The 144,179-nt window shown below is 39.9% G+C and overlaps 2 protein-coding genes across 3 annotated transcripts; both read right to left on the reverse strand.

Moving 5' to 3' along the window:
* Nucleotides 1-3,323: 3,323 nt before the first annotated feature.
* On the reverse strand, nucleotides 3,324-83,141 carry LOC134577057 (phospholipase A2 inhibitor and Ly6/PLAUR domain-containing protein-like). Of its 2 annotated transcripts, none has more exons than XM_063435698.1 (5): nucleotides 83,052-83,141; nucleotides 80,862-80,978; nucleotides 72,670-72,816; nucleotides 68,705-68,845; nucleotides 3,324-3,502 (listed from the first exon to the last, which is right to left on the reverse strand). In XM_063435698.1, exons 1-5 carry the CDS (start codon nucleotides 83,101-83,103, stop codon nucleotides 3,333-3,335), a joined length of 627 nt encoding a protein of 208 aa, XP_063291768.1. In that variant the 5' UTR covers nucleotides 83,104-83,141; the 3' UTR covers nucleotides 3,324-3,332. The 2 variants fall into 2 exon arrangements, with proteins under 2 accessions (XP_063291768.1, XP_063291767.1); XM_063435697.1 differs by lacking the exon at nucleotides 3,324-3,502 and adding an exon at nucleotides 65,383-65,850.
* Nucleotides 83,142-101,905: 18,764 nt separating this feature from the next.
* On the reverse strand, nucleotides 101,906-111,361 carry LOC134576735 (phospholipase A2 inhibitor NAI-like). The gene is made up of 5 exons (XM_063435450.1): nucleotides 111,290-111,361; nucleotides 105,720-105,839; nucleotides 103,884-104,030; nucleotides 102,270-102,407; nucleotides 101,906-102,099 (listed from the first exon to the last, which is right to left on the reverse strand). The coding sequence occupies exons 1-5, from the start codon at nucleotides 111,342-111,344 to the stop codon at nucleotides 101,906-101,908; spliced, it is 654 nt and encodes a 217-aa protein (XP_063291520.1). The 5' UTR covers nucleotides 111,345-111,361.
* Between the last annotated feature and the right edge of the window lie 32,818 nt (nucleotides 111,362-144,179).

Raw genomic sequence — 144,179 nt, forward strand, 5'->3', positions numbered from 1 at the left:
GTGTATCATGGTCTCTGAGGACAGGTGTCAATCCATGTCTGCCAAGTGACCCTATGTAGGGGGAACAGTCTCTGTTCTGCTCTGTGTCAGTGTGTATCATGGTCTCTGAGGACAGGTGTCAATCCATATCTGCCAAGTGACCCTATGTGGGGGGAACAGTCTCTATTCTGCTCTGTGTCAGTGTGTATCATGGTCTCTGAGGACAGGTGTCAATCCATATCTGCCAAGTGACCCTATTTAGGGGGAACAGTCTCTATTCTGCTCTGTGTCAGTGTGCATCATGGTCTCTGAGGACAGGTGTCAATCCATATCTGCCAAGTGACCCTATGTAGGGGGAACAGTCTCTATTCTGCTCTATGTCAGTGTGTATCAGGGATCCTTAGGATAGGTGTCAATCCATATCTGCCAAGTGACCCTATGTAGGAGGAACAGTCCCTATTCTGCTCTGTGTACAAAACAAACAAGGTATAGGCGCTCGCTATAGTAGTACGAGTGATGTAAAGTGGGCAGCAGTGACCAGCACAAGGATTCCCCACCTTATGATAAAATAATGGTGAACAGAGAGAGAAAGGAAACCGCGCCCTTATTTTGATACGAACATACGTACTCAAATCCTTATGGTCGTATAATGGTAGACCTCAAAAAAAGAGAAATAAACAAAACAATAGTGTAACCCTGTAAATATTCTGGAAACAATAAAAAGCATGTAAGGTAGTACACTCACATTTAGCAGAGCTAAATACAGAGCTCTGCTGTTTTAGCGCGTAGACGAAATGATCCCCGTCCTAGGATAAATATGAGGTAGTCCACGTCTTGATGGTCTCAAACAGAGAAAACAGACAGGAAAATCCACATAGTGTAGTATATACTGGTATAAATATAAATGGTAAGTGAATAGAAAATATCGTACTCACATTTACTAGAGCGTGCCTCGCTCTAGTTAATAGCGCATAGGTGGTATAATCCCCACCAAGGAATAAAGATGTAAACCAGGAGCAAAATATAATGGAAATCTCAGAGTAGTAAAAAAGTTAAGATTATAACTATTTATTATACATATAAATCAGTAAAAAACAATATATATAGAATACTTAATGAGAAAGTCCATAAAAAATCCACTTTACGCGTTTCACCTATAGAGGCTTCTTCAGAAGTGTGGATGAAGTCCTGGTAATGTCCAAATATATATGCAAGACAATAAGAGTAATTAGCTTCATGTGGTAGATAATTAGTTTACTTACTGTATCCTGGTTTTGCGCGCGCTGTCAAACCGGAAGTGACGCGGCGCCATATTAACCAATCATAGGCTTAAGGAAGTGAGTTGTTCTAACCACCGGTGGAACGCACGCGCCATACTGGAAGTGACGCGGCGTATCCGGACGGTGGTAATCTATGCGTTTCAGCGTGGAACGCATGTCCTGAACGGACCAATCATGGGGCCATAATAACCTTCCATGCATCAAGGGGAAATACTGTCCGCATGTCTGCATTAGCAGATTCAATACAGATGTCCATGGAAACACTGTTTGTGTGTATACCTCAGCAGATTCAACACAGAAGTCCATATTCAAAAGAACAATTGGCATATCGATACAATGGCTCAGCATATGGTATTCTTAAAGCAAAAGCATCATTCAAAACAGAATATGAGCCAAAATAGTGCGATCTGGTGTCAATCCATATGTCAAGGTGTCAATATGTCATATGTCAGGTGTCAATCCATATCCATTGTGATTTAGGAATGTTAGGTGATTTATGCCCTTTATGGATTAAAACCAGAGTCTGCATCAACTGTGTAATTTTCCATGGCAGTTTTGCCATGGATCCCCCTCCGGCATGCCACACTCCAGGTGTTAGTCCCCTTGAAACAACTTTTCCATCACTTTTGTGGCCAGAAAGAGTCCCTGTGGGTTTTAAAATTTGCCTGCCCATTGAAGTCAATGGCGGTTCGCCCGGTTTTGTGTTCGCGACATCACTAATTGTATGTCTTGTGTGGATTTTTTGAGGGATCCCAGTAACAGGTCTTCAGATCTGTTGTCTGGCTGCGCAATTCCTCCAGCCCATGAGAAGTCAAAAATAGAACTTGGCCTGATGGCCACAATTGCCTGTGTAAAGGCAGGAACTATCACAGTTCAGGTTGAGGTATACACCTGCCGGGAAAAAGGGCTGCAGAGGAATAGCTAGAGGGGATGATAACTACCTGGAAGGAGAGAGCTGCAGCCTGGTAGGGTGGAAGAGTTTCAAAGAGACCTAGGTCAAGCTTAGTCGATTGGGTTTGAAGTGTTCCAGAGTCCCCTGTGGCAGTGAGAAAGTGGACTTGGAGGAGGTACTCAATCAAAGTACTGAAGCTCAGTCACATATATAATTATATAGACCCAGAATATTTTTTTTACTGGCATTGCCGCGCATGCACATTAGGTCCCCTCGGCCGGTGGGCGAGATCAGTCTCGCCCACCGGCCGACGCAATGGATAGGAGGAGCGTTGCGGAGGCGGAGACAGTGACGAGGGACATCGCCGCTGCCTCAGGTAAGTCACTGAAGGGGTTTTTACCCCTTCAGTAACCGGGGATTGGGGGGTGGGAGGGAGAGGGACCCTCCAGTGCCAGGAAAACGGATTGTTTTCCTGGCACTGGAGATTCCCTTTAACTTCACTGAACTAACCAAACCAGAAAGTAATATAATCAGTTGTATGACTGAAAGCCGGGGGGTATGAGAAGGTTAATTTTTAAAAGAGGCAATTTCTTTTGAGATCTGCACATTTTCCAAAATGAGAAAAATATGACACCACTTACATGTACGGCATTTTAGCAAGTTAATGTGCTTTAGGGGTCTGGAGTGTCCCTTTAAGAATAAGGAACCTACCAAACCGCAACCTTCCTGACCTTTTGCTCATGTTGCAAAGTTCGAATTTGAGACAATGAACTTTAAATTAACCGTGTCTTGCGACTAGGAGTAATAAACAATCCTCTATTACTATTGCTAAAATATTAACCAGGGGAAAGAAACGTAGCCTTAACAACTAAAACAAAAATGGCATAATTAAGCAAATAACTACCCTAAATGTACAAAGTGGAACAGTTTTGCCTATACTTTCATTTAACTACTACAAATAAAAAAGAAAAAAAAGATTGTTAAAATAAACATTTCAGCTTTGAAACTCTATGATAATTGCTTTTATTCTTTATTTTAGAAGAGAAATTAATGCAAACATTCTTGGGGTGATCATCAAATTACAAACATAAACCTGCAACCATCACCAACTATTATCATCAGTACAGAAGTTTTCATTTTTACAAGCATTTCTGCTATAGATAACTTCCTATACATGATTCCTAAAAGTAGAATTTGAACAGCACAAAAGAAATGATAACAGAAAGGAACATGTTGGAGTGCAGCCCAATACTTCCACTTGTGCAGGTAATCTTGACAGCATCGGTCCCAGTCTGGCTCCCAAGATCACATATACTTTTTGTGGCACAACCACGAATTGCAGTTTTGATTCCTGTAGAGAAAAACATTCTGTGGGTTAGGAACCATTTTGTATAGTAGGGACAAATTTAAATTATTGCACAATACAATGTCCAATCTAAATAGAATATAAATACCAAATGTCTAGTGTGATACTATTTTAGTATAATATATTAGATTGATTTTACAATCAACTTACCATATAAGTGACCGTGTTGTTATAGGTACATTTTAAGCACATCTGTAATAATGTGTACCTAGGTGATCTCTCTTGTTATAAAATTAATAATGATTAATGACATAATAAATTTGTACATTCCAAATGTCTAGCCATTTCTATGAAAATTCCCACAATATTTTTAAGTTCCTCATATACCAAAGCCAAATGCGGTCAGGATTCGGTCAGACTGATTCTATATCATTCATTCAGAAGAGTTTGTAAAATCAATAATATTCTCATATAAATTAAAATAAAACAAAGGAATTTGTTATTTATCAACAACCATATGGCGACCAAATATATATTAAACATTTGCCAACATGTGCATTCGCAAAATATCATTCACATAATTCACTTTTTGATAGTGAATGATAATTTAACCCCTTAAGGACACATGGCATGTGTGACATGTCATGATTCCCTTTTATTCCAGACGTTTGGTCCTTAAGGGGTTAAAGTACTATTTGCCTGTTCACAGTACTAGCAGCAGTCAATAGATTTAACATGTAAGTAAGTATACCCCATCTGTCGAATACTATAATCCCTTATAGTAATATGGGGGTCTTATTTGTAGGATAGGCTTCTTATTCATTTATCTTTTTACTTTTTTATTGTGGCGGATGGCTAGACAGTGCTGTTCAGCCACAATATAATTGACTCTTGCACTGCAAAGTGGGCAAATTGTTTGGATTTGAAGCCTTCAAGCACAGATTTGCAGCATTTTACACTGATTTCAGACATCCGGCAGCATTCAGTCTGGCTTAGAGGCCTGAATTGCAAGATCCAGACAATGATACATTGCATTATATGAATAATTAGTGCAATTAGTGAATTCTTGGGGTTTTCATGTCATTTTCAAGTGCTTTGTCCTGCTGAATGGTGGTCCTATTAGAGTGCAGATAACTCTTTTGAAGGAATGTGATTGCCAAAACTGGAGTGCTTAAAGGACCACCATGATCACACAGAGCACCTTATATAAATGAAGTGATCTGGGTGCCATGGCCCTGCCAGAAAGTGTGTTAGAAGGTGTTAATTGCACCTCTAGTGGCTGTCTTACTTACCACGTCCAGGGTACTTCCAGAGGCGCAACTGAGTCAGATTCTTTGACATTTGACATATTTGTGCATTGCTGAGAACATTGAACATCTTCTAATGCTTCTATTAAATGCATTATATTCAATGCTTCTCTATGAGAATCATTTGATTGGAGGGATGTGGAATACACTTCCTATCCACAATGCTTCTCCATGAGAAGCATTGGATTGGACAAGAAGATGGAGAGGAGAGAACATGATATGGGAGGCAGAATAAAGAGCTGTGAGGACTGAGACTCAGTTCTGGAAACAAGTTAAGTAAAACTAATTTATTTTATTCAATCAAGGGGAGCCAGATAACTAAATAGGTAGTAGAACAGTATAACATAAGGAATACATGTAACACTATAGTGTTCACCGATCTGATAACAGTAAAAGAGGATTGTGAAGGTTTGGTTAATTGTAGGATTGTGTTTGTTTATATACATTGCTACAGTTGCAAATGCTAATTTGTTAATAAGTTCTGAGTTGCAAGTTACTTATGTATTTTACCCGTGGGTGAGGTAATGGCTGAATGTTGTATAGGTATCAATGTATACAAAGTAAATAAGTAACAACAATTCCCATTGTTTTTGTTTTACCTGCAATCGTTGAAGCTTGCAGAAGACACATATTCTCATTGCCAGTACATTGAATGGTATCCGAAGTATAACACCAGTCAGAGCTTGTAGAAAGACACGATCGACATGTTAGTCCATTTTGCTGAGTACTGGCTCCTGGTACTTTATAAGAAGAAGATAAAACAATATAGAATATAGAGTTATGGCCGGTGAATTATCAATAGTATAAAGATAAATCTGTTTTACATTTTTTTCTAGAGACACTCTGCTACCCCCAAATAAAAATAAAATTAAAAAAAATGACTGTATAGTGGAGTAGAAGTATAGTATAGTTACCCCCAATGAAAAGATGCATGCATTTAATTATGCATTTTTCATTGAGATATTTCTATAAAAGCAGCTTGCAAAAGCTTCAGATCTCTTGTTGATAACTATTGCTAGCCCTCCTCTTATAACCCTGCCCGCACTTTCTGTGGCTGTCCAATCCCAGACTTACCAAAGAAGCCTAATGAGAAATCTTTGCAAGGCAGGTGCTCTGGTCAATTGCTGTCTCCCGATTTTAGATCCACTGAGCTAACCAAACCAGGAAGTAACAGGACCGGTTGTCTGATTGACAGCCAGAGGGGTTCACTTTATTTGCGACAGTCTTGTCAAAAATATAACATACATGACAGGTGATGCGGAAACACAATAAAGCATACAGTAACGTGTGTACATACAGTTTACGGTTGCCAAGAATGGAAATACCTGGATACTGTGATTATCAAGACTCATCACATTTTACAACATATAGTTTTATACATAACCCATGCACCAGCTGATCTTATGGTGTGATGCCGCTTACATAGTTGTATGTTGCCGTCTGTTTCCCTGGAGGGGAGTTAGACTTATTTTCCATTTTCCATGGACCCCTTTCTTTTCTTTAGATCCTGTCGTATGCGATTTTAAGGGTCTGTTCCCACTGTCCAGTCCAGGGAGTAGCGAGAAGAAAGTCAGAGAGAGCAGAAAAGAAAGTAAAGTAAAGTAAAGGAGAAAAATAGAGTCCAGGTTGGCAGGGTTAGGTTGAGCCACTGTGTGTACTTAGGCTTTTGGGGTTACCTTGTTGGTTGTGACCCTGGTGAGAGGAGGGGGGAAGACCCCAGGGCAGTCTGTCGAATCTCTTTTGGGCACCAATGTAAACTCTATTGACTTATCCGGCCTCCTTAGCCTACCAGGTCACTGCTGCTCCATGGTTCCCACAGTTTTTAAAAAAATTTCATCGACCCCCGGTCCCTAGCCATCAGGTTGTCCATGAGATAGGCATCTTTCACGTTATTGAGTACGGACTGTATCGGGGGTATGTCTGGCTTGAGCCATAACTGAGCTAATGTTCTCCTAGCCGCTAATGTGACCTTGTGGATCAATTCCTGATCCCATTTTGTCCAGTCCTCTATAGGCCTGTTCAGCAGGTATGTCCACGGGCTCATTACTGGTGCTCTGTGGAAGACTCAAGACAGTATCCGCCCCCAGAACATCTGCATCTCCACATGTGGAGATACATGCCTCTGAGGCCGCATACCCTCCAGCATACATCTGTTGGCGTCCTTTTCATCTGATGCAGCTTTAAGGGAATAGTATACCACCAAAACAATGTTTTGAAGGATTGTTCCAGGAAAGATACACAAATGGATACAGAGCTGATTGTCTCCCATATTTCATGCCACTCCACACCCTCCAACACCTCCTCCAGATCTTTTTCCCACATATTTTTTTAGGTTAGGATTCATTTGTTTCAGAGCATATGTGAGCGTATAGTTCAGTGATAGTTCAGGACATAGTCTTAAATTAGAGGGACAAAATAATTGAGGTTTAAAAATAATATCAGGAAGTATTACTTTACTGAGAGGGTAGTGGATGCATGGAATAGCCTTCCAGCTGAAGTGGTAGAGGTTAACACAGTAAAGGAGTTTAAGCATGCGTGGGATAGGCATAAGGCTATCCTAACTATAAGATAAGGCCAGGGACTAATACAAGTATTTAGAAAACTGGGCAGACTAGATGGGCCGAATGGTTCTTATCTGCCGTCACATTCTATGTTTCTATGTTTCTATGTTTCTATGATAATGCCTGGCTGCATGGTTTCGTTTAGACACACCTTCTCCAAGAAAGACAATGATGCCGATTTTTTGTACATGTGGGTGTTTCACGTAATCTTTGAGTTGTAGATACCTAAAGAAATCTGAAGGTGTGAGGTGGGCTCTTTGTCTCAAATTGTCAAAAGGTACTACCGATCCATTCTCAAACATATGCAGAATCTCTGCAGTCCTACTCGTTCTAAGTTTTTAAAAACCTAGCCATTAGTCCTGGGGGGGAATGCTCTGTTTTTCAACAGTGGTGTTAGTGATGAGAGGGCTTACGTTAACTTGTATTTTTGTGCGAAAGCATACTCGCAGGGAATTTAGAATTGCCGGACAGTTTTTTTGTAGAATAGTCCTATCCTCCCTGGGTACCCACATGTGGTATTGGGGTAGATCTGCTCCTGTCATTAAGGATTCTAGGTCCACCTATCTCCTCTCCTCTAAGGGCGTGTTCCACATCGCTACCTGGGAAAGTTGTGTCGCTAGATAATAGAAGTAGAGGTGTGGCAGACCCAAGCCCATCCTCTGTTTTTGTCTATGGAAAAAGTTTCTAGATATCCTGTGTCATCTGTTTTGCCATATGAAATCCCCTTTAGCTTTTTGCAAGGGTGCTAAGTCTGATTTGGGGATTTGTATGGGCAGGGCTTGGAATAGAAACAGAATACGGGGTAGTATATTCATTTTTACTGAGTGGACACACCCTTTCCAAGAAATCTGCTTGTCCATCCAGTTTTCTATGTCTCTTATGAGGGTCTTTATCAGTGGGGTATAATTTAGTTGGTATAACTTGGAAGGGTTGTCTGGTAAATATATGCCCAGGTATTTAATATGTCCCTTTGTTATAGGGATGTTATGTGTAATATGTATTGCCGCCGTGTCCGCCGCAGACAGGCCTATCGGAAGGGCGCTTGATTCCTCTAGGTTAGCTCGATACCCCGAGAATCATCCAAACTGCGTAAGGACCTCTTTTAGGGCTATCATCAATTCCCCTTGAGTCAGCATTACCTTATCTGCATAAGAAGAAACAAGGAATTCATGCTCCCCAACTGCTTGCGCAGTGCCTGGAGGAGAGGTTCGAGTGACAGTATAAACAACAGGGGGGAGAGCGGACATCCCTGCCGCGTCCCGTTGCCCAGTCAGAAGGGTTGAGGCCAGGCGCCGGTTAATTTTACTTGTGCTGTGACATGGCTGTACATCGCTTTTATTGAAGTCACGCAGCTCTCAGGAAAACCTAAGAAAGTCAGTAGATTAAAGAGATAGGGCCAGCTTTTTCCATGTCGATAGAGACCACTAAGGTAGGTAATCCGGTGGCAGCCTGTTGCCAGATTAGATTGATATTTCTACGAGTATTCTCGAATAGTTGTCGTCCAGGGATGAAGCCCACTTGGTCTGGGTTGATCACCATCGTCAGCAAGAATTTTTGCCATGATCTTGATGTCATGGTTGATGAGAGAGATAGGTCTGCAGTTTTCTGGGTACAAGGGGTCCTTGCCCGGTTTTGGGAGTAGAACAAGGCAAAGGAAAGGATTTTTTTTTTTTTACTGTAAGAACAATAAGGATGTGGAATTCTCTGCCTGAAGAAGTGGTTTTATCAGAGTCCATACAGATGTTCAAACAGCTACTAGATGCATACTTGCAAAAAACAGAATATTCAAGGATAGAATCTTTAAATGTTAGGTAATAACTGTTTGATCCAAGGAGAAATCTGACTGTCATTCTGGGGTCAAGAAGGAATTTTTTTCCTTGCTTGTTGCAAAATTGGAAGTGCTTCAAACTGTTTTTCTTTTGCCTTCTTTTGGATCAACAGCAAAAAACAAATGTGAGGAAGGTTGAACTTGATGGACGCAAGTCTCTTTTCAGTTATGTAACTATGTAACAATATTTGCTAAGGAAATCTCTCTATCCGGCAGTCCTCTTTCCATGAAGTAGTTGAAGAGGAGCTCTAATCTGGGTGTTAGTTCCTCTCCGAATACCTTATAGTACCCCCCATTGAAGCCGTCCGGGCCTGGGGCTTTGTTTCCCTTTAGGCCAGATAGATAGCCTTATCTATCTCTTTGCTAGATATTTTAGTACTCAGCTGATTTGCATCTTCTGAACTTAGTTTCGGTTGGTCCACCTCTTTCAAGAAGGAGTGCGTACGTGTGACTGCGTCTTCTTGTATGTGCCAATCCCTAGGGGTGTGGTTGTATAGTGTTTTGTAAAAGTCTGTAAAGACTTTTGCCATGTCTTGAGGGGTAATTTTAAGGGTGTCATACCTGTGTCCAATTGATGTAATGGGAGGTATCTTTGTTTAGGTCGTAACGCCCTAGCCAGAAGGGTGTCCATTTTGTTGGCTTTTTCGTAATATGTCCTCTGGTGAACACGTGGTGGCGGCCATCTTGGAATACAAACAGAGACAGCGGTGTTTGGTCATCGAGTGTATGGAACTAAAATCGGCTACCCTTGATGGCGCGAACACCGCTTAGACTTCCACCTTCTGTTACATTCATGGAGATTCAGGCGAACAGAGTGGTGTTCGGGGGGAGCAAACTCCCGAACCAGATATGTATTACGAACATACACACGAACAGTTTTGTATTAGTTTTCATGTATTTTATACTCCCGCCAGACCGACCGCACAGCCTAATTTTTTGGAACCTTTTTGGGCAGGAGCCTCAGGTGCGGTCGATCTGAACTATACACCGGTGGCGTTTTGGCTGCGTTCGTGGAATCTGAGCGCTTTTCAGCTTTATTGGGTACTCAGACCCAGGCTATCCAGGGGTTTAGGTACCTTGTGGAGAAATTTATGTTTTGGGGTGATAAAGATTTTACATGTCCTGGACCTGAGAGTTAATATAATTATACTGTATACTTTGCCTCAGTCTACTCTCAGGTCCAGTGGGGAATGCCCCTGGAATGTGTATTTGGAAACCCCTTGCATGGGGATTCTCAAAAAAAGGCTGTGTGTTGCTCCATTATAGTCAGTTATACCCCCAGACCTGAGTGTCGTTCAGTTGCTGGGGAGGTGGTGGGAGATTCTTGGATTACTTTGCTGTATTTGGTTGTTCCCTTGGAGTATTCTATGGGGCACGTGTGCAGAAATTGCCCCCATAACCGAGACCGGGCTTCATGGATCCACCCAGGACCACCACCACCCACCAGAGCAGCAGCACACTAATACCAGGCAGAATCTCCAGCCTAGTATGCTGCTCCTACCCCAGTTCTAGAGCACTGGGAAGTACTGCATGAAGCAGACCCACTACAGGTGGACACCGATAATCGCCACCATCACTGGCAGACAGTTATCTTGGCAGGAAAGCCACTTGGTACCCAGCACTGCAAAGACCCAGAACACAGTGGCCGTAAGGGTAGCTGGGATAAAAGTGTACCGACTACCTACTGCCTGAGTACACCTGACTTGGGGAGCGGGGTCTGGAATGGTGGAAGTGAGGTTGATGCTGGAGCTACCAACAGAAGTGTTGTTGAGGAATGACCTGGGGAGGCTCACGTCTGCTTTTGAGCCCCTGGCCACACCAGAGGAATTTTACCTGGTTGTCACCAGGCAACAAGCCCACACCAGAGACCACAGCTCACACCCGGATGCTCAGCTAAGATGTTGTTCCCCATCCCTAGATTGTGTACCCTGGGCTGCGCCCACAGAGGTTGAGAAAGAGGTGACCACACGTTGCAGGTATACAGGGACAGAGTCACCTCTGGCCAGGCAGGGTTAGAGGGGGAAATATGTGTGGAATAAGAAGCTGTTGTACAGGGAGTCTGAGAAGATAGTGGCAGGGTCCGAACTGATCCCCACTAGACAGTTAGTGGTACCCCAGAGGTACCAACAGGAGCTGCTGCCTGGGATATCCCAAGATATTTGGAAGTATTGCCAAACTTGCGATACGTGCCAGAGAGTAGGTAAGAGGGGTGACTGCCGCAAGGCTAAACTTCACCCTCTCCCCATAATTGAGGAACCGCTTAGCTGGATAGCAGTAGACCTGATGGGACCCTTAGCCAAGCCTAGCCCCTCCGGCAAGAAATATATGTTGACCGTAGTGGACTTTGCTACCAGGTACCCGGAGGCGGTGGTGCTGACCAACATCAATGTCGAAACAGTAGCGGATGCCCTGATGCGAATCTTCTCCCACATGGGATTTCCCTGGGAGATAGTCACGGATCGGGGTATTCCGTTCACAGCAGAGATCACCCAGCACCTCTGGAGGCTCTGTGGCATTAAGTCCATTGTAAGCTCTCCATATCACCCTCAAACCAACAGTCTCTGTGAATGGTTCAACGGAACATTAAAACAAATGCTCTGGGAGTTTGCAGAGACTCATCGAGATTGTGAGAGATTCATGCCGCACCTCCTGTTTGCTTACAGTGAGGTGCCGCAGGAATCCACAGGGTTATCCCCATTCAAGTTACTCTTTGGACGGTGGGTGAGGGGGCAGGCTATCCAGGGATATAGGACTCGAGGGGGTACCTTGTGGGGAAATGTATGTTTTGGGGTGTTGAATATTGTACATGTCCTGGACCTCTTGCATGGGGATTCTCATAAAAGGCTGTGTGAGGCTCCATTAAAATTAGTTATACCCCCAGAGCTGAGTGTTGTCCAGTTGCTGGGGAGGTGGTAATAGATTCTTGGATTACTTTGCTGTATTTGGCTGTTCCCTTGGAGTATTCTACTTGTTCCTGAGCACACCTTGGAGTAACCAATGGAGGAGAGTCCCTGCTAGGACTAGCCCTCCACTACAGCGTGGACTGACCACGTAATGAAGTGATGGACCACGTAATGAAGTGATGGACTGCCATACATACATTGTTAACTAAAAATAAGTCGATCCTGAAGTATGTCCCATGGGGGGTGGAATAAAAGGAGTAGTCGATAGTACTCGGGACTGGACTGGATGAACCTGTGGAGTAGTTTATCCCGTCTCCGTATGCCATGGGATCGCAGTTGTCCCATTCTTTTAATGTCCCTGAACATTAATCGCCTTTTCTTGGATGTGTTTAGGCCTTTCACATTAATAGATGTTAATTTTAGAGTCATGATCTTGTTACATAAGCATACCGAGTCATATCCTTATGTTGCTTCCCTAGTTGTCTCGGGTCCCTATCTATGCTGTCAAACCCTGAGTCACACGTCATAATCACCAGTGTGATTTAGGCACAGAGTGGGTTTATGCAGGTAAGTGTGATAAATCGTAGATACAGTGGTGTGCATTTCAGGTATCGGTTTCCTTCACTGCCTTGCCTCTAGGTTTGCCCAGAATTTGTCAAAGATTAGGTCCAGCCGGGCCAGAGAAGCTGCAATGTTGGCCACAGCTGTGATACTGCCTGCACTCGCCACTTTTTAAAATCTATGTGGTGCCTCTGAGTATCAGTAGATGCTGGGTGTAGCGGTGGGTAACCTCCTGGGACCGTGATAACTCCCACCGTCCAAAGGGGGAGCGTAGATGTCTGCTGTAGTTATCAGGAGTCAGCGCCTGATGGGCTGGTAGGTCGCAAAACTTAGAAGGCTGGCAACCTGGACCAGAAAGGTTTCCATAGTGGTGTCTATTGGTACACCAAGGTCCGCTCTATGTTGCCTGTGGTATTCTGCAGTTTAATCTGCAGCCTGACTGGAAATAATTGTGTATTTGTTTTGTGGAGCCCAGGAGCTCAGACCGCATGCGACTTCACAGCTAGCCAGTCAGGCCTATGTTCTCGTATGATTTTTTTTTAATTTTCACTACTCTACTGAAAATTTGCCAAAAGCATGTTTTAACAAATGTGTCTGCATTGCTTTTCCAAGGTACTCTGCCCATTTGAAAATACTCTAGCAGTGCCATGCACATTGGCAGCCCTAACTGATGTTTTGCTGGAATGTCTTGTTCTGACATTGCATGTCCCCATGTTTATTCTTGTTCCCACCTTTCAACCTAGCATACATTTTTTAAATGCTGTCCCTCTTATTTCCAAAAAAAAGGTTGTTTGCACTTAGGCTTAGGAAATATAATAAGCTATAGTAAGCTACAATGTATCAACTGAGAACAGAGCTCAGAGCACGGGGATTCTCAAACACTGATTCAGTGACAAATAAGTAGTAGACTTGGGCACTTCAGAAATTTTCGTTTCGTACGAATGCATTTGTACGAAAAAAAATTGTTTTGTCAGAATATAAATTAGTCAATTCTTTCATTTGTTTTCGTGAAAAATGAGTTCGTTTTTTTTGTTTTGGATAAACCCATTCATTCATTCGGCGATATTTAATTGAACCAAAGGAATTTAAAATAAAAAATCAGTTCCCTAAATACCGTACAGCCTGAAGTGAACAAAGTAAAACCATTTGTTTAAAATTTCATACATTGATTACAACATGGCATTGAACAATTTTCAAATACCTGATTTTACACAGAAAACTCCAGAATAAAAACTCCCGAACTGCCATATGCCCAAATGCGATAAGTTGCATGAAAATGTATTATTACACTCCTGAACACTCACTATAGGCATTCGTACGTAGAATTGCATTGGAAATGCTTAGTCTCTTAGACTCATGAATCATCATGCTACACTGCCGGGTGGGAACTGGCAACACAATATCATTTTAGAAGGGAGTGGGACTGGAAAAAAAGTATTATTAAATAGGCCTATACATACTGCCAGACCAAACTGTAAAAAAAGAAAAAAAAGTATCAACTCAAGGCAGAGCCAGCAATCCTTCAGTGAAAAATATATACAAACATTCTATAGGCCAGCCATTCCGCCATTTTAGAGGTCAGCCATCTTAGAAGGCACTGATACTGTCACTTTCAGCCTGACCAGTAAGAGAGTGGCCATATCTTCCACCAGCTCCTCAACTGAACAGGCTATGGATATGGTGGAGGGGAGCACTACCCACTCTGGCTAGGAGTATACAGAATCAAGTGGGAGAAGCAAGGGGAAAGCAGAGGCAGCCCAGGATCTTAAAGGCTGCAGATCCTGGGAGGAAAATAAAAATATGCAGACATTTTTGGTGCAGAGGAGAATGCAACACTGGTCACCAAGTTGTGCCAGTAATACCAATGCATTTTTGGTGGAGCAGCCAAACAAACTTTGCGTTCTGTGGAGGAAGATTGTGGATGAGGTAAACGCTGTTGGTGGGAACAACCGCACTGAGGACGTGGTGAACTCACGCCGTCCATTGACATTCATTGAAACTCCACTCAAGCCACCTCAAATTTGAAGTGCAATATCTAAACTGCGACTGTGTCTTCATTGTTAATATTTCAGAGACATACTATGCATCAATGTAGGTCTGAGTCTTGTGATTCTCACAATATAAAGCTCTTCGCTGTAGGATTTATAGTTTTGAAAATACAACCATTTGAAGATGGCAACCACCAGTGAAGTGATCAATTTGGAGCAGTTTGTTTTTAACCGCTCTTCTCTGCCCTATTTGAAATCTATTAGTTCCTGTTGGCTGTTGGTGGAATGTTCGAGGGATTTGAAAGATTTGAAAGTTCTTCTCTGCCCTTGCTGTAGAGTGAGTGAACCACACTCCAACCTTTCCACAGTTACTCCAGCCACTCCAACCACACAACAGTTACTCAAGCCACTCCACCCAGTTACTCCGCCCACTCCAGTGTGTGTGTGTGTGTTTGTAGACTACTGGTGGAGGCAAGAAAACTTCACACAATTTCCCCAGAAATGGTAGCTTTTCTAGTTACAATTAGAATTACAAATATTTATATAGAGCAAACATATTGTGCAGAACTGTTGAATAGGAAACCAGAACACATTTAATTCTGCACCATATGCATTGTCTTACCCCATAGCCATTTGGTGCTTGATGTGGAAATCTGTGGGGAAACAGGTCTGGTTCCTTTTCTGTGTAGATGTGCTCATTGTTGCTCTTCTCAGCTTAATAATTATTTAACTAAGTCATTTATATTATGTTATATGTTATATTTGCTTATCATAGAACCATTACACATATATGTGTGTACACAAACAAGTAGGTAAAGAAAATGAAAATACTAGACATGCGCATAGAAAAATAAACTTTTTTTTTTTTTAATAGATTTGTCCCAAGCTTCTTTTTTTTTTCAGACAAACCCAATTTCATCCATAAATAGTTTGGTTAAAATACATTTCATTCATGCGATTGTTTCAGGATAAACATTTCAGATAAAGTAAAATGGCGATAAAATGAAGCTATGTGTGGTTACAGTGTCACTATAATAAAATAAAGAGACTGGGCAGCTACTGCTGCTGCCTAATTGCTAGCAAAAATACCAGGGAGCAGCTTTCACTGGTCCCCTCTTTTCCCCCAACAGGCATACAGTTGGGGTTGAGGTTTTATTGAAAAAATTGAAGGGGCTTGCTAAAATTCCCTCAAACCCCACATGGGTTTTTTGCAATACCTTTTGTCTTTTGTCCTTAATTTCCAGCTATTTATGCCTCCTGCCCAAGATGGAATCAAAAACCTTTATTTCCCCGAATGAATGAGGACTGCATTTAGAAGACAAAGTCACGTGCTCTGAGCCAATGAGGGAAAGGATGGAGTGTGAGGTGGAGAAGGAGAATGTAGATTATTTAAAAATAATAATAATAATAATAATAATAATTAAAATATTTCTGAATATAGGATGGCAGGGAGGTGCTGAGAGAGGGGACATACAAACCTGCACCTGGGGCACAGGGACACTCAGAGTGTTGCATGGAAGGATAGAAGATGATTATGTATGTTGCCAGCATGCACTGTACGCTGACATAATTGGTACCTGACATAATTTGTGAACAGAATTAATATTAGGCAGCTCAGAACAGAGTTCATGCATGCAAGTGGAAATCCCTCCCAGTACAAACTTGCAATCATCTCTATATTTGTAGCAAGCGTTTCAAGCAGACATATTGCACATACAAATTGCTTACTCCATGAACACTTCTAAAAGCAGAGTGGTTATGGAGGCTGGAGTAACCATTTAATAATAATTCCTAATATTTTTTTAATTTTGCAAGACGTAGTTGAGTACCTTCAGCACTTGAGTTTAGGTGCATGTGGATTTATACATTGTTCTTGACACATTTTAAATGGCTTGTTTTACTTACATGAGGGGACAGGCGGAGTACAATTGTCACTATTACAACAAGAGGTCCCAATCTTTGTACTTCCTTCATTAAAGGTAATGCTTCCATTCAAAGTACATTGGTTTTGAAGAATACATGTTTTGACAAATACAGTTGAACTTGCTGTACCTGTTCAGTGCATTAGAAGAAATAAAACCTATTCAGTTCTCAAAAAACACAATGAAATATCCTTTGTTTAATAGAGAGTCAACCATTATTTTTATTTATGAAGTCAGAATCTTTTACATACCTATAAAATGACACATGAACCTATTATCAATTTAAGAACCTCAATAATTAGGAACCTATATTTTAACGTCTACGATCACATTGTGCCCAATGCAGGGCACAGCAGATCTATAAACCCAAAGGTGATGTGATCTTCACACCCTTACTATTGAAGCATTAAAAACACACAGAGGTCATGTTTTTTAGCAGAGCATGACAAGAGTTCATTACATGGGGTTAAGTAGGCAAGTTCCCAATTAACAGAACTTTGTTCATTTTGTTTATGTTAATCCTAGCTTTTTATTAAATTTTTATATTTTGTGCTGCTTTAAAATAAGTAAAGGAATTATTGTTTTCCAGGCAATATTTTTGTTTTAAACTTAAGATTTATTTACTTATATATGTTTTTTTTAAATCACATGCTTGCTTTAAGCCATCAGAACATACCTACTTTACCCACTGTGTACTGAGACCCACAGACACTTCCAGTGCTGCAGGTTATGGTGGTTCCTGAGCATGTTGTACCGGAGGTACTCGCACATTCCACACAGGAGAGAGAATGACCTGGAAAGTTAAATAAATAGAAGTTTGGTAAATAACAAAACTCGCACAGCAGCTACTGACGTTGTGTTAAGCAAGTGAAGTTCCACATTCTTTAAAGAAGGTTGCAAACGGTTCCCTTATTTAAGCATAGAACTTACATACAGATACTTACCATACAGATAGCCATAATTTTATATAGTTAGTAAGAGATCCTCTATTTAACATATTCAAATATTTGAGAATTTCCTGGCTAATCATGGCAGCATTTAACATATGGGTTTAGCTCCTCCCTCTAACCCTCAGGACAGGAAACACAATCAATCAAACAATTAAGCCTACCTTCCCCTACTATATTAGGTACCCCAGTATCCTCCACACCTCAGTCTTTTCCTGTCCTCCTAGCCCTAGGACAGTTTATATATATATTTTTTTTTTTCTTTTTCTCTCAGTTTATCTGAAATATTTTTTTTTTTTTGCTCACCTGACCATGTTTGATATGGTCTTGTCCCTGTGGAGGTCAGCCTCCCTCCTCAGGAAGCCCAGGCACATGTAGCCCAATCTCCATGGAGTTGGGAACCCCTGGGAGCCTGGGTGGTTAGTTCCACAGGCTGTGGGAATCCTCTGGGGTCCTGTGTGTGCTTCAGACCTCGATCAGACGATCAGCATAACGGTAAGACGCTCGCGCATGCGCAATGCGTCCGACCAGACTCAGAGAAAAATTTGCCCATGTCCAAAATGGCGGTTTCGCGATCTCGCGACCAAGTGCGCATGTGCGATCCTTTAAAGGTGCAGAGCGGGAAATTTGAAATGGCGGTTTTCAGACTTAAAAACGCTCGTTTTCAGTTCCCTTTACAGATACAGTGCTCTAGTAGACTGTTCTCAAATCTCTGCAGGTAAGTGAATTACTTTTCTTTTAAAATCTTCATAATATTGGGCTGGGAATACATTACCTTTTTTTTTAATGTTCTTAGCCCTACAGTCAGTATGGATCCATCATCCCCTTCTGCAAAATCAACGAGATCTGCTATAGGTCATAGGTGAGCAATGTTTTTTATGTTTTCTTCACGTTACAAAAAGAGTGCATAGAGGGTACAGTCTTATGACTTCTGTTTCTTACAGCCCTCGTGACCGGTCCTGTCCCAGATCCCCATCGAGGAGAAGGGAAAAACCGGCAGCCTGCCCGGGATGTGGAGCAAGGCCTATGGATAACTGCAGGCTCTGCAGAAGATGCTTAGCCATGGTCGCAGGTGAATCTGATCGCCAGAAGTCACCGCAAGCCTCTACCTCCTCAGCAAAGGATATTGCGTATTGGATTAAGCAAGCAGTGGTAGAGGGAATTGCTGAATCTCACAAGAATAAGAGATCAAGAGGTGAGACCTTCGGCATGGATTCAGATCAGTCTGAAGACGAATACAGACAACCTTCAGCGTACCAGGATTTAGAGCCAATCTCTTCCAGCGAAGAGGAATATATGGAACAACCTTGCTCCTTGGACTCCAAAGCTATGGAGCATTTGATTATGACTGTTAGACGTACATTAGATTTGCCGGAAGAGGCCAAAGAATGTTCGGCTTCTGACAGACATTTTGGAGATTTGCATAAGAAAAGACCTTCCTTCCCAGTTCACAGCTCGATTAAAGACCTGATGAGGAACGAGTGGCAAATTCCTAGTAAAAGGATTACTAGTCAGGGAAGGCTTTCAAAGTTATACCCGATCAAAGAGGAGGATTCCAGATTGTGGACTACGGTCCCTAAAGTGGATGCTCCTATCATTAAGGTTGCTAAAAGATCTACGCTTCCGATTGATAGCAATGCTTCCCTTAAGGAGCCCATGGATAAAAGGATAGATGCTGATTTATCTAAAGCCTTCATGACAGCGGGTTTAGGTTGCCACCCGGCCGTATCCATCTCTGCTTTGTCTAGAGCCATGCGTTCCTGGTTGCTTGACTTGGAGGATGACATCGATAAAGGTGTTAGTAGACGTCAGATGGCAGAATCCTTAAGGGATATCAAACTCGCCAGTGACTGGCTTTTGGAATCCTCCACTGACCTTATTAGAATTCTTTCGAAGGTTATGGCCCATTCAGTCACCGCTAGACGGGCGCTTTGGCTAAGGTCCTGGGGGGCAGACCTTTCCTCTAAGAATAATTTATGCTCACTTCCCTTTATGGGAGAAGTGCTTTTTGGGAAACCGCTGGATGAAGCTATTAAGAAAGCAGCGGAGGTTAAACAGGTCATGCTGCCTCAAGATAGACGTCCTAAGAGACCTCATTTGGACCGCAGACCTTTTAGGGATCAAGGCTACTTTAGAGAAAGTAAGACCTACAGACCAGGCAGAGAATTCTCTAGGCATTCCAATTGGAAGAGCGGCCAGAATGTAAAATCCTCTAGGGGCAAGACGCAGACTTCTTCCTTTCGCCCCAACAAGCAGTTATGAAGGTGGCTTACTCCAGGTTCCTCGAGTGGGAGCACGTCTTTCATTCTTTCAGAGGGCCTGGGAAATCATTCCAGATGCTTGGGTCAGATCCATTATCAGCGGAGGTTATCATCTGGAATTCGAAGAATATCCGCCTCCACCAAGGTTTGTTCGCACAAGGCTTCCTGCCAACATCCAAAAGAGAGAGATTCTGAGTCTCTATGTCTACAATCTTCTTATGGAAAAGGCCATCGTACCTGTACCCATAAGAGAAAGATTCCAGGGTTATTATTCTCCCCTGTTTTTGGTCAAGAAACCGGAAGGAAAATGGAGACCTATTCTAGACCTCCACCAGCTCAACCTTTACCTCAGAGTCAGAAGATTTCGCATGGAATCCATTCGCTCCATCATCCCTGTTGTTCATCACCAAGATTGGATGATATCAGTAGATCTCAGGGATGCCTATTTTCATGTCCCTATCACGATCGCCCATCAAAAGTTTCTCAGGTTTTGTGTCCGGAAAGAACACTTTCAATTTCAGGCCCTTCCTTTTGGTATAAGCACGGCCCCAAGGACCTTCTCGAAGGTTCTGGTCACCATCATTGCCTTGCTCAGAAAAGAAGGTGTAGCGGTGTTTCACTACCTGGACGACATCCTGGTAGTGGCCCCGGACCTAGGAATAATATTTCAACACAGACAACTAGTCCTCGACACTCTATCTCATTTCGGTTGGCTCATCAACTACGAGAAGAGTCACTTGCATCCTTCAAGAGAACTGATATTCCTGGGAGCGAATTTCAATACAGACACGGCGATTGTATCTCTCGCACACGACAGAAAGATCGTACTTCAAGATCGGATAAGAGACTTCAGACTGAAGACTTCGGCCTCGGCAAGAGAGTTTATGAGGCTCCTGGGGACTCTCTCCTCCACGATAGAGCTTGTCAGGTGGGCGCAGTGGAACCTTCGCCCTCTTCAACAATTTTTTCTGAAAAATTTCAGGACCAGCTCGAGGGATTGGGAGTCACTGATTCACATTCCTTCGGCTCTGAAACAGAAGCTCCTTTGGTGGATGTCGTGGGAACATATCTCCCGAGGATTCCCCTTACGAGAAATAGACTGGGTGGTCATTATGACGGATGCCAGTCTGACAGGTTGGGGGGCACATTTAGGCAATCGATTTTTTCAAGAAAAATGGCCACCGAAAACTCAATGCTTGCCTTCCAACATCAGAGAACTAAGAGCTACTTTCCTGGCTCTTCTTCATTTTCAACAGGTCATCAGGCATTGCTGGGTCAAGTTGAGAGTGGACAACAAAGCAGCTGCTGCCTACATAAACCATCAAGGCGGAACAAGGAGTGTAGCCCTGATGAGAGAGATCGTTCCCATTATGACCTGGGCTCAGAATCATGTGGAAGGCCTGTGTGCCACCTATCTTCCAGGGAAGGAGAATGTATTAGCGGATTTCCTCAGCAGACACCTGATAGAAGCTTCAGAATGGCAACTTTCCAAGAGGATCTTCGCCCAGTTGGTCCAGAAGTGGGGTCTTCCCCAAGTAGACCTCATGGCAACCTATCGGAATGCGCAGGTTCCATGCTTTGTGTCAAGGAGATACCATCCAATGGCAGTTGCTCAGGATGCTCTATCCATCAGTTGGGTGTTCAATCTGGCTTATGTCTTCCCTCCGATTCCGCTCATACACGCTGTTCTGAGAAAGATCTCCAAAGAACATTGCAAGGTGATGGCTGTTCTTCCCTTCTGGCCTCGTCGTCCTTGGTTTCCCCTGTTGCAGAGACTATCGATGGACCTGCCTTGGGAACTTCCAATATCAGAAGACCTGCTGATTCAGGGTCCAGTGTTTCATCCGGAGCCTCACAAATTCAGGCTCCATGCATGGCTATTGAGAGGAAGTCTCTAGTTGAACATGGCCTTTCGGACCAGGTTATCTCAACCCTGTTACGTTCCAGGAATCCTTCTACTTCTTCTACTTACCATAAGGTATGGGAGGCCTTTGCACGATGGTGTAATTCCACGGTTCAAGATTTAAGTTCCCCTTCCGTGTCTCAGGTTCTGGGTTTCCTTCAAGCAGGCCTGGAGAGAGGCCTTCAACTTAACACGCTTAAAGTGCACTGCTCGGCTCTTTCAGCTCTTTCTGGTGTTCGTTGGGCATTAAATCCTATTGTGATTCGTTTCTTCAAAGCTGTCATTAGGATTAGACCTCCTATCAAGGGATTCTCGGCTCCTTGGAATCTGCCTCTGGTTCTGCAGGCCTTGACGGAACATCCCTTCGAACCTATCGATGAGGTCCCTATGCAGGTTCTTTCTCTAAAGACCCTGTTGTTACTGGCCTTGGTATCTTCTAGGAGAATGTCAGATATCAGAGCACTGTCTTCTGAGCAACCGTTCACTACCTTCTTCGATGATAGAGTTGTGTTACGCCCTAGACCTGAGTTCCTTCCTAAGGTTGTTACTTCCTTCCACCTGAATCAAGAGATTGTCCTGCCGGGGTATTTTCAGGATCCATCATCTCCTGAAGAAGTAAGATGCCATACACTAGACCTGAGGAGGTGTCTTTCCACATATATTGGACGTTCAGCTAATTGGAGAAAGTCTCCCCAATTGTTTGTGATTCCTTGGGGTTCTCGTAAAGGTGAAGCAGCCTCTGTCGCTACCCTTCGTTCCTGGACCGTTCAGGCTATTTCTAGAGCTTACAGGTCAAAACAGGTTCCGGTTCCCAAGGACATCAAAGCTCATTCCACAAGGTCCATTGCTACTTCATGGGCTGCAGAGTCAGGGGTTTCTGCAGAGAGCATTTGTAAAGCTGCCAATTGGTCGTCTTTGAGGACCTTTGTACGTCACTACAGAGTGGATGTCTCTTCTCATTCTGATTCAGAGTTTGGCCTTTCGGTCTTGAACTCTTATAAGCCTTAAGTGGATATTAAACAATTTTTGTAGCATGACTTACCCTCCCTGAGTGGTTATTGCTTTGGGAATCCCATATGTTAAATGCTGCCATGATTAGCCAGGAATAGAGAAAATTTATTTATACTTACCGTAATTTTCTTTTCCTGGCTATTATTCATGGCAGCATTTAGTCTCCCGCCCTCTCTTGGTTTATTTGTCTTGTTACTGGACTGAGGTGTGGAGGATACTGGGGTACCTAATATAGTAGGGGAAGGTAGGCTTAATTGTTTGATTGATTGTGTTTCCTGTCCTGAGGGTTAGAGGGAGGAGCTAAACCCATATGTTAAATGCTGCCATGAATAATAGCCAGGAAAAGAAAATTACGGTAAGTATAAATAAATTTTCTCTAATAATTAAAATAGGGATTGTCGAGGAAGTGTTGTCTTTTAAAATATTGTATTAAGTAAAAAAATAAAAAATACACATATAACAACTTCAATAAACCATTACAACAATTTATATCAGAGTTTCTAAGATTAAAGTATATGCTTGCAATGTCAGTAAAATAGAATAACATACCCTCCTAAATATGTCAACCTCTCAGTCGTGATAAAATAGAGCAGCATCTCTGCATCCCAAATTCTCTCCTATGCGTTTCTAATATTAAGTACACATATTTATACTTTAGATTTTTAAATAGGTCATGTTAGGACCTACCTTTACTTGGCAAAGATACAATGCCATGACTTGGAAATTTCACATGGGAACTTCTTAATCAATCTATTGTGGTAACCTAGACATCTTATCTATGTTTAGACTAAATCTTAATGAAACACATGACATGGGAAATTCCCCTACTTGTTGTTACATTAACCGAGAACAAAATGGCACCCTAAAGTCTCAACACCATATTCACTGAATATAGGTAAGAGGTCATTTATAAAAGAAACATTGCATGAAAAACAATATGTTCCATTTCAAACAACGTGTCAGTTTGTAAAATATCTTAAAGACAAAGTACACAGTTTAAGAAATACTTTTCATTTTAAAAACATGTAATATTTGCATATGCCCATGACGTCATTGATTGCATTGGCAACCTACATCCATTTGCTCATTATTTATTACAAATAGAATACTTTAAAACAAAATTCAGAGAAGGTAAATCTATTTCCTTACCTTTATTACCCTTTGTGACTATGGCATCAAAAATAATTATGAATAAAAATGCTAAGAAATAGAGATAGATAATTAATTTCTTGAACTGTTATATTATATATGACTATTTCTCTAATATGTTTTTCATGCAATGTTGGACTTAATATGAACATTGATTTTCAAATTTACAAATTATATATTTTAAGCAATTTAACTTAACACCTACACTTTTTACCTGTCAGACCCTCACACGGCCTGACACTTACCTCCACCACTTTTTGCTGCCAAATGCTCGACCATGATGCACCAAAGAAAGCAATAGTGCATCTAGTCATTCAGGCCCAATCGTACAATCCTGCATAATCATCAGACTAGATGCACAGGATTTGTAAAAGGGAAGTGCCCAGGAAGCAGATGGGACCAAAGTAGGTGAATCCATTTTTCTCATATTTATACCTGCTCATGCCTGATACCTGTGCTCAGTATTTTGTGCTCCCTGCTATGCTCAATCACAGCATTGTACCTGTCCTTATGATCAAGTATCTGACCATTGGCTTGTCTCCCATTTATGAACCTGTGCTGCTTGTCCTACCCATTGCCTGCCTGACTTCGCAAGACTACACCCTTATCTGTACCTTGCTTTGGACACTCTCAGTCAAACGCTGAGTTTGGGACTTTATCTACTAAACTGTGACAGCAAACCTGTGCTGTGTGAGCTTACCTATTGCCTGCCTGACTACACTTCTGCTGTACCCTTTGCTGTACCTCTCTGTGGACACTCTTAGCCAATTAATGCATTTGGGGCTCTATCTTCTAAACTATGACACCATCCTTATCTTGAAAATGGAGAAAAAAAATAATATCCTATAGAGCTCGAATTATCTTTCACTCTCTTACAGCACTGATTTGTTTGTTTTTTGTTCAAGAAGAGAAACAAATGTATCCCCACTTTTGTCAATTTGTACCCCTGGAGAGACACTGCAAATTGACAACACTTCCTGCTCATGAAGTAGGTCAAATTTTATAGCTAACAATGTATACTAAAGAAAGCTTATATGGTTATATGAATATGTTTACCCTTGTATGACTCTTAATACTTGTCACGTACTAACCCAACATGCAGAATATAATACCACGAGAATAGAAACAGAGAAAGCAACTATACTGCACTCCCTGTATATTTAACCCTGTAACTTTCCATGACACCCTAAAACCTTGGAGGGTACTGTTTTACTTGGTAGACTTCACTGAACACAAATATTAGTGTTTCAAAACAGTAAAATAAATTTTAGCAAGATATTGTCAGTGAAAGTGAAGTTTTTTGCATTTTCCACACACAAACGGCACTTTTATTGAGGATATAATTGTTGTAATACGTTTTACTAATATATGTATTCAGAGAAGTGTCCCGAGTATAACAGTACCCCCCCCCCCCCCCCATGTACAGGTTTTATAGTGTTTTTGCAAATTACAGGGTCAAATTTAAGGCCATTTTTTCACATTTAAATTTGCCAGATTGGTTATTTTTATATATATATATATATATATATATATATATATATATATATATATATATATATATATATATATATATAAATCTTTATTTTTCAATTTAAAAATTTTCATTCATATACAGCTTTTCAAAGATATGTTTAGAACACAGTGCCATAAGTTGCGTTACAATAAAATGTTATGCATAATTAACAATAAAGCCATGTTCATATGTTCATATGTTCATATGCTCAACTTCTGCTGTATCTACAGTCATACAATCATACAGTAAGGGAAAAAAAAAACGATACAGTTCTTATCCGTACTCTCACCTATCACTGCAGCTTAGGGGTGGCTATCTATAGGGGGGAGGGAGGGTTTGAGTTTTATGGTTAAGATATCTAACCCAAGGGGCCCAGACTTCATTGTATTTCTCTCTAGAAATCTTATTTAGAGCTATCCCAGCTTCAATACTACATTGAAATTCTATCTGTGTACATATGTCGTGCCAATTTAATGCGCCCATATTTCTCCAGTAGTGATGTACCGAACTGTCCGCCGGCGAACAGTTCCCGGCGAACTTAGCGTGTTCGCGTCCGCCGCGGCGGGCGGACACATGCGCAGTTCGATCCGCCCCCTATTCGTCATCATTGGGCAAACTTTGACCCTGTGCCTCTCGGTCAGCAGACACATTCCAGCCAATCAGCAGCACTCCCTCCCTTCCACACCCTCCAACCTCCCTCCCAGCATCCATTTTCGATTCATTCTGAAGCTGCATGCTTAGTGAGAGGAGGGAAAGTTTAGCTGCTGCTGATTAGATAGGGAAATTGATAGCTAGGCTAGGGTATTCAGTGTCCACTACAATCCTGTAGGACTCATCTGATCTCTGCTGTAAGGACAGCACCCCAAAAAGCCCTTTTTAGGGCTATAACATCAGGCTGCTTTTTTTTTTTCCTGTGTAATGTAATTGCAGGTGCCTGCCTGCCAGCTTCTGTGTGAGGTTCACATTGGATACTGTGCCTACTTGCCCAGTGCCACCACTCATATCTGTTTTTACAATAGGTTAAGCTTTACATTTAAAAGAAATACATTTTTTTCACTGTAATAGAAGAGCAGTTGCCTGCCTCCCAGCTTCTGTGTCAGGTTGGATGCCTTGCCCATTTGCACAGTCAGTGCCACCACTCATATCTGTTTTAACAATAGGTTAAGCTTTACATTTAAAATAAATATTTTTTTTTCACTGTAATAGAAGAGCAGTTGTCTGCCTGCCAGCTTCTGTGTCAGGCTGGATGCCTTGCCCATTTGCACAGTCAGTGCCACCACTCATATCTGTTTTAACAATAGGTTAAGCTTTACATTTAAAAGAAATATTTTTTTTCACTGTAATAGAAGAGCAGTTGCCTGCCTGCCAGCTTCTGTGTCAGGTTGGATGCCTTGCCCATTTGCACAGTCAGTGCCACCACTCATATCTGTTTTAACAATAGGTTAAGCTTTACATTTAAAATAAATAAAAAAAATTTCACTGTAATAGAAGAGCAGTTGCCTGCCTGCCAGCTTCTGTGTCAGGTTGGATGCCTTGCCCATTTGCACAGTCAGTGCCACCACTCATATCTGTTTTAACAATAGGTTAAGCTTTACATTTAAAAGAAATATTTTTTTTTCACTGTAATAGAAGAGCAGTTGCCTGCCTGCCAGCTTCTGTGTCAGTTGGATGCCTTGCCCATTTGCACAGTCAGTGCCACCACTCATATCTGTTTTTACAATAGGTTAAGCTTTACATTTAAAAGAAATAATTTTTTTTCACTGTAATAGAAGAGCAGTTAGTTGTCTGCAAGCGTCTGGGTGTCAGGCCTACTTCAGCGTGTGCTCTGCAGACCTGTGCCAGCGTGCTTTGACAGTTGCCAATCATATCTGGTGTCTCTTTAGCGTGCTTTTACAAAGAAAAAAGGTTTCCAGTGTAAGCTAATAGCAGCCAGTCAGTGTCCTTCAAGCGGCTCTGTCAGGCCTTCCTTCAGCGTGTGCCCTGCACAACCCTGCTAACGTACTTTGACAGTTGCCACTCATACCTGGTGTCTCTACAGCGTGCTTTTACAAAGAAAAAAAGTTTCCAGTGTTAGCTAATAGCAGCCAGTCAGTGTCCTTCAAGCGGCTCTGTCAGGCCTTCCTTCAGCGTGTGCTCTGCAGACCTGTGCCAGCGTGCTTTGACAGTTGCCAATCATATCTGGTGTCTCTATAGCGTGCTTTTACAAAGAAAAAAGGTTTCTAGTGTAAGCTAATAGCAGCCAGTCAGTGTCCTTCAAGCGGCTCTGTCAGTCCTTCCTTCAGCGTGTGCTCTGCAGACCTGTGCCAGCGTGCTTTGACAGTTGCCAATCATATCTGGTGTCTCTATAGCGTGCTTTTACAAAGAAAAAAGGTTTCTAGTGTAAGCTAATAGCAGCCAGTCAGTGTCCTTCAAGCGGCTCTGTCAGTCCTTCCTTCAGCGTGTGCTCTCCAGAACTATTCCAGTGCACATTGCCAATCATACCTGGTGTCTCTATAGCGTGCTTTTAAAACCAAATTTTTTTTTTCACTGTTATAGATTGAATAGCAGTTACTTGTCTTCAAGCGGGTGTGTCAGGCCTACAGTGTGTGCTCTGCAGAACTGTTCAAGTGCACATTGCCAATCATATCTGGTGTCTCTATAGCGTGCTTTTACAAAGAAAAAAGATTTCTAGTGTAAGCTAATAGCAGCCAGTCAGTGTCCTTCAAGCGGCTCTGTCAGTCCTTCCTTCAGCGTGTGCTCTGCAGACCTGTGCCAGCGTGCTTTGACAGTTGCCAATCATATCTGGTGTCTCTATAGCGTGCTTTTACAAAGAAAAAAGGTTTCTAGTGTAAGCTAATAGCAGCCAGTCAGTGTCCTTCAAGCGGCTCTGTCAGTCCTTCCTTCAGCGTGTGCTCTCCAGAACTGTTCCAGTGCACATTGCCAATCATATCTGGTGTCTCTATAGCGTGCTTTTAAAACCAACATTTTTTTTTTCACTGTTATAGATTGAATAGCAGTTACTTGTCTTCAAGCGGGTGTGTCAGGCCTACAGTGTGTGCTCTGCAGAACTGTTCAAGTGCACATTGCCAATCATATCTGGTGTCTCTATAGCGTGCTTTTACAAAGAAAACAGATTTCTAGTGTAAGCTAATAGCAGCCAGTCAGTGTCCTTCAAGCGGCTCTGTCAGTCCTTCCTTCAGCGTGTGCTCTGCAGACCTGTGCCAGCGTGCTTTGACAGTTGCCAATCATATCTGGTGTCTCTATAGCGTGCTTTTACAAAGAAAAAAGGTTTCTAGTGTAAGCTAATAGCAGCCAGTCAGTGTCCTTCAAGCGGCTCTGTCAGTCCTTCCTTCAGCGTGTGCTCTCCAGAACTGTTCCAGTGCACATTGCCAATCATATCTGGTGTCTCTATAGCGTGCTTTTAAAACCAACATTTTTTTTTCACTGTTATAGATTGAATAGCAGTTACTTGTCTTCAAGCGGGTGTGTCAGGCCTACAGTGTGTGCTCTGCAGAACTGTTCAAGTGCACATTGCCAATCATATCTGGTGTCTCTATAGCGTGCTTTTACAAAGAAAAAAGGTTTCTAGTGTAAGCTAATAGCAGCCAGTCAGTGTCCTTCAAGCGGCTCTGTCAGTCCTTCCTTCAGTGTGTGCTCTGCAGACCTGTGCCAGCGTGCTTTGACAGTTGCCAATAATATCTGGTGTCTCTATAGCGTTCTTTTACAAAGAAAAAAGGTTTCTAGTGTAAGCTAATAGCAGCCAGTCAGTGTCCTTCAAGCGGCTCTGTCAGTCCTTCCTTCAGCGTGTGCTCTCCAGAACTGTTCCAGTGCACATTGCCATTCATATCTGGTGTCTCTATAGCGTGCTTTTAAAACCAAAATTTTTTTTTCACTGTTATAGATTGAATAGCAGTTACTTGTCTTCAAGCGGGTGTGTCAGGCCTACAGTGTGTGCTCTGCAGAACTGTTCAAGTGCACATTGCCAATCATATCTGGTGTCTCTATAGCGTGCTTTTACAAGAATTTTTTTTTTCACTGTTATAGATTGAATAGCAGTTACTTGTCTTCAAGCGGGTGTGTCAGGCCTACAGTGTGTGCTCTGCAGAACTGTTCAAGTGCACATTGCCAATCATATCTGGTGTCTCTATAGCGTGCTTTTACAAAGAAAATTTGTTTTTCACTGTTATAGATTGAATAGCAGTTACTTGTCTTCAAGCGGGTGTGTCAGGCCTACAGTGTGTGCTCTGCAGAACTGTTACAGTTCACATTGCCAATCATATCTGGTGTCTCTATAGCGTGCTTTTACAAAGAAAATTTGTTTTTCACTGTTATAGATTGAATAGCAGTTACTTGTCTTCAAGCGGGTGTGTCAGGCCTACAGTGTGTGCTCTGCAGAACTGTTACAGTTCACATTGCCAATCATATCTGGTCTCACAGTAGCTTGCACGCATAGTACCACTAATCCCCAAAAAAATGACAGGCAGAGGCAGGCCACCCCGCAGGGGCCGTCGTGGTGGTGGTGCTGTGATTCCCTTTTGCCCTAGAATAATGCCCAGTTTTCAGAAGCCACGTACCCTGAACTTGAAAAGTTCTGAGGACATAGTTGACTGGCTAACACAGGACACCCAATCTTGTACAGCCTCCGCTCGGAACCTTGACACACCATCCTCCTCCATTGCAGAGGAGTTGGTGACACCGCCACGAATTGCAGGCAGTCCTGCTGCCACCTCCTCTACTCCTCCTACTCCATCCTCTTCCATAACCTCCTCGGCTGAGTCCTCTTGTGCTGCTGCGTCTTGCTCCACATCAACGGCACCCCCCCAGCTCCCCAGGTACTATTCCACATCCCGGATACGGCAGTGTCACGCCGTCTTGGGTTTGACTTGCTTGAAAGCAGAGAGTAACACCGGACAAGCACTCCTGTCCGCCCTGAACGCACAGGTGGAAAAGTGGCTGACTCCGCAGCAACTGGATATCGGCAAAGTGGTGTGTGACAACGGAAAAAATTTGATAGCGGCATTGAAGTTGGGCAAATTGACACATGTGCCGTGCATGGCACATGTGTGTAATCTGATTGTACAACGCTTTGTGCATAAGTACACAGGCTTACAGGACATCCTGAAGCAGGCCACCGCACCACCGCATCTCCAACAATCTGGTGGGAGTGTGGGTTGAAACCTATGGAGGCGAGTAGGCACCAGGTACCAACGGTATATAATTTTAAAGTACACTGTATATTCACCCCATGTATATATCTTTTAACAGCTTTTAAGCTCGAAATCCAGTCCTCAGCCGAGGATGAGAAATGGAGTTCTTGTTCCCATTTATTCATTGCGGACGCTTTATCTATTTGCCTTTGTCTTCTTATAAATTGATTAAATCTAGATGCGATTTTTTTTTTAACCCCTTAACGACGAGTGACGGACGAGGTCCGTCACTCCGGGGATTGCCTTAACGACGAGTGACGGACCTCGTCCGTCACCCGTTAAAATTAACCCCAGATCGCGGCAATCGCGGCGATCGTGGGGTTAATGGTGCTCCGGTCTGCCTCTGCATTAGAGGCAGACAGGGAGCACCGGATCGGGCTGTCAGAGTACATGTGCCCGCTCTGACAGCATGCCAGAGCGGGCACATGTGCTCTCTATACTCACCTCCACCTCCCTGCACTTCCTGGTTCTGTGTGAAGTGCAGGGAGCAGGATCTTCAGTGATCCTGCCCCCTGGTGACAAAACAATAAAGTTAAATTAAAATCCCACCCCCCTTTACCCATTTTAATATAAAATTAACCCCTTCCCTGCCAATTGATCACTGACTACAGTGATCAATTGGCAGGGATTACCTTTTACTATGATCTGATTTTTTTTTTTAACCCCTGAGGGTTAATTATTATTTTTTTTAACCCTCAGGGGTTAAATTTATTTTATTAATTAATTTAAATATTTTAAAGTTATAAATTTAGCTAGCTGGGGAGGGTGGAAGTTAGTGGGGAATTGGGGGATTTAGAATTAGGCTAACTAGGGGTTAACGTAAAAAAAGTTTAAAAATAAGCTTTAAAAAGTTAAAAAATTAAGTTAAAAAAAAAGTTTTAATAACGTTTAAGTAAAAAATTTAAAAAAATAAACCCTTTACCCAGTCCAAATAAAAATGAACCCCTTCCCTGCCAGTCGATCACTGCCTACAGTGATCAAAATACAGATCACAGTATTATACTGTGATCTAATTTTTTTTTAAACCCTGACGATTAACTTTTATTTATTTTTTAACCCTCAGGGGTTAAATTTATTTAATTAACTAATTTAAATATTGTATAATTAAATATTTTGCTAGCTGGGGTGGGTGGGAGTTATGGGAAAATGGGGAATTTACTGTTAGTGCTGCTTACTGCTAGTTAGGGGTTAACGTAAAAAAAAAGCTTAGAAAAATGTTAAATCTGTAAAAAAAAGTTTTACGAAAGTTTAGGAAACTTTAACAAAATTAATAAGCAAAACAAAAGTTTAAAAAATAGTTTTAAAAAGTAAAAAAAGTTTTAAAAAGTAAAAAAATACATTTAATAACGCTCATTACCACTACACCTGGTACAAGCTAGCGGAAAAATTATCCCACGCTGAGGTTCAAAATATACCTTTTAAAATACCCTGGGATGTCTTCTTTAAGAAATGGTATGGCTTTATGGGGTATTTGGTTTATATAGCCTGGTAAAATACTCTAAAATGGGACATGGGCACAGCGTAAAAATGTAAAGTTTGAAAAAAAAATGGAATGGCTGTGTCCCAAATGTGCCCCTCCGATGTCCACATATACCTGGCAAAGGTACATACGGGGGTATTTTTGTACTCAGCAGACTTAGCTGAGCAACATATGAAGTATTATACAGTGGTAGTACACATAAGGTTTGCAAAATATACTGTGCAAACTCACTTTGTGTGTCAAAAAGGCAGAAAAAACGCTTTTTTTTTACCACTACACCTGGTACAAGCTAGCGGAAAAATGATCCCACGCTAAGGTTCAAAATATGCCTTTTGAAATACCCTGGGATGTCTTCTTTAAGAAATGGTATTGCTTTATGGGGTATTTGGATTATATAGCCTGGTAAAATACTCTAAAATGGGACATGGGCACAGCGTAAAAATTGAAAGTTGGAAAAAAAAAATGGAATGGCTGTGTCCCAAATGTGCCCCTCCGATGTCCACATATACCTGGCAAAGGTACATACGGGGGTATTTTTGTACTCAGCAGACATAGCTGAGAAACATATGAAGTATTATACAGTGGTAGTACACATATGGTTTGCAAAATATACTGTGCAAACTCACTTTGTGTGTCAAAAAGGCAGAAAAAAAACGCTTATTACCACTACACCTGGTACACGCTAGCGGAAAAATGATCCCACGCTAAGGTTCAAAATATGCCTTTTGAAATACCCTGGGGTGTCTACTTTAAGAAATGGTAGGCCTTTGTGGGGTAGTTTGAATTTAAAACCTGCAAAGATGCTTGGAAATTGCACTTAGGCCCGGCGTCAAAATTCAAAGTTCGGTAAAAACTGATATGGCTTGGTCTCCTATATGGCACTGTAGCTTCACGAAATAGTGCCATAGACATACAATGGGGGTGTCCTTTTACTCAGAAGACTTAGCTGAGCATAATTTGGGGGGTTTGAACTTAGTGGCACATATGAAATATACAAAATGCCCAGCAAAAATGCAATCCGTAAGTAAAAGATGCACAAAATTATTTTTTACCACATACTTTGGCATGTAATGGTAAAAAAATGGGGGCATGTTAAGGCACAATATGCACCTTATGACATACCCTGTAGTGTCTACTTTTACAAATGGTAGGCCTTTGTGGGGTTTTTTTGAACAGTCAAACTGTTATAATACCCCAAATGGAAGCATAGGCTCATTAAATCCGTCTCTCAAAATTCTACTGTGAATACTGAAAAGGACAGGTCTCCTATATGGCACTGTAGCTTCACGAAATAGTGCCATAGACATACAATGGGGGTGTCCTTTTACTCAGAAGACTTAGCTGAGCATAATTTGTGGGGTTTGAACTTAGTGGCACATATGAAATATACAAAATGGCCAGCAAAAATGCAATCCGTATGTAAAAAATGCACAAAATTATTTTTTACCACATAATTTGGCATGTAATGGTAAAAAAATGGGGGCATGTTAAGGCACAATATGCACCTTATGACATACCCTGGGGTGTCTACTTTTACAAATGGTAGGCCTTTGTGGTTTTTTTTTGAACAGTCAAACTGTTATAATACCCCAAATGGAAGCATAGGCTCATTAAATCCGTCTCTCAAAATTCTACTGTGAATACTGAGAAGGACAGGTCTCCTATATGGCACTGTAGCTTCACGAAATAGTGCCAAAGACATACAATGGGGGTACCGTTGTACTCAGCAGAAGTAACTGAACACATAATAAAACTTTGTACAGGAATAGCACACACCAACTTTACAAAATACACATGAGAAGTTCTTTGTTATAAGTTTGTGTGCGAAAACCCCCAAAAAACACAATTTTACTCCAATATTTAGCAGAGGTTGGCGGTAAAATGGCTACGTAGAAAGTGTCAAAACAACCTTAGGTAAATAGCCTGTGGTGTCTTCTTTATATAAATATATACTTTTGTGTGGCAATTTTGTTTTCTTTTATGGCTATAAAGCTTACAAGACAAACATACCAAATTCTAAAATCGCTCCATATTAAAAGTTTATTTTACTCCTTGTGCTTTGTGACCTGTAACTACCAAAAAAAACTGAAAATCCCAGACACATTATATATTCTGTAAATCAGAACAACTAAATGAATTTATTTTTAATTCCTTTCCTTAACCTGCACTAATTAGGCACACATTATTATTGCAAAAACTGTAAAAAAAATCAAATGTTTTCATTTTTTTTGCATTTTTCTGTATTTTTTTATAATAAAAAAAGAATGTATATATATATATGTTACATCAAATGAAAGCCCTTTCTGTCCTTTAAAAAACGGTATATAATATGCGTCGGTGCAATAAATTAGTCAAATGCAAATTGCAGTTGAACGCAAACAGCAAAAAATGCAAAAATGCCGTTGTCACAAAGTGAAAGACAAGCTTCCGAAGCTCTGTCCTTAAGGGGTTAAAGTGGAATGCTACGAACTGGTCAATTAGAGAGGTTTCCGAAAAGACTTTTCCCATAATAAAAGATTTTATTCTTAAATAGTTAAATAATTCCTTCGAAGGGAGGTTATATTTAGACTGTAGCGTTGGAAATGATAATATTTTGTTATCAGTTAAAAGTTCCGCGATTTTTACTATTCCACATTTTTCCCATTCTTGAATATTTATGTCCGCAATATATAGGTTTAGACATGTTAATGGGGCGTTACTTGATATATATTTTGTTCCATATTTTCTTTTCAAGTACTTAATAATATAAATCATTGTATTATTCATCGGATTGCTAGATCTTATATTTTTTACAAATCCACTGTCACACCACCAGAGATATAAGGGTTCAATATTACAGAGGTCCGATTTTTCGATATCTAACCAGTTTGGTCTTGACATTGTAAAATTATCGCACTTAATTAGGTGTGCTACCATGTTGTTCATATATAGTTTCTGTATATCTGGGAAAGAAATTCCCCCTTCTTTCCACTCTCTCTGTAATATTTCCAATGACACTCTAGGTTTCCTATCTTGCCATATATTGTCGGATAACTGTCTTTGAAGACCGCGTATCGTCTGGCATGACACCCTCAGCGGGAGATTACGAAATAAAAATGTCAGTTTGCGGAGAAGGTAGGAGTTTACTGCTTCAATCCTTCCTAACCAGGACAGTTCCAATCCCTTCCAGTTTTTTAGGATACTCCTAAATTGGGTGGAAATTTCTATATAATTAAGTTCTCCAATTTCTCTATAATCTAAAGATAGTCTTACCCCTAAATATTTTATGTTCCTTGCTTCCCAGTCACATTTAAATTCTTTTTTAAGTTTGTCTACCCCAGGTCCACTTAGACCTTTTATCAGAATTTGTGTTTTCTTTATATTTATTTTATAACCTGAGAGTTTACTATACTCGTTAATAAGCCGAAATACGGCTGGGATAGAACTAATAGGGTCTGTAAGGGTCAATAAAACATCATCTGCATAAAGTGCAATTTTGTTCTCCAAGCTATTCACTTTTAGCCCACTGATATCATCATTCTGTCTAATCGCGGCAGCCAGCGGTTCAATAGAGAGGATATATAGCAGGGGTACCAGAGGGCATCCCTGTCGCGTCCCGTTTCTAATTGGGAACCAGTTTGATTGAAACATATATCCTGAAACTCTGGCTTGAGGATCTTTATATAATGCCATTGTGCACTCCTTGAAGAGACCCTCTATGCCGAAGGCCTTCAATACTTCCTCCAAGTACTTCCAGTTAACCCGATCGAAGGCCTTCTCGGCATCGAGGGTAACCATAGCAAAAGGAGACACACTTTGATCCGCATGATACAAGACATTCAATAGTTTCCTAATGTTATCCGATGTACCCCTACCTTCTACAAACCCACTCTGATCTAGATGTACAATATCAGGTATATTATGTTTAAGTCTATCAGCCAAAATTCTAGAATAAATTTTAATATCCAAATTAATAAGAGAAATTGGTCTATAATTCGAAGTATATATTGGATCCTTATCTATCTTAGGCATTGGTATTATAGAGGCCTGGAGTAATTCCGATGGGATAGCTTTATAGTTAGCGAAATCATTAAATGTCCTTAACATGTATGGAGAAATTATATCATTCAATTTTTTATAAAAAATTGAAGAAAAGCCATCTGGGCCTGGTGCTTTACCCGCTGTTAATGCTTTAATGATGTCACTAATCTCCTGAGTGGAGAATGGGGCGTTTAACTGACTTAATTTCTCCATAGATATTTTTGGCAAGCTCAGTTTATCCAAAAACTGCTTTATTTCCCCCTCCGATGGCTCATTAAATTTTATATTATATAGACTTTTATAATAATCTTCAAATGCATTGGCTATTTGAGTTGGTGCAAAATATTTTTACTTCCAACTGGTATATAGTTTATTGATTGAAGTTTGTTTTTATTTTTTAATTCATTTGAAAGATTTTTCCCTGTTTTGTTATTTCCATTATACCATCTCTGCTTTAATATTATCATTGCTTTATAAATTTTTTCTTGAGTTCTTACTAATATTTTTTTCCTGATCTCCTTAATATCCTCCAGAATTTTATGATCTATAGTGAGTTTATGTAGGCATTCTTGTTTTGCCAGTTCAATATAAAGCTCATTCAGCTCTTTTCCCTTCTTTTTTTTAATATTAGCACCCAATTTTATGAGACATCCTCTCATATATGATTTGAAGGTACACCATAACATGGCGTTGGAGACATCCCCTGTGTCGTTGGTTTCAAAGAATTCTCTAGTCTGGATACGCAGTTCTTCTACGTTAATTTCTGATTTTAGTACATTTTCATTTAGTCTACATCTATCTCTACATTTATATTCAGCATTATTTTTTATAACTAAGCTTACAGGTGCATGGTCGGACCATGTTATAGGTCCAATTGTCACCTTATTAACTCGCTCCAAAGTTTCAGCTTTAACCAAAAAATAATCGATTCTGGTATAAGACTGATGAACGTTTGAATAGAACGTATAATCTCGCTCTTCTGGATTACATGTTCTCCAGGCGTCGTATAAACAGTTTTCTGCCAAAAAAGTCTGCATCATTGATGGTGCTGTTCTTTGATTGCCATCTATATGTCTGGGCTTAGTTATATTCCTATCTATTTTATTATCTATAATGCAGTTAAAATCCCTGCCGATAATTAAACTTCCAGACGATCTATATGGAAGTTGGTTTGGAGCATAAACATTTACTAAAGTGTACAAAATGTCATTGATTCGAACTATCACTATAAGAAACCTACCACCAAGGTCCGCATCCTCATGTATCAGCTCATATTTCAAGCCACTTGAAAAAAAAATTGCCACCCCTCTTTTCTTATTCTTTCCTACCAAATTAGATCTATGGACTACTGGAAATTTTTTGTAGTTCCATAATTTGGACGTAGAGTTAACCCAGTGTGTCTCTTGGACAAAACCAATATCTGTTTTACTGTCAGTCAATAATTTATACAGATAGCCTCTTTTCTGTCCTGAGTTTAAGCCCCTTGCGTTAATAGATAATATATTTAATGACATCCTACCGCAACTCTCCCCACACCCTCTTCCCCTCTAACCTCCCCTCAGGTAGCATCCAACACACAAATCCACTCATACCTTCTCCAGTCAGCCCTATATACTTGAACCTCCTGGAGAAGCTCAACCTTACTATTACAACATTTATTCCATAATATGAAGTTCTATATATAGTCTTCATATTTAACCCTGCTGCTGTCGCAGGACCCTGGACCAGGATAGTGGGCATTTTTATCTTTTTCTCTTCTTTCTCTTTCCCCCTTCCCTTCTCTCTTTTCTTCCCTTTTTCTTAAATATTACAATATTATTTTCCTTTATCCATAATGTACAGTATCAACCCCAGGGTAACTTTTATTTTAACTGGGACAGCTTCGTCTGTCCTCATGTTTTTATGTTCAAATTAATCTCTTTCCCTCACCCTTTTATATTCTCCCTTCTCTTTACCTTACCTTCCCCTTTGTGCACTCTTCATACAATATTTATTAAGCTTGTGATTATTGTAAAGCTCAGTTTCATTATTTCATACTTTCCCTTTTGTGCCTTTTCATGCAGTATTTATTGTGCTTGTGATTATTGTGAAGCTCACTTTCATTCATTTCATACACCTAAGTTAAATTGTGCATCTATATATATGAATTGAACTTTAAGCTCTTCCTCCCTACATTACTCTTGAAGTGAATCTACATTTATTTAAATATATAAGTGTTTTTAATTATTTTCTTATATACGTGTTCACTATAACATTTCTAAAACATTCTCGCCATTTCTACACCATATCTATACCTTTATGAGTTATTTTCTAAACTTATAAGTGTTATACACCTCTTTTTCCTTCATTTCGTGCATTCTAAGTTAGATTATGTGACTATATATATATATATAAGTTATATTTTTAAACTCTGTAATATGTCACTCTAAGACATTTCTGTATCTACATATGTCGAAAATCTCCATAAGAGAAAGGAGGAAAAAAAAATAAAAAATAAAGAAAAAATAAAGAAAATTCAATTTAAAACTAAAGGGTGAGTTTCAGAGATATCATCTTCTGCTTTAGTGCCGTGTTGTCTCTGAAGATATATGTTTGTTCTTTAAAGAAGACCATGATTGCCGTCGGGAATAGCCACTTATATCTTATCTCCAAATTCCTAAGGATTGCCGTTTCCTCAGAAAAAGTTCTTCTTGCTTGTCTGGTTTTTTGAGATAAGTCCTGATATACTTTTAAGAGTCTCCATTCTCCAGTGTCTAGAGTCCTGTTTCTTATCTTCTGCACTATTTGATTTTTTATCCAGAAACTAGAGAACCAGATCATAACATCTCTTGGATAGGACTTATCAATTCCGTTTGGTCTGGACAGTCTATGAAATCTTTCAAAGATTTCAGGGCCCAGCGTCTGTCGAGATACATTTTTTGAAAAGAAGCTGTCCAGATACGTATATAAATCTTCTTGTGTAATTGATTCTGGTATGCCTCTGACTCTTATGTTTTTTCTCCTAGAGTGATCTTCTAAGTCTGTCGCTTTAGTCTCTATATCATGCAGTCTCTTCTCTAGCTGTAAATTAGATGTTTTAATTTGTTCGTATTCCTCTTGTACTTTTTGTAATATAATTGCCTGATTAGAAAATTTCTCAGAGAGGGTGGCAATTTCCGATCTGATATCTTTAGTGTTATTTTCAATATCCGTTTTGATATTTTTATGAAGGTTGTCCAGCATTTGCGTTAAAAATTGTTGCGTCAGTCTCTGTGAGTTTTCTGGCAGGTGAAAAAAATCATCTAATATAATATGTTAAATATGTTAAATATAAATGTTAACGTTGGCCAGTGTTTGGAACTAAGTGGCTACTAAAAAAAACTGGACATACCCCATAATGAATACCCTGGGTTGTCTACTTTTCAAAGCTATATGGTTTGATGGGGGTAAATTACATTGGCCAGTTTAAAAAATGTCCCAAATAGGCCATGGGTGCATGATGACCAGCTGTGAAAAATCCCAAATTGGAAAACTGGAATGTGCACCCTCCAAATAAGGTATTTTAACCCCCAGAGAACCCAACACACATACACATGGGTGGTATCACTGTACTCAGGACATATTGCTGAACACATATTGGGGTGTTCTTTGGCAGTAACCCTTAAAGTTCTCAGTACATGTATTGTTAAATTGCTATATGTTTAAAAAATTTTACCAATTATTATTATTATTCTTTTAATTTGGCATAGATTGGTAGTAAAATGGTTGCATGAAAAGAGTCAAAATACCCCAAGTTTAATACCTTAGGTTGTCTTCTTTTAAAAAATATATACATGTGAAAGGGTTACTCAGGGATTCCTGACAGATATCAGTGTTAAAATGTAACTTGCGTTCATTCTGCTACTTGTACTTATAGCCCTATAACTTTCCAAAAAAGCTAAGTACATGTTAACATCGGGTATTTCTAAACTCAGGACAAAATTTAGAAACTATTTATCATGGGTGCTTTTTAGCGATTGTAGATGCTTATAAATAAAAATATAGTAAATTATATGATATGATGAAAATAATGTTATCTTTAGAAAGACCATTTAACCCCTTCAGGACGGAGTCAATAGTACACGTTCTGATCAAAACAAAACGTAAACAAAAACTGGAATTTGCGCTATATGTCTGTTCACCCGTAGTTCCCCTCTTTCATATTATATGCACCCACACTTATTATATATCATTTTGTTCAGGAGAAACAGGGCTTTCATTTTATATCAAATATTTATATATGAAACATAATTTATTATGAATAAAATAAAAAAAACTGTGAGAAATGTAAAAAACATTTTAAAATTTGTAGTTCCGCCTCACATTTTAGCTGTAAATGTCATAATACTGTTAGGTTTTACTGCAACAAAATGCACATATTTGTAATCAGCGATGTCTCATGAGTACAACAGTACCCCCCATTAACAGGTTTTATGGTGTTTTGGAAAGTTACAGGGTCAAATATAGAACGTTCCATTTTCAAATTGAAATTTGCCAGATTAGTAATGTTACCTTTGATACAGTGTGGTAGCCCAGGAATGAGAATTACCCCCATAATGGCATACCATTTGAAAAAGTAGACAACCCAAGGTATTGAACGTGGGGTATGTTTAGTCTTTTTTAGTAGCCACTTAGTCACAAACACTTGCCAAAGTTAGCGTTCATATTTGTTTTTGTGTGAAAAAAGCAAAAAAATTATATTTGGCCAGTGTTTGTGACTAAGGGGCTACTAAAAATAACTGGGCATACCCCATTTGCAATACCTTGGGTTGTCTACTTTTGCAAATGGTATGCCATCATGGGGGTAATTCTTATTCCTGGGCTACCATACGATCTCAAAGGCAACATAACTAATCTGGCAAATTTCAATGTCAAAAAAATGAAATGCAAGCCTTATATGTGACTCTCTAACTTTCCAAAACACCATAAAACCTGTACATGGGGGGGTACTGTTATTCTCGAGAGACGTCACTAAACACAAATATTAGTGTTAATATAGTCCGTAAAAGTGCCGTTTGTTTGTAAAAAATGCAAAAAACGTCACCTTTACTTAAAATATCATCGTTTTAATACAATTTACCAGTTTTAAACACTAATATTTGAGTTCAGCGAAGTCTCCCGAGTAAAACAGTACCCCCTATGTACAGGTTTTATGGTGTCTTGGAGAGTTACAGGGTCAAATATAGTGCTTGCAAATTAAAATCTCTGCAAATTCTCTGTTGTCAGGCATGTCAATCAAATTTTAATTAATCAAATGACATAATTATGTTAAAAAATTACTTAAATATATACGTAGAATTTTAATATATATGCATTTATAGGTATTTAAATTCTACGTGTATACTAATGTAATCTTTTATGTAATTATATGTATTTATCTCTATATATATATATTTGCGGTTATTTGTATTTTATATATAGATAGATATATATAGAATGTGTATTCTAAGTGTATTCTGTTACCAATATATATATATATATATATATATATATATATATATATATATATATATATATATATATATTAATAGCAAAATACAGTTAGAATGAAATTACATATGCATATATATGCATATATAATTTATTTTAAATTTTGTTTCAATATTTTATTTATTTATTTTATTATTTTATTTATTTATTATTGTAATTATACGTATTTATATATATATATATATATATATATATATATATATATATATATATGTGTGTGTATAGACGCCGGATATTGCGGTTGATTCCCAACAGCTGACTTGGTGAGTGTTTAATACGTTATACAGTCCTATATAAGCTTGTCATTTTTATTAATGCTTCTTATGTGTCCTGATGAAAGCCCTGAACCAGGGCTGAAACCTTGACATTGGATTAACCGAAAATAAACACCATTGCTTGGAAGACCTAGAGTGCCGGTATTTTTTCTACTTTATATTATTTATTTTGCTGTGCACCAGGCTATTATTTTATAAGTTGGAGTGCAGGAATTTTTTGCCTTATTATATATAATATATATATATACATATTATATATATATATATATATATATATATATATATATATGTAACGTCATTCTAAGTGTATTTTAATATTAATATATATACTAATATTAATATTAAAATACACTTTGTATGACGTTACATGTATATAATATGTATATATATATTATATATATAATATATATACATATTATATATATATATAAATACTTTTAATTTAATTTTACACATGTTTAATACTTTTTTTTTATTCTTCCTACCAGCAGGGGGACTGTCTGATATTTCAGACAGTCCCCCTGCTGGCAGATCCATAGCCAGCTAAAGGGGGCCATGTGATCGCTCTTTGAGAGCGATCACATGGCCCCCGGGGGCCTCATTTGCCATGGGGGGGGGGGGGGCTGCCTGGACTGTCAGGCAGCCCTCCAGAAGAGGATCGCGGCGGAGGTGAGTAGTTGCGATCTTCTGGGGGCTTAAGCCGTTACGGCGTTCTATGCCGCCGCAACGGCTTTAAAGCCCTTTAAAGCGGCGACGGCATAGAACGCCGTAACAGCGTTAAGGGGTTAATGTCAACAAAAACTGTATATAATATGTGTGGGTACAGTAAATAAGTAAGATGAAAATTACAGCTAAACACAAACTCTGCAAAAATAGTTCTGGTCCTAAACGGTAAGAAAATTCAAAAGCGCGTCTGGTCACCAAGGGGTTAATCACAGAGAAGCCAGTCATAAGCTAGTCTATCAGTGGTACCTAACCCCATCTCGCTTGCACAAAAAAATCCTGATGGTCTTACTGACTTGAGAGGAAGGTACCAAGGGGCACACTTGATAGTCTTGTAAGAAATGACAGCCAATTTTGAGTGAGGTGGAAGGGATTTTACCAGAAATGTTGGTTCCAATAATGCCACTGGAGCCCTCCAGATTTCTTCTGATGATATCAGAGGAAAATACAGGAAACCCATACAGATTACTACTGATATATGTTTTATTAGCACCTTGATATTTTAGCATTTTAAATTGGAAACAGGCTGTAACTCCATGATTATTCCATTTAAAAGAGAGGATAAATCTCAACTATATCTACAAACTACTGTGTTTGAATATTGTTTCCCAGTAAACTAAAATTTAATCAATATGGCAACCATGGTTATTGTTTAAGTTGGGAAGATCCAATAATTAATTATTTTATTTTAATTATCAATATTTGGAGAAACATAAATCCTGAATATTGGAGAACTGTCCATTAGACAAAGTGAGTGTTGAGTGGGCTTGTCGGTGTACCAGTGTGTTGAGCTATGACTATTTTTCTTATATGAATTGCAGCACCTAACCTTGTGCATTATGTTTCCTTTCTTTTATTTATTTTAAAAATGTTGTCATTTTTCTATTATGTATCACCATGTTGAACTTCTTTACAAAATGCTGTATTCTGTACCACTGACTACAAAATGTTAATAAATGACTAATGAAAAAAATAAAATAAAAGGTAAAAAATCTCTCTCTCTCTCTTTCTCTCTCTCATATATAATGTATTCTTAGCATATCACTCTATCTCTGAAGATACTAATATTTTGCTGAATATATCTAACAGCACTAATGTATAATTTTATAAATAACCTTAAACAATACATTTATATAGTATCTATTTGATATATAGAATTACCTGTTGTTGCTATTGTTGAAATCACATAAAAGATCACAAGAAGATAATTCATGCTGAAATCTTTCTCTGCTCTAAATGGATAGATTCAGATGTTAATGGTAAACTAAACTCTAGCTGAAGCAAATGCATTTTATAGAGCAGAGCAGGAAACTCATTAGCAAAAAAATGATGACAACAAAACAAGGAAACAAAACTAAATTTAAAAAGTGCGGGGTAAAAAAACCTCCCCAAGTCCATCCGATCAATTTAACTTTTTGAAAAAGTAACTTGGAATGCAGGTTTGTCGTTGTGAGTGTATATTATTCACCTCTTATATTCAGGTTTACAGACTATATTGCCCTGTGTCTGTTTGTTTTATACTTATAGATACTTTATTTTCTATAGAATTTGGGGTGGAACAGCGCTACAGTACTGATCACAGAGGTGGATGGAGCTGCACACCTGAGGGCAAGGGCAACCCTCAAACCCTTCAATAAATCTTGGAGCAGGAAACAACAAAAATACAGGGTGTGCTAGGTAGAATAAATAAGAGATAAATAGTACAAATAGGAGATAATATTTACAAAGGACAAGTCTCTGAAAATACAAAAGTGGGTCTTGGGTAGGTCTTCTTAGATTCTTGATAAGGTGGTTGATATGAAAAACAAAATAAACAAAAAGAAAGACCAATAGTGCAAAACCGTTAGGGATGGTGTCACGGACAACACAGAAGAGAAAAATGCCAACTCACGATCGGTAGAGCTATGCCCAGCTCTAGGTAAAACAGCATACAGTGGTATTTGAAACTCCCCACATGTAGGATATAGCTGGACAATAGGTGATTCTTCAATACAACAAAATAAAGAATTGCAAAAAAAAATGGTAGGTGTATTTTAACAGTGAGAGACAGAATAATAAAAACAAAAAATCCAGAAAAACACGTAAAAAAGTTATACATTGATTTGCATGTCAATGTGTGAAATAAGTATTAGATCCCCTATCAATCAGTAAGATCCCTGGCTCCCAGCTGTCTTTTATACAGGTAATAAGCTGAGATTATTATATATTTTTTTGTTATTCTCTCACTGTTAAAATACACCTACCATTAAAATTATAGACTGATCATTTCTTTGTCAGTTGGCAAACGTTCAAAATCCGCAGGGGATCAAATACTTTTTCCCTCACTGTGGGTGAAAAAGTAAACTGCAAAAAATATACTTTTACATGGGAGATCTACCTGTGCAGTGTAGTGAACTTTGTGGTTTTGGTGGTTTTGGTGGCTTTGCAGCTTGGACCTGGATCCAACTTGAAAGGATTAAAAATCATGCAAATCTTGAAATTTTGCATACTTCAGAATGCCGTATTACCAGTATTTCTTTCATAACTAAAATTTTTCCAGATGTTTTGTTTTTCAGTAATTAGTTACAAAATACAGTTAAAGGAACAGCGCACACACCAACAAAAATACATCTTTACATTTAACAAGGCTACTTAAAATCACCTATCTTAGCAAATAAATATGGGATTCAGTTCCACCATATGGACACATTGTGTTAATCCCACCACTATGTCACAGTATGACAATAAACTTCTTCAAGAGACTCCTCAATTTTAAGCTTTCCTGTGATCACCCCCCAAGGGGGCACCTCCAAGACACTGCAATAATTTTTGGCTACACAGGCGAAGATACATATTGCTGCCCCCACCTCCTCCCCCCAATTAAAAAAAAATGCATCTTCACCTGTGTATCTCAAAACCCCCTTAAGTGTTTCTTACACCCCATTTTGTGTATCTTATCCTCTTACTTCCCCCAGCCTCTTTGTTTCTTTCCTTTTTTTTAGCCATACAGCCACACACGGAGACATACAGACACTGTTAGGGTCTGTAGCAGAGGATAAGGACTGCATGTAGGCAGATAGAGGCTGTAGTTTGAGGAATGTGTATCATTGAAGTTAGGGACTGTAGAAGGAGAAGGGGATGTAAAAGGTGGGAGGACAAGGGCTGAGAGAGGGTTGAGACCACCTTATCCCTGGTGGCCAGGGGCTATAGAGAGGGGCACAGGGGCTATAGAAGGGGGGCAGGGGTTGAGGTGTGGGGACACGGGATGTAGAGGGGGAGCAGGGGCTAAAGAGGTTGGCGACAGGTGCATTAGAGGAGGCAAGAGATGCAACAGGGGCAGTAGAAGGGGGGAAAGAGAGGTAGAAGGGGGAACAGGGGCTGTATATGAGAGGACACTGGGGCTGTAGAAGGGGGACACTGGGGCTGTAGAAGGGGGACACAAGGGCTTTAGAGGGGGTAAACGGGGGCTGTAGAAGAAAGGACACAAGGGATGTAGAAGAAAGGACACAAGGGATGTAGAGGTTTGCGACAGAGTCAGTAGAGAGGGGAATAGGGGCTGTAGAAGGTTGACACAGGGGCTGTAGAGGGGGGGGGACAGGGGCTGTGGTGGGGGCCAGGAGCTGTAAAGGGGACATAGGGGCTAAGATGGGGATACAGGGACTGTAGAGGGGGATGCAGGGGCTAAGATGTGCCACATGGGCTGAGAGGTGGCTGAGGCCACCTTATCCCTGGTCATCATGGACTATAGAAAGAGGCAAAGGGGCTGAAGAATGGGGGCTCAGATGGTATAGAAAAGAGGCAGGGACTGTGGTGGGGACTGTCATATCCGGCTCCCAGACTCACTCTGCGGCGCGCGAGGGAGCTGAGCAGACAGCTCAGAGGAAGTGCTCCCTCGCCAGCTGCCCGCCAGCGCCGCCCGCCCTGCAACCAGCCCAGCAGCCCGACCAACAGCCCCACTTGACCCCAAGGAGATAGAGAACCCCCCCCCAGCATTCCCAAAGGTAAGGTGGCTGGGGGGTAAATAAAAAAAAAATGTGTTAATGTGAGTGAGTGTGTGTGTATATGTCTGTCTGTTAGTGAGTGTGTGTGTGTCAGTCTGTTAGTGTGTGTGTGTCAGTCTGTTAGTGTGTGAGTGTGTGTGTGTCTGTGTGTGTGTGTCTGTGTGTGTGTGTCTGTGTGTGTATATGTCTGTCTGTTAGTGAGTGTGTCTGTTAGTGTGTGTCAGCCTGTTAGTGTGTGAGTGTGTGTGTGTCTGTGTGTGTATATGTCTGTCTGTTAGTGAGTGTGAGTGTGTCTGTTAGTGTGTGTGTGTCAGTCTGTTAGTGTGTGTGTGTCTGTGTCTGTGTGTGTGTGTCTGTTAGTGAGTGTGAGTGTGTCTGTTAGTGAGTGTGTCTCTTAGTGTGTGTGTGTGTGTATGTGTGTGTGTGTGTCAGTCTGTTAGTGTGTGAGTGTGTGTGTGTCTGTAGGTGTATGTCTGTTAGTGAGTGTGAGTGTGTCTGTTAGTGAGTGTGTCTGTTAGTGTGTGTGTGTGTGTCAGTCTGTTAGTGTGTGAGTGTGTGTGAGTGTGTGTGTGTCTGTTAGTGAGTGTGAGTGTGTCTGTTAGTGTGTGAGTGTGTGTATGTCTGTTAGTGAGTGTGAGTGTGTCTGTTAGTGTGTGAGTGTGTGTGTGTGTATGTCAGTGAGTGTGAGTGTGTCTGTTAGTGTGTGAGTGTGTGTGTGTGTATGTCTGTTAGTGAGTGTGAGTGTGTCTGTTAGTGAGTGTGTGAGTGTCTGTTAGTGAGTGTGTGTGTTTCTGTTAGTGAGTGTGTGTGTTTCTGTTAGCAAATGTATGCGTATCTGTCAGTGAATGTGTGTGTATTTAGAAGGCGGAGCGGGGGGAAGGGTTGGGTGGGGGTGGCGGGGGGAGGGGGGCACCTGAGTTTTGTCCTGCATAGGGCAGCACAAAACCAGGATACACCACTGGCAGGAGCTGTAGTAAGGGAGGACAGGGGATGTAAAAGGGGGAAAGGAGCTCTAGAGGGGGAGGGGGCAGGGGTTATAGACAGGAATCAGCTGCTGTAAAGGGGTAAACAGGGGCTGTATTCTCAGACACAAGGGCTCTACAGTTACATAGTTACATAGCTGAAAAGAGACTTGTGTCCATCAAGTTCAACCTTTCCCACATATGATTTTGCTGTTGATCCAAAAGAAGGCAAAAAAAATTTGCAACAAACTAGGAAAAAAATCCCTCTTGACCCCAAAGTGGCAGTCAGATATCAACTTGGATCAAGCAGCTATTACCCCACTAATTAGAAATTATATCCCTGTATGTTATGTTTTTGCAAGTATTTATCCAATTGCTGTTTAAACATCTGTATGGGCTCTGATAAAACCACCTCTTCAGGCAGATAATTCCATATCCTTATTGCTCTTACTGTAAATAAACCTTTTCTTTGCCTTGGATGAAATCTCTTCTCTTCCAGCCTAAATGTGTGACCTCGTGTCCTATGTAAAGTCCTGTTTATATTCAAACAGATTTCCAGATAATGGTTTGTACTGGGCCCGAATATATTTGTATATTGTTATTATATCCCCTCTGAGGTGCCGTTTATCCAATCTAAAGAGATTTTCATTTTTTAATACGAAAAAAGTTGTGCGCTCAAACTCCCATTACTCCTGGGCAGCAGCAACAACCATAGAACACATCAGCCCAAATACACACAGTAAGGAAGCGTGCCTGCGACCCTGGGGGCGGGCTATATATTTAACCGTGACCGCGTGGTCGGCACCATATTTCTTCAGGGCAGACAGCTAGGAGGATCTGGCAGAGCGGCTCCCAACTCACCGCTGAGCAGGTAGGCCATAGTACACATCAGCCCAAATACAGTAAGGAAGCAAGGTGAAAGGTTAATGTTGGAACCACCTGAGAGGTTTCCCTTAAAGTGGCAGGTGGGCTAAACTCTCTCATGGTCATTGGAGAAACTAAATAACATTCATTTGTTTAAATATGCATAGGGATTTGGGAAAAGCGCAGTTGTCACGACTGCTAGTGTGGTCCAGCAGGCAGAACTATGTAACGTATACATAGACAGAACAGAAAAGGAAAGGACGTAAACCAGTCCTTAAAATGGCCGGACTAATACATTAAAGATAGAGAATGGTCAAGGGATAGCTGAGGTTAAGGAAGCCAGAAATACACAATATCGTTAAACAAGCCAAGTCAGGGAAACCAGAAATTAGAATAGTCTGGAATAGCCAAGGTCAAAATACAGGGAATATCAAAAACAGGACAAGAAACTCTCAGGAACCAGGAACGGAAACCATGACAGGGCAATGAACTAGGGAACTTTAGGGATTTAAATATCCCTCCTTTGGCTGTGATTGGTCAGATTGTGACTACTGACCCCAGAACGTGCGTGTGTGTTGACGACCCAAGGGGACGGGCTATATTTATGGCCACGACCGCGTGGTCGGCGCCATATTTCTCCTGACTCGCTGCTGAGCAGGTAGGCTTAGTTCGTCTGCACGGTCGCACCAGTCAGGTGCGACCGCACCTTGCGGCGAGCCAGGGACCATGACAGCAGGTAACTTTTTTATTTGATTTACATTTTTTTTTTACCTTTTTTCAGAACTAAAATGCTTCATTCCTTTTATCAATTTTGTAGCTCATCTCTGCAATCTTCTAGAGCCATGATATCCTTTTTTAGAACAGGGGATCTAAAGTGGGACAGGGGCTGTGGTGGGGGCACAGGAGCTATAGAAGGTAAAGCAGGGGCTGTAGTGGGGGGGTGTGGGATGTAGAGGGGGTGACCGGGGCTGTAAAAGGGGTGACAGGGGCTGTAGTGGGGGTGGCAGGGCCTGTAGATGGGTGGACAGGGGCTGTAGAAGGGGAGCTGGGGCCATAGAACAGGAGACAGGGACTGTAGAAGGGAAGACAGGGGCTGACGAATGGGGATAGGAGCTGAAAAGAGGGGGCATGAGCTGTAGAGGGGGGACAAGGGCTGTAGAGGGTGGACAGGCTCAAAAGCAGGGCAGGGGCTGTGGTGGGGGCACCGGAGCTATATAAGGGGGGGGAAGGGCTGTAGAGGAGGGACAGAGGCTGTAGTGGGGGGACAAGGGCTGTAGAGGGGGGACAAGGGCTCTAAAGGGGGGCAAGGTCTGTGGTGTGGTACAGGAGCTATAGATGGGGGAGCAGGGGCTGTATAAGGGGGACAGAGGCTGTAGAGGGGGTGACAGAGGCAATAGAGGGGGTACAGGGCTTTTTAAGGGAGTAGGGGCTGTGGTGTGGGCACAGGAGCTATAGAAGGGGAACAGAGGCTTAGAGGGGGCACAGGGGCTGTCGAATGGGGGCAGGGGCTACTTAAATTTTTTTTTTAAGTGTATTCTCCACTCCCAGAGCCTTACCTTGGACCAGAGAGGGGGATGTCTTGTCTCCGGTGGTCAGGTGGGACAGGAACTAAACCCTGCAGCCAGGGAAGTCAGTCGGACAGCCTAACTTGATGGTGTAAGGAGGATGCGCGTGTCTTCCACTGCTCTTCTCCAGGACTTCACAGCACTCTGCACAATTCAGCAGAGCTCTATGGTGAGTGAATCCACTATAAAAAAAAATATTGTACTAATTTTCTATATATTTTAACTGTATTGTACTACTATTTGTCCTATTTTTTATTTTTTAATTTTTTTAAGGTTATCCTATTGGATTATTGAAAAAGGTATAAACTTGGAATTATTGTATGGGGTGTTCCTGTGTTGTTTTTTTGCTTTGTTGCATACAATGAATGTATACCTTAAATAAACACTCCGGGTACCATTACAGCATCTACATCATTGTAATGTTATGTACCTCTTGAGGTTTTGGACTCTGCTTACTTTACCCCACTAAATCCACCCTCAATTCTAACCCACAAAAATGTGAATAGAAAAGAAAATATTTACAAAACTGTACTATGTATTTATTCTTTATTGAATTAGTAGTCAATAAATAAATACTTTTGCCCAGAAAATTTTAAACAAGAAGAACACACTTGCTGTTATTTTGTCTGTAAGTACACTGTACCTGTCTGTGAGGTAATCATGTCTGTGAAAAAAAGCAATGTGCCCATATCAGTGTAGCATATTTCCCAACTGTCCCAGACCTAGAAGGACCATTACAAACTTGGTATCTTCTCCCAGCACAGCTGGTTTATTCTCTGGTGTTTTGCATTCGGGAATACTAGGAAAAACATCTCCAATCAGCAAAGAGCAAGTGCACTTGTGGCACATAAAGTAAACTGAGGACATTCATTTCAAACTCACAGTGCTTCAGAAATATATACCACAAACAGACTCATTTACAGTATGATAGCTGCAAATAGTAAATGTAACCCTTTAGTGTCAGCATTGCAGTTTCTAAATAAACGCAATGTTTTACATTGCTGAGTTAAAAGGACAAAGCCACTGCCACTTCATTGAAATTATAATCAAGTCCATGTGATAAGAGTCTCCTGTTTGTTACACCAAAATGTCTTCATTAAGCTAAAGTTATTTTTTTTGTTTAGAGCAGCTTTTCCCCTTGGGTTCCCCGAGAACAAAATTGGGCAAAAGAGGCGATTTGCAAACCGGTTGGCCCAAGCACTTAGGGCCACCCAATCGTTATTGCTGAACAGAGGCCTGGCCACGGCCATTTTAGAGCACGAATAGGCTCCTGTGGTATCGGATGCAAGGAGTGAGCTGCAACCAGCAGCACTCCAGTTTCTGCCAACAGCACAAGGGCAGCCAGGAGCACTCCAAGCACGTCAACCTCCTGCAGAAAAAAAGGTAACCTAACAGGAGGGTGACTGCAAATATAAAGATTATAACCTGTGTGGGTGTATCTGTGTGTATGTGCCAGTGTGTGTGTGTCAGTGTGTATCTGCCAGTGTGTGTATCTGTGTGAATGTGCCAATGTATGTATCTAAGTATGTGTCTCTGTGTGTCTGTGCCAGATTTGGAACTGTGTGTCAATGTGTGTCTCTTAATGTGTGTATGTACAAGTGTGTTTGGTCCCACTGAAGGGCATGCTAATGTATCTCTTGCCTATTCTCAGTACTCTCTGGCACCTTGTTTTTTGCTCTCACTAAGATTTATATTAGATTGATTATTAATAGAGTTGAGCTGACACCTGGATGATCGGGTCCGGCGGGTTTGGCCGAACTTTGAAAAAAAGTCCAAGTTTGTGATCGAACTTGACCCCGAACACCATTGAAGTCAATGGGGACCCAAACTTTTGGCCACAAAAAGAGTCCTGGAAAGGGCTAGAGGGCTGCAAACGGAAGTAAAATGGGGGCAAGAGTAGGACAAGTGCCCTGCAAACAAATGTGGATAGGGAAATCACTTAAAATAACATAAAAATTAAAAATACAGCTGAGCCATAAAATACCACTAGACGGAATCTTTATTTTTAGCTTTGGAAGAACATAAATCAAAATCTAAAGCATGTCTGTCAGGAGGATCACCAGAATTAACCATTTGAGAGAGGGTTGGAGTGCAGGGTATTCTCTTTCATTGTTCAAACTGAGCTCAACTTCTGATGCATAGATAAAAGGCCTTCACAAGCCTCTGCTATTGTGTACATACTAAGTTTATACTAAGTGACCCATAGGTTGAGGAGGCGGTGACGGTGGAAGCGGCGGTGGAGGAGGAGGTAGCCAACACTGTTTATATATATCTATTTTTTATTTTAATTGGGGTAGCCCTCAAAATATTGGGACATACAAAGAAAGAAAACTGTTCTGCAGAGCGACTGACCCGTGCGTGCTGCATCTGAAACTCCACTATCGCCTGCTGCTGCTCGCACAGTCTCATGAGGCGGTGAGCGGGAAGGTCAAAGTTATGCTGCAGTGCAGACAGGCAAGCAGCAGCAGGGTGAGAACACCAAAAGCGCACACAGACGTCCAGCACTTTCTGCAGCAGCTCTGATATATCTGGGTATACACCGTTGCATCACAAGGGCCACCCAGAACTGGCTCAACTCCCATCAAGCCAAGTTCCCGGAGGAGATCACCCAGCTCAACTTTTTCAATGTGCTCCCCAACGAGAAGGCAACGACGCATTTGTATGTCAATCCATATCAACTTTCGATGCCATTGACTGCGCCTACCATGGTAACCACAGGTAATGGGGAAGCAGGGTTCCATTCCATACAGGGACCCTGACAAATGGCTACCGCATGCAAGGAAGGCAGCAGGCGCGCAAATAACCCACTCGCGACGCGGGGAGGTAGTGACGACAAATAACAATACAGGACTCTTTAAAGGCCCTGTAATTGTAATGAGTCCACTTGAAATCCTTTAACTCTGATCAATTGGAGGGAAGTCTGGTGCAGAGCCACTGACCCATGCGTACTGCAGCTGAAACTCCACTATCGCCTGCTGCTGCTCACACAGTCTCTCCAGCATGTGCAAGGTGGAGTTCCACCTTGTGGGCACTTTGCATATGAGGCAGTGAGTGGGAAGGCCAAACTTACCCTGCAGCACAGACAGGCGAGCAGCAACAGGGTAAGAACGCCGAAAGCGCGTACAGCCGCTACAGTGAATGTCACATCCTGTTCCAAGTTGCGGATCAACCTGGTGATGGCTTCTGGTATACAGTACTCTTTTTACTGAAGCTGCATCAGGGTCCTGGTATGTGGCCGCACAAACGCTGGTGCTCAACACCAGGGGGCGTGCGGCTACCCTGCTACCCTGCTAATCCATTCCACACTGACTCCTAAATTCAACATCAGGCATACTGGGCCCCGGTCATCCGACCGCCACCCAGACAGTGTCTGTATCCCGGTCACCGGATGCCCACCTGACTGTGAAACTACGAATGAATTGTAAAATCTGGTACGAACCTGAACTTTGCAGTTCGGGTTCACTCAACTCTATTATGGATCCTTTGAGCGCTACATCTATTACTTGGATAACTGGTAATTCTCGAGCTAATACATGCCTACGAGCACTAGGGGACGGCTGCTCCGCTTTTGCACCCTGCTCCCTCTTATGCTGTGCTGGTGCCTCTGTGCGACCAGCTCCTTTTCCTCCAAACTGCACACGTCACTCGCATGACCTTAATTCCATGTGGGGTCTAGGACCTCATCATCCTCCACATCATCTTCCACCCACTCCTCAACCCTGCCCTCCTTGCACACTGCAGAAATCCACAGCAGTTGGCACCTGTGTTTTTCCATTATGTTAAGTCTGCAAAGGACATATGAAAATTGTTTTAGAATTGTATCCAGGCAACAGCTTTCCCTATAAACTGACCTCTCAGTTTGACTTGTGAGGGCATTTCCCCAGAATTACAATATTGTTGAAGTACCTCTTAGCTATTGATCACTGGTTTAAATATAGCAGCTTGTTATCTGGTAGTTTCTAGTGTAGAAAATATCAATCTGTTTTCTATCTCTTAGATCTGTGTAACAAGTGTTGTAGGTGTGAAACAATATTACAAGTGACCGATGTAGTAAATTTGAATCAAAGTTACGCTTCGATTTGACTCTCAGATATGAAGAGCATGCCCCAAAATGTACTAGTTAGCAGATTAGCAGCAAAACAATTAGAATGTTTATAACTGCACAGTAAGCGCACTATTTGACGCTTCGATTTGACTCTAAGATATGAAGTGCATGACCCAGAATGTACTATTTAGCAGAGTAGCAGCAAACCAATTAGAATGTTTACAAGTCCGCTGTAAGCACACTATTAGACGCTTCGATTTGACTCTCAGATATGAAGAGCAGGCCCCCAAATGTACTATTTTGCAGTTTAGCACCAAAACAATTAGAATTTTTACAACAGCGCAGAAAGCGAACTATTTGATGCTTCTATTTGACTCTCAGATATGAAGTGCAACCTACTAATGTACTTTTTAGCAGTTTAGCACCAAAACAATTAGAATTTTTACAACAGCGCAGAAAGCGAACTATTTGATGCTTCTATTTGACTCTCAGATATGAAGTGCAACCTACTAATGTACTTTTTAGCAGTTTAGCACCAAAACAATTAGAATTTTTACAACTGCGCCGTAAGCGCACTATTTGACGATTCTATTGGACTCTCAGATATGAAGTGCACCCCACTAATGTACTAGTTTTCAGAATTCTTTCCTAAGCTGTCCCTCACAGCAGCAGCATCCTCTCCCTACACTAATAAGACCTCATGTGCGTGCGGCGCTACGCGACTTCAGCTTATATATAGAGCCTGGGTCACATGCTGTACTGGCCAATCACAGCCATGCCATTAGTAGGCATGGCTGTAATGGCTTCTAAGGGCACACGAGTCAAACGCTTGTTGATTGGTTGCCCTGCAGCCTTTCAAAACGCGCCATTTAATCGCTGAACACCGAACTCCAACACAAACAAACAGTGATATGTCCATGTTCGGGGTCCAAAAAACTTAATGTTCGGTACGAACCTGAACTTTACAGTCCGGGTTCGCTTAACTCTAATTATTAAGATCCACAGGTAGTAATAAGAGGGATTTATATGTTTATTACATTAGATTATAAATGGAATAGATAAAGAGGGCAAAAACATAGAAAAGATAATAATCACAAGGGAGTCTCAAATGCTATACAACACCTGAGGCAAAGACATTGCAGTCTGCTTCCAGGGAGTAACAAAAAAACTTTACTTATTCTTGTGTTTCCTGAATGAAAAGCAGTCTGTCTTAAAAAACTAAACAAAAGAAGTTGGAAATATTTTTGTCACTACTATGGTTCATAGCCTAGGTATTGCATATCCTGGTCCCTATACTAGTGGACACACAGATGATCCATACAGACAAATTCACTGACACACACAAGCTCACTTGCAGATAACTTCACTGACACACACATGCCCACCACAGACAAGCTCACTGACACACACAAACTCCTTACAGACAAGCTTCCTGACAGACAAACTTACTACAGACAAGCTCACTGATACACACAAGCTCACTACAGATGAGCTAATTGACACACACATGCTCACTTACCGATAACTTCACTGACACACGCATGCTCACCACAGACAAGCTCACTGATACACACACTTACTACAGACAAGCTCACTGACACACACAAACTCACTACAGATAAGTTCACTGACACAAAAACGTACTACCCAGCAAGCTCACTGACACACAAGCTCACTACAGGCAATCTCACTGACACACACATGCTCATTGGCAAACACTAGCTCACTGCAAACAAGCTCACTGACACACACATGCTCACTACAAACAAGCTCATTGACACACCAATGCTCACCTATAGATAAGTGCACTGACACACACAAGCTCACTGACATACAAACTTACTTCAGACAAGCTCACTGACATACACAAACTCAACACAGACAAGTTCACTGACACCCAAACTTACTACAGACAATCTCACTGACACACAGCTCACTACAGACACACTCATTGACACACACATGCTCACTGACACACACAAGCTCACTAAAAACAAGCTCACTGACACACACCTGCTCACTACAGACAAGTTCATTGACATACAAACATACAAGCTCACTCAATAGCAGACACAAAATTACTGTCATGGGCTTAATACTGTGGGAGCCATTTTCTGTCCTCTCTTGCTGCAGGCAAGGTCAGCAGCTCAAGTGTGGGAATGGAGCTGGTGTGTGGGTTGAGCTTATGTGCATAGGTGGAGCATAAGTGCCCCAAATAGCTGGAAATTGTAAAGTCTCAGTCTTTTATCCAAAAGAAGGTGAATATCTCTTGTAGAAGGAGTTCACAATTTTAAGATATAATGAGAAAAAAAATCCTTGTTGACTTAAAAATGGATCAACACATATTACCTCACATATTAGCTAATATTTTTAATAATGAGTCAATAAACAGGCAAATAAGGGGGTATCAGCTCAATAATAATTAAATTGTTAGCAATGTCAGTTATTACAAAAACAGTTTTATAATATATTGTATAGCAATACTATAACAAAAATCTGCATGCATACCTGTCCCAGAAAACACACTCCAAGATTAAAAATGTTATGCAGCATCTGAGCTCCAAACTGAAACACAGAGGCAGGTTTCATACATAACATATGGCAACATAAGAAAAAAACTAAGAACAAAAAGTTCTAAGGCCCTGCGTCTACACCTGTACAGACCAGCCCAAGAGAAAACAGGGGGTGGTAGCAGGTATGACACAGGGACCTATGTACCGATTCGAGACTCCAGGTGTCTCAAGTAGGGGCTTAACCCCGGGTAAGACAAAAAACAGCAAACAACAAAAATAATGTAACCAGACTCAGTATATGAATAGTCCTGAGGCTGGTCACATTGCCTGGAAATATATATAGCGATAGAGTGTAATCCAAACATGGCTGTCACATCTGTAGTAAATGCTACTAGAGACCAACTCTCAAAAAGAATAATAATTAATTAAACAAAGTATATACAGGTGGTACTAGAAAATCCCCATGCCAACCACAGAGGATATATGTAGGGATGCAAATATAATATACATAGTCAAAACCCAAACCTAAACATCAGCTTTATTATAATTTGCTATGTAGGGATGAGTAGATAAGTGACATCTGATAACTATATCCCAGTCATACATTCCTTCTGGGGAATGTCTAGTTATGTAATTTGTATCAAAGGCTCAAGATAGAGCTGTCTTAAGTATGGAGAGAGATAGAGAATGATTTAAGATAAAAAAAAAAATCAGTCAATAGCAGACTGGTGATATTTAAATTAACAAAGCCTCTCTCCTTGTTAAACTAACTAGACAGGCATAGGAAAGAAAAAGATTAGAATAAATTTCCAGTGACAATCATAGTGCTACAACCACCAGTGCCCAGTGCTCATATACATGATATGAGAGAGAAAAACGCCCAACGCACGTTTCGGTGCTTAGAGAAATGCACCTTCGTCAGGGGCCAACATGAGACTGATGAGAGGTCTCTTAAATATTAAATTTACCAGGAGGCATGAATACCTGTGTCCAATGGGATCTGGGGGAGTATAAATTCAGGTGTATCCGTTTGTCAATAATAGGAGACTTGCCTCACATTTGGCTAAGTGACTATAATAATAATCTTTACACAGTGGAAGATATCTATAATTGTTGTACCACTATAAATAGTCACCTTATTGCGTTACAAGCTGCTAAATGACTTTGTAAATTCATATGTGGTTTACAGCCTATGTGTTAGATGGTTATAGAAACTATATCAATTCAAATTATATCAAATATTAAATAGGCTATACCTGGTCAATCTTTAGAGGCATTTTGTGAAGATACTATATTTAACATATTTGATTGACTCGCTTTATTGGTGGTCTAATCAATTTCTACATATATCATGTCACAATAATTCCTTTCACCTGGCCATCTTAATGGCATATAATATGTACACAGTATGGATTTGCAGAAACAGAGTAACACCCATCTCTTTTATTTATTATTTGATGGTTATAAATGCAGTATCCTAGTCCGTTTCTGTCCCTTTCTTCCCCCCCCCAATAGCCAGTAACCTGTGTTTATTATACATTATCCCCCCATGGCCAGTAACCTGTGTTTATTATACATTATCCCCCCCATAGCCAGTAACCTGTGTTTATTATACATTATCATCCCATAGCCAGTAACCTGTGTTTATTATACATTTTCCTCCCATAGCCAGTAACCTGTGTTTATTATACATTATCCTCCCATAGCCAGTAACCTGTGTTTATTATACATTATCCTCCCATAGCCAGTAACCTGTGTTTATTATACATTATCCCCCCCATAGCCAGTAACCTGTGTTTATTATACATTATCACCCCCCATAGCCAGTAACCTGTGTTTATTATACATTATCCCCCGCCATAGCCAGTAACCTGTGTTTATTATACATTATCCTCCCCATAGCCAGTAACCTGTGTTTATTATGCATTATCCTCCCATAGCCAGTAACCTGTGTTTATTATACATTATCCCACCATAGCCAGGAATCTGTGTTTATTATACATTATCCCTCCATAGCCAGTAACCTGTTTTTATTATACATTATCCCTCCCATAGCCAGTAACCTGTGTTTATTATACATTATCCCTCCCATAGTCAGTAACCTGTGTTTATTATACATTATCCCTCCCATAGCCAGTAACCTGTGTTTATTATTCAATATCATCCCACAACCAGTAACCTGTGTTCATTATGTTCCGAACGGTTCGCTGGCGAATAGTTCCTGGCGAATATAGCATGTTCGAATTCCCCACGGATGGCGAACATATGCGATGTTCGGTCCGCCCCCTATTCATCATCATTGAGTAAACTTTGACCCTGTACCTCACAGTCAGCAGACACATTCCAGCCAATCAGCAGCAGACCCTCCCTCCCAGATCCTCCCACCTCCTAGACAGCATACAATTTAGATTAATTCTGAAGCTGCATTCTTTTTTTTTTTTTCTTTTTTTTTTGTGTTTGTCTTTATTATACATTATCCTCCATAGCCAGTAACCTGTGTTTATTATACATTATCCCCTATAGTCATTTATTGCTGGACCTAGGCAGCATGATGTCTTAGGCCGGCCCAGAGAGTGAGTGAGTGAGTGAATAATATAATATATATGTTCAGAAACATATTAGTAATATATGTAAATCGGGTTCATGCAAAGAGGGTGAAAAGGTATTAAAGAAAAACACACTTATTGCATCAAATTTACAAAGCCAAAATTTTAAAAGCTTTCCTCATTTCTTTCTCGGGATGAGGAATATATCGGTTGTAGACTGAGGATTTCCATCTGCCCAAACTTTTAATAATATGCACTGGAGTGTCAGTGTTGAAGGAGACCGAAGCTGCCCCTATTCTAAATGAAAGACCCGAGACATGGATACAACCCAATCTTAGGAGTAGTGTTCTGATGTAGAAGATTAATTTAGCCGTAGTCATAGGGATTCAGTGAGAGTAGTGGTGAAATGTGTGTGGCATGACTGAGTGTGGTTAAGTAAGAGTCAAGTATTTTAACTGGGCACTAGTTCTAGGTGGGATAAAGTGGTATAGCGGATGGATGAGTAGTTTGGTTCGTTTTAGAGGTTTGTAGCTGTGCTCTGTGCGTCCATTAGCTCCAGACAGCCTCTCAGGGATGGACCGGGATAACCCCCACCGGTCCAAGGGGGGGTAACGGAGCTCCTGCCGGGAAGTAGCTGCTCCTGGGCATCCCAGGATCGGGAGATCGGCCGCCTCTCCCGCCCGGTGAGCACCAGGCCACACTTGCTACGCGGAGGTAAGTAAGACTCTGACGAGTTGCTGACCGCTATTAAGCATGTCGGGTCCGTCAGGTAGGAGCAACATTGCTGGGTCATCCCCTTCTGGGGTGAAATTCGCTTGTTGATAGCTGCTTAAAGTGAGATATTGAGGGAGCTCACACCGAGTGCGTCTTTCCTCCATGACAACTAGGCCCCGCCCCTCGGAAGCTGCATTCTTAGTGAGAGGAGGGACAGTGTAGCTGCTGCTGATTTAATAGGGAAATCGATAGCTAGGCTAGTGTATTCAGTGTCCACCACAGTCCTGAAGGACTCATCTGATCTCTGCTGTAAGGACAGCACCCCAAAAAGCCCTTTTTAGGGCTAGAACATCAGTCTGCTTTTTTTTTTTTTCCTGTGTAATCTAATTGCAGTTGCCTGCCTGCCAGCGTGTGTGTCAGGCTCACAGCGTATACTGTGCCCACTTGCCCAGTGCCACTACTCATATCTGATGTCACAATAGCTTGCATTAAAAAAAATAAAAAAACATTTTTTGACTGTAATATAATAGCAGTCAGTTTCCTTCACACGTGTGCGTTTCAGGGCCTGCCAGGGCACAGTGTCACACCAGTGCAACTCATATCTGGTGTAACAGTAGTGTACATTAAAAAAAACCTAGAAATTTGACTGTGAAATAATAGCAGTCAGTTTCCTTCACACGTGTGCGTTTCAGGGCCTGCCAGGGCACAGTGTCACACCAGTGCAACTCATATCTGGTGTAAAAGTAGTGTACATTTAAAAAAAAAAATACAGGGGGCTTGTTGTCACCTTTCGGGGACCCTTGGTGTTGTACGTGGCTGGGTGGAGGAAGAGACCTTCAATGACATCAGTTTGGACAAGGAACGGGACATGGCTAGCTTGGTATCCAACCTTGTGCAAATGGAGAGTTTGTGGTTGTGCAAATGGACTGTTTGCGGTTGTTTGCGGTGCGTTAAACGGGGAGTTTGGTCTGTCACTGTGAAGCGGGCGTAACCCTTACACTACCTGATCGATACAACATCATACCTGATGTTTTAAAGCACGTTATTCCAAACAATTTAGGAATGTTAGGTGATTTATGCCCTTTATGGATTAAAACAAGACTCTGCAACAACTATGTAATTTTCCATGGGAGTTTTGCCATGGATCCCTCTCCGGCATGCCACAGTCCAGGTGTTAGTCCCCTTGAAACAACTTTTCCATCACTATTGTGGCCAGAAAGAGTCCCTGTGGGTTTTAAAATTCACCTGCCTTTTGAAGTCTATGGCGGTTCGCAGGGTTCGCCCGTTCGCGAACATTTGTGGAAGTTCGCGTTCGCCGTTCGCGAACGGAAAATTTTATGTTCGCGACATCACTATCTATGAATAATATTTACACATAAATGTTAAAAAATATATATTTACTATATATTTATTGTTTTATTTTATGTCATAATTGAGCACCTTTGGAACAACTAAGATTGTTAAAGGACCAGTATAGTGCCAGGAAAACAAACTTGTTTTCCTGGCACTATAGTGCCCTGAGGGTGCCCCCACCCTCAGGGTCCCACTCCTGTGGCACTGAAGGGGGAGAAAGGGGTTAATCCCTTACCTATTTTCCAGCGCCGAGGGAGCCCCTCTCTCTCTTCTGATGTCATCGACTGAATGCACATGCGCGGCAAGAGCCGCGTGCGCATTCAGCCAGTCTCATAGGAAAGCATTCTCAATGCTTTCCTATGGACGCTGGCTTCTTCTCACTGTGAAAATCACAGTGAGAAGTGCGGAAGCACCTCTAGCGGCTGTCAATGAGATAGCCACTAGAGGCTGGATTAACCCATAGGTAAACATAGCAGTTTCTCTGAAACTGCTATGTTTACAGCAAAGAGGGTTAAACCTAGCTGGACCTGGCACCCAGACCACTTCATTAAGCTGAAGTGGTCTGGGTGCCTATAGTGGTCCTTTAAAGATCTTTGGAGCGCAGAGCTTGGAATGAAATGCAAACATTAGATGTGGGACTTCGTATTGATTGAACGCAAGATAGTAAAGGACTGCATGCCTAACGAATGCGGAAAGTATATTATACGAAAGATGGAATATTCAAACACAAGCATGGTGCGTTGTGCATATGAAACTGAGGCTTGGAATGCAATCAAGGAAAATAGACTTCGGCTGGGACCACTCTCTGCAGAAGTGGCATTTTGGATTTAAAAACACTACACAACATTACCGGAGGATTAGACTGTTTCCAAATACAGGAGATTGGGTTTCCATTTACCCCTGAAGAAGTTCGGAGAGATACCGGACAAATGCGTAGGGTTGGGCATCTTAAGGGAGTTTTCTTTCATTTGAATTTTGAGGTTTAATTATGTGTTTTTTAATGCTTGCATAATACATGCTCATAATTACAACAATGTAAGAGTAAGGAGTTGATACCTCCATAATTACAGAGGAGATCAGCAAACTTCATCCACTTGGGAACACATTTGTTTTGATTTGATGTGCCTATATCTCTTTTGATCTTGTAAGTGCTAGTTATATTAAAGGATATTATTTAACCCCTTAAGGACTGAGCCAAATGTACACGTTGTGAACAGAACAAAACGTAAACAAAACGTGGCATTTGTGCCATATGTCTGTCCAACCGTAATTCACCTCTTTCATATTAAATGCACCCCCCCTTATTATATATAATTGTATTCAAGGGAAACAGGGCTTTTATTTAATATCAAATATTTAGCTATGAAACATAATTTAATATGAAAGAAATGGGAAAAAATAAGAAATATTGTTATTTTTTTAGTTCTACATGACATTTTAACCGTCAATGTCATAATACTGTTTGCTTTTACTGCAATAAAATACACATATTTGTATTCAGCAAAGTTTCACGTGTAAAACAGTACCCCCTATGTACAGGTTTTATGGTGTTTTGGGAAGTTACAGGGTCAAATATAGCATGTTACATTTGAAATTGAAATTCGCCAGATTGGTTACGTTGCCTTTGAGACTGTATAGTAGCCCAAGAAATAAATTTACACCCATAATGGCATACCATTTGCAATAGTAGACAACCCAAGGTATAGCAAATGGGGTATGTCCAGTCTTTTTCAGTAGCCATTTGGTCACAAACACTGGCCAAAGTTAGTGTTAGTATTTGTTTGTGTGTGAAAAATGCAAAAAATGCCAATTTTGGCCAGTGTTTGTGACTAAGTGGCTACTAAAAAAGACTGGACATACCCCATTTGCAATACCTTGGGTTGTCTACTATTGCAAATGGTATGCCATCATAGGGGTAATTTTCATTCTTGGGCTACCATAGGGTCACAAAGTCAACGTAAGCAATCTGGCGAATTTTAATGTGAAAAAAATTAAACACAAGACTTATATTTGACGCTGTAACTTTTGAAAACACCATAAAACCTGTACATGAGGGGTACTGTTGTACTCGGGAGACTTCGCTGAACACAAATGTATGTGTTTCAAAACAGTAAAAAGTATCGCAGCAATAAAACTGCACTTTCACTGATGAAAACCTGATGTCCAGTTTTCATGGTGTTTTGGAAAGTTACAAGATCAAATATAAGACTTACCCATGCTAGTTTTTACACATTGAAATTTGTCAGATTGCTTATGTTGGCTTAGAGACCGTATGGCATACCAGGAATGAAAATTCCCTGGCCAAATTTACCTTTCATATTTGTTTGTTTTTTGCATTTTTCTTAAAAAAATGCACTATCACTGATATCATTGTCATTATATGTTTTAATGTTTTAAAACGCTAATTTTTGTGTTCAGCAAAGTCTCCTGAGTACATCATTATCCTATTACTGCTACAACATCTTAATTGCTCAGAATTTAGCAGGACTGACCTTACAAGTATCTTAGTAGCAATTGTATATAGATAGTCAGATTTATCTATTTATATATTATAAATAACTGAGAAAAATAGGGATTTGGAAGCAATAACTTTTTCTCTTTAAAATAGTTTACTGAATATAGACAATGTATAAAAAACTAAATAATTCATAATAATAAAAGCAGACTAAATAAAGTGAAATGTATATTCTTGCAACATAAGAAAAATAAAATCACACATCCTCCTTATCATTACAGGTTAATCTCCCGTTCTTGTGTTCATGCAGCTGCAAAAACATGCTCTCCCAGTTCTGTGTCAACTAACTAATAATTGGTGTTTATATATATTTTAGATAGCAATACTTCCAGCCATTTTGGGGCAGGAAAAATACCATATAATACATTAAAACAGGTAACTGCAGTCAACTTAGGGGTAAACTGTGGCCAATCAATTCACCTGGTGTAGGAAGACAAAAGGGCATTTATAGTATAAACATTTTAATAATGAAGCTGCGTGTGAAGCCAGTTTGATAACAAAAAGAACACATGACATGTGTGACATGTCATGATTCCCTTGTATTCCAGAAGTTTGGTCCTTAAGGGGTTAAAAGTACATGAAGCTACAACAGGGGGTGCGGGGCTGACTGTCATTTCTGCAAGTGCCCATAGCTATTTAATACATATATAAACTTATATAAAACATTTTTACTGCTCATCTTCCTTACCCTCTTGATCTTCACCTTCACTTGATCCAAAACATTTTTCCAAAAATGATCGCAAGGTTGACATTTGTCTAAACCAAAAAGCCACATGGATGAAATCCAAAGTGCCCCAAACTATTTTTTTCTTTTGACAAATTAATTTGTATTAACCAAATTGTTTTACCACGCACAAGTCTGGAGATTAGTGACGTGGATGAAAGGGGGCAGCTATTGATAGGATAAAATCATATAATCAATCCACCATTTTAAGTAAACATTCTGTTTTGATGTTTACTTCTCATAATTGCTTAGAAATATTATCCATATTTATTGAAACCTCACAGTGGGGTTGTTATCTGAGTCAATTCTCCAGGCCCGTGGGTGGTTTGTGCTGATTGACAGTGGGGTTGTTATCTGAGTCAATTCTCCAGGCCTGTGGGTGGTTTGTGCTGATTGACAGTGGGGTTTTTATCTGAGTCAATTCTCCAGGCCTGTGGGTGGTTTGTGCTGATTGACAGTGGGGTTGCTATCTGAGTCAATTCTCCAGGCCCGTGGGTGGTTTGTGCTGATTGACAGTGGGGTTGTTATCTGAGTCAATTCTCCAGGCCCGTGGGTGGTTTGTGCTGATTGACAGTGGGGTTGTTATCTGAGTCAATTCTCCAGGCCCGTGGGTGGTTTGTGCTGATTGACAGTGGGGTTGTTATCTGAGTCAATTCGCCAGGCCTGTGGGTGGTTTGTGCTGATTGACAGTGGGGTTGTTATCTGAGTCAATTCGGCAGGCCTGTGGGTGGTTTGTGCTGATTGACAGTGGGGTTGTTTTCTGAGTCAATTCTCCAGGCCCGTGGGTGGTTTGTGCTGATTGACAGTGGGGTTGTTATCTGAGTCAATTCTCCAGGCCCGTGGGTGGTTTGTGCTGATTGACAGTGGGGTTGTTATCTGAGTCAATTCGGCAGGCCTGTGGGTGGTTTGTGCTGATTGACAGTGGGGTTGTTATCTGAGTCAATTCGCCAGGCCTGTGGGTGGTTTGTGCTGATTGACAGTGGGGTTGTTATCTGAGTCAATTCTCCAGGCCTGTGGGTGGTTTGTGCTGATTGACAGTGGGGTTGTTATCTGAGTCAATTCTCCAGGCCTGTGGGTGCTTTGTGCTGATTGAACTGCAGATTAAATATTCCCCATGGAAACACATTTAGCCATAACAGCTATAGAAATCAAAAATGGCATAATTAAGTAAATAAAGAGCATAAATGTGCAATTTTGAACAGTTAAAAAATTAAATAGTAGTATTAAGCACTAGCTTTGAAACTCTGGGATAAATGCTTTATTCTTTATTCTGGAATAAAAAAAGAATGCAAACATTCTCCTGGTGATCATCTGCAGTCATCACCAACCATCACCAGTATGGAACTATTCATATTTACAAGCATTTCTGCTATTGATAATGTCCTACACACATTTTCTAAAAGTAGCATTTTAACAGCACAAAAGAAATGATAGCAGAAAGGAACATGTTGGAGTGCAGCCCAATACTTCCACTTGTGCAGGTAATCTTGACAGTATTGATCACAGTCTGGCTCCCAAGATCACATATACTTTTTGTGGCACAACCACGAATTGAAGTTTTGAGTCCTGTAGAGAAAAAACAAGCTTTGTGTAATAAACCATTTTGTATTGTAGAGACAAATGTAAATTACCGGACAATAGAATGTCCAATCTAAATAGAATATAAATTATTATGTAAACTTATCAAGTCGGTACTGGTATGCCAAGAAAATATTCCAGAACTTCCAAATACCCAAAGTAAACCTCTGCTAAGAACCAGTGCGGTTATAGTGTACAAAATATATAGGCAAAATATTATTCTTTTTAAACTGTGACCGTGTTGTTATAGGTAGATTTTAAGCACCCCTTTAATGAAGTGTGCCTAGGTGATCTCTCTTGTTCTAAAATAAATAATGATTAACTACGTAATAAATGTGTTCATTGATTGTCTTGCTTTTTCATGGAAAATTCCCACAAAAATGTAATTTCCTCCCGATGCATGCCTTAATTTGATTGTTGATTTAAATCTTGTCGATTGATTCTTGCTTTTAATTGGAAGCTCTCTCATTCACACAGATGGAAAAACATAAGCATTATTTGCTAACTTGCTCTTTTTTCTTGTCTTCACCCTGTTTAATGCTCATAGCTGCTATTTATTCATTATTCTGTGCATGCTGCGGTTTATATCTTTTTTTTAAATCTGTGATTGTTAAGCTTTCCGATCCTTTTTTTGTTTAAATACATCACAATCTGGTGTCAGTAACCAATCAATGTTTTGTAACGTTCTGCCACTGTTGTGTAAGAGTTATTGAAAAGTTCCCAATCATAAATTAATCTAGGGGTAGGGTGGAATAGTGTAGAAATACTAATAAAAAAAAAAAGAACAATAAAGATTGTTTTAACGTGAAAATATAATTACATGAATCAATAAATCTGCATAGCACTTATGGGTGCAAAAGTATCAGAAGTATATCAATTATACCATTAGTCTAGTGTCATTATGACAGCTAATCTATCCTAATGTAGAATATTAAAAAAAATGATAGTAAATTCCATGAGACATATGTGGTCTTATATTCCCCTCAATAATCAAAAATGAATCAATAGGATTGGCTACTTTAGTAATTATGTTTGGCAACATAGAAAGTGATGAATTGTAAATTGCAACAAAGCAATGTATCCATTTAGTTCTCATCTTATACAGTTGCCATTAAGTCCACCTATGACATAGGATGCCCACTAGATGTCTCTAAAATGATACAAATGTCCACGAAAGACTAAATCTAAAGCTGTTCCTAATCACAGAGATTTTCAAGTGAAAAATGGATCAGATCCAAATAAGGGAGGAAAGGAGGTAAATATATAAAAGTAAAAAAATTATAAGGAAATTAGAGTTTATAGTAATCTCCAAATGAAAATGTATATGAAAAAATTCCCACAGTTTCCTGTGGTTAAACCGAAGCCACCCATTGAGCTTTGTTACAATGTTCCTTTCCTTTGGGGGATTTTGGGGGAACAAAAGGAACATGGGTTGGCTGGTAAATATGTAGGGACTAGTTATCATTCACTTTATACTAATGAGATTAGGGAACAGCTGACCCATGCACCTTTCTGTTCTTTAACTACGGAAAACTGTTGGAAGGCTTCAGATTCATTATTTTTTTTTTTGGGGGGGGGGACTTTTTCATGTGGCAGATGGCTAGACAGTACTGATCAACTACCACAGAATACGCCCTTGCACTGCCAAGTTTTTTTTTTTTTAGCTATTTCTCTGCTAACTGCTAGCACTGCACATGGACACATAGTTTGGGTTTCAAGCCTTTGAGTCCAGATTTGCAGCATTTGATTAAGATTTTAGATATCCAGCACCTAAAATATGAACCAAATTAAGTCTATTCGAGGCCTGACATTGTTAAATTTCATGAAATGATTGGCCCAGTACAGCAGCAAATAGTTTTTCCCTATTTGGTAAAGGGCCATTCGGACTTTAGTGAATTATTGACTATTTTTTAGTTTTTTTTGTTTTTGTGTCCTTCTCAAGTGCTTTGTCTTGCTGAATTTGTTAAGTTTTTGATGGTAGTAGAGTGATAACTCCTCTTTGGAAGGAATGTGATTGCCAAAACTAAGTGCTTAAAGGATCACCATGATCACACAGACCACTTTATCTCAGTGAAATGATATGGGTTCTATGGCCCTGCTAAATCTCTCCCTCAATGTTAAACATTGCCGTTTTAGAAGGCTTTAAACACCTCTAGTAGCTATCTTCCTGATAGCCACTAGAGCGTACTTCCAGACGCACAACTGATTCAGTACTGTGACATATGACATCTTCACACATTGCATGAGGACATCTAATATCCTCTGATGATTCTCTGTTAGATTAATTTGATTGTAGGAGTGTGGCATTCGCTTCTTGTCCGTAAGGCTTCGCTATAAGAAGCAATGGATTGGGCAAGAGGACGAAGAGGAAAGAAGACTACATGGATGGTGGAGTGGACAGCTGTGAGGACTGAGTCTCAGTGCTGGAAACAAGCTAAGCAAAACTAATTTATATAATTCAATTAAGCAGAGCCAGATAACTAAATAGGTACTAAAACTCTTTAGCATTAGGAATACATGTGTGTATTCCTAACGCTATATTTTTTCTTTAATTTAAGATACAGAGACTCTTTTCACTGGTGTGATAACAGTAAAAGTGGATTGTGAAGGTTTGAGGAATCATAGAATTGTGTTTGTGTATACATTGTTACAGTTACATCAACAGCCGCTAATTTGTTGATAAATGCTAAATGTATCATTGCATTTATCACTGCATTGCATTTATAAATGCTAACTTATTTGTTTCACCTGTGGGTGAGGTAAAGGTTGGATGTTGGATGAATTAAAGTATCAACTTATACAAAGCTGAGAAGCAACCAAATTCCCATTGTATTTGTTTTACCTGCAATTGTTGTAGCTTGCAGAAGACACATATCCTCATTGCCGGTACATTGAATGGTATCCGAAGTATAACACCAGTTAGAGGTTTCAGAAATACATGATCGACATGTCAGTCCATTTTGCTGAGTACTGATTTGTGGTACTTTATATGAAAAATATAAAACAATGAAATATAATATATATTCTCTTCAACTCTTTTAGCATGTTTTTGCATATTTTTGAAAATGGATTTAAAATATATATTTTTTCATCTCCACAAACTGGTTTACACTAAATATGGAATTAGGCAGGGATGTCCCCTTCCACCCCTTCAATATATACTGATCCCAGAACCCCTTGCCTAATTATTTAACAAAGTAATTGGAATAGGATCTAATTCTCAAATTGAAGGCTTTTAACTAGATCATCTCAAATTACAAATTAGCATGTACGCGGACGATATAATTCTAACCTTGACAGCGCTAGAGTCTTCCCTGGGGGCATTAATCCTAGAGATAATAAACTACAGTCTATTTTTAAATTGTAAAAAATATAAACAAATCCCAAATCATGGCAATTAATCTAGAATACATGATACAACATGATCTTGTACTAGATACCCCTCTTGTGCTAGATACCCCTCTCTATGGACCCTGCAAGGTTATACTTATTTAGGAATCCATTTCTCTTCCAAAATGAATGACCTAGTGGATGGAAACTTTGATATCTTACATAAAGAGGCAAGCTATACATTATTAAATACCTGGAAGCATATAGGTATCTCTTGGCTCGGTAGAATTATTATAATCAAATCATTATCTTCCCAAAACAAAACAAAAAACACAAACCAAATGTAGTTTGACATAACAGAAAGTAAAAATGACAGATAAATTGTTTCTCTAGTGCTGCCTAAAAACATCAAGCGCACAATTGAGAACATTGGTGTATATTTGTGTCACGATTCCGGGAACCCAACACGCTAACAGACACACACACAGAAAAGGTGCCGTACCGGACCTTAGAGTGGCCGGGCTAAGCACACACAGAATAGTCAGGAGACAAGCCGAGTCAGGGGAACCAGAAAACAGGATAACGATAAACAAGCCGAGGTCAAAGGGTAGGAGAAAGTCACAGAGTCAGATTAACAAGCCAGAGAGTACTTAACCAGAAATCACAAGTTCAGAATCAATACTATACAGCAAAGACCACAACAGGGCAGGGAGGAACAGGAAAGGTGAGTATAAATACCCTAGGTTAAATTCTGATTGGATAACTTCCAATCAGAATTAACAATCACACGTTTGAGATATCTAAGCCTCCCACTGTGATTGTGGTACTGTTGCTTTAACGCCGGGTCACTCACGTGACCCCGGCGTTTGCATAAATCAACGACCTTCCAGCGTGCAGCGTTATACATGCTGCCGCTGGGAGGCGTGACGGATGCGAGCGGCGAGCGGCGGAGAGGAGACGCCGCTCGCCGACAGGTAGGAGGAGGGGAGACCGCGGGCGGCGATGGACTGAGGGTGAGTGCTGCGAGCTGCGAGCAGCCTCCCCTACTAGCCGCCCACGGACCCCTGACAATTTGGTCCTGAATGCTAAGGGGTCTGTCCCCTCTTGTAACTGTCATTTGTCTAATACTATCCTTACCTTTTGTGTCATTTTACCCCACTCCCTCTAGCATGTAAGCTCATTGAGCGGGGCCCTCAACCCCTCTGTTCCTGTGTGTCCAACTTGTCTGGTTACAACTACATGTCTGTTCGTCCGCCCATTGTAAAGCGCTACGAAATTTGTTGGCGCTATATAAATAATAACATAATAATAATATATCCTACCAAGGTGGTCATATATTTTCAAAATAGTTCACTTAACTAAACTTAACCCCTTAAGGACACATGACATGTGTGACATGTCATGATTCCCTTTTATTCCAGAAGTTTGGTCCTTAAGGGGTTAAAAGAGAAAATCCCTGGTTTAAAATTGAAGTATCTATACGGAATAAACAAGACCTTGCTGACATTATTTGGCTAGATAATAGGGCTGGAAATAGCTTCCTTGCAAAAATTGAATCCCCACATTTAAAAGAATTATATTTTAACTTGCTGAACTATAAGAAAATAAATAAACTACTGAGTAAAATTTCCAAATACAGTCCTATTACAACAATTGAACAAAATGTTGGGGATTTGCAGTTAAAGTATTGGCTAAGGCCTGCCCCACGTAAAATAATAGATATATTAGAGAGAAATACTATTAAACCTTTCCCGCAATTACAGCATTTCATCATCCTTCCTCTAAATGAGATCTTTAATTAACTAAGAATAAAAAATGATCTGGCTTCCCATTTGCTAATAGATGAGAACATTTTATTAGATACAAAAATAAATGATTTATTTAAAAATTAAATTACATTTTGATCCAAAGCATATTGCTATGATATTCTGAACCTTGAGGAGGTTGAACTTAAACCTAGAGCCTGTAAACATTGGAACCAGGAAATTGGATATATTACACAGCCTGACATCTGGTTTAAATCCATCCAGAGGTGAAAAAAAATCAATTCACTATCTAAATATCATTGAGCTCTATTATACGATACTGCATTGATGGTACCTGGTTCTAAATATTTGAAATAAAACTAGAAAAGCTACAATTTCTGGGGAAATTGTGTGAAGTGTTCTTGCCTCCACCAGTAGTCTACAACTGGAGTGGGCGGAGTAACTGGGTGGAGTGGCTTGAGTAACTGTTGTGTGGTTGGAGTGGCTGGAGTAACTGTGGAAAGATTGGAGTGTGGTTCACTCACTCTACAGCAAGGGCAGAGAAGAGCTTTGAAATCTTTCAAATGCCTCGAACATTCCACCAACTGCCAACAGGAACTAATAGATTCCAAATAGGGCAGAGAAGAACTTTCAAATCCCTCGAACATTCCACCAACTGCCAACAGGAACTAATAGATTCCAAATAGAGTGGTTAAAAACAAACTGCTCCAAAATGCTCACTTCACTGGCGGTTGCCATCTTCAAACGGTGGTATTTTTAAATCATCGTGACCTTCTACTGTCTGTTGCTCACACCCGTATGGCCAACTCATGCTTGCAGGAGTTCTCACAGGTGTCTCCTTTCCTTTGAAATAGCCTACCTAGCACCATCAGACTCTACCATAGTCTCCAATCATTTAAAAAGCACCTCAAAACCCATCTCTTCAGGAAAGCTTATGGCCTCCCAGAGTAACCTGTACTCTCTCCTCCAGCTTTGCTTCACTCCACCTTGTTTTATTGCTATTTCCTATTGTGTTTTATATCCCACCTCTACCACCTATTGACTGTAAGCTCATTTGAGCAGGGCCCTCTTCAACCTATTGCTCCCGTAAGTTTTTGTAATTGTCTTATTTATTGTTAAATCTTCCCCTCAGATAATATTGTAAAGCACTATGGAATATGCTGGGGCTATATAAATACCAATAATAATAATAATAATAATAATAATAATAATAATAATAATAATAATAATAATAATAATAATAAAAGTGTACATATTATTGATATGCACTATTAGGTTAAGTTGTATATTGCGGCAGTATGTCCACTGTTGCTTTTCCTTAGGAGAAATGTAAACGTTGGTTGATTTGTAGTATCAATTAGATTATTAGAGCTTCTTTAACCCCTTAAGGACACATGACATGTGTGACATGTCACAATTCCCTTTTATTCCAGAAGTTTGGTCCTTAAGGGGTTAAGTTTTAAATTTGTGTCAGGGCAACCCTTTACCTTATATTCTTACACTCAGGGTTATTCCCTCAATATGCCAATGACAGAAGGATAATTGAGCTCCCCATTGTAACTATATACATTGCACTAACTAGACTTTGATTGAATTGTAATTTTTATTTTTTTTTCACAAGATTTAGTGGATTTCCTTCAGCAATTGAGTTTAGAGGCACATAGATTTAAATCTTGCTCTTGGCACATTTTCAATGGCTTGTTTTACTTACATGACGGGACAGGTGGAGTACAATTGTCAGTATTACAACAAGAGATCCCAGTCCTAGTACTTCCTTCATTAAAGGTAATGCTGCCATTCATACTACATTGGTCTTGAAGAACACATGCTTTGACAAATAAAGTTGTGGTTAGTGACCCTGTTTAATTAAAAGAAATGAAAAAAAAAATTAGTTCTCAACAAACACAATCAAATATAATGTGCTTAATAGAAAGTTAAGCATCTTTTTTTTATGAAGGAACAGAATATTCTCCATAACCATATAATGGCACATGAATTTAACAGCATCAAAGAACCTCAATAATCTGGCACCCACATTAAGCTTTCGCTATCACATTGTTCCTAATGCAGGGCACAGCAGATCTCTAAACCCAAAGGTGATGTGATGTTCACACCCTCGCTATTTAAAGGGACACTCCAGGCACCCAGACCACTTCTGCCCATTGGAGTGGTCTGGGTGCCAACTCCCACTACTCCTAACCCTGTAAGTGTAATTATTGCAGTTTTTTATAAACTGCAATAATTACCTTGCAGAGTTAACTCCACCTCTAGTGGCTGTCTACTAGACAGCCACTAGAGGTCTCTTCCTGGTCCATAGCACAGGAAACCTGTGCTAGAGCGTCGCTGGACGTCCTCACACTGTGTGAGGATCTCCAGCGTCGCTCAAATCCCCATAGGAAAGCATTGAAATTGGTTTTCAATGCTTTCCTATGGGGAGACCTAATGCGCATGCGCGGAATTGCCGCGCATGCGCATTAGGTCTCCTCGGCCGGTGGGCAGAGCCAGTAGGAGGAGCGGCGCGTAAGGAGGAGTAAGTGACTGAAGGGGTTTTCACAGACCAGGACCGCCGGGCTCATTAGAAGCTTTAACATTCCCTGGTGGTCCAGTGGCATGGGCTGTGCAGGAGGGGGGCTGGCAGCGAGCTGTAACTTACCTTTCCTGCAGCTCCTGTCAGCTCCCTTCTCCGCCGTGCCGGTCAGCTCCCACTGTAAGTATTGCGAGAGCCTCGGGGTCAGAACGCAGGAGAAGGGAGCTGGCAGTAGCTGCAGGAAAGGTAAGTTACAGCTCGCTGCCAGCCCCCCTCCTGCACAGCCCATGCCACTGGACCACCAGGGAATGTTAAAGCCCCCCTCCCTGGCCATGTATCAAGCAGGGAGGGGGACAAAAAAAATATTAATAAAAATGTAAATAATATAATAAAATAAAATAAAAATATTAATATTAAAAAAAAAAATAATATTAAAATAATAATAATTTAAAAAAAAAATGCCCACCCCCCCACCAAGGTTACACACTCTGCATCAAATACACAAACACACTACACTTATACACACACACACACTGCATTCATACACACACACACACTGTATTCATTATATACATAAAATAAATATTCAATTAACCCCTTAAGGACCGGCCTGTTTTTGCGATGTTTGAACGTTAAGGACCAGAGCAGTTTTAACACTTTTGTGGTGTTTGTGTTTAGCTGTAATTTTCCGCTCTCTCATTTACCGTTCCCATACAAGTTATATATTGTTTTTTTTCACGACAAGAAGGGCTTTCTTTACATACCATTATTTATATTATGTCACATATTGTAAATAAAAAAAAAAAAAAATGTTTTTGGACTTTTACTTGAAAAATCTTTTACTTATCTACAAAAGCTAATGAAAAAAACTGCTAAATAGATTCAAAATGTTGTCCCGAGTTTAAAAACACCCAGTGTTTACATGCTTTATTGCTTTTTTTTGCAAGTTATAGGCCTATAAATACAAGTAGGAAATTGCTGTTTCAATATATATATATTTTAAATGTATCAATAGTGACATTGTTACACTGTTATCTGTCATAAATCCCCGAAACACACCTAACATGTACATATTTTTTAAAGTAGACAACCCAGGGTATTCAAAATGGGGTATGTCCAGTCTTTTTTAGTAGCCACCTAGTCACAAACACTGGCCAAAGTTAGCATTTATATTTGTTTGTGTGTTAAAAATGCAAAAAACGCTAACTTTGGCCGGTGTTTGTGACTAAGTGGCTACTAAAAAAGGCTGAACATACCCCATTTGCAATACCTAGGGTTGTCTTCTTTTGCAAATGGTATGCCATCATGGGGCTAATTCTCATTCCTTGGCTACCATATGCTCTCAAAGGCAACCTAACCAATCTGACAAATTTCAATAAAAAAAAAAAAAGTTAAATCAAGCCTTATATTTGACCCTGTATCTTTCACAAACACTATAAAACCTCTACATGTGGGGTACTGTTATACTCAGGAGACTTCGCTGAACACAAATATTAGTGTATCAGAACAGTAAAATATATCACAGCAATAATATCCTCAGTGAAAGAGCTGTTTGTGTGTGAAAAATGCAAAAAACTTCATTTTCACTGACAATATCATCGCTGTGATATGTTTTACTGTTTTGAAACACTAATATTTGTGTTCAGCGAAGTCTCCCGAGTAAAACAGTACCCCCATGTACAGGATTTAGGGTGTCATAGAAAGTTACAGGGTTAAACACAGTGCTAGCAAATTAAATTATCTGGACTTTTGGCCTGGGTTGGCAGGCAGGTCCCTCAAATTGCAATCATTAAAATTACTTAATTAGGTAAAAATATTACATAAATATGCACGTAGAATTTTAATATATATACATGTTTATGTATTTGACGTCTACGTGTATATTTATGAAATTATTTATGTAATTATGTATGTGGACATAGGTATATTTTGTATTATTTTTATTTATTTATTTATACATAGATATATATATCATTACATTCTAAGTGTATTTTGATATAAATATATATATATCAATATCAAAATACTGTTAGAATAAAATTGAATATATATATATAATTTTTTGTAATTATTAAAAATTATTTTTATTTTTTGTTATTTATTTTTATTAACATATTATTTGTATTTTATAATAATATATATATATATACCATATATATAGTTATTATATATATTGTATATATTCGTGTGTAATTTAAATATAAGTGTATTTTTATATTAATATACGTATATATAAATATAAAAATACACTTAGTGTGACATTATATATATTATATATATATACATATATTATATATAGGTATATATAGATATAATACATGTATATATATCATATATATATATACACATATTATTTTTTTTTTTTACACTGATTTCTTTTTTTTTACACTTTATTTTATGATTTTTTACTTGCAGGGAGACTGCCTGTCAGCACAGACAGTCCCCCTGCAGGCAGATACACAGACCCCTATTGCGGTCATGTGATCGAGTGATCACATGGCCGTGGGGTCCTGATCTGCCGAGGGGGGACTGCCCGGGCAGACAGGCAGTCCCCCTGGACCGGGAGGAGAGCTGATCGCCGCCGTGGGACCGACGGCGATCAGGTAAGTTGCCCAAAACCGTTATGACGGTTCAGGACCGTCAGCGGTCCAAACGCACGTTTTACCGCTGACGGTCCTGAACCGTCAGCGGTCCTTAAGGGGTTAATGTAATTTAATTGGGATCTAATTTTCTTTAGAAATTTACCGGTAGCTGCTGCATTTCCCACCCTAGTCTTATACTCGAGTCAATACTTTTTCCCAGTTTTGGGGGGTAAAATAAGGGGTCTCGACTTATATTCCGGTCGACTTATACTCGAGTATATACGGTAATCATAAAGAGTAAAAGGTAGCTAAGTGTTGTAAAAAGAATTCTTTCTAACTGAGTAATGTTAGGTCTATTCTCTATTTGCAAGTTAATATGGTTTACTTAGCCAACATAAGTGTCCGTACATGCAAACTTTGCAAATAATATGTGTATATGTGGAGATATTCACTTGAAATTAACTTTATGGGGCCAGTTAACCAGTACAATAAACGGTCGGCCACTCACTTACAGCAGATAATGTGTGAAAAAGAGAATAGATGAACTTGTATTAGGTATAGCAGGAGCAATTGATCTATAGTGACTGAGTTAAGGCTGTAGAGCATGTTAATTAGATTTGAAATAGCTGGTTTGGTATTCTGTTCTAATATCTTTCCTAATAAGAAACATATTTGAAATTGACTAAATCAGTAGAACACAACATACAATGCTTTAAAGCCAGTGCACAATTAGCCACTCTTTTACAGACCTGCAGCCCCAATTACGTTTTATGCAATCCAGATAACATAGAATATAGGCTGACCACCATATTGGTTAATAACCTTTTTATCAGGTCAGTAGTAACCACACTTGTTGATATTTTTACAGACTAACTCCCAATAACCAAGTAACTGGTAAAGTTGTTTGTAAGTTGACTGGAAGTTATTCTTTAGTTAAACCTTAAAGAATCACTATAGGGTTAGGGACACTAACATGTATGCCTGGCCCTATAGTAAAAAAAAAAAAAACACCAATTAGGTGGCTTGCCCCCTTCCTTAGCCCCCTCAGAATGGGTTAAAACTCACCTTATTTTCAGCTCTCCACAGGTCTGCCGGCGCTGCCCCCTCCCCCTTGGTGACATTATCAGAATTCCAGATTGTTAGCCAATCCAATGCTTTTCCCATGGGGAAAGCATTGGATTGGCTAAAATTTGGCCAGGGGGCGGGGCCAAACTCAGTTTTGGCCAATCAGCACCTCCTTATAGAGATGCATTGAATCTCTATTCAGTGTCTCCATGCAGACGCTGAACAGCAGGGCTGCTTACTGTGCCGCCCTGAGCCAGGAAGCACCTCCAGTGCCCATCTAAGGAGCGGCCACTTGGAGGTGTCCTTAAGGGCAATGTAAACACTGCCTTTTCTCTGAAAAGGCAGTGTTTACATGAAAATGCCTAAAGGTAATGATTATACTCACCAGAACAACTACATTAAGCTGTAGTTGTTCTGTTGATTATAGTGTCACTTTAACATTTTAAATAAGATAGAAGATAGAACATTAAAATTAGGGATAGACCGGGGGGCGGAGCCGACAGCCGAACTGACTGGTCGCACGCACTGAGAGCTCCGTGACTTTTCAGCACAAAATACTGACAAAAAAACCTCAAATTCTCCCCCAATTTGGAAGACGAACCTGACCCTACCTGGTAAACAACACAGAAATGGGCAGGAAGACTAAGAAGCTCAAACCAGACCAGCCACGGCCTGGCACAAGTATCGGGGAACTGTGGCGGCGAGCGCATGGCGCCATAGAGCCTAACATGGCCGCCTATCTGGACGACTTCGATGAACCCGAGGAACAACTCTCGGACCCCGGAGAGCTATGCCTACACACGACACAGGCGCCAGCACCACCCAAACCGCAACCGGACTCGGCCCCGGTCACGAAAACGGTCATGCAAGAACTGCTGGCGGATCTCCGCCAGAACATCAAGGCTGATGTGGCGGACATGCGGAGGGAAATCCAAGGCCTTGCAAAACGCACCGACACGCTGGAACTAGACACCCGCACCCATACGCAGCAGATGTCCTCGATGCAGCAGGATCTAAAATCGCTGCAACAGCAGCACCAGCTTCTGGAGCAAAAGCTGGCGGCAATGGAGGACTCGCGCCGCGCCCGAAATATCAAAATCAGGGGCATAGCTGAAACGGTCCTGGACACCGAACTACCTCATCTCATGAGGCGTCTGATGAGCACCTTGATCCCGACCAAGCAGGTCAAGGGCACATGCTTGGATGGCATGTTTCGGATTCCCAAGTCACCAATGGCCCCAGCGGCAGCGCCACGGGATCTAATTGTCAAATTCCAGAACTTACAAGACAAAAGAGCAGCTATGGCAGCCATCAGGGGCAGCACTCCGTTCACTTTCGAGGGCATGACCCTTTCCTTCTATAATGACTTATCCAGAGAAACTATGGCGAGGCGCATGGCCCTGAGGCCCTTCACCACCCTGCTTCGTGCGCACCATATCACATACCAGTGGCGCTCATTTTGTAAGCTCCATGTACTCCACGGAGACACAGCGTACTCAATAGCAGACCTGCAAGAGGCAAGTAGACACCTGTCGACCTTGGGATTACCTCTAAATTCTCTGCGGCAACCCCGCTCATCCTCTAAGCCCCATGAGTGGCACCCGGCCACTACCGAGACATTTGTTCCGAGAGTCCATTCTCGCCCCCCAGAAACCGGGCCCGGCCTGAATTAACCTAGGGAACCTGAAGGGACAATCCACCCTCCTTTGCCACGGCCCTAGTGTAGCCCTGCTACTATTCCTGATACGCCTATCAAGCTCACGGAGCCGGCATCGGCTACTCGAGATGGACTAATCCAGTAACGTTTGATGTTTCAAGTTGTCTTTGTTTTTTTTTTGTTTTTTTTTTTTTTCTTTTTCTTTTCTCGCTTTATCCACTTACACAAGCTTTCCTTCACGGTTCTCACCGCACCGCGATGATGCTGCGGGCACTGAGGTCATTGTAGACCGTACCCCAAGTGTTAGACCCCCATTCGTCTAGTATAGTATGACGTAAATTTTTACACTTATCTACGACGAATCCACAACAGATTACCAGTTAAATGCAAACACGCAATGTCTCTCTAATCAGAAGCATGCAATCGCCAGGTATATTGTTTTTCAGCACCCTGTATCCTATGTAGTGCAACACATCTATCACTAGCTCAGCAGATCCTGCACAAGTGAGACTAACGATTACTCCATTGTTACAGACGATAGTGAGCTATTGTAGAAAAGCAATTGCCTGGCCTGTTTAACTCGTAACTAGTCATAATGCTTATCTAGGTTTTTGTTTTCTTTTTGTTGTTTGCTCTCTTTCTGTAATCGAAAAGTAACCTTAGCTCAGCTTGTGACCCTGTAATTTACCAAAAGTCAGTACGACAACCCGAACCATTCTGACTGCCTTCTTTTCTAATTGACGTGTTGATATAATCCTTGATGAATCTACATAACATATAAAAAGTGCAATGTACTAATATGCCAAACATGTATCTCACTGTTGACCTAAAATCTGGCAATAGCTGTTGTGGCATTGCTCACATCTTGGTATTTCTTTTGTGCACAATAAAATAAAGAATTAAAAAAAAAAAAAATTAGGGATAGACCATCAGATGTATCTTGGGAAATGCCAGCAAATAAAAACATAAACATTTTATAGTAATGATTTAAAAATTGCTGAATAGTTTGAAAGATAATACAACATAACATGCTTTAAAAAAAAAAAAAATATATATATATCCTGTATTTGCCATAAGGCTAAGAAGCCTCCCTCGCCACTCGCCTGGTACTCAGCTAACTGCCTGCCTGCACGCCTGCCTAAACAGCCCAGCCAGCAGCCCGACACAATGAGTGTGTGTCTGTTTGTATATCGGTTAGTGTGTCTGTCAGTGAATGTGTGTATGTCTGTGAGTGAGTATCTATGAGTGAGTATATGTCTGTGAGGGAGCCTATGTGTCTATCAGTGTGTGTCTCTGAGTGGGTGTGTGTCAGTGAATGTGTGTCTGAGTGATTGTGTGTGTGTCGGTGAGTGAGTGTGTGTCTGTCTGTCAGTGAATGTGTGTATGTGTGTGTCTAAGTGATTGTGTATGCCTCTTAGTGTGTCTGTCTGTGGCTGGGTGTGTCTGTCAGATTGTGTCAAATCAGTGTATCTGAGAGTGTGTCTGTCAGTCAAAGTGTCTGTTTGTCTTTAACAGGAAGAGGTGTGGCCTTGAGAATAAGGGTGGGGCAAATTTAAATTAGGGGGTGCTTGACTTAGGGCCTAGGGCAGCACAGATCTGAAATACACCACTGTATATATATATATATATATATATATATATAACCCCTTTCCAAACAAACATTATTGTACAATATCACACAGCCATATTCTGTGTTCACATTCCTGATTTTAGGAAGGAAGCAATCATACTAAGACACTGTACTAACATACAAATAGTCTTTCTATATATTAACGGCACTGAGATTCTACTCTTAAGCAAGATAATATTTTTCATTTATTTTACCCTGTCTACTCTCAATAATAAAAAAAAAAAAAAAAAAAAAATGAACTGCTGACAATTCAATTGTGTTATGTTAGCAGCATACTAAATTGTTGTTCATTTTGTTTGTTAATCCTAGCTTAAAAATACATGTTTAACTATGTTTTATTCTACACCAAAATAAGTAAAGTTTTGGCTTTCTATGCAATAGTTTTACTTTAAACAAAATATTTTTTTATGTCACATGCTTGCATGAAGCCATCACAACATACCTACTTTACCCACTGTGTACTGAGACCCACAGACACTTCCATTGCTGCAGGTTATGGTAGTTCCTAAGCATGTTGTACCGTAGGAACTCGCACATTCCACACAGGAGAGAGAATGACCTGAAAATGTAATAATTAATAAAGTTAGAAGCTTCGTAAATAAAACTCTCACAGCAACTAATGAAGTGTTAAAGGGACACTGTAGGCACCAATACAACTTCATCTCAATGAAGTGGTCTGTGTTCAGTGCCCCTGCTCCCCTTAGTCCTTTAATGTAAAACATTGCAGTTTTTGAATAACTACAATGTTTACTGCAGTGCTAAGACTGCCTCTAGTGGTTGTCTACCAGAAAGCAACTAGAGGCACTTCATGGAGTTTGATTCCGTGAAACGATGCTGGAAGTAATCACGCTCTGCATGAGTTGTTGTTTTTTTAACCCTTTACAACACTGGGATGGGGTTGCAGGAGCAGAGGAGAACATTAATGTGTGAAGTGCCACATTCTTTCAAGAAGGTTGCAACCCATTGGTTACATTGGCAACCTAAATCCCTTTTGTTGAATTTTTATTGTAGACAGAATACTTTGAAAAACTACTTTGAAAAACTACTTTGAAAGAGACCTCATATGTATTTCCTTATCTTTATTACCCTCTGTGACTATGGCATCGAAATCAACTTATAATTAGAAATGCTAAAAATAGAGATAGTAAAATAATTTCATCCGGTAATATTTTAAATGACTACTTCTCTAAGAGGTTTTGCTTAACATCTAGTACTTAATATAAAGCATTGATTTAGAAATGTTCAGATTATAGAATTGAAGCATTTTAATTTAATAAAACTCCCACATTTTCCAGCCATATCTTGAAGAAATTTTTTTAAGAATTGCTCCTAATTTTGCAACAAACTAGGAAAAATTGGATCAAGTAGCTAGTACCCCACTAATTAAAATTATTGTATCATTTTTAGAAAGAAAACACCACTAAAGAGATTGCTACAAGCCTGTGCATCATTATGGTCGGATCACCGTGTTGTAATGAAAAGTTTAATTGCTCTATTAACTACACAGTTATTTGATAATCAACCTTCAAATTATAATACGATATAACAAAGCTGTAAAACGTTCCCAACTAGGTGGAACTAGAAACTGTATCCAGACTGGGTTTTTAATTAAATTTCATGTAAATCAAATTTTACAAGCAAGTTCTAAAGTCAACACCATTCACTTTTCAGGGCTCAAACCCTAACATAGTTGTTCACTAACCTGAGAATTGTAGGGAATACAAAGTGAATTGAAAGTGAATTTCAAAATGTAAGATAAAATAGCCAAATTAGATACATTCTCCAAATCAATTCAGAGTTGGCTATATAGACCTGAAATTTGAAATTCACATTGAATCCCCCTCAATTCTCACTTTAGTGAATAACTGTAATAAAATAACTTTTTTTTTTTTTAGCAAAATATTTGACAATATAACTCGGTTTCTATTTTGTGTCTGTTTGAAATATTGTTGAAATAGGTGAATTAGCATTTTTTTAATTAGCATTTTCAATTAACATTTTTTTTTACATTAATAACATTAAGAAAATATCAATTTGGGGGGAATCTACAAGTTTGTATTTGTCTTTCACAATGTTTAAAACATTTAATATGTTTATTAAAAACATGGAGAGGAATCCATTAGCACATGAACAAGTTAAGGTCAAATTGGTCTGAATTTTTTTTTTTTTGAGACTTACAATTTCAAATAAACTTTTGATTCTTTGCAAATTAATTTCCATTAAATATATTCACAAACCGATTAATAATTACCTTAGTATATACATATGTAAAATCCAAATTGTTTTGGCTTATAAAGATACTTGCCTAACTGGATATTTACTAAACACCAAATTACGCCAAAGTCTTTATAATTCTAAAACTCTAAAATTCTGGTCAATGTTTTGCAATGATGTTGCAAATTCACAATTTGCTGCTTAGCAAACACCTTCCAAATATTAACCTGTTGAGTTCCACACCTTTCTGGCATCAAAAGTGTTAAAGGAATCACATACTAATATATTATCCTTTTATTTTATTTCCTATAGATGTGATTTATCTTTACTCAATTCCACAGACTGGTAACAATAAAATAATCACATTAATAGTTCAGTTGATATTATTTTCACAATGTATTCCAATATATACAATTACCTGTTCCTACTATAGCTGAGAGCACACAGATATATCCCAGGAAAGAATTCATTCTGTACTTTTTCCCCGCTGGAGTGTGTTAAGAATAATCTGACACACCTGGAGTAAAGACAGGTTATGCTGTAATCTCCTTTATATAGTTGAAGATAAGACATGTTCGAGGGATAGGGCTTGATGAGAAAACAATAAAAACACTCATGGTACAAAGTTGAAAACTGAATCATGTTGTCTATTAATAAGAGTTCTTGCGACACCATTATAAAAATATGTTCTCATTTTCCAGACATTAACATCTTGTTATGAAAAATTGAATCACATGTTAATAGTTTTTTCTATATTAAAGGACCACTATAGTGCCAGGCATAGGCGTGCGCAGCCTATTGCATTAGGGTGTGCACCCTAAAGCACAAGCACACGCCGCGTATATATATGTATGTATGTATGTATGTATATATATATATATGTGTATATATACATATACACATATATACACACACACATACACTGCTGTGTGTGTGTGTGCTGTTAGTGTGATGTGTGTGTGAGGGTGCTGGTAGTGTACTATGTGGGTGAGGGTGTTTGTGTGTGTGCACTTGTGAGGGTGCTGTTAATGTACTGTGTGTGAGGGTACTGGTAGTGTGCTGTGTGTGTTTGTTAGGGTACTGTTTGTGTGCTGTGTGTTAGGGTGCTGTTTGTGTAATGTGTGTAAGGGTGCTGTGTGTTTTTGTGAGGGTGCTGTATGTGTGTAGGTGCTGTGTATGTCTGTGGGTGCTGTGTATGTCTGTGGGTGCTGTATGTGTGTATGTGCTGTGTATGTCTGTGGGTGCTGTATGTGTGTGGGTGCTGTGTATGTGTGGGTGCTGTATGTGTGTAGGTGCTGTGTATGTCTGTGGGTGCTGTATGTGTGTTGGTGCTGTGTATGTGTGTGGGTGCCGTATGTGTGTGGGTGCTGTATGTGTGTGGGTGCTGTATGTGTGTGCTGTATGTGTGTACGTGCTGTGTATGTGTGTATGTGCTGTGTATGTCTGTGGGTGCTGTATGTATGTGGGTGCTGTGTATGTCTGTGGGTGCTGTATGTGTGTAGATGCTGTGTATGTGTGTGGGTGCTGTGTATGTCTGTTGATGCTGTATGTGTGTAGGTGCTGTGTATGTCTGTGGGTGCTGTATGTCTGTGGGTGCTGTATGTCTGTAGGTGCTGTATGTGTGTAGGTGCTTTATGTGTGTGGGTGCTCTATGTGTTTGGGTGATTGTGGGGGTACATTACTCAATATCCCCCCTCCCTTCTTACTTTATGTTTTCGAGGGGGGATTCTTGTTCCTTGCTACATTCCCTGGTGGTCCAGTGGAGGTGGGGGCAGATCAGTTAATATCCCCCCTCCCTTGTTACCTTATGCCTGGGAGGGGGGATCCTTGTACTGCCATCCTTCCCTGGCGGTCCAGTGGTGAGTGAACTCTAGCCTGCGGGGCTAGAGTTCACTCTCGCGAGATCTGAGCGTTGCCGCGGCAACGCTCAGATCTCGCGAGAGGAACCCGGCGGAGCTGCTGGCAAGAGCTCCGCCGGTCCTCTCCTGCCTCCCTCACTGCCTGTGGGTCGGTGGGGAGGGAGGCTGAGAGCAGAGCCGGCGTTTGGATAGCGCCGGCTCTGCATGAGCCGACAGGGGGGATCCTGAGATCTCCCCTGCCGGTCTCAATACATAGGCGTGCCGCGGGGATTAGGGTGTGCCCAGGCACAACCGGCACACCCCGTGCGCACGCCTATGGTGCCAGGAAAACACACTCTTTTTCCTGGCACTATAGTGCCCTGAGGGTGCCCCCACCCTCAGGGTCCCCCACCCACCGGGCTCTGGGGTGAGGAAGGGGTTAAACTTTCTCCAGCGCCGGGCAGGGAGCTCTCCGCCTCCTCTTCGCCTCCTCTCCTCCTCTTCGGCTGAATGCGCATGCGCAGCAGGAGCCGCGCGCGCATTCAGCCAGTCCATAGAAAAGCATTCACAATGCTTTACTATGGACGCTGGCATCTTCTCACTGTGATTTTCACAGTGAGAAACACGGAAGCCCTCTAGCGGCTGTCAATGAGGCTGCCACTAGAGGCTGGATTAACCCATTTATAAACATGGCAGTTTTTTTTTTCCCTACATTGGCTTCCTGTAAGATATAGGGCTCAATTTAAAATTCTGGTTCTTGCTTTCAAATATCTACATAATGCTGCTCCCACCTATCTATCCTCCCTAATACACAAGTATGTCCCACCTAGGCCCTTACGCTCTGCTGAAGACTTGTGTCTTTCCTCTGTCCGTACTCCCACCTCTGATGTTCAAGACTTCTTGAGGGCTGCACCGTTCTTGTGGAACTCTCTTCCCTCCTCCGTTAGATGCTCACCCAGTCTCCACTCCTTCAAAAAATCACTAAAAACCCACTTCTTCATAAAAGCGTATCAATTATACTGTTAAAAGCTCCCAACTGATTCCTCTCTTGCAACTGTCATTAGTCTAATACTATCCTTACCTTTTGTGTCACTTTACCCCACTCCCTCTAGTGTGTAAGCTCATTAAGCAGGGCTCTCAACCTGTGTGTCCAACTTGTCTGGTTACAACCACATGTTTGTTCGTCCACCCACTGTAAAGTGCTATTTAAATATAACATAATAATAGCAATAATAATAACAATAATAATAATAATATGGGTGTGGTGGGATCTTTACCCCTTATTTAACACTCCATGTATAATAGTGTTGTTTAATATAGATGAGGTTTAATATAGATATCTTGATAAGAAAATTCCCATCTAATGGATTACTGTGGGATTGATCACTAAGAGCATATTGGCCTGGAGATTAAAGCTCCTTTGCCTAGGGTGATACATCCATTTATCCAGTAGACTTTTTATATTTATATTTTATTTTATTTTTTGTTTTTTGTTTTTTGCTTTGATTGAATACATCTCATGTAATAGGTTCAGTAGAATCCTTATAAGGCCGAGGTATTAATAATTGTTACTTTTTGATGTCTTGATTGCTACTATTGTTTATTTCATCACAGAGACTATTATTGTTATTACTGAAATGTTAGTACCTCCAGGCTGCGTCTTTTCACTTGGGTGATTAGATGCCTTTTTTTTGTTCTTTGTGTTAGTTGGGGTTATGTACTAGGACACCCTTGGAGTGTCTCACTGGTGTATAGTTTCTGGGTGGATGGGGGGGGGGATAGTCTACTTTTCTTATGGTTTCTTTCCTTTTTTCTTCTATATTACTATTCAAAGTTAAACAAAATACATTGTAATAAACCCCACTTGCCTTAACTTCCACTCCAGCATAAGAAATCACATGGCTAATGAAGTCATGCTTCAGCCATATATTTTTTTTCAGTCACCCTGTCTTATGCGGAGAAACTGTAAATACATGTTTTACCTTCTCTCTATCTTTACTGAAGCCTGCATGGATCAATGTGGATCTATCATCATCTAGCAGATTCAACATACTAGAGAATGCTCGGGACTATCAATTCCCCTGACTTTACTGTCTCTCTTCAGTAGTACTAGTCACAGCATTGCCTATAGAATATAGCTTGCCTAGCAACACCACTTCTCTGATATCCACAAGCACCCATTGAGATTTGATCTAGAGTAGACCAACAAACATTCTAATGATATCCGATCTATAGTCACAGGACTAGGATCTAACACATAAGTAGAGACTGGAAAATGTTTATAAAAAAACATCCTAAGTATAGGAAATACTAAGAATTTGACGTGTGCACTTGGATTCAGACAAACTGTGATTCAACCGAATTTGCACTGATTGGCTGGATTTCATACCTCCAAAGCACTATACATACATGTAGTATGCTGTTAAAAAAAAGAAAAAATGAAAAAGATGATTAATGGCTAGGGGACAGCCACTAAAAATAACATGAAGTACATAAATAAATATATATTAAACATACAGCATTCCTAGAACACATCCTCTTTTTCCTTCTGTTGGTTACTTTTTCTCACTTGCTTTGTGAACCAAAAGGTGATAGAATGCACTTTTCATTATACTGCTAAACATATACATGATATTTTTATCATCATTGGTTTCAATATATTTTATTCATCTAACTAAAGATTCAATATAATGTTGACCACACAGTCAGGTCAGAATTGCATTAGTGGCCCTATTGCACCACAAGCCACACACTTTAAAACTAAATGTTTTTGTAAGTAATTAAAATGTGTATCTCTGACATAACAGTGTGATCTTGGTGTGTTGGTGTGTAACGATCTGGCTCAATGTCATTTTTGTGTTAAATTGTTTTTTTATTATTTAGTCTTTCAATGCTTAGTGAAGGTTAAACATTGTACAGCACAGTACAACACAATCATTGTAGGCTATCCCAGAAAATAAACAGTAGCATGAGACATAAGCTAAAATTGAAAAGACTACATTGTAGAGCATGTGGAAAGCATGTGAGTAGCTAGTTCTGAACCAATATGGTCAAAACACAGTAGCAGTTCTAGCGATACTAGAACCACATCAGTGGCATTCAGAATCATTGTGACATTACGGTAACTAAGGCTATAAAAACTGCATGCCATAACAACATCGTAAAGTAGTGAGGTCAAAGAGGCCCAATAATTAATAGGATTTCATTTTCAGCATCGTGAGCATGGAGACTGCATTATGTATGTAACAGAAAAAAGACAAAGGGGGTAAATTATGAGCATGTAAAAGGTAGAGCCTGCATATAGACCCCTCCGATTCACAGCAAGTTCTCTTGCTAAGCACGCACTGCTAGAGAGTACCGAGCTGTCCAAAGGAAAAAGGGGAAAGATGGAAGAAAAAAGACAATGTAAATGTTGTGTACAATCCCAGTACAGTAGGTGGTCAGAGGACTGCTGATGCTGTTCAGAAAATATGCCTCAAGGGGCAAAGAACCACTGGTCTCCCACTCCAAGCCAGTCAGCACTGTCCCACCTACCATTCAAAGGCTTCAGCCGTCCACTTGACCCCTTCCCCAAAAGGGTACACAGGCCAACAGCCCTCTGCACTTCCTCTTCCCCACCAGCATCTCACCACATGCGACACCTCCATTTGTCTCACCCACAACTGGCCCTTCGTCCAGGATGGGGCTCACATGGTCCTCCGGCTACCGGTCTTCCAGAGGTCCGAGATCTCTAGCACAGCAGGGCTCTTGGCTATGGGGACATAGCTCCTTGGGCCCCCCCAAATCCCAGAGCTAGAGCATCAATTTAATTAGCCAGCTCAGCAAAACACCAGCAGGTCGGAGAACCATGTGCAGTCCTCCAATGAGATGGAGTGCAGTGAACCTCATAATTTAGGCATAAGATACAGATAATGATTTCATGTTCCCCCACATAGGAGGAGTCTGCTAGCCCGCTCCACACATCAATGCAGTGCCCAAAACATTAAATTAAGAAAGCAAAACAGAAACTCAAAACTTCAAATGTAAAATCAGGAACTGGGATAACCACCTGGTCCTGGAAGAGGGAAGCGGGGCCACTGTGAGAGCATCTCTGTCTCAGTAAAATGTTTTTAATAAGAGCAATTTTGAATCAATAAACTTTAAAAAATGTGTATATTAAACTTAAAAAGAGCAGAACACATATTATTTTGTTTCAACTTTACTATAGAGTTATGTAGACTTTTATATAAATTAACGTGTCAATTCTAGATGTTTGCCAGATGTAAATCAAAATTTTAATACGTGATTATTTAAAAAAAAGGGGGGGGCAGAGCCAAGCTACTAACCTGAATGGCTGCATGTAGCCAAAGCTCAGTGACAAACAGCCACATTGGACCTTCTAACGCAACCCAAATCCCCAACAAAAGGTACCAAACGGTACCACCAACCAGTGGTGTATCCTGGTTTTGTGCTGACCTAGGCAGGACAAAATTCAGGCGCCTCCTTATCTTTGGGAATGCTGGTGGGGGGGGATGTCTCTGCAGAGGTGTGTTTCCCTGGTGGTCCAGTGGCTGCTGGGCTGGTTGCAGGGCGGGCGGCGCGGCCGGCGAGGGAGCACTTCCTCTGAGCTGTCTCTCAGCTCCAACGTGCGCCGCCCGCAGAGTGAGGCTGGAAGGCGGAGCCGGAATATGACGTCATATTCCGGCTCCCAGCCTCACTGTGCGGCGCGCGAGGGAGCTGAGCAGACAGCTCAGAGGAAATGCTCCCTCGCCGGCCGCGCCGCCCGCCCTGCAACCAGCCCAGCATGTCTGTTAGCCATGAGGCTAACAAGGCATTTGCCCTGGGCATTTGGGGGCGGCGTTTTTTGCCGCCCCCTGGAAAATGCCGCCCAAGGCAAATGCCTTGTTTGCCTCGCGGCTAATACGCCCCTGCCACCAACAACAGAGAAAGAGATGGGTCGGAAAACGAAAAAACCCATGCCTGACAAACCCAAACAGAGCTGAAATATCGGAGACCTCTGGAGGCTGGGCGGCAGTTACATGGGCACCAACTAGGCCGACTACGCTGAAGACTGCTCAGACATTTCAGATAACTTCACTAGCGGGACAGAAACACATCATCCACCCGCCACGCTGGCCCCTCTCCCGACTCACCCACAAGCTAATAGGTGAATGAAAGAGCTGCTAGCGGGGCTTCAGCTTACCATACAGGCTGGCATGGCCCAGATCCGCATGGACCTGCAGGGCCTGACAGGCCGTCTGAGCGCAGTGGAAGAAAACTCCCGCCGAAACAAGCAGGACACAGCTGCAACAGGCTGTACACGAGCTGCAACAGCAAAATCGCAGAATGGAACAGAGCTGGAAGACCAAAGACGAATCCTGAACCTCAAAATCAGGGGAATCGGAGAGGAGATACAGGAGTTAGAGATACCACATTTTGTCAGGCGACTGATGTGGGCCCCCCTGCCCCCTAGACAGGCCAAACAAGCGGTCCTTGTAGGGATGTTCTGCCTCCCCAGACCCACCAAAGCACTGACCACAGTGCCCAGGGACCTCCTGATATGCTTCCAGAGCCACGGAGACAGAGCAGCAGTGCTCCACGCGACAAGAAATAAAACTCTACTCGTATTTGGGAGCATGCAGCTTCTAACTGCACGGGCCAACTAAAAGGAGCGAGCAGAGCACCTCTTCCCAGAGACATTATACACAACCCACCAAATACTAGCCCAAGCGAGCCACCACCCATCTGTGTCACAAGCATGTAGCCCCCCTTCCTCTCTCCCGCACCTCCCCGGGGTTATGGGGTAACCTTACAAAATCAGGAGCGTAACATTAGAATGCCCATTCCACACATGACGAGCTCTCCACCTGCCCATGACCCAACAGCCAACTAATCTCTGCAGGTAACTCTTACCTTGATGCCTACAGCACCAGCGATCTGACCAGAGATATGGCCACACACCTAGGCATACTGGGCTCAGTAAGCACCCACTACCCAAAAATAAATTCCCTCAGCTCATGGCCCTAGACCTAAATATGATGGACACTCTTAAAATAAACACAGTATTAGCGCTTAGTTAATATACCCCTATTGTACACTTAGGAGTCAACGAAAAAGATATATAATAAAGAGTCCCGGTTTCAATCTTTATGTGGGTGTTTTCAAGTGTCCGCAGGGATTTGATAGTTGTAACAGTAGTAAATAAACTTTGTCTTTATATCACAATCAAAGCATGGTAATACAGAGTATTGGTTAGTGGATAGATGGTTACTGCTCCGTTGATCTTTGGTTCCAGACCAGTCCTGTGCACTCAGGTCGGTCCTGACATATACGAATGGACTGCATTCTGCCTCCAATAAGTCAATGTGATCAAAGCACATTTTAAGGTGGCTCAAGGTATACAAGTGGTGTCATGGCAAACTGGTTTAAAACCAGTAACATAATTGATACCCTAAATGTGTTGCTCTATTCAGAACAAATCATATCTAAATCCTGAGGTATAAATGCCAATGCCAGTGATACGGTATATGTAACAGTGGTGTAGTGTATGCATTTGGAACAAGACTTATGCACGAAAGAAAAAAATTTGGGGGCCTGACACTTCTGCCGAAAATGAAAAAAATTGTAAGAACTATTGAATTTAGGCCAAACGGCAGTTCAGCTCAGCTGAATTTAATAACGGAAAAAGATTTGGGAAAACTAATGATCTGTGCATTCCTCCCCCCGTCCACCCCCCGGATAAGTTAGTTCCCGTGGGAGGTGGTTAAATTGATTATAGTCAACTAGTATGGAAAACATTGTACATCAGAGCAAAGCACTCTTTTGTTATCATCCCTATCATCCCATTTGTGCTTTATTGATTATACTTTGCTCATAGTATCCTATCTTTTTAAAGTTTAAACTGACTGTACACCCATTGTCAAAACGCTTTTCAGATTATTTACACAGCATTTATCATCAGTATAAAGATATAAAAATGGGCATGTACATTTTTTTTATTTTTTTTTATTAACATTTAGTTCTACAGTTACATAATAAAATGATAAGGTAACAACCTACTGGGTAATTCCACTGTGTTGCCAAGTCAACAGATTAATGAATACATATCTAAGGTTGCTTTTACACTCCCAGTAACTTTGCATATCAAATATTCCCTAATGAGAGCTGAGCACTGTATCTACTATAAACAGGTTATTCACTAAAATGTGAATTGTCAGGAATTTGAAGCAAATTGAAAGTGAATTTTAGACCAATAAAAGTACCCCAAGTCAGCTGTATTGGTTATTTTTCCTGGAGATTCAAAATGTGCTTTCATAATTCACTTTGACTTCCCAACATGAACATTTTGTGGAATGTCCGTGGAGGAGATCTAAGTTGATCTTTAATTTCCTTTAGTGGATTGTAGATAAAATACAACATTGACGATGCAGTCAGGTTAGAATTGCATCACTGACCATATTGCACCACAAGCCACCCACTGGATCAGTAAAATACTGAGAACAAAATGCTTTTGTAAGCCATTTAAAGGTGTGTCTCTGTCACAACAGAGCGATACTGGTCTATGTGCAATGCTCTGGCGCAATATAATTTTTTATCTTCCACTGAATGAATTAGATAATGACGAAAGCAGGAAAATATATTCGAGGATATCACAGAGAAAACGTATTTATTTATTTTATTTAATAATTTCACACGATAAATAGTTGCATTCTGTTTTTCAATTACTTAGAAAAAGATCTAAGTAGGCTTCTGGTGGGAATGGAACACCTTTGTAGGAAAATACAATCAGTCACCTCAAAGTCCATAACTATTTGCTGCCCAGAATAGCTCTCCTTTTTTTTAAAAAATGTGGGACATTGTGAATGACAAATGGGAAAGTGAAAACCCTACACCCATCGGTAGCACAAAGAAGTGAGTAAATGATACACTCAGTTACAGATTAACGAGGGCTGATAATATCAACAATAATATAAAAGGCGATGTAAGGATTAGTGATACACAGAGCAGGGAGTGTTACCTGAAATAATGCATGTGTAGCATAAAGATAGTGTAAAATAGATTGCTATTAATTGATACCTAAAAATTATAACTACAAACATTTACACAATCTAAAATTTTAATTTATAAATTAATCTTTTGTTTTTAAATATAGAATGGCTTAGAGATTATAATTGTATATTGTGATATCCACACAGGGTCCAAACAATTAGCAGGAATATCACATTGTCAAACAAATTAGGAGTTATACAAGTAGCTAAAAAGGGAGGAGCACACTCAATTGGAATATGCCTACAGCCATCCAAACCGCAACCACTACAGAAATACACAACTTCTTGGTCAAACTACCACACCTCCCAAATATTGCAAATTTAGCAAGACAATCTCAGATGGCAGAAGACTAAAATGAACTGAGAAAAATTGTCATTTTTTGTGAGTTTGTTTTTTAGGCCAACACAATTCACGCAATAAAGATAAGATGAGATGAACAATATAGTTGCATGTAAACCAAACATAACATCAATAACAAGTTGTATTGTAACCAATAAAATGTGATCTGTTTGCCAGCCTCAAAGTCCTATTTTTTAAGTAAGACATATTTTAATGGGCAAACTATCAGCTATGCAAATCCCCCTATTAGTTATGTTTTTATCTTTTTTAGCATACCTCATATGCAACCCCTTCACAACAAAAGAAGGGATTTAATGCTGTAAGGGCGGCATAGCATTTATAATTAAATATATATATACAATATATAATTGATAGAATAATAGAATAATTTATAAATAATATATAAATACACTTAATATATATATAAATATATAATAAAAAATGCTTAATTTCTCACACATTTCAAATTAGGTTCCATATATAAATATTAGATGTGAAATTAAAATTCTGTTTCTCCTGAACCAAATGATATATAATAAGTGTGGGTACATTTAATATGAAAAAGATAAATTATGGTTGGACAGACATATTGCTGTTGTTAAAGGGTTAAATCTTATTTTTTGTTGTATGCTGACACACCCACAGTTATTGAATTATTTATCATTTTGATCATTAGATAAACAATACAACATGCATTTCCGATTAAATATAACTTACAATATAAACGTTATAAAAAAAGTTATAAAATAGCATTTTTTTTCTGCCGATAACCTGATATATGCATATACAGTTGCTTTTTAAGGATTTTTTTTCTTTAATCATATAATGAGCTAACCCAAACTTACACAAAAATACGTTACCAATCTAATGGGAAGGAAAGACAGGGCACATTGGCTCTGTTTTAGGGTGAACTTGGGTAGTCTAGCTCACCTCTTGTTCATTTCTATGATTATTATATTTCATATCACAATAATCTGGGTTTCCTCTTTTCAATTTGGTTTCATTAAAGAGCAGATTTACATACTTCTAACCATTAGGGGGACATTAAAATATTGGGTGCAAGGCTATGTGGCTGTGTAGAGGGGGGATGTCAGTCACTCAGACACACTCTGTCCTGTTACTTCCTGGTTGTTTAACTCAGTGGAGCTAAACTCAAGAGACGGCCAATTGCCCAGAGCACCGACCTTGCAAAGACTTCTCATTGTGACGTCTGCGATTGGACACTCACAGAAAACCTGTCGTGGTTTTCGTTCCTGGTTCCTGAATCCTGAGAGTGCGTTTTCTTGTCCTGTTTTTGATATTCCCATTATTTTGACCTTGGCTATTCCTGACTATAACTGATTCCTGGCTTCCCTGACTTGGCTTGTTAAATGGTATTGTAAATTTCAGGCTCCCTTAACCATTCTCTGTTTTTAACGTATTAGTCCAGCCATTCTAAGGACCGGTTTACGTTTTATCATTTTTTGTTCTGTCTTTGTAGATGTTACATAGTTCTGCGTGCTGGACCACACTAACAGTCATGACAAGAATTTTATCGACCATAGACATTAAAACAGTCATACCTGTTTGAGGGAAACTCAAAGGATGCAGCTTTAAGAAAACACATACTTTATGCTAATCTCTCTATAATTTATGCTTCAAACTTTCAAGTAAATCCATACCCACTAACAGCAGTGTCCAGTGAAGCAGGAAGTCAATGGGGACACTGGGAGAAATGGGGACACAGACACTAGGGACACAGAGACATGGAGACAGAGACACTGGGAGACATGGGGACACTAAGACACTAGGGACACTGAGAGACATGGGGACACTGAGACACTAGAGACACTGGCTGGGAGGCATGGAGACACAGGCATGGAGACACTTGGGGACACTGAGAGACATGGGGACATTTGGGGATACTATGGACACTGAGAGACATGGGGACACAGACACTAGAGACACTGGCTGGGAGACATAGGGACACTGGGAGACATGGGGACACTGAGACACTAAAGGGACTGGCTGGGAGACATGTGGACACTGGGAGACATGGGGACACATACATTTGGGGACACTGGGAGACATGGGGACACTAAGACACTATGGACACTGAGAGACATGGGGACATAGACACCGGGAGACTAGGGAGCACTGGGAGACAAGGGGACACTGAGACAATAGGGACACTGGCTTGGAGGCATGGGCACACTGTGTCCCATGTGTCTCCATGTCCCACGTGTCTCCGTGTCCCAGTTTGTCTCCCAATGTCCCCATGTGTCTCAGCATCCCCATATCTCACAGTGTCACCTAGTGTTTCAGTGTCCCCATGTTTACCAGTGTCCCCAAGTGTCTCCCAGTGTCCCCTAGTGTATCAGGGTCGCCTAGTGTCTCAGTGTCCCCATGTGTCTCAGTGTCCCCATGTGACTCAGTGTCCCCATGTCTCCCTGCTGCCTTTCCCCCCATCCTTCACTTACCTGAGCTGTGGGCTGTCTTTGCAGTCTGGGAGCTGTTGTCTGCACTCTCTGTGCTGTGTGTCCCCCCCTCCCCCCCCCAGGATCAGTGAGTAGAGAGAGGCAGGGAGGGATATACTGTAACTTCCTATCCCTGCCTCTCTCCACACACAGTGACCCCTACTGGCTGGTGCTGGTATTACACAGTAATCTCCGTTTATACTCAGAAAAATACCTGCATTTGTATTGCCGGTATCACTGCAATACTGGCACAGCCAGGCAGCCTCAAATACCAGTAAAATACCAGTCAGGTGGCAAACCTAAGATTAGTGTGTGAAAAAAAAAAGTTTTTAAATATATATATATATATTTTTAATGGGCCTATTCCATGGGCCTGGGCCTGGAGCTGCATCAGCCCCTATGTTAATCCGGCCCTGACTGTATCTCTAAACTGCCTCAATAAAAAAGAGATTGACAAAAAAAAATTCACTTTAAATTAGGATTTTGTTTTTGAGCGGGTGGCTAGAAACCTTGGGAACTCGTAACCACCAGAGAGGGGGACACTTGGCCCTAACATTTGGGACAATTGCATGTTTACTGCCTTTTTGGCATTAGTACGCCCTAATAGTAGATGGGTAGGGATGGTATGATGGTGGCTGGCAGCATTTCCAGGCGCTATGTTTTAATACAGCGACACCTGTAGTCCATTGAAGGATTGGGAAAAAGAATGTCCAACCCCCTTTATTTTTTTACCCCCCACCTGAGGCCCTCCTCTTGATTTTCTTTAAAAAGTCACCACCTTTCACTTGGAGGTAGGAGCTGGGTGTAAAGTGGAATGTACGTCATTATTAAAGTAGTAGCCCCACCTCTCATCCATAAAAAGAATCCTGGGAGTGGACTTTTGTTTTTGTATTTGTATTCACTTTTTGTATCACACAGCCTGGTTACAATGCTGCCGCCCATCCCATGTGTTCCCTATTAAGGTTTAACAAGTATATAGGGGTGTATATAAAAAATTCCCCTTTCTCTCTAAGAAGAAATATTTTTGCCGGAAGCTCATGGAAGCAGGGTAAAGAGTCAGAGTAGGACCCGTCTAGGGGGTCTGCCTTGTCAGGCGGGCATTCCTTCCAGTGGCCATTGGAGTAACTAAATGACCTCCATTTGTTTAAATATACATAGGGATTAAGGAGAGAGCGCAGGTAACTTTTTATTCTTTGGTTTTTACTATGTGTATTAGGTGATGTGTACTGAGGTCATTGCTGCCACCCAGGAGTTATGGGAGTGAGCGCATTACTTTTCTTTTTGTAAATGAATACCTAATGACTTACTTGAAGTTCAAATCTGATGTCAAATTGTACTGGGGTCACAGGTTCTTCACTGAGCAGGATGGCTCAGCATTCCAAGATGCCAATCTGAGTTCATCTGGTCAAGTTTCCATGAGTGGATTTCGGTATATATCTAAGATTTTATAGTGTTTGCGTCAATTTGAAGCATATTACCCTCTAGTTAATAGTGTTTTTCTATGAATACTTTTCCTGAAGAAACACAGCAACATTTAAACCTCAACTGAGGTCTTTATCAAGCTTGCTTAACTTCAGTTAAGGTTGAAATGTTGCTGTGTTTCTCCAATAAATCTTCCTACTGTTCAACCTTGAATGCCTGAACCATCTTGTTTTTTTGCCTGAAGGGACACTAAAGGCCACAAAACAACTCTACTTTAATGAAGCAGTTTTGGTGTATAGCTCATGCCCCTGCAGTCTTACTGTTTAATTCTCTGCCACTTAGGTGTTATATTGTTTTGTTTAGACAACTCTAGTCGCACCTCTGCATATGATCTGCACAGCATTCCTAAATTCATCTTGTAAAGAGTCATCTAATGTTTACACTTCCCTTATTGCACATTATGTTTAATTTAAAATGTCTTATCCCCTGCTCTGTTAATTGCCTTAGAGACCCTACAGAAGCCCCATTTGTGTAATTAAAGTTTAACAGATCAGAAGATAAAATCCTCTAAAGTGAGATAATATCTGATTGATAATTAATCCACTTTTTTCCATGCAGACTGTGTGAGTCTGGCTAGGGCTGCATAAAAAGAAACAAAATTGATTTACTAATTCCTAAATGGCAGAACTGAGCAGTGATATTGCAGGGTCATTATCTTTACACCAAAACTACTTAATTAAGCGAAAGATGTTTTTTGAATTCTTTATTTTTCTTTGTGCTTAAAGATACATACATGTGTGTTCTGCCACAACAGCAGGCATTTAAAACTTTCCGTCAGTACAAGTGGTATAGCATTGTGACATTAGATGTTCACGCACATTTTTTTTTCTTTCAACGTGTTTAAACCGTCAATTAACGTGTATAGTAACAAGACAGGCATAAGGTTTCAACAGGGTTGTGTGTTCAATTTGCCATAGTCGGCTGTTCAGGTGTATGCATGTTGAAGTAAGGTTTGGTTCGTGTTAAACTGGGTCGGCACATGGGTATGTTAGTCCGGGAAGCTGTACCCTTTGTGGTGGTTCAAGGGAATAGTTGAACTAGGATGTCCACTTAAGATGAAGTGGGGTAGTGCAGACTAACTTGCGGGGTAGGTCTTGTGGCAAGGTATCTTGTGTGAGTTCAGGGTTAGTAAGTGAGTCATGATGGATTCAGGTGGGGATGCTTTGGGGAAATGGGCACCAAAGTGTTCAGTAGCCCACGTCCCCAAAGGGGATTGGTAGCCCCTGCCCAAGGGGGTGGCGGGGGGGGGGGGGGGGGTTTGTTGCTTTTCCCTTGAGGGCTGTGGTGTTGCTGCCATTTGATGGGCCTCTAGATGGTGAGGTTGTCTTATATGTTGGCAATTGTAGGAGCCTTATGTGGGTGTGTTTAACTCGTGAGTTGGCATACCGATAATTAGGTACATGCGAGGATTTCACTAAAGGACAAAGAGCAAGAACAAAGAGAAATAAAAGAGAACATAAAAGATATAAAAGTCAGTGTGATTCTATACATCTTCGTCCTTCGACAGGATCTGCGTGGGCTCTTGGTAGGATCTCTTGCGCGGTGTCCAGTCAAGTGACTCTGTTTGTTGGTTCCATTGATCGCGGAGTAAATGGTATTATGGTGTCCGGGTCCCATGTCTGTGTAGAGGCTCGTGCGGTGTGGCCACTGTCTGACATCCCCAGTTTGGCGAGCACAGCCGGAGCTTCTTTGTCCAAGGAGATCCTATGAGTAGTTCCGTTGTGGGTGATCAGGAGGGCCCTGGGTGTGCCCCATCTGTACTGCACCCCAGCGGTGCGCAATTGGCTTGTGAGGTGGTGCAATGTACGGTGTCACTGGAGCGTGGCTCTAGTCAAGTCCTGAAAGAATAATAATTGTGCACTTTCAAAGTCCAGGGGAGTTTTACCCCGTATTGCCGCCATGATGTTGATTTTGTCCCGTGAGGTGGCACAGCGCAGGATGACGTCTCTGGAGCTTTTGTTGGGCATATTGGGTGCAGGCGGGAGCCTGTACATCCCATCAAGGGTGGTTTTCCTGGCTGTTGCGGCCGGCAGGATGGTGGCCAGAAGCCTCTTTACATAGTGGGGTAATTCGTCAGGTGTGACGTCAGCAGGTATCCCGCGTATTTTTATGTGATTGTGACGTGCGCGGTCATCATGGGTCGACATTTGTAAAGCGAGACCCTGTTGATTAATCTGCATTTGTTGGAGCTCTGTTTTCATTTGTGTCATGTCAGTTAGCAGGTTTGTGATCGTCTCTTCCGTCCCCCTTACTCGTTCTGTCACCATTTGTAGGTCCCCTTTAAGTATACCCACATCCGTGGCCATCGTTTGTTTTATGTCCTGTACCCAGTTGTGTAGGTCCTGCTTAGTGGCCAGGGTATTATCTGGAGGTGCTTGGATCGGTGCCCCTATGTGCTCTTCCTCCCTCTCTGCATGAGCGGGTGTTTGGGGTTGAGAGCGGGGTGGTGTCGGGGCCCTCGAGGCCTCTGCGGCCATTTTGGATTGCGCCTGCCGCTGCAGCAGAGCTCCGATGTCGGCCTGCTCTGCTGGCAGACCCTGCTGCGACTTTTGAGTGCGTCTCCCCATATTCGCTGGGGCAGTGTGGGGGTCGGCTGGGGACTGCCTGCTGTGTCTGGCTCACCTCGTGTGAAGATCCCGTCTAGGAAATACTCCAGTCCGGTGGTATTGGGCGTGGGGTAGGCCTTAAGCCTCCGTTTCACCTTGCCGGATCGTGGGGTTTGAAAAAAAGGCATGAAAGTGTGCGCCTCTCCCTCCCGAAGCCGTTTTTGGGGTAAGTTTAGTGATCCGTCCGTTTCGTTTCAGGATGTTGTCGGATTTTTGTCAGGAGGATTGGGAGCTCACAGAAATGGCGACCGCTCTGCTTCAGGTCCAAGCTCCGCCCCGCGAAAGATGTTTTAATGACTGTAGTATCCCTTTAAATAGTAATTGGAAATAAAATGCTTAGAATCAGTAAAGTATTTTGGAACTATTTTAATCAGTGTTGGTTCATTGACACATAGTGCATGAAACCACAAAGTATCTTTCCACTCTGGGCAAAATCCCATAACACCAGATTGTATTTTTGTCTGTTATTGCCACTTCTTTAAGTACTTGTAAACATTTTGAGGATTTCCTGTTTTGCAGTTTTTAAAGAAATTGCGCGTTGTGAAGAAACTACCCCTATTATTTGGGTAGTTTCGTTTTTTCACACCACGTGTAAGAGAAAACAGCGGCCATCTTGTTAACACGAAAGGAGGCAGCAGTACTTGTCATTGAGTGTCTGGAACCAAAATTGGACACTCGACTTCCCGAACACCGATCAAACTTCACAAACGCCTGCTTCTTTTCACCAACCAGCCAGAAGAGCACTATTCGGTAGATTTGTTCCCACGAACTAGGGGAACAAACGCTACCTATGAGCCAGGGGATCCGTTCGTTGATTATTTTAGTTTTTGTACTTGTTGAAATGGACCGACCGCACAGCCCAAATTCATGGAACAATTTCTGGGCAGAAGACTTGTGTGCGGTCGGTCAAATTAAGACCTCCATGTAACTTTTGAAGCCCTGATCCGATCTGGGTGATTTTTGCATATGTTGGTCCCCCAGATTGGGGCTATGAGGAAATATGTATTTTGTGGGGATCCCATGGGTTTGGGGTGCTTTCTAAGTTTTACCAAAATGTGTGTTTTTTTGTGTTGGGAAATAATTGAGTTCAGTAAATTGCTTGACTCAATTATCTCCCCAGTACAGGGGAAGATTCTATTACTGTATGTGGGAGTGTCCTGGACTGAGAGCCAATAGACTTACACAATTTAGTTTGTCACTGTCCCCTCTCAGGTCCAGTGGGGAATGCCCCTGGAATACGTCAACTGAAACCCTGTGCATTATTCACTGCATATAAACCAGGCGGTTAGCCTGAAGAAAGCATTCCTGTTACACCCTTCATCTAGTTTCGACTGATGTTTGGGTACCTGTCTACTTTGCTGGGAGAATATACTTGGACGCTGTAATTGTTGTGAGAAGCATTCGAATAAACCCCCCTAACTGCGAGCTATAATCACTCAGGCTCTGGCAGTTCAGGAGAAAATAGGCAAACGGGAACCTGCAATACCAGCGTTCGTTACATGCATTTTATAGAAACCTCGTAATCGGGGGTAAAATAAAGATAAAGTAAAAGGTAAAGGATTTTTTTTAAAGATGGGTTTTGATAACACTAAATCATTGTTTCTCAGAATAATAACTCAAATTAAAAGGGCACTCATTGATTTAGTTTTTCTTTCAATATTCGTTATCTCCGTTATCTCCTTTTCAACTCTGTTTCTCTTATTAAACTTTTCTCCTGGGACACAATGTCTTTCTACACGTTTTTCTTTCTACTTACTGATTTTTATTTTTTACAAAGTATAAGTTTTGTGGGGGGGGGGGGGGTTCTGCTAGTTGGCTATAATCCAACTTGCGTTTTGCTTAGTCTGTTGACTGTACCACCTGTTCCTGTAATCCTAGATTGTTCCACGCATTGTTTTTCGGACTTCCAGACTCAAGGCTCTGTATATATTTCTTTATCTTTCGATATGCTGTTATTTATCACTTAACATTCTTTCAACTATGCCCAGTCATTTGGTATACAATTATGCATTAAAGCACGCCTGTTCATATAAGTTTTTTTTATTCTATGTATTAAACCTTCTCTTTAATAATAACAAACAAAAAAATAAACAACACTTAAAGGGACACTCAAACTACCATGAACATTGAGGTTTATTGGCAGTGTTTCTAATTGGCACTGCCAAAAGTTTTAGTAGTAATGAGAAATCAAACTTTGGATGCATAGTAAATAGCTTTATAGAGGTTTAACAAAAACCAGGACTGCACCCGATTAGTCCAAACACTATAACCACTACAGAAAGGTGCGTAGAGTGTAGGGATCAAGGTGTGTGGAGTGTCTCTTTCAGTTTTTGTTTTAGCTAAAAGTATTTGGATTAATTAGTTTTTGGTTCACTTTCTCTCTTTATAACATGGTTTTCTGTTGTAACGTTAGTTTTGTTTATATGATCCCTCCCCCTAAAAATTGAAGATTTGACCATTTTACTTTTTTTTTCAATATTTTTCTAGAAAAATGTTTTCTAAACATATTATATTTTTTTATTTTTAAATCAGTTTTATCAGCAGTGCAAAAACAGAAAGCATAATTAAAAAGCTGCCATGAGAGACGATTGCTGGTCCACTGTTGCAGATAAATTGTCCTGAGATGCTGAATGTAGGAAAACTTATGATATGCTCTCCAATATCACAAATGCTTTTAGTTGTACAACCGTAAGTGTACGATGTAGCTGGGAAGCCTCCTGAAAAATAAAATGAATGTTGAAAGTCATTATACAAGAAATCAAGAAGTAATTTCTTGACAAAACAATCAGTGACATGGACACTCTGACGTGTACGACTCAAACAAAACTTTACATTATCCCGAGGTGAGTAAAATAAAGATAATCGATGATGGGGGCATGATGTGTACCTGTTGTTTTTGAAATTCGGGTGAGACATTTGTTTTCAGTTCCCATACATTCCATCTTTTCATCAGATTGACAAGGTCCAGAATCTGTTTCACATGAAGCACACTTCAGTCCATTTTTTTGGGTATTGTCACTGGGCACTTTAAGGAAAAAGGAAAATAAAGAATTACGATACATTCCGGTTATTTCATATTCAGTCAGTCGTTTCAAGGAATACTAAATGAAGGAGCACACCCATAATAATTTATACTCTTTTAACCCCTTAATGTTAAAAAAATAGTGGCAAGTTAAGGCACAATATATACAATGAGGTATTCTGGAGTGTCTACTTCCACAAATGGTATGCCTTTGTGGGGTAATTTGAAGAACCAAATTGCTATAATGCCCTAAAATGATTCATAGACCCATCAAATCCATCTATGAAAATTCTAATTGTAGCTTCACAGGATAGTGTCTATGGCATACATTGGGGTCATAGCTCTACTCCGAAGATGTAGCTGAACACAATACTAGGTTTTGTACTTAAACATGGAAACATAGAATGTGACGGCAGAATGTGAAAGTATTTAGAAAATTGGGCAGACTAGATGGGCCAAAAGGTTTTATTCGGCCCATCTAGTCTGCCCAATTTTCTAAATACTTTTATTAGTCCCTGGCCTTATCTTAAAGTTAGGATAGCCTTATGCCTATCCCACGCATGCTTAAACTCCTTTACTGTGTTAACCTCTACCACTTCAGCTGGAAGGCTATTCCATGCATCCACTACCCTCTCAGTAAAGTAATACTTCCTGATATTATTTTTAAACCTTTGCCCCTCTAATTTAAGACTATGTCCTCTTGTTGTGGTAGTTTTTCTTCTTTTAAATATAGTCTCCTCCTTTACTGTGTTGATTTACTTTATGTATTTAATTTTAATATGTTTCTATCATATCCCCCCGTCTCGTCTTTCCTCTAAGCTATACATGTTAAGATTCTTTAACCTTTCCTTGTTTTATCCAGCAAACCAATTGTTTTTATTTATTTTTATTTTTAGAAAAAAATGGAATGTATATATGTATATGTCAATCAACTTAAGGCTTATTTTCTCCTTTTAAAAACAGTATATAATATGTGTTGGTGCAAAAATGAAAAAGATGGAAATTGTGGATGAACACACACACAGCAAAAATGTAAAAATTGCTTTGGTCCTTAAGTGAAAAAACGGCAAATAAAGCTTGGTCCTTCAAGAGACTGATTTGTTGTGAGGGTAGGAGTATTCAGATGCTTGCTAACCCCTTAAGGACCAAACTTCTGGAATAAAAGGGAATCATGACATGTCACACATGTCATGTGTCCTTAAGGGGTTAAGCAATGGTTTTATTCCAAAGTTGCTCTCTGCACTGTGATACATGTTGTCGGTCAACTGGTGATAGGCTGAGACTATTAGCCAATCAATGGGCACCTGTTATGAGAAATATTATTGCACTTGTGCAATCTGTATTGTCCACAATGTAAAATATTATAATTTAAATGTAGGAATGCAGTAATTAGAGAGTTAAACATATGATAATCAGGCCAACATCAGTTCTTTAAATTAGCCGGTGACTATTAACGGGTGAGTAAATGCATTTACTTACGGTTTGCAAGCTTTGGCACACAGAAGTCTGTGGAACAGCAAGTGATGCCCATCTTGATGACTTTACCAGGAATACTGAAGCTTCCAATTCTGTTGCATTGACTTTGTAAACCACACGATCTGCTTAAAAAATCTCCTGGCTTTCCCCCTACATATAGAGAATAAAAGCAAATTAGTGGTTTTTTTTTAATATCTGACAATCATATCCTAAGTCCATAATTATAGTCTTAGTCCTTTTCATTTACAGAAACAATACAAAACTGATCCAATATTTCCAATCAGGGTAACCTAGCTACAAACTCCCCAGAGTCGATGTTACTTGAATGGGATTCAGGAGTATGACTAGTGTAACTGCTGAAACTGATTTAGTTACATGTAGTGCTTGGGGCAATCTTTATGTCATAATAACAGAATTCTATTGCCCTATAATAGAAAATGAAAGTGGGCGGCGTGAGGTGCAAGGATTGAATGAATTCAAAAGATTAAAATCAAAATAAAAAGTTTGTTTTCATTGTGCTAATAATTAGAGTTACGGGTTAGAGAAGGTACTTGAGTCAGGGTGAGGCTAAAACTTCTTCTCCAATCCTGGTTCACCACTATTTTCAAGTTGACTCTCTACACATGTGGGTTTGTAGGATATGTAGTTCAGATGTCTACTTTCTATGGAGTGACCCTGCTTCTAATTTTTTTTCGTAACCCATGAATTGAACTACCTATGTAAGGAAAGTTCATATAATAGCAGATTTCATCCATTTGTTGATCACCTTTACTCAAACAAACTGTTCTTTAATTTGTTTGAGGGCTGGAGTCTCTGGCCAAAGTTTTACCTTCAGGTGCTCCCAGGAACTTATGTGCAACACATACTGTTGCTCATTATGGGCAGCCAATGAAAGGCTGAGAGCATCACTTGACACTCACAGCCAATCACCAGTGAACAATTCATCTCAATCAATCATCCTCTGCTCAATATGGCGGCCGATTAGAGAAAAGACAGGAAATCATGAATAGGTGCCATTGGTAGCACCTTAAATTTTATACCATTTGGTATAAAGACTTTGCACAAGGACACCAGTCATCAGAAGAACTTTACTGAAATAAAGTTATTATAAGGGAAGAGAATCACAAAAAAATGTACTTCACAAGGAAACTGTCACGAGAAAATATCATCAATAATGGACATGGTAAATGTGTGTATATTATTATTACCTAAAACTGAAAAGGAGCTTATACGTAACAGGTTTATCTTTTATCTTATCTTTGCATATTCCTATTTTTAATAAATCTGTATTTGCCAAGTGTAAAAAAATACAATTAAATATAGAAATGCACACTTCTGTATCTGGGTATCTCCATTTTAACTCTCTGACAAACATTGTTATAAGCTCTGTCCTTCGTACCAGCCAGCCACCATAGAGAAAGCAGAGAAACGTGGAGACATGAAACAATGTTTCCATTTCCCCTCTTCGTTTGCAATGTTAGTCCATAACTGGATTATGCAATTATTTGCTAAATCTTTAATTTAAAAGATAACAGAGCATCTCATAAAAAAAAAAAGTTTATAATGCTTTACCTAATGGTGTAAATTATCCCCTGTAACTGAGTTGGTTGTGTTTACCATACACTACCATTGTATATGTTTAGGAATTGTTGTTGTATTTAATCAGAGATCTATAGAAATAACATTGAGAGATGAGTTTCCTCTGACACTAAATAACTCACAAAACCAACCCAGTTTTTATATTGCACTGACTTTTGCTTTCATCCCAATTAGTCACTTTTTCTGAAATATAAAAAAACTAACTATACATAAAAATATAAATCAAAATTAAGATCATACCTGAGATAGTAACAGTATAGACAGACATGCAGACTTGGTTAGAGGAGCAGGTGTCATTGAGGCCTTCTGTACAGGAATCTCCACCCAAGGCCATACACTTTGTGCATGTGAGAGCATAACCTGGAAGATAAATTATATCAATGGAGGAAATTGCTTGTATAACTAATGCAGACAGGTACAATCAGGCAGCAGGTGAGACACACGACTCCATATAATTCCAAGCAACTACACAGCAGTAAATCTGTTATGCTATGTTAGTATAATTATTGTTCAAATGGTGCATTGTAGAATGGGGGGACATCAACTTGGGAAGGGGGGCTAAAAATTGACACATTTGTTATATAGCATTTTTGGATAAATTCATGGGAAACACAGTCAATTGTAAAGTAAGAAATGTATATAAAAGCAACTTTGAACTACCAAATGCAGTGTGCAAAGCTAAAATGTATAATATCACGAAAACAGTTTATTATAAAAAAATGTATACTTCAATCTGCATCTTAATTAATTGAATGCAGACTGCAACATGTGTTATTTTATAATAAATAATAACAGGTAATTTATAAACAATAAATAAGGTAGTAGCACTGTGTAGATTATCACAAAAAATACATTTTCAGGGACAAAGCAAAGCCAAATGTTTAATTAGTGATGCACTTCTTTTTTTGAACAGTAGATGGCAACATTAATCTATTTTGGAATATTAAACATTGCTGGTTGCCATCACAAGAAAAATGACTCCAAAAACGTTTCATATTCCAATAGAAATGATGACGGAAGGTAAATAAATACACAGCGAGAAATGTAACAATAAAAATTTAGTTTTTTTTTATCTTTTGTAAAAACTGAATAATAAAAACATTAGATTACTTTAAATGTTACTGCAGCAGTAGGCCCTCTAGTGGCTGTAAGCATGATAGCAACATTAGAGGTGGATTTGACTCCTTCAGGACGGAGTCAATAGTGCACGTTCTGATCAAAACAAAATGTAAACAAAAATTGTAGTTCCACTTGACATTTTAGCTGTAAGTGTCATAATACTGTTTGCTTTTACTGCAGAAAAAAGCACATATTTGGATTCAGCAAAGTCCCACGAGTACAACAGTATCCCCCATTAACAGGCTTTACGGTGTTTTGGAAAGCTACAGGGTCAAATATAGCACATTAAATTTTTCAGTTTTTTTCACATTGAAATTTGCCAGATTGGTAATGTGACCTTTGAGACAGTGTGGTAGTCCAGGAATGAGAATTACCCCCTGCTGGCAGAGCCACAGCCAGCTATAGGGGGCGTGTGATCGCTCTTTGAGAGCGATCACACGGCCCCCGGGGGCCTGATTTGCTGTGGGATGGCTGCCTGTGCTGCCAGACAGTCCTCCTGAAGAGGATTGCGGTGAAGGTAAGTACCGCAGAGCTCCTGGGGCTGCAAGCCGTTACGGCGTTCTATGCCGCCGCAACGGCTTTAAAGCCAATTTAATGTGGGACAGCATAGAATGCTGTAACGGCGTTAAGGGGTTAAAGGACCACTATAGTGCCAGGAAAACAAACTTGTTTTCCTGGCACTATAGGGTTATAAGGTCCCCCCCACCCTCAGGGCCCCCTCCCACTGGGTTGAAGGGGTTAAAACCCCTTCAGCCACTTACCTTTCTCCAGGGCTGGGCTCCCTCGGTGCTGGGGAACTCTCCTCCTCCTGCCGACGTCAGCGCTGAATGCGCATGCGCGGCAAGAGTCGCGCGCACATTCAAACCGCCCATAGGAAAGCATTACTCAATGCTTTTCTATGGACGTCCAGCATCTTCTCACTGTGATTTTCACAGTGAGAATCACGGAAGCGCCTCTAGCGGCTGTCAGTAAGACAGCCACTAGAGGCTGGATTTACCCTCAGTGAAACACAGCAGTTTCTCTGAAACTGCTGTGTTTTCAGCTGCAGGGTTAAAACTAGAGGGACCCGGCACCCAGACCACTTTATTGAGCTGAAGTGGTCTGGGTGCCTATTGTGGTCCTTTAATCTGCATTGTAAGCATTGCAGTTTCTATAAAGAAAACTGTAATGTTTTCTATCGCTGGGTTAAAATAATAGGTTCTCTGCACCAAGATCACTTCATTGTGGTCTGGGTGACTATAAAGTCTTTTCAAGGAACACTTCAAAAGCATGGAGTAACCTGTTTTTTTGTTTTTTTCATTTTATAAAAGAACCAATTTAAGAAGGAATCAGCACTTTTATACAGTAACCTCTTTTACACTTCCCCAGCTGTCAGTCAGACTGCTGGTTCTGTAATTTCCTGGCAGTTTAGTTGAACGGAGCTGAACTCAAGAGGGAACTGTAACTGCCTTGCAAACGTTTAATAATGAAAGGGACACTACAGTCACCAGAACAACTAGTGCTTAATGTAGTTGTTCTGGTGTCTACTGCCTTCAGGCTTTTTAATGTAAATACAGTCTTTTTGTTTTAGAGAAAAGGCAGTGTTTACATTACTGCCTCGTAACACCTCCAGTGGTAGTCACTGAGACGGCCACTAGAGGTGCTTCCTGGGTCAGTGCAGTGCTGAACGCTCTATGAGAAGATGCTGATTGGTGCAACACTGAAGGACAGCATGCAGCTCCCTGCGTTAACTGTTTTTGAGTCATAGTAGCAGTCATTTTCAGACCTAATCATCCAATGTAGACAACCTGCATTCTAGTAGCAGGCAATGTTTACTAGGGTCCACTCGCTGAAGAAATAAACTCTTTCTGTCTTTAATTGCTGAGGTTCTAACTTCATTTATTGTATTGTTATTATTATGACCAGGCCAATGCTCTCTTTATTACATGGCATTGACACATACGAAGCTCACACTACCTACTCTAATTGCAACGCACAGCAACAAATATTGTCTGGTTAGAGCAGTAATAAGACCGCTTCATTGGAACAAGGAAGCCCCGGTACAAATCCTGGTCAGATCACTCCAACTGGGTAATACAACTAGCTATAATATACATCTACCTATCTCAAATCATAGAGTGTCAGCTTATTTGGGCTGGTCCTTCATCACCTCTAAATATTCCCTTTCTCTAATTGTAAAGTCTGCAGATTATGTTGATGCACCTCTGATGCTCACCTTGCCTTCAAGATTTCTCGAGGGCTGCACCGTTCCTGTGGAACTCACTTCCCTCCTCCGTTAGATGCTCACCCAGTCTCCACTCCTTCAAAAAATCGTTAAAAACCCACTTCTTCATAAAAGCGTATCAATTAAACTGTTAATAGCTCCCAACTGATTCCTCTTCTGCAACTGTCACTAGTCTAATACTATCCTTACCTTTTTGTGTCATTTTACCCCACTCCCTCTAGCATGTAAGCTCATTGAGCAGGGCCCTCAACCCCTCTGTTCCTGTGTGTCCAACTTGTCTGCTTACAACTACATGTATGTTCGTCCACCCATTGTAAAGCGCTGCGGAATTTGACGGTGCTCTATAAATATCATAATAATAATAATAATAATAATAATAATAACATATGGAGCCTATGATGACTCACAACATTATGGAAAAACCCACATCCCATCGATTGAGTCTAGGTTAAGTGATGCACAGGATGTCTCACTGTCCATTGGAAGTTTAGGGATGTCTGACGGTTCTTTTCACACTTAGGTTTGTTTTTAAAAACAATGCAACATGCTCTTCGAGTGTGAAATCATGAAGCAAAATAAAACTGCAGATAATTGTCCCCTGGGGCACGCATACCTAATCAGTAACATTTACATTAGCTTTTAATGCCATGAAAAAGATATGCGTGGAGTCACCAAAGTGTCTATTATGTTACATTTGCAATTTTGTTGTTCTGCCTAATTTGTTTGCTGGTATGAAAAATAATTGTCATAATTTTATCAGTTCCAAAGTAACCTGGATGCCAGATTGTAACCAAAATGTTAAGAGATGCTAAAATAAGGAAAGCAGAAGAAATGTCACTAATAAGGAGAAAACTTTCTAATTCTGCTTTATTTTATATTTGTTTTCTATTTGAACAGCCACTCTAATAATTATGTGCTTGGCATTGAAAGGACTATATTAATCAGTTTCAACCCTCTGGTATAAGGTTTCAGTTTTAAACAAAGAGTCCCCGTAGGCAAAGTTTAGAAATTTTGATTATAAAATCGGTTTTACGTGAAATATCATACTTTTACCATTTAGCATTTTTATAATAGAGAGGCAAGACTAAAGAGGAAAAAATAAATATGAGAAAACACAATAAAGTATTCAAACCTTACAGTTATATTTGTTATCATTTGGTAAAACATTTTGGGAAAGATTAACTATAAACATAATTATCCAAAGAATATATAAAAATATATAAAATGCCTTAGGAGCATAAAGACTTTGAGTACTTGGGAAAAGCAAGTTTAAAAAGAAATAAAATTGTTTTTTTTCCCCAATAAAACAGATTTAGAAATAAAGGTAATACTAAAATTTTGCCAGTAGCAGTTTATCCTCTTTTTGGAATGTCAAACAGGATTACCGTGTTTCCCCGAAAATAAGACATCCCCCGAAAATAAGCCTTAGATTATTTTCAGGGGATGCTCATAATATAATCCCTACCCCAAAAATAAGCCCTAGTCTCTAGTTCGCTAATCTATATTCAAGGAATTTTCCCCCAACAAAGATTCATGGGATTCCATGCCCTGTGACCAGTGACCTGGTCTATGTTCGGGTGAATTCCCCTAAACGTAGCCCAGCTTTCGAGCACATGATGCTACCATTTTCCCCCAAAATAAAACATCCCCCGAAAATAAGCCCGACCTGGTCTTATTTTCGGGGGAAAGACGGTATTAACAAAAAAGAGATTTGTTAGAAATTCAAAGTGAATCAAAAATTTAAGGCCAAATAGGTAAACCGAAAAATTCCTTGTAGGTTGGCTATTTTTTTACCTTAAATGTTAAATGATCTTTTAATTTACTTTGAATTCCTGACAATTTTCACTTTAGTGAATTGTCCTGTAAGTTTGATGTAGAGAAGGTAACGTAACCCTGGGAAATAAAATATACAGATATCATTCCAGAGAATCCCCCTCCAAAATGCTATCAGTCTAACAAAAATAAGGCACCGTGTACTGCATTTTGCTATAAAATAAATATTTTATCAGTTAAATAATGACATTGTCTGCATTTAACAAGGTGATTTAACTCACCCTTTTTTTCAGCACTATAATATCGCCGCGGCTTGCACTGTCTCTTCTCCTTGGCTGAGATTATCAAATTTAACAATCTCGACCAGTTCGATGTTTTCCCATAGGAGGTTATAGTGCATGCACTGCAAAGCCACACTGTGCCAATCAGTGTCTCCTCGTAGAGATATTAATCAATGCATCTCTGTAAGGAGCATTCAAGGTCAGTGCGGCACAGTGCTGAAAAAAAAAGATCTGAATTGAAAGGGTATCCAATTCCACCATATTTAATAAAAAAATAAATAACTAAAAATATTAGAGCAGAATAGTAGTAGTAAGTTAAGTACTACAAAAACTGTACAAAAAAACAACAAACATATTTTAAAGAGACAGAAACAGTAGCAAAGTAGCAAATGCAACACAAACAATGTACATACCTGTAGCTGTGAGAGTTGAGAGAGCACCAAGAAGTGTAAAGAGATGCATGGCCATGGTTGAACTGCAATGACACTGGCTGTATGGAGTAACAAAACTTTATTTATAGGACACACTGAAAGCCAAAAAGGTGTGTTTTAACATTGAATGATAAAGCTGAGATAGGTGGAGTGTGAATGTGTGGCAGTCCAATACATCTTTAAATACACGTGGGGGAGGAGAACTGACAAGAGAATCAGGTATTTACATTTGCCTACATGTAAGCTCATTAAGCAAGGCCTTCAACCCCCACTGTTCCTGTGCTTCCAACTAGTCTGTCAGTCCACCCATAGTACAGCGCTGCGGAATTTGTTGGTGCTTTATAAATAATAATAATATTAATAAATAATAACAACAAGACAAAATATAACAATTTTATCAACTATTACAACAATAATAAGTAATATATTTCCAATGGAATATATCTGGACGCGGTAAATTAGTTGTAACCGCAGCTGGTTCCCTTATTTACCACTATATTATTATTATTATTACTATTGCCATTTATATAGCGCCAACAGATTCCGTAGCGCTTTACAATATTATGAGAGGGGATTTAACTATAAATAGGACAATTACAAAAAACTTACAGGCACTATAAATTCTTAATGCATAGAATATACCGTACAGATATCTTAGCTATAATATTATATAGCTTTAAAAAAATTAGCAAACTGACAATTTGTTAAAAATGTAAAATATTAATACAATGATTAGTGATGGTGACATTTTGTATATTGTACAGTAATTTTAACATCTGTACTACAAATATATATTGTTTTTTTTGTTTTGTTAGTGTACAGAAATTTATAATATAACAATAGATGAAAACTCACGTATTGTTCGAGTGCAGTAGTCACATGAACTTTTTTTTGCATTAATATTTTGTCCATTCATTTTTTCAGGGATATCCTTTACTCATAATAGAACAAAAAAAGGTTGCGCCTAAAATATACAGTAAAACATATAAGAGTGTATATAATAAATAATATAAAATAATACAATTTAATATTAAATATAAATGGATAATTGGAAATACACTTATTTAAAAAAGCTTTTTTACTATTATCTACTTGAAGAAGCCCTTGCGGCGAAACGCGTTTAGATATTAATTTTATTACTTTACAATAAAGAAAATACTTTGGCATAAAACATTTTATAGCCATTTTGATTTATTTTTCACCTGACAATATATATACTATCTACCTGACGAGAAGCCTAAAGAATCCTTAGGTGGGGATGATACCACCCAAGCGCCTACATTGAGCAGTACAAGCCTGCTCTATATACTGTGAGTAGTATATTTATTCTCTTTTTATACCTTTTAATTACTATACAGAGAGCACTATATACTTTATTTTTCCTCCCTGGGTCGAATAATACCAACTTGGACGTTGAATCTGAGCCAGATACTCTCCAATCAATATTACTCCGCATATCCTTGAGTGGGGATTATTCCACTTCACGTGCGTTATATCAGAGCTAGGTTCTAGCTCTGAAAAGTGTGAGTAAGACTACTTTTATTTTATTTTATTTTCCATTTTATTCATCTATATACTGTGCCATTGGAGTTCCTCTTGTCTTTTTCTCCACATATTACTTCACTGGATTTCGAGGACACCTTTGTGAAGACGCACCCCATTTTACACCTCAGGATCCCTGTTCTTATACATGGCATCTACCATTATGGACTTATGATAAGTGTTTTGGACTATTGCCAATTATCCATTTATATTTAATATTAAATTGTATTATTTTATATTATTTATTATATACACTCTTATATGTTTTACTGTATATTTTAGGCGCAACCTTTTTTTGTTCTATTTTGCATCATTTCTTACCATTAGGGGATTATAGGGGACTCCCCTTTAAGGATAGCCTTACTATTATTTTCTTGTGTGGCAATCTAGCGCTGATTTTTTCTCTTTCCATATCCTTTACTCATAGTCTGATTTTAGATATCGCTCTTTCCCTGATTTTCTTAAGTCCCCCTAAGCATGAATATTTTTCTTAGAAAAATGTGTTTCATTGAAGAGGTTGCAGGAAGAGGCTGTAGATCTAGAACCACAAAATTAAGCTGTAGTAGTTCTGGTGACAATAGTGTCCCTTTAAAGCAGGGTAGCCAAATATGGGGGAACTACAGCCCCCCGTTGCTTGGCCAACATAAGGCTGGCAACGCATTATGGGATATGTTGGTACCATACTGATATTTGGCCACCCTTGACTTTAAAACATCTCCATCCCATAATAACTCCTCTTACAGGCAACAATAAATAATAGTTTACATAGAGGGACAGTGTTATCTAATTCACATTGTTCTATTGTGTGTTTTGAGAATCTTGAAAGGGATACAAAAACACTGTAACATCAAAGCCCTTTCAACACAGGGGTGGGGGTTGAGGGACCTCCACAGTTTTGTTTTCCTAACACCATAGTTTTCCTTTAACTTCTTAAGGACAGAGCCAATTGTACACGTTTTGATCAAAACAAAATGTAAACAAAACCTGGAATGTGACTAAGTGTCTGTCCAACCATAATTTCATATTAAGTGCACCCACGCTTATTATTTAGCATTTTGTTCAGAAGAAATAGGACTTTCCTTTATCATCAAATATTTATATATAAAACTATTTTATATGAATAAAATCTAAAAAAGTGTGAGAAATGAAGAAATGTTGTTATTTTCTTAGTTCTGCGTGACATTTTAACTGCGACTATTATATTACTGTTAGCTTTTACTGCAATAAAACACACATATTTGTGTTCAGCAATATCTAATGATTACAAGAGTACTCCCATGTTCATTTTTTTGTGTTTTTTTTTAACTTACACGGGTCAAATATAGCAGCCCAGGAATGCCCCATCATGGCATACCATTTGAAAACATAGACAACACAGGGTATTCAAAATGAGGCTATGTCCAGTCTTTGTTAGTAGCCACTTAGTCACAAACACTGGCCAAAGTTATTATTCATATTTGATTTTTGCATTTTTCATAAATAAACTGCCATTTTGCCGATGATATCATCAGCATTATACTTTTTACTGCCCTAAAGCATTGATATATGTGTTCAGTAATGTCTCACAAATACAACAGTATCCACCCATGTCCAGGTTTTATGGTATTTAGGAAAGTTACAGGGTTAAATACAGGGCTTCCAAATTAAATTCTCTTGACTTTCTGACTGGGTTGTCAGGCAGGTCAATCAGATGGTAATTAATAAAATCACTTAATTATGTAAAAAGATTCCATAAATATACACAGAAAAAAATAAATTATATATATATATATTAAGTCTATGTGTATATTTATGAAATTATATATGTAATTATATATACGGTATATGGGATGTCTTTGCAGATCATTTCTATATCTAACAGCATGTTTGTCTGGAGGTCAGCCAGAAGCTACTTGAGCACCTCAGTGGTTACCGGTGCTGTGTCTGAGCCTTGAGACTGGGTCTGGATGTCGGGTTACTGGAGGAGTATCCACATCCTCCTCAGGGGAGAAATCATCTTAGGACTCTGAGTAGGTATTGGGGTATGCGGATATTTTGAGTCCTGCCACTGTGTTTGCTTGGCGCAGGAGGTCTCCGATGTATAAGCCTGGCTTGATTGGCTTTAACTTTTTTTCATTTATTCGCCCCATGTCAGTGCCAATGCCTCAGGTGATGGTACCCTTGGATCTTCCAATTTGGAGTTTTGGGCACCGCAGAGGGTAAAAATAGGATAAAAAGAGGATAGCAGAGTGCTCTCATGCGACTCATCTCGATTGTTATAGTTTGCTTCCCTTTAAATTGGCACTGCCATTAATCTATTTGTATGATGATACAATATATTATGTATATTTTAAACGTTTAAATACTAAGTATTTAAATATCTGTACCCCGTTCGCTGTGTTAATAGTTGGTTTTGGCATGTTGTCAGACCACATTACAGTAGGCTGTGTGTTTAATCAACATCTCCTTTGTAGACATTGTGTCTAGGTTTAAGTAACCAACCCCCAATAGTAAGCCCACTTTAGAGTATATAAACCATGAACTATAATTTAGCTCTAGTGATGTCCCGAACAGTTCGTCGGGAACCGTTCACTGGCGAACATAGCGTGTTCGCGGTTGCGAACACGCGCAATGTTCGGTCCACACCCTATTCGTCATCATTGAGTAAACTTTGACCCTGTACCTCACAGTCAGCAGACACATTCCAGCCAATCAGCAGCAGACCCTTCCTCCCAGACCCTCCCACCTCCATGACGAATAGGGGCGGACCGAACATCGCGCGTGTTCGTGACCGCGAACACGCTATGTTCGCCGGCGAACGGTTCCCGGCGAACTGTTCGGGACATCACTATTTAGCTCTGATTTGGAAACGTGACTAAATTCCAAACACAGGCCATCTGCTGAGAAATTAATATTTACTGTCTTAGTTTCGAAATATGTTAGATTCATAGAATTAAAAACGGTTTCTCACAAATGTTGTAAGTACCAAAAAATGAGGCTGAAATAAAGATGTGGGAAGCCTTCAAACTGGATTTATGGAAAAAACAAAGAAACTGAATTTATGTCTAGGACTATAAAAATACTTGCATTTGCTCTGTTTAGCCGAGATAGACCAAAGAGCATTGGGCATGGTAAAAACATTCAAATGCATAAAATTACTCAACAAAGAAACAGAAAAACATTATAAGCAATACAATGTTGTCGTGTAAACTCAGAGTGTGATAGACATAAATAAATGCTATTAGGTTATTGCTAGCTGCCCATAATACGTACATGTTAAAAAATTTTGTACGTTTACAATGGACAGCCAGTTATAGGTTAAAAGTACCAAAGGAGAGGCAACTGCGAGGGGACACATCTTCTGTGTTAAGCTATACAAAAATTGGTTTATCACTGGAAGATAAGATGGCAACAGGGGACTCTGGGCACCATAAACGCTACCAACAATGACTCCTAGAGCTACAACATGCAGGACATACACTGACACGTGGATTTGCATGTTGTAGAACTGTAAACATCCAGACTAAATATCTAGGAAATATATAACAAATACAATCTATAAAAAAATAAATAAAACAAAAGGATGGTGTAGAATGTTTAAAACACCATAAAGTGCGCAGATATGTAATGTACTCACAGGATGGAATTTAAATTGCAGGTCATTTTCTTCCTTTTAAACCTTAAATATAAAGGAGAGACACAAGGACATAGTGCAAGAAAATTTATTCAAGTTTCCACTCACAAGATACGAAGTAAAATACCAGCATATCACAAATCTCAGAGAAGTCCAGCCCCAATGGCACCCTTCCTGGATAAGCAGATTGGATGCAGCAATCAAAATACATTTAAATGAAAATAAAAAACACTCAAATAATAAAAAAAATATTAATAAAAAGTATAAAGCAAAAAACAATAAAACATTAATAGTTGTAGCCTTGGTCTCTCCGCCCGACGCGTTTCGTCCTGAATCAGGACTTCCTCAGGGGCAAATAAGGTGTAAAGTATACTCTCCTCCATCTGCTTTTTAAATGATAAGATGGTAGATTCCCGCCATACGGACGCCAATCGTGTCGGATCTCCGACATTATGTCCATCTGTGTTCACTGATGAGGAACTTCCGGGTTCCAAGCCTCGCTTTCAAGTTTGCGTTTCAGCTGTAAAAAGTTCCGGTATTGTATGGAACGTTCCATACAATACCGGAACTTTTTACCGCCGGAACACAAATTTTCTTGTCATCTGTTAGATTGGTGCACTATGTCCTTTGTGTCTCTCCTTTATATTTAAGGTTTAAAAAGAAGAAAATGACCTTCATTGAATTCTAAAGAAACCTTTTTCTGTCTGCAATTTAAATTCTGTGAGTGCATTACATATCTGCGCACTTTATGGTGTTTTAAACATTCTACACCATCCTTTTGTTTTATTCTTTTTTTTATAGACTGTATTTGTTATATATTGCATTAGAAGACTAAAGGGATCTTCTTACAATCTTATTTGGGGTAAATTTTATTTTATATCTGTTTACTCACTGGGGTGCACGTGTGTTATATATCTTTTCTGTATGATAAATATCTATGAAGCATATAAAACATGTCTGGGTTTTTTTTTTTTGTAGCAAATATATTAAATGTTTAATGTGATTGACAGAGGGTGCCTGTATAGGAAGACCTTGCAGCAGAAGTGGTAAAATGTAATCTAAATATAGGTAGACTAAATAAGTCAGGCTTAAGGTTATCTTGGATTTGGGACAACACTAAGAATTTACGATCTGAGGTTTATGACACTTCTTTCAACTGTATATTTGTTCAGGCAGGTTTCTCCGTGAGTTTTGCGTTTTGTTTTTTTCTTTGTATTAGGCAGTATATTTTAAAGGAATTCTATACAAATATAATTCTGTATTCCAACACTATAGTGCCCTCTGATCCTCCCATCCAGCACAGAAAGGGTTAAAAAAAAAAAACCTTTTAGTCGCATACCCGATTCCAGTTTGTATCTTACTTGGCACTGCGTCAGCACTCCACCTCGTGCTACGTCATCCGACCAGGGGACCTAATGCACATGCGCGTCGAGTACTGTGAGCACATTAGGCCCTCCACATAGGAATGCATTAAATCAATGCTTTCTTGTGAGATATTCACTGACTCTGGATGTCCTCTTGCAGAGCGTGAGGATGTCCAGAGTTGTTTAAAATACTCAGAGTCCCTTTCAATCCAGCGCCTCTAGTGCTAACACTGGACTAGGCACTCTTAGTCCTGCAAGGTAATCATTGTAGTTTGTCTTAAACTGTAATGATTTACATTGCAGGGCTAAATGGGACAGGGACATTGCACCCAGACCACTTTGATGTGATGAATTGGTCTGGGTGCCTATAGTGTCCCTTTAAATGTACATTTTAGAATTCTCACTTATTTTACCAGAAAATGGAGTAAATGACAGAAAGTCGCCTAGCAAGCAAGAAGTGCCTCTATTGGCTGTCTGACTGACAGGCACTAGATGCAGTCTTAATCCTTCCATGTAATCATTGCAGGTTCTCTAAAACTGCTATTCTAATTTTTATTACTATTAATGCCATTTATATTATATATGCAATGATTTACATTGAAGGACTAAGTGTGACTGGGACGTTGCACCCACACCACTGCAATGAGCTAAAGTGGTCTTGGTACGTATAGTGTCCTTTTAAATACGAACACAAAATAATACCATGTTTTTTTTAACTTTTACGCAGTACAAACAATGTTAATTGAAGCCTATAATAAATTCAGGGTTTAACCTAGAGCATTTTTGAAAAGGGGCGTTTATTCACATTTACTAACATGCTCACTCTGTCAGAGTCATTCACTCACCCAAGCTCACTCAGGTTCTAACATGTAAATGCAGTCATTCACATACTGGCTGACGTGTTTATTCTCTCTGACAGACTAATGTATTGAGAAGAGTCACTTACAGACACGTTCACACATACAGATGTTATGATGATGGTGATTATTATTTAAAAAACACCAACATAGTCTGCAGCGTTGTACAATGGAAGCAATAAACTAACTAGTCTCCCTTATTTTTCCCTGTGTTGGCAATTCCAAGCACAATAGCAGGGAGTAAAAGGAGATGGACATTTTTTTTTTTCCTTTTTCTTTCTGTGTATCTGGGAATTTCCACAACAATAGGAATAGCAGGGGTGCATTAGTTTAATTGTGACCAATTTCCTTCCTTTATCTTAGGCATTTCTATGCATGTTTTAATGACGGAGCTTGATATCTAAGAGCTGTTTTTAGGTGATAGACTCCCTAGGGAACATTTTGCTAATTTTGGTCCTTGCTGAGCCTGGAACCTTTTTTTAACCTTAAGGAACAGTTTTTGATGAGGCCTCTTTCCTAAAACCACTTATCCCTATAGTTTTGGAACCACCTTTGGCTTCATGTAAATACCCATTACAAAGGGAGTCTTAAGTTCACTTTTCCATCAATAGATTTGAATACATCGGAAAAGTATCATCCTTCAAATCTTTCAATTGTTCTATTTATCTATGAGACAGCTCCTAGTTTCAAGTGGTATTCGAATATCATGAATTTTTTAATCAATTAAAGGACCACTATAGGCACCCAGACCACTTCAGCTTAATGAAGTGGCCTGGGTGCCTGGTCCTTTTTTAATAAACATAGCAGTTTCAGAGAAACTGCTATGTTTACAATGAGGGTTAATCCAGCCTCTAGAGCCTCTAGTGGCTGTCTCATTGCTTGCGTGCTTCTCACTGTGAAAATCAGCTTTCCTATGAGACCGGCTGAATGCGAGCGCGGCTCCTGCCGCGCATGCGCATTCAGACGATGACGTCGCGAGGAAGGAGGAGAGGAGGAGGAAAGCTCCCCGCCCGGCGCTGGAGAAAGGTAAGTGTTTAACCCCTTCCTCTCTCCAGAGCCCGGCGGGAGGGGGACCCTGAGGGTGGGGGCACCCTCAGGGCACTATAGTGCCAGGAAAACGAGTATGTTTTCCTGGCACTATAGTGGTCCTTTAACTAATACAGTTTATGTAAGTTTTATTAGTGAGGGTTTATAACTTCTTTTTTCCTTAGAGGAAGTTTAGGTTTCTATTTTTGTCTGGAGTATCTGATGCTCAATGTAGGGTTACCCCATTGTTACCCTCACTAGACGACCCAATCAGAACCTTTATTACATATGGGGGTTCTGGTATCTAGAATGTTTTTTAAATATTTGTAATTTTTAATGCTAAGCTATTTTACTATCCTTTCTACAGCACATATTATCCCAAATGTCTGCTGCTGGATTCATAATATCTCATTTCAATTTTATTTTTTTTTTATTTTTTTTTAGAAAAGTGATTATTTTTTTTTAGCAGTATCATGGTCACCTAATGTCACCTATGTTACCCGTTGTCTCTCTATTTTATGTGATGAAACAGGAATCAATAAAAACTTTCAGCAAAAAAAAAAAATACTGTGTAAAAACGAAGAATAATCTTTCACGTCATATAAATGGTGGAGATTCACGAGAGGCAGAATTTGATCTGTACTTTCAAACAGTAAGGATCATAGTTGAGTTGTTGCCGCATGGAGTGAGTGTGTAAAACCCCTTTGCTAAAGAGAATTAAAGGGACACTCTAAGTGCAATAACTCAGCTTCCTTTTGTTAGGTTATGGGTTAAAGGGACCATTAATTTCTTTTTAGTTACATGAAGGTTGAGCAATTTTAAAAAAGTAAGGTGACTGCACCTTTAAGCTTTACCCCAAGCCGTTCATTGATAAAGTTGTCCTATATCTTAGAAAACGGTCATGGCACCAAGGGGTAATATATTATAATGTTACATTAGAAATTGTGAAATATATATTGTAATACAGACAACAATCAGCAAGGCCATCTTATCTGTTGGCTCCATCTATATATTTGATAGCCACTGGGTTTGCAAATTAAATAGAAGATTGTTGGGATTTGTTTTTGCCTGTGTTATCTCACTTTTGCAATGTGGATAAACAATTCAATGGGATATCCAATCAAGTAAATGACTATCCTATCCCTGAGGGTTTTTGTTTTTTTAACTATGTGCTCCACTCAAAGGCTTATAGGTAAATGTAGATAAGTATAATTAGCATGTAGAGAAGTTTTAGGAAGTGTGGCTTGGAAAAGTACAGATGAACAATCAAGTAAACAATTAAAATTAAACCAACACTTTTCTTTTTGAAAACAGAAAAAAAAGAGATTTAGGGTAAAAAATACACATTTTTTATTAACTATTCTACATTGATAATTTGACGACATATATTTAGATATATCCGATTAAATAGCAGCGGGCTGATATCTACTGTACACACACTGCAGTTTGATCTAGATAATGTGACCAATCATATAGGCATCTGTTACCTCCCCAAAGTATTTCATGAAATACAATAGAGAACACGTAACACCACAGATAAACCTGTGATGTTATGTTTGTTCAACACAATTCAGTTTATATATAATAAATATTGTGTTGCTTATCATATTTCAATACACTTCAAATAAATTATTTTTCAAAAAACGAAGAAATAATGATTAACTTTTTTTCCAATTAGCTATTCGGTATTGAAAAAGTTTGATCACATATATTTAGCAATATTTGATAAAGCATTAATCTGCTTTGAAGTGCCTAAACTGACCGCCTAGAGAGTAGCTTTTAACTGCCTTCTACTTAATTCTTTACTCAGCTTATCTAAGCTATTATGGAAGATTTTTTTTATTTCTGTATTTTCTTTGACTTTTTTATATTTACATTCATGCATTATCGATATACTGCATTAAAACAAGGTTTTAGGGGGCGGGGCCGGACCGCCGAGCTGGACGGTCGCACTCGACACCAGCTCCTGCAAACAATGCCCAAACAAGCACTTAAAATGCAATTTCAAGCAGAAAACCGTCCAGCACCGGTGGCCCTCAGTGGGCAGAGAGCCCTGGATCCAGGGAGAGGCTGGCCAAACGGGCTTCAGTCCCCAGGAGGAGGGTTCCTCATCGGCACTTTCAAGGCCTACTCTGGCGGTAAGCGGGGTGGACGGCCGCTGCCTCGCTGCCTGCCGATTAGCATCCAGCCATGAGTCGGACCTGCGGGGAACTGGCCCCGAACCCCCCCCCCCTTTCTGGACCGGGGGGGTGATCCCGGTCCCCACCCTCGGGACCCGACCACCACAAAGCACCTGAGGCACCGTAGCTGGGCCGCCAAGATCCGCAACCCAAACACTACCACCAAGATGGCGGAGGCCATGTGCGATGGCACCAGGACTATAAGCACCTTCCACCTGCATACACCCTCGAACCCAAAAAACTACTCACCTCTGCTATGACTGGAGTCTCGGAGGCCTTCTCCCTCCTCTGGGCAAGGAATCAAGACGACTCTCAGATGCACCGGCTGCCCGCAACCACTACCGTGCCGCGGGGTTTGCCGACACGTGGTGAAGCAGTTCAGCAATCACTTAAACCCCGGCTGTCGGGGAGATTCTCACGTGCGGCAAGAACCCGCCTAGTGAACAGCACCCATCAACTGGCAGCAGACCGGGCACCCTGGTACACCAAATCTGTAGCTGAGAGGGCTCTACATACCAAAGGCTCCAAACGGCACCGGCTACAATTGGCACCTCTTGAGCTGACATTTTCCATCCACAGAGGACTTTAAACGCATTTGCCCCACTGGAACGCTAAAACAGGCTCCATATCCCAACTGGAGACGGCACAAGGGGATGACGGTGAAGGCTCCAACATGGTGGAAGCGCAAGCAGCGGAGCTCCACAAAATTAAAACCGGCACGGAGGCAGGAACCGACATGGAGCAAGTCACAACCCTGCACCAAGCCTGATAAGCCACGGAGAGGCCCAGTCCTGGACGCCGCAATGCACTGCCTCTAACCTGGGCCTGGCAAGCTCCAGTATGGGCAGGGACTGTCCTCTACCGATACAAGGCAAAGGGTAAATGGGGATTGTAGCCTGGTTACTGCAAGGGGAACGATTAGCCTTAATTAGCTATATGGAGAAATTGTCTCCTGATGTTTTTTTTTTTTTTACCTCCTTCATATCTGCTCTCTGAGCCTAGCTTGGTCTGTTAGTCTTATACCTGATACCTTATATTAATTTCTTTATAAGTGGCCTCCCAAGAAAACTTCTCACTCAGCTATACAGCCTCTGTTGCTTATCTTTATTTTTGTTTAAATTTGTCAGATGACGAGTCACCCACCAAGCTTTGTTTCACCTTTCCATGTATGTACTGACTCAAGTTTTCCGTGATCACTTTCAATATTTTATAAAATGTGCAAAGTATTTGCAATGTTTTTTGCATGCCAAGCTAATGTCCTTTACATATCTTTCTAAAAAAGCTATCAATAGCTATTGTGGCGTTGCAGACGTGTTTGTATCATCTATGCACCATAAATAAGAAGTGTCAGTCCAAAAAGGTTGCACTGTACCGCTAATTCTATTAACACTCAATTATGCCCTAATCCTAGCTTGAATCTTGTAGATGGATTTATGCTATACTTAACTGTTGTATCCGTAGCTGTCATCACTCAGAGAGACGGCCTGACAGGACTGTACGCATGCGTCTGTCAAACCTATCATAAGCACGCTATACGTATCCCTGCCCATCACACTTAATAGACAACCGTGGACACCCTTAACAGGCCTCCTCAGATTGCTCACTACCATAAATGTATGGGGCCACAGCGGCTCATCTTTTAAGCGACCCTAGCTGACTAGCCGGCAATCTCCCCTATGTTACCCAGCCACACCAACTGTTCTAGCCTGTTATCACAGCTGACACAGTGTTCCCACCTCAGCCGTACTGTTAAAAGCGTGGTTGCCAAATCTTTAAATCAAGCTTCAGTGGCAGCAATTTTCCAAGCTGTAGTAACTCAGCGGGTCGTGTAGCGTAGTAATGAGCATCTATCGTCTAAAGCCCTAGTTCTGCGCTATATGACACACTGTGCCAGTTTAAATAATCTGTTATGTTGAATTTATCCTCATGATATTCTCTATGCCTAGTACTATATTATTATAATCACATGTGCCTAACTAATCAGACACAGCGACATTTAAAAAATAAAATGAAGCAGACATATCTGAGAATGTATATCAATGTTAATGGTTATTGAATATGTATGTAAACTCACTGATGTAGTATTCTTCCTTTCTGTAACGAACTCACGTTGCTTCAATAAAATAAAGAATTAAAAAAAAAAAAAAAAAACAAGGTTTTTGTTTTTCATTTCCTCTGCTGTTCCTCTGTACTTTCCCAATTCAAACCTTCAGGCATCCCTAAAGGCATCCCTAAAGGACATGTATTGCTAATGTTATTGCTTTTATTTAACTGTATTACTAATCCCCTGCTGTGTGAGATGTCCAGAGGTGACACACCTTTCAGCCTTTGCAACATCAGTCTCGATGGAGAGGCTGTGCCTGCTCCCAGAGGAAAGCATTGGGAGACTGGTGCACATGCACTGCAAAACCCCATGCTGAATATAGAGAGAGTAAAATATACCAGGATGATATATACCGGGAATAACCTTTCAGGAAGACGTCATATACAATAGAAATAATGCTTGGAATGTCCATTCAGCTATCTGAAAAATAGGCAAGTCTGGTCAGTGTAAAGTTTTATAATTGGTAGCCGGAATGGGCCTGATTGTTCTTACTAATAACCTGCCTTAATGGTCTTCCTTTAGCAGACTGCACATTTATTACCATTTTTTCTCATATATGCACACATACAGACAGACAGACAAACAGACAAACAATGCAACGGCACAGCCCCACGCTGATTGAGACCATGTGATTGAATAGTTTCGCTTGACTATTTCATAGGAAGTGCTTCTAGAGGCTGTCTGGGTGATAGAGGCATTTAAACCCTGCAATGTAAACATTGTGGTTCATGTAGAATGACGATGTTTTAAGCAGCAGGGTTACAACTAGAATGGCATGACATGCAGACCACTACAAAGAGATGAAGTGGTCTGGGGGCTTATAGTGTCATTTTAACACCCTGGCCCCACTCATTTCACAGGTCACTACTCACTACTCAAAACCAGCCAGATCAACATCACATTTATCTCTGTAGGAAAGTCTCTCACTGTCTTTGTTTTTTGTCAAATGTTATTGTTATACCAAAACTATTTTACAATTTTACCTAGTCGACAATCTCAATGTGTTTCTACTTTCGTACTGAATCTATTTCAGGATATTAAATAAAGTTTGTCAAAAAAAATGTAAACGTATTAGAGTTTGAACATAGCAAATCTATCCACTAAAACTCTGATAGACATTTATTGACTTGTAGAGGGATTTCACAAGAATAGGTTAAAAGAGTAAAATAGGTTTTAAAAAGTTCTGTAAAAGATAAAAAATAACTACAGCTATAAGAAAATCATTTCTCATTTAATTAGCATTTTAGTATTTATCGCAGTGTTGAAACTTGTAGAAGAATGAACTATTTCTAATGAGGCAGTCTTCACCATAGCTTCATGTTTACCTGGGATAAATAAATAAAAAATTAAAAGAACACTTTTTTCCAATCCATATTTGGATTTGTCACAAATAAAGACTGCAGGGTGGTGACATCTAGAATATAGCTAATCTCCTTAAATTATGAGTTGGTCAGGGCATTCCTTGTTAGATAATACATTCCAGGAGGAGACAATGGCCAAAAGGGAGTGCTGAATTAGGAAACAATTTGGGGAAAGTCTTTCCCAGAGGAAAAAATATTAAAAAGATCTGTCTTTTTTTTTCTTGTATCTAAATTGCAAAAATGTAATAATCTACTTTTACTGTTATTTTTTTTTTTTTTTTATTGTTTGGTTTGTATAGTGAAAACATATATCTTGGCAGCATTGTCAAACAAAAACGTTACTTTACATGGAGGGGTACCTAAGGTGACATTAAATGTCCATTATCAAGAATTCGTTAGTCATTTCTAAAAGTAGTCAATCAGAATTAGTTATATATCCTACCGAGACCTCAATTTTTTTTTTTTTTTCATATAAATTCTTTTATTCCATTTTTAACAAATATACATATACCTACATAACGTCACAAGTCTAATTGCATCTTAACTTATTCATTACATTCACATTACACAATAGACAAACATATTACATATTACACCCTTATCTGCAAGGATAGCTCAGGAGAGAGATCTGTCTAAGCTCAGAGCTCTTGCTATTTCAGTGGTTACAGGTCTATTATATACCAGTTTAATTTGTATAGTAATTTCTAGTTTGTTAACCCAACTTTGCCATAGGTGCCTTCTTTTTGGGGAGTTCAGATACGGGATACTCAAATCTCTTTCCATCTTCACCTGACGATTTATTTGATTTTTAATCGTTTCCCAAAGCAATGCTTGATTTGATTTCCAATTCCGTGCCAGAACAATTTTAAATGCAATAAAACAGTGAATTATAAATCCTCTGGTTGTATTTGTCATATTTGGCCAATGCATATGCAACAGAACTACCTCTGGGTTCTTAACTAGTTCTATTCCAGTTGTATCTTTAATAAAACTTAGCATTTCTAAAAGTAGTCAATCAGAATTAGTTATATATCCTACCGAGACCTCAAATTTGAATTCCCCTTGTGCACTATCAACAAATATCCTTTTAGTGGATCGCGTGAATGGTAATAGAATGTATAACAATTTGTGATAGTCAGGACAAAAAATTTATCACAATTCACTATCTTGTGAATAAATGTTGCAGTGTTTGTCTGTTTGTTTGTCTGTCTGTATGTGTGTGTATGTATGAGAGGAAATGGTAATAAATGTGCAGTTTGCTAAAGGAAGACTATTAAAGTAGATTATTAGTAAGAACAAACATTCGGACTACCAATTGTAAAAATTTATGCTGGCCTGATTTTTCAGATCCAATTATTAATCAAGTAAGGAACACAACACAAACATACAAAAAAAATCTTTATTGAATGGGTTCACAGTAGTAGGATATCTCATTAAGTATAAAGCAGAAAAACATAAGCGTATAATGTTGCAAAGCAACAGCCAATAGGGGGCTTATTGATTGACTCTGTCCGTTCTTCTCACTAGGTCTGGTATGCTTTTGTGTTTTTTTGTATATACATTTTTTTGGGTTGTTTTGTTTTGGTATCTCACTTAGCTACTTATGATATTGATATTTAGCAATTCATGCTCAACGTATTTGGCGTATATGCAAGTCCAGAGTTTCGGGCTGTTGCTTTGCAACATTATACGCTTATGTTTTTCTGCTTTATACTTAATGAGATATCCTACTACTGTGAACCCATTCAATAAAGATTTTTTTGTATATATATTTATGGTTGTGCTCCTTACGTGATTAATACGTGTATCTTATTTGGGCTTTTGGGGATAGAGCCTTCTGTAAGTGAGCACCCAATATTATGCTCTTAGCTCTGTTCGGAGTTAGTCGGCATTAGTCCTTGTTTTATTTGTATTACTGATTTTTCAGATTGCCTAATGGACATCCCAAGCAATGTCTTTATTGTATAGGCTGTCTTCTTGGAAGGTCATTCCAGGATATATTTCCTGCTCTATAATTATTATTATTTATTAAGCTGTAACATTTTCTACAGCAGAAATTAGTATATTATTCCCTCCCCCCTCTCTCTTACCCCTTCCAACTTCAATTCTTTCCCTGACTCTTTATGTCTTGGGGATGGGTGGGAATTAGAATAATTCTCTATCCCAGTTATAGTCACAGCTTGGATATTTTAATCTAAGTTTTGCATTTTAGTTTTCAATTCACTACGATTCCCTGTTTAATTAATAAACATCTTTGACATTACTTTAATGAGCACGCTTTTTGTTTTCCAATCTATTTAATTAATCCTATTTGCTACAATTTTTGCGATTTCTTTTCCCCAAAATTAAGTTTTACATTTAAAATGTGTCATTGTCACGTAAGTTAATGTCTATCTTGGAAGAATATTAATATTGTTAAAGCTATCTATTCTGAACTTAAATGTCTACAACAACACATTCCTATTTATTTATAAATAACACATTCCTATACATGTTACAGCTGATGTAGCATATTTGCATAACTAAACGTGCCCCTACAAAGCCATTACATCTAGGGTAGATATGCCTTGCTGTGCAATGTATTTACAATGGTGTTTATCTTTAGATTTGTGAACATTTTGTAAAAATAAGCAACAGCAAACCAAAAATCAACACAAAAAGACAACCAACATAACAAACAAATTTCATAACTTTTTTGTTATAAATTTAATATGATAAAGTGAACTCATAAACCATGCATTTGTATCATCCAGTTAAAAATAAACAACTATTTTGTGTTTATATGTCAAAGGATATCTTACAATTTAAAATTCTAAGAACTAATATTTTCTTTCAATTTTTCATTTATTTGATATTTGCAGAGCTATTTAGGGATCTTAAGACATTAAACAAAATCAAGGTTGTTTTTAGTATACTTAAAAAATAAATTGTGAGAATGTCATCCTTACAGAAATAGATCGAATAAAGCAAGTGTTTTTTGTGTGTGTGTGAGTCCTAAATGTATATTGTATTTTTTTATTGTTTAAAATGTGCAGACATATTCTGACAGATTAGCAGAAATAACACATTTGCCATATACAGTAGCTCTGAGGAGAAATACAAGACCCTGCGCTATCGCATGCACAAAATAGGGACAAAACTGATATGTGTTATAGGGCTAGGATGTAGTTGCAATTAAGCTGGCGCTGTGTTTGCTTGTGGCATGTCTCTGGTGTCTTTATAATTGGGATATCAGAGGACAAAATGGCCAGGAAAGCGTATTGTGCATGTGTTTGGAGCCTGTTTGTTGGAGTGCTGTGTGTAGAGCTGATTGTGGTGTAGTGAATTGTATAAATTGGTCGGTTTCAGTTGTTTTGTGTTTGAGGTGTAATATTTGTGGCTAGAGGCTGTAAAGAATGAGAGAGTGTGCTTGTATAGTGTTGATAGGGAATGTAATGAGTGTGTGCATTGAGGCTGTATATGGGTGATGAAGTGTGTGTATGGGGTTATAAAAAGTGTGTGTTTAGGGAATTTAGTGTGTTTCTTATAGGAGATCTAGTGTGTGCATACGGGATCCAGAGTGTGTATGTAAGGAATATAGTGTGTGTGTGTGTGTGTGTAGATAGCGCAGTGTGTGCCTATAGAGGATAGATGATTTAGTGTGTGTGGACTACTCAGAGTGTGCATAGGAGATTGTGTGTGTGTTTAGAGGATCCAGAATTGTGTAGGGGATCTATTGTTTGCGTGTAGGGGGACACTGTGTGTGTGAGGTATGTACTGTGTTTGTGATGGGTGCAATGTGTGTGAGGGGTGCAGTTTGGTGTGCAATATGTGTGTGAGTGGTGCAGTGTGTGTGTGTGTGTGTGTGTGTAAGTAGTTGCAATGTGTCTGTAGGGTGCTATGTGTATGTGAGAGGTTGCAATGTATGCAGTGGCAGTACACCAAGGCCTGCTTGCCTTAAGAGGCCCATTGGGTGGCCTCTTTACGAAGGGCCACCCAGTGGGTATTACTACTAAACACTGGCCTGTCAGCAGCCACAGCCCTTTAAGAGACTGACCGTGCCCCTGCAGTGACGGCGATAAGCAGTGACGGCGATACGCTGGGGGTGTCCTAAAATAATTTCTTGCACCGTGGCCCTATCTGCATTAGTTCTGCCACTGAATGTGTGTGAGGGATGCAGTGTGTGTGAAGGGTTGCAATGTGTGTGTGGGGGCTTGCAATGTATGTGTGGAGACTTGCAATGTATGTGTGGGGTGCTGTGTGTGTGTGTGAGCTGCAATGTGTGTGGAGTGTGCTGTGTGTGTGAGGAGTTTAGTGTGTGTGAGAGAGGTGCAATGTGTGTGTTTTGGGGTGCAATGTGTAAATTTATTGGAGGTTGTGTGTTTAGCAGATTAGGGCAAGCATAAATATATATTTTTATTTTTTTTATTAATGAAAAAAATTATAACTAACTATATTTTATTAATAAATATATATATATATATATATATATATATATATATATATATATATATATATTTTAAATTAATAAAATATAGTTTCTATCCTTCCTCGCTGTTTTTTAGCTTTGCCCGGGGAGGGGGGACATTTCAAGCCCCGGTGGTCCTATTGGTGAGAGAACTCTATCCTGTAGCTCCTGGAGCTGGAGTTCACTCTCACGAAATTGGAGCATTAGCATGGCAATGCTCTGACGTCGCAAGAGGATGAACCCGGCATAGCTGCAGACTAGAGCCCCTGGATCCTCTCCCTCCACCTCTGCTGGATGCCGCAGTAAAATGCTAGTGGGCCAGTAAGTGATCCCCCACCGACCCTCATGGCACACAGCAGGGAAGGCACTGAATGGGATGGCAGGAGAGATCCTCTGATCTCCTCTATTAGCCGTGGCCCATGGCCATTGTGGCCCAGTAGGATTTTGCATGATTTGCCTTGTGGCCAGTCTCAGATAGCTCACTCTTTTATCCTTTCTAAGTCAATAAAATGAGCACCATTGAGTTGGGGAATAAAAGCAATGCGAATGCGGAATCTAAAGAATTTCAAAAAATTTCTCCATTTGCCTCTAGCATGAAAAAAATTAGCATTCTTCAGCATTCTAAAGAGTTTCCTAGCTCGGGAAGCTCAGAAATAATAAAACATTGTACCTCTGTCTCCTGGAATATGCCGGGACTTTGATTATATTACTCATAGAGGTGACAAAATTGATTATAATTCATGGACTATTTATAATCAAACTGTTTACACCTCTATTAAAATAAAGTCTTGTCAATGTAAGACCTTTGCCAACAGCTTTCCCGTAGTCTAAATAAGGTGAGATTGTTATAAAGGCATGTTAGATAAGATCTTGATAATCACTAGAGAACAAAGGAGATATACATGTAAATCAGGCCTGGAAAGCCTTTGTTTGGTTACATACTATTAGCAGAGAGAGCTCTGTTTATTGTACTGAAATATCTGCTAAGGAAGCTGTGTTCTACCTACCCCGACAAGTGAAAACCAAGCCCTTACCAATGGAAGGGATTCACATCATAAGTCATAAGTATTGTCATGAGCGAGATATGGATTAAAAATAATTCTGCGACAAAGTTCTAAATGTTAAATCATCCTCTAGGAATCAAATTGTTTAAAAAGGTATTTTACTTTTATTTTACTTTCTGCTTTATACATTACCGGCAGTATATTAAACGTCTATTATTTCTTGAAGGACAGCCAATCTCCCCTCCCATCACAATACATTAACACATGCTATCTGTAGGATAAAGACCACTTACCTTCACCTATGACAGAGAAATCCATCTCACTTTTTGCTTCATTTTGGGAATTATTATTACAATTTGTATTATTACTATAGTATATTATATTTTACTATATTATTTATTTTTTACTTACTTACTTATGTATTTATACATTTAACACATTCAGCTGTGCTGCCCATTGGTACAATCGATGGACAAGTAAAAAAACAAAGGTACAATAAATTTGAATAAACGCAAACCGTACCAAACACAGAAGAACTGTATGTATAGCTCCGCACCCCCACATTAAACATCAATGTTTATATGTCAAGATTCATAACTGCTTTTGAGCCGCCAAGGGGATACTTGGGTTACACTGTTGAGTGTAATCCATGGATTCTTAGCATCTGAGCTAATATTTTAGTCACTGACTAAAGATAGCAAAACATATCAAAGGTCAAAAACGATAAATCTCAGTATCTTTATAATCACCATTATTAAACATATTACACACCGTTCGAAGAAAAGGATGCAGGCATAGGCAACCTTCGGCACTAAAGATGTTTTGGACTTCACCTCCCATGATGCTTTGTCAGCATTATGGGTGTAAGAGCATTATGGGGGATGTAGTTCACAACATCTGAAGTGCCGAAGGTTGCCTATCCCTGGGATAAGGCAACCTCATTTGTATTTATTTTCTTACATCCAACTAAACATTATAAAATTTTTTAATTAAAATGGTCTCTAAGTAATGTTTTCCCAGTGTAGTAATATATAAACTTACCCAAAGTGCAATTTCTGTACGAAAGTAGACGCTGAATGCGGTGACTAACATACGTCTGATTGCACTTTGTGTTAGCCATTAATAAAGATTTCGGATCCTTAAAGAGAACATAAATCAACATAAATCAACTTTTAAGTCAGAATTAGTGTAAGTTAAAACATAACTTTATTAAACACAGTTAAAACATATTTATTCATTATTAAAAATGCACTCTAAGTGAAGTTGCCTCCAAAGGTGTGTAGGCCACAAAAGCAAATGTAACATTACCTGTTTGAGCCTCTAGGTGTCAGCAGAGGTAACGAGAGGAAAGATAGGAATCCACACACTAATATTGAATATTGTCTCTTGTACACACAACTACATAATAACAAAAAAAAAATCTCAGGAACTTAGTGGAGCCTAGTGTCCCAATAATATCTCAGTGGTGGATTCCAATATCACACAGGAACCAAGCAGAGGTCTGTCTGAAACATTCTAGAAGCTGTGTGTCTCTAAGAGATCTGTTCTTTCAATCACTAAGGAAGAGATCGGTTCACATATAATACATTTGTTATCACTGTCTAATGACAGCATTTTGCTAGATTTGCTATATGCTGAACACCTTATAACAACAAGTTAGGTATTATCTTACCATGTCACCACCTTAGTTACCATTGGTGTGGTTTACTTATTGAATAACATAACATAGCTCAGTTTGCCTCGATATCCATCTTCAGAATGAACTGTAAGCAATCTGGTAACCCTTATAGATGGTTTTTTTAGACGATTTGAAAAGAGAGAGCATTGGGGTCGTGTCAATACACCCATCAATATGGGTAGAGTATTTAAATAAGTGTTAAAAACATATGAGGGAACTGGACATTCTTCAGTATGCTAGCGGTGATGGCCTGTGACTCTCCTTGTTTATTGGGTTTTTTTTATACCATGGCTACCTAGTTATTTATAAGTAGCCTCATTCCACTCCTTAGGGGACTGGAGCTGATTAACTTGCCGGCCACCATATTTTGAATCCTCACACATGTGTGGTACTGAAGTGCAGATAGAACTATAACGTAGGGGCTCTCCTAGTTTGCGAGATTCTAGGGACCCTAAGATATTTTTTTAACAATAATGGTTTAACATTATTTCAGATTTAGCTAAATTGGCTACATTTACAGTGAACGTAAGTTCCTTTTGGAAGCTACAAGTCCTGTTATTTACATTGATAAATATTGTGAATAATATTTGGATTTTTTAATTACTAATGCTGGTGGCTTATCCAGGATTAATTTTGCTGTCTCTGATAGAAAACTTTCAGAGATAAATGAATAATCCTTTCAATGTACTCATAGTGGCTGATCATTTCCTAAAGAATTAAACAATCAAAACACTGTCATTCCAAACAAGCAAACAATGTTACTACTGGTTTAAATGGCTTTGCAATTGTTATTGAAAAATAATCTGGATTGCTGCCATCAATATTAAAGGGTTACTCCAATCAACGTAACTACTTTATTGAGTTAAAGTGGTCATGATGGTATGAGTCTGTAAGTGCAATGTTTCTGCTTGATACACTGCACATACAGGGGCATTGTTAATTGTGAGGGTTGGCTCATAACTCCGTCATGTGGCATTGGCAGCCAGGAACAACGCCTGCAAAGGTTAGATTGCTTCCCCATCCCTCTCTCCCACTGTGAGCTGTCTCCCGCCTCTCTCTATTGCAGAAAGTGTTTGAAGGGGAAAAAAATACCTCCCTCCCCGCTCCTCTCCTCTCCACTCCCTTCCCTCCCTCCTTCCCATCACCAGCCCGGAGTGTTCACATGCGCTCTGAGCCAGCAAAATGGTTTAATCTCAGGCTTCCTCATGGCAGGCTTGTGATTGGACAGCGCGAGGCCCATGTGACCTTGGAGGGGGTGCAGATGTCAGTACGAGGACCTTTGCCTATACTGCATTCCAGTTGAATATTTTTTGCAGGTTATACTGCAAATTGAGGGGTTAGAGACCTTCTCCATAGTACACAATAAGACATTTTTACAGTAAATGTTCCCCTCCCATCAAAAGGATTGGAGTAACATTATAAAGAGAGTGGAGGTGTTAGGTATAAACAGCAGGAGGCAAACAGCAGGGGACTTCCTCTTGACTTCCAAAGGCCATGTGCTCCTTAAAGAGAGACTCTTTTGATCTCTTCTGAGCAAGCATTCTAAGAACAAAGAACAATGACTTCTGTCCAAGCGTTTTTTTCAGAGATATTTGGTTATCTGGTCTTCTTGGAGCAAAATGTAAAGGTGGAGCAGAGGGAGGTTAGTCAGGGAGGAAGAATAACAATAGAAATGCTATTTTTAACATTTGAGGGTTTATTCACAAAACAATGAATTGTGATGAATTAAAAAAAAAATACAATACCTCCCAACATTTAAATGTACAAAGAGTAACACTTTAATTTTGAGGTGTTTTTATTAACTCATGGGCAGGGGCAGGGCAGTTCTGAGAAATTTTAGGTGACTTACTAATGACAATTTATACAACTAAAATGTAGTTTAGATCAAGAACAATGTATCTTATGTATACAGACTGATTTCTAAACATTTATAATAGTGTAAAGACTCATTACTTTGAGTATTATTGCTGTGAGCTCTGTTATTCACACCAACAATGTGGCGCTTCTAGAAAAGAGGGACATTAGGATAGAAATGAGGGACAGAAAGATCTGAGCCTAAATAGGGACTATTGGAAGGTATGAAAACCTTGAATGCTATAATAGCTAAGGAGAGGATATAGCTAACCTGAAGTAAGTTCCAACTCGATAATATTAAATGGACACTATAGGCACCAACACCACTGCATCTCATTGAAGTGGTCTGAGTTTGGTGTCCCAGGTCCCTGAATCCTGCAGTAGTAATTATTAATTGCAGTTTTTGAGAAACTGCAATAATTGCCTTGGGGTTAACTCTACTGAAGGCCGAAATAATTGTATTACTCTAGTCCTTTTCATTACTAAAATACCCGAGTGTATCCTCAAATATTGCAAAAAAATTATAAATAAAGCTTAGTGAGAGTTTGTGGTTTAGAATTGGTTACAAAGACTCAGGGCAGGTATTCATTTTATATGAATTTATTTTATCACCTGTTCTAGTCTGCTTAGTCAAAATTATGAAACTTCTCTAAGCCAATTTTGTTGTCACTATAATGGATCAGTACAGCCTGCTGTAGTGTTTATGGTGCCAGAGAAGCCTAGGTGCCCTCCGAGTGTAAGTTGTCAGACCATTTAATAAAGGTTTCACAAGATACCTGGGTCCCACCTGGTGGCTGCTACTCCCTCTCCTGCTGCCAGAAGCTCCTGCCACCATACTTAAGGGAACCATTGGCATCCAGATCAATTCATCTCACTAAAGCTGTTTCGGTACCATTCCTCCCCCCATTCTAGCCCTGCCATTCTACAGAACAGCAATGTTTACATTGCAGGGTTTAAATGCCTGTAGTGGCTGTCACTCAAAGTACCTGTTTCCATCAGATAGTCTCAAGACGGCATTTTGTCTCCGTAGCGCAATCGCTTCCTAATATGTTTTTTACACCCTGGAGTTGGAAGCCAAGGATCTAAATGGCCAACAAGGCACTAGCGTTAGGAATATACATTTGTATTCCTAACACTGTACTGTTCCTTTAGCCTGGCCATACAGAGCCGTATTCATATTCTCACTCAGTGAATGAACGTGGCCCTGAACAGCAGAGTTTTGCTCAGTGGAGTGAACTGGTAGCACATTGCAGGGTCTGTAAGCGGCAGAGGAAGAGACGAACTGTCAGAGGGTAAGTTGTCAAACCATTATTAAAGTTGACCCTGGGGCATTTCTGGCGCCATAATGATGTTTGGAGTTTAATGTCTTCTTTTGAGAGTGTCACAGTGTTTAAATGTAATGTACTATACTGTGCTCATAGAAAAAAACAAACAAAAAAACAAACATATATTGCATTTTGGAACACAAGCACAGATTCCTAAATGAGGGACCGAGTGGACAATCGAGACCTGCATTAAACAGACACATTACTTGTACATGCTTTGCTGTCTGACCATGCTACTCTGATCTGCAGTCCCTGTTTTAATTTTGTCATGTTTGTTTGGGCTTTTTTTTTTTTTTGCATTGTTGTTTTATAAAATATTGTACAAACTTTTTCCTTTCACAAGTCTTGGTCAAAATGGATATGTATTATAAATAAATTATACAATTGAAAATTGATCAGGTACATTAGATGAATAATCAGAAATAAAAGGAAAGATACATTTGTTTTCACAAAACAAATACATAGCTTTCTGCAAATAAAAATATACATCAGAGCTGCCTATCAGGTAGAACTGCAACTCCCCGTGGGTCTACCTGTTGGGCAGTCCTGATATATATATATATATATATATATATATGTATATATATATATATATATATATATATATATATATTACCTCAATACAAAAAGAAAGCAGCCCGATGCTCCTTCTCCTACAGAGCGCCGCAATTATGGAACGACCTCCCACACGCTTTCAAATCTTCCCCAAGCCTAAAGTCCTTTAAGAGATCCCTCTCTACATACCTCAAAACAGAATGCACCTGTCATGGTTGATTATATATTTCCTACCTGTTCTATGCTAACTTTTGTATATATTGTGTATTAATATTGTTTTTGAATTTTATTGTACCCTATTGTATGGATGCAATGCTTTGTGGACCCAGGACATACTTGAAAACAAGAGAAATCTCAATGGTAAAATGTTTTCTAAATAAATACATTGTCTACAACGGACTAGTCAACTAAGATTCAGTAAAACTTGCTGCAGTGCATGATTCTTCCAATATTCCACAGAAGAACAGTGCCACCATGTGGCTAAATTATAGACAGTTACTTTAGGGAAATTCTAAAAGAAAAGAAAATAAACTGCTAATAGCTTGTTGCAGAGATAGCATGGAATAAATCAATATAACGGATCACCTGGCACCCCGACTTGGTACCTCCGTTAATGGATGCTCCTAGTGCTTCCTGACGACTCCAAACTCTCTGGCAGGCACCACAATCACCGAATCCGAGAAACCTTTAAATTCTCCCAAGCGTATGAATGCTGTAGACCATTGAATAGGAACCATACGAATAGGCTTGTACTCCTAGCAGTCAACTGGAACAGCATACAATAAATCCTTCCCCCAATAATGAGACGACACATCACTTTGAGGGTTAAACAGGAACTCTGGGCTGGCTCATCCAGCCTGGCTTTTATTACACTTGTACACTTACAGGCCACACCCAGGGGGAGGCATAAAATAACCAATCACATACATGGTACAACCCACACATCCCCTCCCCTCAGATAACCAGTTAACATAATTATTACAGCCAGGAAAACTACAGTTTTTATACATGTGCTATAACTTTAAATCCATACATCCAATCTTCCCAAAAACTACATATTTAGAATCAGCACACTTTAAACATACACCCTTCCAAAAATCAGACAAATCCATCCAGTGGATCAAAAGTTAGCTGGAGGTCCCTTTATGACCGACCGCAAGCACATTTTCCTGCCCAAAACAGTTCCATAGATTTGGGCTGTGCGGCCGGTCAATTTCATGCGAAAAAAACGACTAAGTCCCATTTCGAACGGGACTTAGTCTCTGGAGCTGCAAGTTCAGTATGGAAGAAGGTAAGGGTCAGCGGTGTTCGGTAAAATGTGTAGCCGATTTTAGTTCCACAGAATCTTTAGCATACACCGCTGACCGCATTCGACTGAACAAAGATGGCCGCCGCCACGTGCAATTAACCTGCAGTAACCTCACAGCCTGGGAGGTAAATTGCCTGCACACTTTAACTTCTGGGTGGTCCGCCTGTGTGGTACTTGGTTCAGTAAGCCCTATTTACTGAACCAAGAGGGAGAAAGCCAGGGGCAAGTTATTTTACAGGTCTGGGGACATAGTCTTAAAGGAGCATTGTTCACCAAAGTTACAAGATGTCCCCAGACGGTTCTTAAAGGGCCATACACACCAAATAAAAGTCCATACGTTTTCAGGGGCCATAGTCTTAAAGGGTATTGTTACCCAAAGTCTCAATATGTCCCCAGACAGTTCTTAAAGGGCCAGCAGCAGTACAATAAAATACCATTCACTGTGCTTAAAGGGCCAGCAGTCGCACAATAAAATACAATATGCCCCAAATAACCCAAGGGCCATAGTCAGCAGGTAGGAGGCGGGCAAACAGGCTTCTCCAGGGCCCAGTGGCGAGGTTGGTTTCACCACAATCAATAATTGTATCAACCACATGTTGTTATTTTATTTTTTTTCTGTAGAGAGAGTCTGTATATATTTTTTAACTCTATGATGAGAAAATAACAGAATTAATCATTTGGGTGCCCGGTTCCCTGTTTCCGGTTGGGGTATTGCTACTCATAATGAACTGGTGTGTGCACTTTTAATTTTAGCTAAAGTTACTGGAATAAGAGTATGAGTAAGAAAAGAAGACATAGAGAGGCATCCACATGTTTTTAATATCTGTTATCGTGAAATATTTTACTTGTTGAAACCAAATGTCAAGTGAACTTTTTATGATATTGCCTTTTGACTAACACAATGACAATACCAGTATATGTTTTATTTTTCACATTATGTTTTTAGTTAATACATTTATAATAGACATAATGTACACTGAACAGCTACAACATTAAAACAACTGACAGGTGAAGTGAATAATATTGATTTTATTGTTACAATGGCACCTTGAATTTCATGTGTTGGAAGCAGGAAAAAAACGGACGAGCGAAAATATCTGTCTGACTTTGACAAGGCCAAACTAGTAATGGCTAGAAGACTGGGTCTGAGCATCTTCAAAACAGAAAGCCTTGTGGGTTGTTACAGGCATGCAGTGGTTAGTACCTCCCAAGACTGATGCAAGGAAGGACAATTGGTGAACCTGTGTCAGGGTCATGGGTAGTGATGTCCCGAACTGTCCGCCGAACCGTTCGCGAACTGTTCGCCAGCGAACAATAGCGTGTTCGCGGTGGGCAAACATACGCAATTTCCGGTCCGCCCCCTATTCGTCATCATTGAGTGAACTTTGGCCCGGAACCTCACAGTCAGCAGACACATTCCAGCCAATCAGCAGCAGACCCTCCCTCCCAGAATGTGTCTGCTGACTGTGAGGTTCCGGGCCAAAGTTCACTCAATGATGACGAATAGGGGGCGGACCAGATATCGCGTATGTTCGCTCACCGTGAACATGCTATTGTTCGCTGGCGAACAGTTCGCGAACGGTTCGGCGGACAGTTCGGGACATCACTAGTCATGGGTGCCCAAGGCCCATTGGTGCACATGTGGAGTAAAGGCTTGGCAATCTGTTCTGATCACACAGAAGAGCTACTGTAGCTCAATTGCTGAAAAACATAATGCTGGCCATGATAGAAAGGTGTGAGAACATACAGTACATTGCAGTTTTCTGCAAATACGTAGCAGCAGACAGTTCAAAGTACCCATGAAGACTCCTGTCCACCATTAAAAGTGCCTTTAATGGGGACATGATCAACTGGAATATGGAGCAATGGACGAAGGTTGCCTGGTTTGATGAATCACATTTTCTTTCCAGTTGAGGGAAAAAATACGATTTTTGTTTACTGCTCTTCTTTTGTTTCCCATATTGGTCACATTTTACTTCTACTTACATTGTACTTATTCGGGGAATACAATAAACACGAAGTGGCTGTCCCCTAACCATCAATCCACTTTGTTTGGGTGCCACAGACAGAACTCTGAATCACAAATCACAAAACAAACATAACAGGTTATCCGTTGCCCATTTTGTTTTGTTTTGTGATTGGTTCACATAGTAATATGGAACTGCAAAATTTGGATGAATCGTTGATCATCCAAGATTCGGATGAATCGCTATTAGTTTGAAACTGAATGCACAGGTCTAGTGTTCGATGTCTTTATTATAGTTTAATAAAATGCTGAACAAGTTAACCAAGCATAAACCTTGGACACAACACCATGTCTTCCAAATGTAAACACCTTTTTTTCCCAGTGCTTTTACTTTTTCTCAGTTTATCTTCCTTCTCTTGGCTGTAAATGATAGTGCAACATGTTCTACACTAACAGATTTCTCTTTATTAAGATGAAAACATAAATGATCATATCTTATGATCAAGTCTATACCTGGGTATATATAGGTCATGGATCTCCCTCACGAGACCTATGTGCACATATTTGGAGAGGGGGACTAGTGAGAATATGTTCTGCACCTGCAATGGGTGTAGATCATGTATAGGGATCCTGCAAACTTATGTGAGCATTGCCGCTGGTTACAACAACATTGCTCTGATTAAATGAATAGCCTAGGAAAAGGAGAAATACACTTTGTCTGAACCGTTCAAAGAAAGGATGCTACTAACATTGGACCACCCGGTCTTAGCATTTAATCCAAGGTAAGCAGAAATGAGGGTGGAACAAACTTTAATTAATTAAACATTTACTATAACATTCTTTTTCTATACCATCTCTTATCTACCTATACATTACAGCACCAAGAACGCACACATTGCAGCACCTATAACCCCCCCAAACCATATCCCCTAAGCCCCAACAAACTTCAAACCCTATCTCCCAATAAACTACAACCTCTGTCCCCATAGGAACTACATTCTGATTTCAGCCCACAGAAACAATAGCTCTGATCCCTCCACAACCTTGTACCCCTTACCTCACAGAAACCACAGTTCCTATTTTCCAGGAGCTGCAGCCTCTATACCTCCCTGCCAACAGTCCCTGTCTCTAGTCAGAAACTACAGCCAATACCCCCCTGTCCAGAAATCACAGCCTTAATCCTCTTCCTATTAACCAAGAAACTAAAACCTATCCCTTTCCCCAAGAAACAATAACCTCTTCTCCCCCTGAAATGACAGCCCATTTGCCCCATACACATGCTACAATTCTATTACCCCACATACTACAGTTCAAATCAACTCCACTACATCTCCTATTAATACACACTACATTCACTATCCATGCACGCACTGCAGTCTATATTAAATGTGCACACTGCAGCACCTACACACACACATGCACTATCCATACACAAATACACTACATCTTCTACTTCTACCCATATACATTTTACAGTCCCTATCTGCACCCACAAACTAAATCTCGTATCAAAACACATGACAGCGCCTATATACAATACACACTAAATCAACCCTCTCCACATACATACAAACAAATACTGCAAACAGCCCCATCCACACACATGCAACCCTAGAAGTCGCCTTCTGCTCCACACACAATTCTACAAGCAGCCTAACCTTACTAAAGTTATTACCACAAACATGCAATCTAACAAGCTGCCTCAAGCTAAATGCAACCCAACAAACAGCCTCTAAAAATATACAACACCACACAGAGCCTACCCCGATCACTCAACTACCTCATCTTCCGATGTCCCTCTTATGTCCTCTGGTTTCCCACCTACAGGAACTCTAAAAACAAGTCACCGGCATCACAAGTCATGAGTCACCAGCAGAGTAAGAAAGTCATTGAGTTCACCTGTACCATGTTTAATGCTTTACCCCATGTGAGAGCTGTTCAATAGGGTTTTGTGCACTGGCTGTCTTGGAGGGATACGGGACTCAAATGCCCACATTGGAAGCGGTGTAAGTGTCATTGTTGATGACACAATACGCCCTTCTTATTGGCCTGCTCTGTTTTAAATTGCCTGGGCCAAATTTCAGTGAAAATCCAGCCCTGCCTCAGAGTAACACTCTAATAACATAGTGATGCAATAGATCTGATATTTCATTATAATCTAATATAATCAAAGCTGATGCTGAGCCACAATTTGTACACCTATTAAAATAAATAATTGCTTCTCCAAGCATGTTGGGATAGGACTCTGACGTGTGTAATATTTGGTTTACCGTATATACTCGAGTATAAGCCGACCCGAATATAAGCCGAGGCCCCTAATTTTACCCCAAAAAACTGGGAAAACTTATTGACTCGAGTATAAGACTAGGGTGGGAAATGCAGCAGATACTGGTAAATTTCTAAATAAAATTCGATCCTAAAAAAAATATATTAATTGAATATTTATTTACAGTGTGTACAATGAATGCAATGAATGCAGTGTGTGTGTATGAATGCAGTGTGTGTATGAGTGCAGCGTGTGTATATGAATGCAGTGTGTGTATATGAATGCAGTGTGTGTGTATGAATGCAGTGTGAGTATGAGTGCAGTGTGTGTATGAGTGCAGTGTGTGTGTATGTGTATGTGTGCAGTGTGTGTGTGTATGAGTGCAGTGTGTGTGTGTATGAGTGCAGTGTGTGTGTGTGTATGAATGCAGTGTGTGTGTATGAATGCAGTGTGTGTGTATGAGTGCAGTGTGTGTGTATGAGTGCAGTGTGTGTGTATGAATGCAGTGTGTGTGTGTATGAATGCAGTGCATGTGTGAGTGCAGTGTGTGTGTATGTGTATGAGTGCAGTGTGTATGTGTATGTATGCAGTGTGTGTGTATGTATGCAGTGTGTGTGTGTGTGTGTTGCAGTGGTGGGGGGTGGGCAATTTTATTATTATTTTTTTATTATTTTTTTATTATTATTTTAATATTTTTTTTCATTATTATTTATTCTTCTTATTTTTTATTGAATTATTATTATTTCATTTATTTTTTCGTCCCCCCTCCCTGCTTGCTAGCTGGCCAGGGAGGGGGGCTCTTACTCCCTGGTGGTCCAGTGTCATTGGCAGTTCAGTGGGGGGGAGAGGGGGGCTGCAGAGAGCGTTACTTACCTGTCCTGCAGCTCCTGTCAGCTCCCTCCTCCTCCGCGCCGTCCGGTCAGCTCTTCTGTCAGCTCCCACTGTAAGTCTCGCGAGAGCCGCGGCTCTCGCGAGACTTACAGTGGGAGCTGACCGAGGTGCTGAACGGACGGCGCGGAGGAGGAGGGAGCTGACAGGAGCTGCAGGAAAGGTAAGTAACGCTCTCTGCAGCCCCCACAGCCCCAGTCTGTATTATGGCAATGCAAATTGCCATAATACAGACTATTGACTCGAGTATAAGCCGAGTTGGGGTTTTTCAGCACAAAAAATGTGCTGAAAAACTCGGCTTATACTCGAGTATATACGGTACATTAAATTAATTGATGTGCATGATTAAGCAAGATCTTTCAAAGTATGTTTAAACCGTAGCTGGATGGATACTTTTAAAAACATAATATTAAGGGATATCATTTTTAAATTGTGGGGTAATAGCTTCTTGATCTAAGGAGAGATCTGAATGCTGTTCTCGAGTCAAGAAGGATTCTTCCCCCCCCCCTCCCACACACAATTTTTTGCATAATTGGAAGCGCTTCAAACTAGGATTTTTTCCTCTTTTGGATCAACAGCAAAAAACAAATGTAACTAGCTATGTAACTATAAAGCAATTACATATGCAATCAAAAGAAAAGATTTAATAATGGAATCATGGGAATATTTCAAAATGTGCAACGATGGCCATGTCGATGGTGGCCAGGGGTCAAAGCTGAAAGCAGAGACCACAGGATTTTTCCAGGTTTATATTACCCAAAGAGGTCTCTCTGTCTCTGCAGGTGGTGGTGGAGAGATCTCCCTCACTGACCCAGCAAACTCCGAGAGGAAAGACAATGTAAATCTGTTTCCCGAGTTCCAACCAATCAGAGCATTGCCGTGTGTTTCCATGGCACTACTTTAACACTGTAAATATTGGAGCTCACACTAGATACTCGTGGTCTGCACCTGTCAGAGGTGTAGACTTTGTATACAGCAGTGCACACTGGACCACTGACTATATATCAGCACTCTATTGTGATGAAATATTTTATTATGAACCGCCTACCCCCACCCCCCCAAAAAAAGACTGATATATTTCTTAGAGTCAAAAATGACCTGTTCTGGCACAGTAGCCAAATGTGTCAGTTTGTCTCATTGTTTTCAGGGCATATTTCTCAAGTGTCTCTTTAGTAAGGATAGTTGAATTTTGGAGCCTTAATCTCCATTCCTTTTTTTCTATTTTGGTGCCCCTATTTTCTAGTTTATAAATGCATAAAAGAGCTCTAAAAATTTTAAAAAATAAATAAAAAATCACATAGTAATGTTTCTTTAAACTATAAAAAGTGTGTAGATTAAAAGAGTGGAGAAATAAAGTTCCTTAGTATTTTTTTATTACATAACCAAAATGGAAGTAAAGATAACTTAGAGAATGTATGCGTTATCTAATTATTAGTGCCCTAATGCCATGTCAATGTAATCTGTCAGACAGTTTAACATGGTTTTACCTACCTGGATCTGTCCAGGTTTCAACACTGCCTTCAGTCTTTGCAA

This window comes from Pelobates fuscus, chromosome 11 (genome assembly GCF_036172605.1).
Source record: "Pelobates fuscus isolate aPelFus1 chromosome 11, aPelFus1.pri, whole genome shotgun sequence".
Classification (NCBI taxonomy): domain Eukaryota; kingdom Metazoa; phylum Chordata; class Amphibia; order Anura; family Pelobatidae; genus Pelobates; species Pelobates fuscus.

Excerpts from the sequence above, each read along its gene's own strand:
- LOC134577057 (XM_063435698.1), bottom strand. The coding sequence starts at position 83,103 with ATGAATTCTTTCCTGGGATATATCTGTGTGCTCTCAGCTATAGTAGGA. Across the intron at positions 80,979-83,051 it reads CTCAGCTATAGTAGGAACAG|GTCATTCTCTCTCCTGTGTG; the intron begins GTAATTGTATAT and ends TTACATTTTCAG. Across the intron at positions 68,846-72,669 it reads TACTCCACCTGTCCCGTCAT|TACCACAAATCAGTACTCAG; the intron begins GTAAGTAAAACA and ends TTTCATATAAAG.
- LOC134576735 (XM_063435450.1), bottom strand. The coding sequence starts at position 111,344 with ATGGCCATGCATCTCTTTACACTTCTTGGTGCTCTCTCAACTCTCACA. Across the intron at positions 105,840-111,289 it reads CTCAACTCTCACAGCTACAG|GTTATGCTCTCACATGCACA; the intron begins GTATGTACATTG and ends TTTATCTTCCAG. Across the intron at positions 102,408-103,883 it reads TGTGCCAAAGCTTGCAAACC|TGCCCAGTGACAATACCCAA; the intron begins GTAAGTAAATGC and ends TTTTCCTTAAAG.